We start from the raw sequence: 144,179 nt of genomic DNA, 5'->3' as shown, positions 1-144,179 counted from the left end.
GACCCTATTTCCAAATAAGGTCATGTTCACAAAGTTCTGAGTGGACATGAATTTTATGGGGACACTATTCAATCCATTATCATGTCTGTCACCCTAACTACTCAAGGGCTGGTTCATCTCTTAGGGGTTCTTTTAAGCTATTTTATTTCTTTTCTTCTTTAATATTTTATTTCTCTTTTTAGCCTCTTTTCTTTTCCTTATTTGATTTGCTCATCTGGGGAGAAAGATTTAAGTTACACTGTTTTGGCGATTACACTGCAGACAGGCTTTGTCTGTGGGACAAGTGGTTTGTCACCCCCACCTCCACCCCATGTGGTATAGACTTACATTTTCACGATCTCTTTGCTCTATGGAAGATATGGGTTGCTGGAGAAAGAAGATTTCAGTGAATGATGAGCCGCCAGCAGGCTTCTCCACATGGTGTGTTATAGTCCAGAGACCTTGATGAGATACCCAGCTAGGTAATTCCCAGCTCTCTGTTGCCCACCCCACAACTTCTTCCTTCCTCGTGTTCTCTTCCTTGAAGCTACTCCTCAGAGGATATCCTTGGCAAACAGACTTCCTTTTAGCCCCACCTAATATATCACTTTTAAAAAGTCTCACAATTCTTGCCCATTTCCCAGCATATGTATATTAACAGTATTAAACGTGTAGAGTCGACGGTTTGTTGGAAAGGAGAGGAGCCATGGAAGCAGAGAGAGAGAATCTTATATTTCCAGTCCCTCTCTGTTTAGCCTCTTCCCCACCCTTCCCCAAGTAAGGAAGGGTTGTCAAGCCAATTGTTCAGTTGGGGATGATTGATTGGTGGTCTGATGATCAGAGTCATTGTGTTCATGCTCACGCATTCATGGACTCTCTTCCATGGTCCTCCATTGGGCTACTATGCAATGAGATGCCCAAATGCGTCTGGTTTCTCCATCAAAGCATGCCTCTACTTGTCAGTCATCATTTTGATTTCTGTACCGTATGACTGGTCAGAAGATGGTAACAGCCTAATATGGATTAGGGGTTAGGGATAAGAAGAGGTTCCACTTAGCTGTTTAGACTATGCTGCATGCACAATCCAACCTACTTTAACCTTCACTTCACACTGGATGTGATTGGGTAGTGTTAAGCCAATAAAAGAGAAACAAAACTCCTAGTGCTTTGCACTTTGCTTCCCTTTTACATGTGTGTGTGCTAGCACTTGTGTCTCAGCAGGAGCCTCTGAGGAAGGGTGATTGTGGGTGAAGATTATGCATATTTTGGATCCTTTAGCCAAATATCCTGAACAACCCAGCAACACTTCTCTAACAAGTATGTTATAAACAATATCTAGAATAAGAGAGCTGCTTTGTGGACTTAATGTATCTAGGCCATTTATTCATTCAAATAACTGGGAATTTTGGCAGCCCGTGTTTGATCCCAGGCAGGCCATTTCAAAGGTGAAACTGTTACATTGTTACTGGAGATATGCAGCATGTACTTTGAAAGCAGCTTTACACGTATTTATTGCATTGATGCACAACAAAAGATAATATCATTTTTAGTGGCTCTGACTAATATGTTACTAGCTGCTCATTAGAACCTAATGCTTATGTCTGTATAATACTTCATTTTTATAGGACACAACACTCTTTTAATAATGGTTTTAATTAAACATTTTTTATTGAACATATTCAGTGACAAGCTTGGAAATTGTGACAATATTTTACATCCTGTCATTAATTGAATATATATTGGAATCTAGTTCTTTGTATTATCAAAACAAAGGTTATTATAATTGTGAAGAATTTTATTTTTGAAAGATCTGTTATAGGATCATTGGTTAAATTGGAACTTAGAAATGCAGATCATTTCAAGTTATACTAAAATATATATTAAACCACTAAAGTCATTAAAACCAGCAGGATTCTTAACTATCTTAAATGGGTTGGCTGAACAAATGCTAAGTTTAAAAATCTCAGTATATACAAAACTTTGACATAATAAAATAAGTGTTTGCTCTATTTCATAAAAATAAGAGGATGATATTTTTAAGGAATTGAAATTTTATTTATATCCAAGTTTAGTCATTTGGTTACTCATTTAACAAAAAAAGCCAGACTGATATAAAGATTATTAGAAATATATATAAACAAAACTATTAGAAATATTTTGTTACAGGTAGCATACAATTATTACCTGTAAATTAGTATAGCCATGGCTGACAGATCTGATATAGAGAAAAATTTTCCATAAATTGGGAAGAAAGTGAGAAACATGATTTTGTGGGGCCTTTGTTCCAGAAGTTAAGTGTACTATTTGATGGGACAAACTGCTACTTGCTTTTACCCACAAGAACATGAAAAATTTGCTGCTCTAATATCATTAGTAAAAGTGCATTGATAATTGCTTGTCTGTAAGGTTATCTTTGCTGAAACTGGTGACAAAGTTCTTATGTAAATTTTATTTACAAATATACATGTATGTCCCACGATGTATCAAAGGCAGCATCTCTTTGGGCACCTAGGTGGCTCAATTGGTTGAGCATCTGACTCTTGATTTCAGCTCAGGTCATGCATGATCTTGTGGTTAGTGAGATCAAGCCCTGCATCAGGCTCTGTGCTGATAGCATGGCCTGCTTGGGATTCTCTGTCTCCCTCTCTGCCCCCTCCTCCATTGATGCTTGCTTTCTCTCTCAAAATAAATAAATAAACTTAAAAAAAAAAAAACAAAGGCAGCATCTCTTACATATATTTTACCTCATTATGACTTTGTCAGTGAACTTGCAGGAAATGGCTAGGTAGCTTCATTTTGAGCCTAAGGAAGGAATGCCTATAACCAGAGTCCAAGGAGAGCTCACTGGGGGGGAAACTAAAGCCCACAAAAATTAAATACTTATCCATGGTGACCCAGAAAATCATTAAGCCCAAATCCTTTGACTCCTGAGACAAGTTCTTTTTTCACTCTCATTTATGATGTTATATGCCTCCCTGTGGCACCTTCTGAACATACCTCTCAGTGTGTGCTTTGGCATAGTTAAATTTATTGAGGCTGTTAACTGGACCTTGAAATGGTGCGTTCCACTTTGTGGTGTTAGGCAGATTCAGATGTAAAATCTGAACTGGGTCCTTATGACCACATAGTGACTTCAGTCCTTTTGGATAACTTCAACTTAATATCACTGGAAATTCCTTGCATGGATCATGAGCAACATGTGACCCCCAAACTCTTCTCAGTTCATTATAATCTTTCATTTCTTCCAAGGCATCTGAACTGGATTTTTCCCGCATTTATGCTGTCTCATCCCTTAATTGTTTAAAGACATATTTAACTGTATGAAAATGAATATTGAAACTGAATTGAATGAAGATGAAAAATATTCGAAAAGTGTTTGCGTTGCTTGCTTTTTTTTTTTTTGGCTTAATTGTTCAAGGCTAGTTAACTGCAATGTTACCAATTCACTGCTAATGAGAATGAAAACTGCCAACTATCCCATTCTTTGTTCAAGATCCTGTGCTACTGGGGTTCTTCTCATGGCATAGGCATTGTTCTTCCTTGTATCCATGGCTGTGTCTGTTAAGACCTTTTATACAATAGCCTCAGAACTCTGGTTGCAATTAGAGTTTTGATTAGCTGTCAGTGATGTCATAGCCATGGTTATTTTAAATCCACTGTGCTAAGTGTTTTCCTTTTCTTAATGTACTGTAGAAATTCCATTTCTTGACAGCAATAAGACACTTCAGGCAGTGTGTTTCAGGGCCAATATTGCACTTCTCATGGAGTTAAGACACTTGGCCTTCAGCCTCATGACTTATAACACAATCTGAGTTATGCTATAATCACCCAGATATATACATGGCCTGTTGTGTTTTATTGCTTAAATGGAACCTGTCCCAGCGCCTCATCATCTGACAAGGTGGGAATATAGCCCCGAATGACTGTTCAGATTCCCACTGGGAGTTGCATTTGGTCAGATCTCCCTTAGCCGTTCAGGGGTTGCACTAAAACCCTGGAGGCTTTTGGTATATTTACCACACAACAGAAATCAAAACTTCCAGCATCTCAGTTCTCGCTGCCAGACTGCCCAACTTAGGTTGCCAAATATCTCCCTCTCAACACATTTATTGAACTTTAAAATGGCAGAACAGCATTGAATGAAGTCCAGTAATTTTTATAGGATATATTTTAGTCACTAGACTTTGAAGACTATTCCAACATTAATTATAAAGTTTCTGTGTCTGGATAACATATTGTTAACAGTTATTTTGCAAGTGCTAATGGCAAGATGGAAGAGTTCCAATAATTTTATTGAGGAAGTAGCAATTAAAATGTTGAGCACTACAGGGTACATACAAAATAAAAATAATTTTGCAAACATGGCACTGTACTTCATGACAAAAATGGAGATATACTCTTGATTTTCAAATAGATACGATGATTTTACATTTCCACCTGTTTTTATTCAGGGAAGATCAAGAGGTCTCTTTTTTGTTTGTTTGTTAATATTTAAAGGCGGTGTAAAATGCCAGCGCTCCAGGCTAGTTTGATATTATTTACCACAACATCATGAAATGATTTTAAGACAAGTTGTTATCCATATTTCTTTCAATAGCAAATATCACTAAAATGAGATCATTGGCTTTGTGTGACAATTTATGACTCTGGAAATGCATGAGCTGTCTTTTCTAAAAACTTTCAAAGACCTCATCTTAGTATAGTTTCCCTCCAGAGCTCTCTTGTGTGACCACCCATCTTCCAGACTCACCCTACCACAGTCAGCCAGCATCTTCGGGTCACGAGCCTGTCAGAACCCTGAGAGCAGAGGACAGTAGGAGGCAGCAGGCAGGATGCAGAGCCCTCCAATACACACTGTTTCAGGGCAAGACCCAGAGGGTTAAAAGGATTTGCCCAAGGTCACACGGCTGAGGAATAATCAACGGTGCATGTGGACTCAGTCCAGAAGTGTGTCACCTTTACCACATTGCTTGTGATCATTTTACATTCGGAGTGCAAATTATTAATTGTAGAATTGAGACAGCTCGAATCAAAACAAACTGATAATCTGTCAACTTGGTGACATTACATTTTGAAAGGGATTTTAGACCAAGAGTGCAGCTGCTTTCCAACTTTATTTGATCACCACTTTCTTTTTTAGCCATATGCTGATTGCTATGTAACTTAGGCCTAGGCTTCTCTCATTCATTTGGTGAAATAATTCTTTTACCTAAAGAGTAATCTGTATTTTTAATTTTAGTTTATATCCATAGTTGGAATACTCATCAGCACTGGCTGATGATATCAACACTATGCTATGCTATCACTAAATAAAGTTTCCTGCTAATATTTTATTAAGGTTCTGCTTTTGGGGAATCGATGTGCATTCTCCCGTGGTTTTCCTTTGTGGATCATTTCTTAAAAGCACCTTTTCTCTGGGGCACCTAGGTGGTTCAGTCAGTTGAGCATCCGACTTTGGCTCAGGTCATGATCTCTTGGTTCATGAGTTCAAGCCCCGTGTCAGGCTCTGTGCTGACAGCTTGGAGCCTGGAGCCTGCTTCAGATTCTGTCTCCCTCTCTCTCTGACCCTACGCTGCTCACACTCTGTCTCTCGTTCTCACTCTCTCTCTCTCTCTCTCTCAAAAATAAACATTTAAAAGACAAACAAACAAACAAACAAAACACCTTTTCTCTGAAGAATTATCCAATCAGGAACCAACTTTTTTTTCTCAAGAAAAATAAGCATACAGAAACTGAAGTTATCAGGAGTTTTTCATCTACTTTTGCTAAATCAAAGGGATTTTTAGAAACATTTTTATAGGGCAATTCTAAGAAAGAAAATAATTCTCATTAATGGTATTTCTTCTTTTTTAACTTACTTATTTATGGAATTAATTATTATATTCTTCTATTACTTTATTTACTCAGTCTTATGGATTCTAAATATTAAAGCAGATTATTAGATTTCTCCTTAGCTTGCTTAACTGTTTTGTTTAATAACACATCAAGGGCTTATGAATATCAGTTAAATAATTCCTCTAGAGATTCATAATCTAACCTAAAAGCAAATACTTCTCTAAGCTGCCTTCCTGTAAGAGGACTTACCATTTGTTGACTTATGAGAGGATTTATTTTTATTTTTTAAAAAAACATTTTATTTTTTATATATATATTTTTTTCTATTTTAGAGAAAGACAGCATATGAGTAGGGGAGAAGGGCAGGGGGGAGAGAGAGAGAGAGAGAGAGGGAGAAGAATCTTAAGCAGGCTCCACATTCAGCATGGAGCTCAACTCAGGGCTTGATCCTACAACCCTGGGATCATGATCTGAGTCAAAATCAAGAATCACTCAACTGACTCAGCCACCCAGGTGCCTATATTATTTATTATTTTTTACTTGGTATATATTCTTGGTTTATATTGAGTGAATCTATTACTACTCCACCTTTACCTTATAAGAAGCAAAGTATGTCTTTTCTTCCTCTTATGCTCAATGTGTTATGATGTATTCACTTAATAGATGCTCAAAAAACTTCTCATAATCAGATGGAAAGCTGAAGATATGTATTTAATTCATCATGTGTTTTTTTTCTTCAGCAAAATTAATCTCAATTCTTGAACCACAGAAACCTGTGTTTAGAAAGAAATAATTACTGATTATATGTAAATGACATTGAAAATTTTTCTGATTTTCCAAGTGATTTTTAAAACTGATAAATTAACACAGCAGAACATGGAAGAGGGAGAGGCTTCTTGCAAGAACCAATATAAGGGATAGATAGTAAGCTTTCCATGAATTTCAGCATAAAAATGTCAGCCTTCTCTTTTGCTAGCATACCTCGAAGAACAGGTACAAAATTGATTTTGAAGTACAAGTTTTTAAAGCTAGAAATAAAACTTGTATAAATAGAATTTGGTTACAAAGGTCATGGTGGAAAATAATCTTCCTATTGGTGGTTAGGCCCCCCGTCGGGCCAATTAGTGACTTTGTCAAAATTGTATGTCAGGTTCTGAAATAGTTAACCTCCAAAAGGTGTCCAGTTTATCCCCAGGATGGACATAAGTGATTGGACAAGTGTCATTAAAAAGAACTTGAAATAATAATAGAGGAGTCATAGGAAATAACTGACACTGAAAGTTTTTATGATTAATACTTCAGAAGTCTTTCCTCTTGATTTTGTTTCATGTCCTCATGATGCTGTGGCTGTTCTACCAGATATTAAGAACCAGAGTTTGGACTAGACATAGTGTAGCCAATGAGAGGCAAAATCCTCTAGAGTTTAATGGTTTGGGCTTTGAAGACTGACAGATATGGATTTGGTTACAGTTTCTGCTTTCCTGTCTATGTGAAGTTGGAAAATCCAGGTGTATATGACTTCCTTTTACTATATTGCTTCTAAACAGAATGGTAAGACAGTACAGGGAATGAAAGGGCAGACAGCCTTTCAGAATGTATTCAAAATACTAGTTAAAAAAAATTTTTTTTAATATTTACTTTTGAGAGAGAGCGAAAGAGAGAGAGTGAGCACGAGTGAGGGAGGGGCAGAGAGAGAGAGAGAGGGAGACACAGAATCAGAAGCAGGCTCCAGGCTGTCAGCACAAAGCCCGTCATGGGGCTCGAATTCACGAACTGTGAGATCATGACCTGAGCCAAAGTCGGACGCTTAACTGACTGAGCCACCCAGGCGCCTTGAAAATACGTTTGTTTTTTTTTAATGGAAGGGACTTTTTATATTTGAAAAAACCCACGTGTTTCATGATCTTGTCAAATTATCTATGAAGACAATTTTTTTTAAATTTAAATTCAAGTTAGTTAGCATACAGAGTGGTCGTGGCTTCAGGAGTAGTGAAAACAAGTTTTGTAGATGCTGTTACTGAAAGTGTGCTCTTATTCAAAGGCTTCTAGATGATTAACACAAGCTTTTCTTCCTTTTCCAGGGCATATAGCCAGATGACTATATACCAGAGCGTCTTATACCAAGGTGCAGCCAGATGACTGAGTTCTCGTCAATGGAAGGAAAAGTGGTGATATGTAGCGTTTCTGAGCTTGGTGCATAAAAAATCTCCCATGATAGGCTCTCTATGCTCTTTTCCTTCACATGAATTGATGCAGAGGGATATGGCAACATTAGAAATTGTATGTTGAAGCTGGTGGAGCCACAATATGGAAGGAGCCTAGGACCCTGAATCAGTGCCCAGAGGCGAGCCCCAGTTAATCAGGAACACTCATTTTGACGGTAATGAGTGAGAAATAAGTGTTGGAGCCATTATAAGCTTTGCTGTTTTTTTTAAATAGTAGAAAACAATACTTTAGTATTCTAATTAGTATCTAATATAGAATTTATTTTCTTTCATAATTTATTATATATTAACATTAGAAGTGCTGCTTGTCAGCTTTCAATGATGTCATTGCAAATGCATGCAATAGTTCACAGTGAATAAATGTTTATCTATTTGACCACATCATCGCTACACTGATTTTTACTGTTCTATGTCATCCCTGAATTTACAAAAATACACAAGAAGCTAGTCCAACTTCAATTTTTCTTTCACAGAGCCCACATATCCCCCCATCTCCACCTTGACACTGGAATTCTGATTAAAATGAAACAGCAATAGAACAGAGGTCAAGAACTTGGAAGGATTCATATGGAGGAAACCAGGTACAGCTTGATTTAATATCAATATTTCATGTGTTCAGAGAGTGGAGTTTCAGGCTACAAGATAACAGCCCATCATTTTTATGCCCTTCCATCTGTGAAAAGCTGTTCCTCAAAGCAGTGTGTGAACAACCTAGCAGCTTTTCATTTAAGCACCATATTCTGAAAAAGAGAGCGAGAGAGATCTTTTGATGTATAACCAGACTCTAGGAATAATTAAAATCCATGGAGTTTTAGGGCTAGACTCATAAAGAATGAACTTATTGCTAAGGAAAAGTACAGAGCACAAATCTTTAACATAATGAAAATGTTGCCTGCTGCATATACAAAACAAAGTCTACACCATATATTATCTGTCAGTGAAGAAACAAGGGTGTGGATTTAGGAGATAGTAGAATAGGAGGAGCCACAGGAATAAAATAAAATGTTTAAAGTGAGGGTTTGGCAGGGGGTGGAGGGAGGGATGAATAGATAGAACATAGGATTTTTAAGGCAGTGAAAATACGCTCTATGATATTACAGTGATGGAATACATGCCATTATACATTTGTCAAACTCATAGAATGTACAATACCAAGACTGAATCCTAATGTGGACCTTTGGTGATCATGATGTGTCAATATAGGCTTCACCCCTTCTAACAAATGTAACACTCTGGTGGGGAGATTGATAATGGGGGAAGCTGCCCATGTGTAGGGATAGGGAGTAGATGGGAAATCTCTGTGTCTTCTCTTAACTGAACCTAAAATTGCTCTTTAAAAAAGTCTTTAAAAATTTTAAAGAAAAATCCAAGATGTAATGCATTAAAATTTACAGGGTGAGGTTTTGTTTAAAAAGTATGAATATAATAATAATAATAATATTAATTAATTATATAAAATTAATTATACAAAATATAAAATTAAAAATAATTAATAATTTAATTAATATTATTATTACTAATATTATTAAATATTATTATTAATATTATTATTATTATGCAGATAAGCCCCATTAAACCAAGTCCCATTGTAAAACAGCAAAGCATAAAATAAAAGGGATCCATATTCTCATATTTCTAACAGAACTCCTGGAATAATGCAAGGCGATAGAAGAATCAGGGGTTTCTTTCCCTGTCTGTCTTCCTATCACTCATGTGGCATTGTGGGAAGCATTGGTACAAATCTTGGACCAGGGTCCTTAGGTCCCATCCCAGGTTAGGGACTCATTAGGCAGGTACCTGGCTTCCCATTTAGGTATCCAACAGTACCCACAAGCTTTAAAACACCAGAGGACATTGTGGTAACAAAAAGACAAATTAGTCTGAGGATGACCCAAAGATGGGATTATTGCCCCATTTAGTATACTTTTGCAATCAGATTTTTCCATGGAAAGGCCTTTCTCTGTGAAGTCTATTGGAGTCATAGGAGCAACTTTTCAGAAAAGTAGCACTTTTGCTGAGTCATACCTAAATCATAACAACATGAAAATTCCAACAAGTATACATTTTGTAAATGAACCATCTTTCTTCCAAAAATGATTCTATCGCATCTCTTCTGTCACATCTCTCAATTTAGGAACTGTAAGCTACTTCGGTATGTTATTCAGGTGAATCATGGAAGTACTTTAAAAAAAAAAAAACTTCTTATACATAAGGAGATGTAACTCTGAGGCGTTTTTTGAGTCCCCATTCATTTATTTATTCCACTTTAACTAAACACCTGCTATGTTCTAGGCCTTAGCTACTAGAAAGACTCAAGGAATGAATAAACAACAACCAACAAACAAATAAGCAAAGCATTTAACAGTTATAGATGTTATAATATGATGTGGAGTGTTGACTGTCCATCATTTTGCTTCATCCTCATGATAACCCTATAAAGGAGGTACTGGTAGGATCCTTTTTTTCCAGATGAGCAAATAGGTTTAGAGTGGTTAAGTAGCCCACCCAAGATGGTAAAGGGCAAGAGCCCAAGTTTATTCTACCCTAGAGTGTCTGCTCTTAATCTCCAAACAATCATGTCTCCCATGGTTTCTACTCTGGGATACTATTGTGTACTCTATTGATGGGGATAAGTGTGCAAGCAAGTAATTTTAATACATCAAGAATACACAATGTGATACTGGAGCACAGGACAGAAGAGAGAATAAATGTGCAAGGTAGAGGTGGGAAAAAGAAATGCTATTACATGGGGGTTGCCAGATGGAGAATCAGGGACAGACATTGCAAGCAGAGAGGCATTGTGTTCAAACCCAAAAAGGCATGAATGAGATGGTGCAGCAGTGATTAGATTCTCAGTATGGAAGTTAGGCTGAGCAGGTAGAGGCCAGATTATTAAGAATTTTAATTGCATGATGAGCACTAGGTGATGTATGGAATTGTTGAATCTTTATATTATGCTTCTGAGACTATTCTGGAATTGAAATTAAAAAAAAAAAAAGAATTCTAAATGCATAGCATGTTGAAAAGGTCCTTAAGCAGAGATATTAGGTGGATATCCTCCCTGCCCCACACACCAGAACTTTTTATACTGCAAGGAATAGACAGAAGGGCACAGTGCTGATGGGTGGGCAGAATGACGTCCTTTGTATTTTCATTTTTTGTTTCACTTCTGAAGATTTTATTGTAAATGATAGAGTAAGATTTATGTCTTGTAGAAGGAGCCATATATAAATCAGGCATAATGACATCTTCCATGTATTGAAGACTTACTATGAGCTAGTTGCTATGTTGGAAACTTTGCATGTTATTTTGTTAATCTTAAAAAATATTTTTGCAAAGATGCTGCATTTGTGTTTCCCTAGCAGATATCTGTGGGACAAATCTCCATTTCACTGATGAGGAAATGGAAGCTCTGAGAGTCTAAAATACTTGCCCAAGATAATACAACTGTTAAGTAGGAAAAAAAAAAAAAAAAAAAAGGAGCTCCAGTTACATTCTGAACAAGGAAAGTAGAGTTAGATGATATTTGCAACCTTCCATGGCTGTTTTTTAGAAAGTCTCAATACTTTTGTAATCACACTTAATATTTGGAAAATGTTGGTCAGGATAGATTTTCAATCTTCTCATTACGAAAATAATTTTGCAGTTAGAGTATGAACTCTAAGGGAAAATACCACTGATAAACACAGAACAACTCTCTTGTATTAACAGCAATTTACATAGCAAATCTAAGGAGATTGTGCACTACTATCAGATAAACACTTTTTTTATATTGATGTCTGGAACTATACACTGACTGCTTGCCATTCTCTGTAGTGGGAGTTCAGGCAGCATGCAGCCAAACTAAAATAGATTTTATAACATCAAATTGATTTTTTTTTTTGGTATTTGCCCTCGGTGTAGCACCATTTCTCATATACTTAAAGCTGACCTAAGTTTGGGAAATTTGCCAATCAATTGTTCAGACTTCTTTCTTTATTTTATAACCCATAGGATACTATTGACCAACACAGGAAAACATCTGTTATAAAGAAAGCCAAAAGCTACTAAGAACTTAATAATAGATGGTCACCTTGTCCTTTTGTAGGCACTCCAGAGTTGGATATTAAATTCAACCAACTGAGTTATCTTTAATTAATTACATTCTTCTAGAGGCTGATGCCTCACTTTGTCCAACTTTTTACAAGGTAAATAGGATAATTTGCCTAATGATTCCAGCATTTAGAGTAGAGCTGGGGAGAGAAGTTAGAAGATACAGCACCATTCTTTTTCACTCCTTAGCAGAGGGGTGAAGTTCAGCCAGAGGTCTTGTATAATAGGAGTTTTTAGAGGATATTTAGTGAGGTCCCTATTGGAACATTATCTGTATCGCGAACAACCGTATATCATTTGATAATCATGGGCAAGTTTCAGCTTAGGAAAGACTTCATGTTGATGAGCTTTAAGATGGGGAGGTCCCAATTTTGAGGATGCCAACATACTTCTATCCTATCAAATCCCTCATGTCAGGCAGGATTATCTAGCAGAGGAGTATCGGTAGGGGAAAAGGAAAGAAGCTCGCAAGCCATCCTGGACACCAGGAGGTTTTCACACACCCTTCTTGGCCAGAATATAAAATGAGGGTTCCGTGGCTTTCAAAGTCTTTTAAAGCTTAACACACTCTGCTCCTAAGTTCTGTCATTTGCTCTCAGTTGAAAGCGGGGCTTTCCCTGTCGAACCTGTACAGCCAGGGAGAAAGAGTTCCCAACAGAGCTACCTGCTGCTGTTTTCAGGAATTCTCCATGCTCCTTATGTTCGGATGCAGCTAGTACTGCTCCTGTGCAGCCAATGGGAGCTCAGGCGCCAGCTCATGTGGTTTTACTAGCTGGAACACTTGTAGAAATGGCCTGGCCATCCAAACCCGGCTGTAGTTCTCCATTCTTATTGTTTTAGTTCTTGTAATAAATCTTCCTTGGCCTGCTAATTCATTGGTTTTCAAAATTTTGGGGACGCAACCCCGTAGTAAAAAACAAAATACATTTGATACATACCTGCACACAAATATACAATTAAAAATATTTTTAATGTTTATTTATTTTTTGAGAGAAAGAGAAAGACAGAGAATCTGAAGCAGGCTCCACGCTGTCAGCACAGTGCCTGAAGTGGGGCTCCAACTCATGAACCATGAGATCATGACCTGAGCTGAAATCAAGAGTCAGATGCTTAATGGGCTGAGCCACCCAGGCACCCCACAAACATACAATTTATACAAAAATTTCATTAATAAAAGTCAGGTAGGAATATAGACAAGAGTCTTGCCACAATTTTATTGTAAATCTGCATGCCATTAGCAGAGGAATGAACATTAAATGTACATTGACAGGTAGCTTTGACCAATGAGAATGCATAAATATTGAAAAGAAAGGGATTTGGAGAGAAAATCGTTGAGGTACACACAAGAAAGCTGGATCCCAGTTCAACTCAGATTCTAATGACATCAACTGGGGAGAAGCAAATGCTCAGAAACAATACTTTCTGAAGGAGTTGCTTCAAGGGCTCAACTATTAAAACAAACTTCATTTTACCAATTGCTCTTGAGGCAATTGAAAAAAGGACAGATAAAGGCTTTCTGGGATTTCATGCAAGTTACCATCTGACCTCTCTGGTGCTATCAAGATTGACAATGGGAAGAGAGAGAGACACCGAAAACATTTGCATAGATGCTGCTGAAGTATGCTGACCCAACTAGGAGACTGATTCACTGGGAGCTCAAATAGCCAACCTAGACGGTGTGCTGAAACAAGTCTCTGCGGGGAAATGGAACTTGACAATCCCATGCATTTACAGTGTACGATTCTGTCTCTTTGTTGGAAGAAATTCATAAAACTCAATTACAAGAAACAGGGATCTGCTTTAGCTTAAATCTTAAACAATATCAGTAACATGGAGAGTTATTAAAGAATGTTTACTTTCCAAAGAAAATAAATGGGTCACTCAAAACTAAATTCAAATGACTGAACAATATGAGAAAAATTCGAATTTCATAGTAATAAAAATTTTAATTTCTAGTAACAGCTAGCAGCTATTCTTTAGCTTAATAGGATTATTGTTATTATCATGAATGGCCAATTTGAGTGGTGATTCAGGGACATGGGTATTCATGCTTATCTTGCTGATTTATGGATAAGCTGATGACTTATATCTAAATAAAAACGTTTATTCCCATTCTTCTAGCATTTCTGCTTCTATGAATGTATTTAATCCAAGCATATCACCACAGATGTACTCAAACATTGATCTATAAGGATGTTTCTTGAAGCCTGGCTTATAATAGAAATAGTACCAAAAAAACACTGTAAGCTTCAATTTTCATGCCTATGAAAACAAGAATAACAGTAGTACCTACCTCACAGAAGCATTCTGATAATTAGATAAGATAATCTACCTAAAGCACCCAGCCCAGGGCCTAGCAGATAGTAAGCGCTTGTTCTGGTTCTCTGTTTGCCCCCCATGTCCTTTCTTAGTACTGCTCTGTCCTGTGCCTGCAGATGGCATCTCCCAACGCCTCTTGCTCGCTGGCCCCCAGTTGACTGTGCCCAGTAGCCCAACAGGAGGTACTGGCCAGAGACTTCCAGGGAGGGAGGAAAGAGAGGGCTTGGGGTATTTCTTTTCCTCTCCCTCCTTATTTTAGAACTGCCTTCTCATCAGCAGCTGGGTCTCTCTCTATCCATGGCTCCCATGGCCCCAGCTTTTTCTCAGTGAGCTCCAGCAACACTATTTCCTTCCGTTGACCTTTAGGATTTCCCATTGTTGCTAGTCTCTGGATGCCTCCACATCCTTTGATTATTTACGACATCTAGACAAAAAGTATCTTCACTGAAGTGTATTTTTTTATTTAAAAAAATTTTAATGTTTATTTCAGAGAGAGACAGAGCATGAGTGGGGGAAGGGCAGAGAGAGAGGGAGACACAGAATCCAAAGTAGGCTCCAAGCTCTGAGTTATCAGCACAGAGCCTGATGCAGGGCTTGAACCCACAAACCACAAGATCATGACCCGAGCTGAAGTCAGACGTTTAACCAACTGAGCCACTCAGGTGCCCCTTCACTAAAATGTCTTTAGTTGAACCTTATGGTGAATCTCAGCTGACACCCTGACTAAAACACTCCTTTTGGTTAGGGACAAAGAGGATAATGTTAACAATGGTGATTACTGTGTCATTGTTCTAATTATCAACTACTTCTAAACTTTTTTTCAAATCTTGGTCTTTGAATTTCTATTTTTCAGTATACTATCCATTGTCCTGCTTCTGTGTCTTTCCAATATAATTCTGTCAGCTAATACTGTGACTTTTGGTACTTGGTTACTGAGGCTAGCAGAAACCTTGAGAGGTTGGCCAACTTATTCTCTTGCTTCAAGGTATAAAATATGTTTCAAGGACAGACAGGAATCTACACTGCTATGCCCTTCATCCTCTTCATGTAGGGAGAATTAAAATACGGTAACATAAGCCCAAAAGTCAACAGTATGAAAATCACTCAGCACATAGAGTAATGAATCCAATCTTGTGTCACTCTTCTTCCAAGTGGTGGACAGGAAAGGGTAATGGACAAAGAGAGGGGAGCAAAAGTATTGTAATTCAAGGCTTTCTAGAGCTAGAAGTTCCCAACCAGGTATTTAGAGAAGTAGTCACTGGTAAATGGTGGACAACCAGTCTATGGATTGGGCCCTGGTATAGAGACTCTGAACTAGGATTGTCTAGTAGGCCTCTCCGTGATACCTTCCTGAGGCTGAAACTGGCATATTATCGTGGCTCCTTGGGGCTATTTATATTTGACTTTTCTTAATCAGCTCCAAACATTTGAATTGAGTGTATTGCCATTGTATTACTTCCATTTTTCAAAATAAGCCTAAGAGAAACTATATTTTCAACACTGCATTTAAATAAGATTATAGGACAGAGCTGAATTTGACTTTCACTTCAAATAACACTGTTGACTATATCTGCAAACTAGCCAAGAGTTTTTAAGAAAATCATTGTATTTTATCATTTATGAAATGAAACTTTAAGTGATCATACACATATATACACACACATGTATTTACTTTGCCAGCTGTGTTTTTTTGGGAAGGATTGTCCTTTACTCTGAGATAGTTTCTACTTTTTTGGTGTTAAAATAATCTTCCTTTTTAAAAAATTTTTGTTAATTTTTGAGAGAGAGAGAGAGAGCAGGGGAGGGGCAGAGAGAGAGAAGGGGACAGAGGATCCATAGCAGGCTCTGTGATGACAGCAGAGAGCCTGACTGTGGGGTTCAAACTCATGGACTGACCTGTCAGATCATGACCTGAGCTGAAGTCAGACACTTAACTGACTGAGCCACCCAGACACCCCCCTCCCAAATAATCTTTCTTTTATGAAATTATAATAATGAGCATAACAATAGGTGCCAGGCCCTGTATTAAGTGCTTTGGCTGCATGTAGCAGATAATTCATCTGTGATTTTTAGGAGAGGACTATGAGGGGAGTACAGCTATCATCCCCATTCTGAATAGCCTAGTTAAGCATCTTCTCCCAGGTCCCACAACTGTTAAGTGTCTAATTTGGATACAACCTAGATAGTGTGACTATAAAGGCTAAATGGTACTGTTTTCTGTTATTAGATTGCAGTTGCTTTTTGTTAATGCATTTATTTGGGAAAACTTGTCTTGAAATCCCAAAGTACAGAAACTAATAGACTCTTGTCTCCATTCACTGTATCTGCTCCTGCATCGCACATAGCCTTGATAGCAGGAGATAGTGTGGGTGGGCTTGAGATGCCTTGTCTGGACCACTGCCTTTCCTGAGGGGTCAGCACAGTCAAGGATTGTAAAGGTAGGTGAGATTCTGATAGCACTACAGAGCCTTCCACAAAGTCACTGACCACAGCACCAAAAGAACCAAAGAGGGAGGCTTTGTAGCTTTCATGACACCATGGTGGGGTGTTGTTAACTTGGTGCTATCACCACCCCCCATTGCAAAGAACACCACCATTACCATAAGAAAGCAAACCTTACTGAAGCAGCACATGCTGAGAAAATATGGCCAGGGTCCAGGAAGCTGTTTGTAGAAACCACACCCAGCTGAGAGCCCTCACCCCAGCTGGAGAGTCTGGTTATTGTTTGGATCAGCTTGTAAGGTCCCTGTGGGACTCCTTTGCTCTGTGTGATGGTAGCCGTAGAGTACAGACTCTGGGAAGTAGGGTCTCTCATGCTGCTACATCCCTCACCTAATATAGGGGCAATGTATTCTTGCCAGGTGTGATATAGTATGAAAGGTTAAGTTGTCTCAATTAGTTGTGCATGTTCCAGAAGTTTACTCTAATAAAGTAAAAGTATTCTAAATGAAGCTTTTCCTAGAGTTGGGGCTTGAGGGGAGTTTGGAAGCTACCTACTCCATCCTGCCAGTACAGAGGAGAACATCTATACTAAACCACAAATAAATGAACTAAAAACCAGGCAGAACGTTGGTTCTCTAGTTACATAGAAACATGAATCATCAACCAAACAGTATAATACATAGTGTAGAAAATTCTGCTATTCAGTCATCATCCATATGGGTCATAAAAAGGGCAAATACATACATGAGCAAATGTGTATATTGTATGTATATGAAGACAGCTTTGTGCTCTCACCTGGGAATCGACATCTTTTTATTCAAATCTAGCCATGCTCTTTTTATTGTCAATAACACACTGCTTAGAGCTGTTCTTTAGTGTTTGCTTTTATTTCACACCAATAATGCAATGTTTGAAGTTGTCCTTTAATGTGCCTTTATTATTAATAATAGGTGCCATTGACCAAGCCCCTACTTTGGGTCAGCACCATTCTGAGCAATTTATACTTACTATCACCTTTATTTATTATAGCAACTCCAAAATGCAGGAACTATATTCACATCTTAAAAATTAAAAAATAAAGTTGAAAAGTTATAATTTCCCTAAGGTCAGGATGTCAGGACCACAGTTGGTATTTAAACTAAGCAAGTCTTTCTGACTCTAAGATCCACTCTCTTTCCACTACCCCAAGGCTCTCTCTTTTCAAACAATTATTCTCCAGTGTGTAAAATCATTGTACTTCTGCTGCTAAGACAGCAGCTATAGAAGTATCCTGACCCTTCCTAGCCCCACAAGGCCTGTCCAGCTTAGGGGCTGAGCCACAGGACCAAGCCTGGACTCTTGCTGCTCCCCAGGTATTAGATAAGATTACAGATCTAAGGTCTTAGAGATCTGGTTGTGCCAGTTAGTGACAAGTAGGTGTTGACAAAATTAGTCTTATGATTGCTTAAAGAAATAAGTTTACTCATTTTATAACCATACAGAAAAAGTTAGTTGATAGAACTTTGGTTTGTGACCAACTTTGTCACGTGGAAAGTATCTTGATTTTGGTGCTGTAGTTTTATGTCAGTTCCCTATTGGGATGTCTGATCTTATGATAGTAGAATTGGGTGCCAGATCTGTAAAACCAAAGGAAAACTTGAATATGTGGTGGGTTTCAGTGAGTCAGGGTGATCTTGGTATTCTTCTACAGCACAAATTTGTTTTTCTGAAATGGTCCATGCCTTTGGTCATATGGCAAATAATCTAGATAATAGACTTGAGAATTTTTTTTTTTTTTGATGGTTAGACTTGAGAATTTTTGATGATGCTTCTGTCATGCTTAAACAGAAAATTTTACTTTAATTTGGAAATATCGCCTAAAAAGCAGATTTCATGATGCAGTTTTTTTTTTTTTAATTTTTTTTTTTCAACGTTTATTTATTTTTGGGCAGAGAGAGAGCATGAACGGGGGAGGGGCAGAGAGAGAGAGGGAGACACAGAATCAGAAACAGGCTCCAGGCTCTGAGCCATCAGGCCAGAGCCTGACGCGGGGCTCGAACTCACGGACGGCGAGATCGTGACCTGGCTGAAGTCGGACGCTTAACCGACTGCGCCACCCAGGCGCCCCGCAGTTTTGAAATTTATTTCAACAAATACTTATTGAGCATGTACTATGTGTTCTAGGTGCTGGAGATAAAACAGTGCACAAAACTGATAAAAGTTCCTATGTTCATGTAGTTTATGGCCTATTTCAGGAAGATAGACAATAAGCAAATAAATAAAACACATAGTATATCCAATGATGCCAATCCAGTACTATGGAGAAAAGAAAATCAGCGAAAAGTAGTGAAGAATGATGGGGTGGGAGGAATATTGCAACTTTTTATAAGGTTATCAGGGAAAGCCTCATTGAGAGAGTGAATCTTGAGCCAACACATGCAAGAGCTGAAGGTTTAAGACAGGTGGATATCAGAGGGCACAAAGTATCAAGGCCCAGAAAGCGTGCCTGGCATGTTGGAGAGCTGGCAGGATGGCCAAGAGGGATAAACTGGGCAATGAGAGAGCAATAGATCAGTGAGAGAGACAATGTGTCTCTGTGAACTGTGGCTTTTTCTCTGCGTTGAAGAAGCCACTGGAGGGGTTTAAATAAAGAAAGTACTTATAAACAGGATTCTCTGGCAGCTGTGTTGAGAATACATATTATTGAGAATAGAGGGTGACATCAGTATATTAATTTTCCATTCTGTGTAACAAATTGCCACAAAGTTAGTGGCTTAATATAACATGTATGTATTATCTTACAGGTTGTGTGAGTCAGGAGTGGGTAAGTTCAGTTGGGTCCTCTCTAGGCTGCAGTCAAGATGTCAGCCAGGGCTGGGTTCTCATCTGGAGGTTTGACTGTGGAAGGGTCTGCTTTCAAGCTCCCTCTGGTTGTTGACAGAATTCATTTTCTTGCAGCTGTAGGATTCATTCAGGTGTCTTCTTCAAAGCCAGCCATGGAGAAAGAAAAAGAGAGAGTGAGAAAGATAGAGACAGACAGACAAACTCTAGAGCAAGTCTGTTAGTAGTACAGAGTCTTATACAGCATTACATGATCATGGGAGTGACATCCCATTACCTTGCCAAAATGCATTGGTCAGGAGCACATCCCAGGCCCTGCCTACACTTGAGAGAGGAGATTACACAAAGGTGTGAATCCCAGGAAGCTGGGGAGCATGGAAGCTACCTTACAGTGTGTCACCACAGTTAAGAAAAACCAATTAGGAAGCTCTGCCAATGATCCAGGCAAGAAATGTAAGAATTAGACTAGAATAATTAAAGGAATCATTATATAATCTTTCTTGATTCTCCTGTGCTGATGATGACTTGGACTGGACATGACTAACATGGATGTGAGATAAGGTTTAATGAGATACTTCAGCAGTGTTGATAAATGAAATGAAGAGTCCTTTTTCGTTTTCCCCCCATGTGTCTTCTGAATTCATCTTTTTTAAAATGTTTATTTATTTATATTGAGAGAAAGAGAGAGCACACACCAGCGAGGGAGGGACAGAGAGAGAGAGGGAGAGAGAGAATCCCAAGCAGGTTTTGCATTGTCAGCTCAGAGCCCAACATGGGGCTCCATCTCAGCAACCAAATTGATCATGACCTGAGCCGAAATCAAGAGATGGACGTTCGACCAACTGAGCCACCCAGGAGTGCCTTCGGAATTCATCTTTATGCAAAATCACACCATTCTTCCACACTTGGATCTAAAGTTCCATTGTAAATCTGAGAGTACTCATTTGATTAGGTCACTCAATGGTGCAACACAATAGCTTTGGGCCCAGTATTGCCTGTAGACCTGTGAAATAACTGGAATATCTCTATCCTTGCCTCAATCAGGGCCAGAATTGTTATGAAGTCACCTGGCCTTTTTTGTCTGTAGCTTCTTGCCTTTCCACATAAAAAAAGTGGTGATTTTAGTATTTCTGGAATTTTGTGATATTTCTGCAGTGTTCTCTTTCTTGAGTAAATATGCATGACTCTATTCATTAGCACTGGTCAAGAAATTTCAGTTAGTCTGCCAGCAGGTCTGTCAGATCAGTTTGCCCTCTCTCCTCTTCTATCTGTCTTCTCAAATTCTTCACACCTTTAAAATTTCTTAGAAATATTTTTTGATTCACCTCACCTGCAGACCTAATTGCTTCATGCCCACACAGCCAGCCTAGAATCTCTACATAGAGACTGCTTTCTCTCATAAAAACTTCCCACAGCCTATATCTCCTTATCTTTTGTAGTCAAGAAAATCTCTCTGACCCCACGCTTTTATGTCCCCCAGCTCTCAGTCTGTTATCCCCAATCACCAATCAAATGATTATTTAATATTTCCCATAAACATAGAAGGCTCGGTGGAATACACTGTGCCAAAACCACTATGAAATATGTGTCCTGAAGACTTCACATTCTGATGTCTCTCTGGTTGTTATAAACACATTAGGACAATAACCCTGTGTTGGTGCCACAGAAGAGTGCAGTCCAAGAGGGCAGCATTGCTTCCAGATTTTTTAGAAGGGGCCATTTTAGTCATGTAGCTCGTGTGAGTCAGAATTCAGGCGCTTCTTTGAACAGGCTGCACTAAGCAGACCTGCCTCTGACACACTGCAGCTCTCCTTTAAGCCAACAAGAGCCTCTGGGCTCTGTGAGTCATCCTTTCCCAGGTTATTAAGGCTTAGATAGAGATTTGATAAATGACAGTCTAAGTTGTTATAGCTAGTTCACTTAACCCTTCATCTGGAAGTCTATCACCCCACAGTTTTCTAGTTCTTGCCAGAAAGACATCTGAGCAAACCATATGGATGCCCTGATGGATGTTTAACTAGGCATTCAAATAGTACTGGATGATAAAAGGGAAATTTTACAATGGATTCTTCAAGTAGCTTGAAGGAAAGAGTAAAAAAAGGGTGTGAGCTTTCTAGAGAGTCAGACTAACATTTAATCACAGCTTCCTATGGGCACGTTTCTCATTTTCTTGGAGTCTCAGCTTCCATTTATGTAAAATGGAGGTATTACTACACCACCTATGGTTCTTGATAAAATTAAATATGAAACACACCCTGCAGAAATCTGGGGACCTCAAAGCATTTCCCACTTGTAAAGTAGGCAATGACACTTCTACAATCAGAACTCATCTGTGAGGCTGCTTAGTGAGCAGAGTCAACATGCTGGTGTCAATGGCCTTGCCCTTGGGAGTCATACAGATTCAGAATTTGTCCTGCTATCTTCTGCTTCCTCCAGTCTTGGCTAAAGGAATACGACAAAGCAATAATAACTTTAGATCAGTTTTAAGCCTGCTCATAAAATATGGAAACAGTCAGGAACCAGAAGATTCTTAAATCTGCTGAGGACTAAGATGGAGGCATCAAAGAGATTAAAAAAAAAAAAAGCATAGCTTAGCTTAGAAGCCAGCAATATGTTTAAAGTGACTCATTTGGTATTTATTTTTTTAATTTTAGAGACAGAGTGCAAGTAGGGAGAAGGACAGAGAGAATCTTAAGTAGGCTCCACGCTTAGCGTGGAGCCCAATGTGGGGCTCAGTCCCAGGACCCTGAGATCATGACCTAAGCTGAAATCAGAGGTGGATGCTCAACTGACTGAGCCGCCCAGGTGCCCCTGACTTATTCATTCTTATGTGAGAAGAACCCTACAGAGGTCCAGGTAAGCAGGAGAGGATTTTGGAGCTGGACACTTCAGGTTTTTCAGGCCAGCCTTCTCAATTTCTCTCTCTACACCTTCATGTGTTGGGAAACTGAATCTGTGGGTGTCCAGAAGGAGTGTGTGTGTGGGTGGGGGAAGGGGGAGGCTGATAGTGTATTTCATTTAAGAAAGAGTAAGATGGAAGATGGAATTAATCATTCATTGCTTTGTATCCTATTCAGTGCTTAAGCAGTCCATGTTTTCTACACTATTGTCCTGTTATCTTGGAATTACAGCCTAGAAAATTTAATTTGTGCCCTATGTACAATATCTTTAGGTTACTAAATATTGTCTAGCCATGTGAGCACTTTGGGAAATCACTGTTATCTGTTGATTTTTTTGAACCAACAAGTAAACAAATAATCTTTAAAAAATAACCAGAACTGTGTCTGGATCTCACTTTGGTATATAAATATTTTTTAACAGGTTATTTAAGGGCTATGAACTGGGTGGTCTTTTTATTATATTTTCTTTTCCAAAGTTAGTTGACTATAATTCACTTTAAAAAATCTTGCTGTATATCTAGCCTTAGCATAGGGGAAAAAAAAGGAAAGAAACAACCTGCTATCTGACATTATGTCACATTATTAGGATTCATTACTAGTCAAACTCTACTCATATCTGAAACTTGTAAGTCCTGCTGTCATTTCTAAACAGTTGCATATGAATGTGCAAGATTAGAAACTTGCTATTAAAAAGAGAGAGCTTTCCAAAGAAGACATACAGGTGGCCAAGAGACACATGAAGAGATGTTCAACATCATTAATCCTCAGGGAAATTCAAATCAAAACCACAATGAGGTATCACCTCACACCAGTCAGAATGGCTAGTATCAAAAAGACAAAAAATAACAAAGGTTGATGAGGATGTGGAGAAAAAGGAACTCTCATGCACTACTTGTGGGAATGTAAACTGGTGCAGCCACTGTGGAAAACAGTAGGGTGACTCCTCAAAAAAATTAAAAAATAGAAATACCATATGATCCAGTAATTCCACACCTGGGTATTTGTCCAAAGAAAATATAAACACTAATATGAAAAGACATATGCACCCCTATATTTATAGAAACATTATTTATAATAACCAAGATATGGAAGCAGTCCAAGTGTCCATCAATAGATGAATGTATAAAGAATATATATATATATATATATATATATATATAATGGAATACTACTCAGCCATAAAAAAGAATGGAATCTTGCCATTTGTGACAGCACAGATGGACCTAGAGAGTATTATGCTAAGTGAAATAAGGCAGAGAAAGACAAATACCATATGATTTCACTTATATGTGAAATCTAAAAACAAAACAAACACAAACAAAAACAGACTCTTAAATACAGAGAACAAGCTGGTAGAGAACAAACTGCCAGAGAGGAGGCAGGTTGGGGGAGAATGAAAACACAAAGGGGATTAAAAGGTACAAACTTCCAGTTATAAAATAAAGAAATCATGGAGATGAAAAGTACAGCATAGGGGATATAGTCAATAATATTGTAACAATGTTGTATGGTGACAGTGACTACACTTATCTCAGCGAGCACTGAGTAATGTATTCAGTTGTTGAATTAATAGGTTGTATTCCTGAAACTAATATTACATTATATGTTAATTATACTTCAATAAAAAAGAAAGAGCTTTAAATTGATCCTCTGTCTTATTGTTAAGCATCTAAATGGTATTTGAAATTTTACAAAACTAGGAGGTATAAGACAAATGCCACAAAATTTGTCACAGCTTCAGAAATTAAGTGATCTAACATTTTGGGTGTTTCTAACTGCTGAGGTATATTTTTTAGTCAATAAGAAAAGTATTACTATTTCTATTTTAAGGAATATGGACCCAGATGACAACTAAGAGCAGGCAGATTATCAGTCTATGCCCCCAGAGTGGTTTTCTCCTTGTGACAATCTTGCAAAATCTAGTACAACCTGGTTTTCTGGTGTCAAAGGTCAGAAATGTTAGAACTGGGAGAAAACAAATCCAGCAGGTGAGGAACAAATTAGGAATCTCAAACCTAGAGCCCATGGTTTGGGAGGGGAGAATTGTGATTTTAAAATAACAAACAAAATCTTAAAATTATTTTAGATATAAAATTTAGAGTAGATGTGTGGCCATTCTAAGTTCAGTCTAAAAATTCATAGTTAAAGAAAGGAATAAGAGAGGATCTGATGGTAATCTGGCTGTGACATCTGTCACTCTATTGATGGTAAGGGTTGATTTGGCCGACCTGGGTGTCTCCTTCCTCCCTCATCACTCCATGTGCATCCCTCCCTAAGCTGTGTGCTCAGTGGAAGAGGATGTCCATCTCTGATAGAGGAGGACCATTCTTCTGTCAAGGGTATATGACTAACTGTGCTCCCCTTCTAGAACCTCCAAACAAGCTCTCAAGGTCCATTTGTAGGAGAAGGTAGGGTAGTCAAGCTTTAAAGACTCCAGACACATCCAAATGAGATGCTGCATGTGGCAGTCTGCCTTTCTTAAGAAGAAGAAGAAGAAGAAGAAGAAGAAGAAGAAGAAGAAGAAGAAGAAGAAGAAAAATGAAAAAAAAATCAAAAAAGAATAAGAGAATCACAGAAAATAGCCATGAAAAATTAATCTGAAATTCATCTCTAGGCTCACACCGGGACAAATACCACAGACATTAAAATCGTCCTGGGTAGCAAATCACAAAGCAACTATTATTGCCAGAAAGTTCTTCCTTATAGCTAACCTCCTTTCCATGGTGCATGTTAAAAAACATTTTCTCTTGTGTAGTTTTCATTGGAAATAAAATCATCCAGATTCCTACTTCCATGGGATAAGGAGAAAGTACTAAAGAGGAAACAAAGTTTAAATGATGTTGAGAGTATTTTTCCATAAGTGATGAGCTTATTCAAAACATTCTTGGTAAGTGTCCTTTTTTATTTTTGTTATTAAAAAATTTTTTAATGTTCATTTATTTTTGAGAGAGAGAGAGAGAGAGAGAGCGAGCGAGCATGAGTGGGGGAGGGGCAGAGAGAGAGGGAGACACAGAATCCAAAGTAAGTTGACCGCCCGAAGCCTGACACAGGACTTGAACTTATGAACAGTGAGGTCATGACATGACATGAGCCAAAGTCAGATGCTTAACCAACTGAGCCACCCAGGTGCCCCTTATAGTGTTCTTTTTTTTTTTTTTTTTTTTTTAATTTACATTCTGGTCAGTTACCATGCAGTGAATATTGGTTTCAGGAGTAGAATTCAGTGATTCATCACTTACATACAACACTCAGTGCTCATCATAACAAGTGCCCTCCTTAATACCCATCCCCCATCTAGCCCATCCCCCACACACATCCCACCATCAACCCTCAGTTTGTTCTCTATCATGGGGAGTCTCTTATGGTTTGTTTCCCTCTTTCTTTTTCCCCCTTCCCATTTGTTTTGTTTGTTAAATTCCAGATATGAGTGAAATCATATGGGATTTGTATTTCTCTATTTCACTTAGCATAATACACGCTAGCTCCATCCACATCATTGCAAATGGCAAGATTTCATTCTTTTTGATGGATGAGTAATATTCCAGTGTGTGTGTGTGTGTGTGTGTGTGTGTGTGTGTGTGTGTGTCTGTGTGTATACATATATGTATACACACCACATCTTTATCCATTCATTAGTCGATGGACATTTGGGCTCTTTCCATAGTTTAGCTATTGTTGATAATGTTGCTATAAACATTGTGGTGCATGTGCCTCTTCAAATTTGTGTTTTTGTATTTTTTTGGGTAAATACCTAGTAGTGCAATTGCTGCATCATAGGGCAGTTCTATTTTTAACTTTTTGAGGCCCCTCCATACAGTTTTCCAGAGTGGCTACACCTGTTTGGGTACTGTCCTTCATAATTGATTCAGATCAAACGTAATGGATTTGGACCACAGGATTTAGTCCTGTGTCTCAAGACATAAATGGGTGTCTGACAATCACTCAGTGTATTTGTGTTTAAGCTGGCAAATTCAAAGGTTGTGTATTAAGTGATACCTTCATAGAAACAATCAGTGTGAACTTTTATTTATCTGATCCTACAACAAAATGAGAATGTCTAACTGGAAACAAGCAATTACTCTGATGTTCAACCTTAGTATTAAAAAATATGGAGTAGGCATGTGCTAATAAGGTGGGCTTGGGGTTCGTAAAAGTTCTGAACTATTCGTTAACCGAGGGAGATATCATAAATCAAAGGGAAAAAAGAAAGTAGTTATGTGTGGCTTTGGGGTCCTGTGTTCTGGAATGGCCTTGTCTATATGCTAATATTATACATGGATAAATGCTTTACATCTGCTACTACCTCACTGTCATATTCAGAAGAGGAATAGTACTATCCATAAAGTGTTTCAGTTCCTGTCGAAAACACCACATAAATATATGGTAATGTATTATTATCATTATATAGAGCAGAGGCCAAAAACCTCTTGCCAAAGTGATCCTCTAAAATTTTACACCTATTTCATGCATTAAAAAAAGAAATGTGTAGCATATGCTTTCACTTATTTTACGATTAGCTCATCAAATTTGTGTTCTGTGAGGATAGAAAGCCAAAAAGCCTGTGTCTCTCAAGGCCCTTCCTCCACCCCTATGCTTGCCTCCTCTTCCAGCGTTGTTTTTAAAAGGTCTGGTCTCACAGGCCCTCAGAAGCAAAGTTAAATTCAAAGAAAATAATAATAACTTGCATTTGTGTTGCTCTTTAACGTTTACAAAGTGCTTTCATATAATCTCATTTGAGTCTCACAACTACTCTCTGGGGTTTGCAGGGCAGGGAATAATACTCCCATTTTACAATTGTGGAAACTGAGACAGAGAAGAAAGGCTCATGGCTTGCTTCAAATTATCCAGTTAATAACCAGCAGAGCTGGGTCTTAAACCCAAGTCATCTGGACAATTAATTTAATAATACTTTTTCTACTCTGGCCAGGCTGCTGTGCTAGACAGAACTCTGAAAGGACCCTTAATGGGGCATCTGGGTGGATCAGTTGGTTAAGTGTCTGACTCTTGGTTTCGACTCAGGTCATGATCTCATAGTTTGTGAGTACAAGCCCCACGTCGGGCTCTTAATTCATAGCGCAGAGCCTGCTTGGATTCTCTCTCTCTCTCTCTCTCTCTCTCTCTCTTTCTTTCCCCTCCCCTACTCATGCTCTCTCTCTCCCTCAAAATAAATAAACTTTAAAAAAAATTATAAAAAATAAAATGACCCTTAATGCCCCTCACCTTTATATAATCTCCTCTCCTGGAGTGTCCCCAGAAACTGTAATTATAATAATATATCGCTCCTGTGATTATGTTACTATATATGCAAAAGAGATTTTGCAGTTGTAATTAAGATCTCAAATCAGTTGACTTTAAGATATAGAGATTGTCTGGGTAAGCCTGACTTAAACATAGCAGCCTTAAAGTGTGGGTCTAGGGGTGCCTGGGTGGCTCAGGTGGTTAAGCGTCTGATTTCGTCTCAGGTCATGATCTCATGGTTTATGGGTTCGAGCTCCACATCAAGTTCTGTGCTGACAGCTCAGAGTCTGGCGCCTGCTTTGGGTTCTGTGTCTCCCTCTCTGTCTCTCAAAAAAAATCAATAAACATAAAGAAAAAATACGGGTCTAGAGATAAGAGATGGAGGAAGCCAGAGAGATTTGAAGCACAAAAATGATTTGATGTGCAGGATATTCTCTGTTGCTGGTTTTGTAGAACCTTTCCTAATGACACGGAATTCCAGCAGTTTCTAGGAGCTAAGAGACCTTGCCTATAGCCAGCAAGAATATGGGGACCTCAGGTTTACAACTGGAAGGAACTGAATTCCATCAATAGCCTAAATGAACTTGGAAGTGAATTCTCCAGAGCCAGTAGATGAGAAGCCAGGTTGGCCAACATCATGATTATAGCTTCACATGCTGTGAACGGAGAACCTAGTCATACCATGCTGAACTTTGGGCCTACAGAACTGTGACATAATAAATGGGTGCTGTTTTAAGCTGCTAAATTTGTGCTAATTTGTTATACAGCAATAGAAAACTAATAAACCACCACTCATAAATATTTACTGAATGTTTATTACATGCAAGACAGTAATTTTTATTTCAGATAATTTTATTTTGTCTAGAGGGCCGGTTTAGACAAAAACAAAAACAACCTTCTCCCCCAAATCCCAGACTTACTGTGGTAATATTAATATTTCTCCTTACTTGTGGAAATGTAGAGAATTTCAATCCCTGTCCTCTTGAAGGTAAGCATGACTATGACCCGTATTCTGACCAAACAAAATGGAGGGGGACTGACATATATCTCTTCCAGGACAATGGCTTCAGATTCCCCATGTTCTCATGTTCCATGATGAGGAGCACCTATTGGCCTGGGTCTGGGGAACAGAACTTCCCACCATCTGCTTTGGGCATATAGCGTGGGCAAGACATAAACCTTTGTTCGTTTTAGCCTCTGAGATTGCTGAGTTGTTTGTTTCCACAACACAACCTACCCTATCCTGACTGACACATTTGCCTTGAAAATACCAGACCAACATGTAATACTGAACCTCATAAACACTGACTGCCATCCTGCTACATTAGCAGTAAAGCCAAGTTATCTGTTCTCAGGACCTTTTGCTGAATATATTTTGGGTAAAGAAAAATAAATCTTTATTTACCACAATTTTTACCTCCAAGTAGATGAGAGGTGAGGAAAGAGATGGGAGGAGTGGGATAAGACCCAGGAAAAAAGGGAAAACGAAAAAGAATGCAGCTTTCTGACTGAGCAACAGTTACTGACTGGCCACAATTAAACTCTATGAGGTTCTCAAATATTAGTAAAGACAGCCCACTTTCCATAAGGCGTTGAAACAAGTCAGTCATTAGTGTGACAATGAGTTAAAAGGAAGAAATCATGTACCTTAAATATTTTAAGGTGGCTGTATTCTCTAGGTTTGCTGGAACATGCTATCCTGACTGGGGGGAAGGAAATCAAGACTGTAAGCAAATTTTTATGAGGGTTTTCACATTTCACATTTATCAGTTTTATTTCTGTGGAAGACCTACAGTATAGGTCTATATAATAGCTAAGTTGAAGAAACAGTTTTTATATCCATATCAGAACATAGACAGTAACAAATAAGTCTTAGAATTTTGCAATCATCCTTACAATCATTCATCAGCTATATTCTTGTTTGTTTTTTTTTTTTTAATTTTTTTTCAACGTTTTTTATTTATTTTTGGGACAGAGAGAGACAGAGCATGAACGGGGGAGGGGCAGAGAGAGAGGGAGACACAGAATCGGAAACAGGCTCCAGGCTCCGAGCCATCAGCCCAGAGCCTGACGCGGGGCTCGAACTCACGGACCGCGAGATCGTGACCTGGCTGAAGTCGGACGCTTAACCGACTGCGCCACCCAGGCGCCCCTCTTGTTTGTTTTTTTAAGCTGCAGCATTAGATAAAATATTCCCTTCTTGTTAAGATAGTCATTAAGGTTTACAAATTTTAAGTGAGCTAACTTGAAAAAGTTAACCATACACAACAAACTTATTTTGAAAATAAACTTTTTGGGTGGGGGGGAGGTAAATTCCATATAACTGCTAACAAGTCGAGGTCAAAGTAAGCGTCTGTCGAAAACATTATTTCAAGAAGTTTTGATATGAAGCAGGAAAACTCTACATAATGTTTAAGCTCTTGGTTTCCAGGCTCATTCCATCGTCACTATTTTTCCACTTATTCACTAAGCAGATTAATCAACTCTAGTCATCTGTTTGTAAAGTTTTTCAAGTAGATTTTTCAAACTAAAAGTTACAAAATTTCTTCAGAAACTTGAGAAACTTTCTTTTAAAACTTTTATTTCTGGAAAACAAAATCAAAATGGGCTATTTTATTTTTCTTTTAGTTACTTTTCTTAAAGTAGAAAAAAGAGAAAGATAATCTCAAAAGTGTGATTGGACTTCCCTTACCTTTGTAAATCAATTTTTATATTTCAACATAATTCTGAGGAAATTAAAAGTTAAATATCTGTCAAGTCTCTCTCTCTCTCTCTAATATTATAAAATCAGCATTTACAATGGAAGATATGACTTCCATGGTATAATAAATGGGTATAGATTGTGAATTCTGAAGACACCTCCCTCCCCCCATAATTCTAACTGCAGTGGACATTTGGAGTAAGGAATAAGCCTTACCAAATCCAGTTTTTTGGCATGAGTAGGGGGAAGGGTACCCCAGAAGGATGAAGGAAAGCTAGCCTACATAAAGCTAGTATCTGGTACCTCATGAAGTTTCCCATACTTTCCCCATGGCCATGTCAAGTTCTTCATCAGCATGTTAATTTCAAACTAACAGGTGATTTTTACTTAAATGATCAAACTTTCTCTTCAGAAAATACATGCAATAGCTAATTCTAATCTGGCCATGAAACTAGAGTGCCGTTGAAGTCATAAAAGGGCCAAGCTTTTAAGTGTGAGTTTTTTTCCTTTCCTCTACAAAAGAAACATACATTTAGTATTTCTTTATTTAAAGACATGCCCGCCCACAAACATCTGAGAAACATCTGTAGACAAAATGCCAAAATGCATAGTCGAATTTTGACTCACACCTCACCACCCACCAAGACCCCTGTCAACTCACAATAAACACCTTTCTAGCATCTGCCCCAGAGAAAGAAACGCCACATTACCCAAAGGTCAGAGCAAACAGATGTCACTTATTGCAGACCCTAATCATATCCATATCCAACCTTAGGAGGTCTGTAGTGAAAGCCGACTTCTGGAGTCAAGTTTTCTTCAGAGACGCTCATCCCTGTGTCCTCTCTTCTTCTCACTGGAGTTAGGGGGCCTTAGAAGTGATTGTCTCTGGGGCTGTCCCTGCGCTCTGCTGACACATCTCATGATTGAGCAGAGAGGTAAGAGAAACATCATGGTTGGCCAGCACCCTAGCAGTCTTCCTGCTTCTCATTTTGACATATCCGGAATACTCTTTCAAGAGCAGGTCCTGCATCAACTTCTCTGATTCCCTGTGGCAGTCTCAGGACTGCTCTTCCCTATTCTCATAGCCTTTTGTACACATCTTGGTACCTCCATTTAAAGACTTCATCCTAGGGGCGCCTGGGTGGCGCAGTCGGTTAAGCGTCCGACTTCAGCCAGGTCACAATCTCGCGGTCCGTGAGTTCGAGCCCCGCGTCAGGCTCTGGGCTGATGGCTCAGAGCCTGGAGCCTGTTTCCGATTCTGTGTCTCCCTCTCTCTCTGCCCCTCGCCCGTTCATGCTCTGTCTCTGTCCCAAAAATAAATAAACGTTGAAAAAAAAAAAATAAAGACTTCATCCTATTGACTAGCATCAGTTTACATCTGCGACCCCCATGAGACTGAGTTTCCATTGGAGGAAGGAAGAAGGGAAGGAAGGTAGGTAGGATGAAAGGAAGAAGGGGAGGAAGGAAAGGGAGGGTAAAGGATTCATATGAAGAGGGTTCAGGAAGACACAATGTTGGCAGTGTAATTTAGTAGATTTTTTTTGTTTTGCCTTTATAAACCAATAAAGCATAAAGTTAAATTCAATAATATGTTCAGTATCTATAAGAGATTTTTATTGTCATTTATTTCTTTAAGATTTTAAGTAGATTCCATGCTATTGGTGGGGCTTGAACTCACAACCCTAAGATCCAGAGTCACACGTTTTATGCCCTGAGCCAGCTGAGCTCCCCCTGTAAGAGATTTTTAAAAGGAAGAGTATGGATTTTTTTTTTTTTTTTACCTTTGCCCTCTGTTTTCTGGTTGGATTTGGCCAATAACAGACAATGGGAGAAAGTTAGAGTTGAGAAGGCATGGAGGACATGAGGTCAGGGTATTTCTTTCTCTTCAGTTGCTTGTGAACCTCTACTAAAGGCCACAGTCTCAATCATATGACCCTCACTCTCTCCTTCCCTTGTCTCTTTAGCCCTATGGGTGGTACCAGCTTCCCAACATTACTAGTCCCAGAGAACTGCAGTGTCCCTTATTGACTTTCCTGAGCCTTGCTCATATCTTTGTAAATAGTCCTTCATTTCATTTGACTCAACTGTCTTTCTGGAGAAGGCCATTTGTTTTCTTATGGGACACTGACTGAGGACAGTAAGACACATTCTCTATCTTCAAAAGCTATTTGAATAGGCAAATGAAATTAAATACACAAACAAATATCGTTTAAGGAGAAATGCAATGAGGATCATAAATAATTTAGAAATTAGAAGGTACAGAGTTTCAAATTTCATAATACAATGCTGTACTTGAAAGAATTGAAAAATTCTTTATCGGGGCAACTGGGTGGTTCAATCAGTTACAGGTCCAACTTCAACCCAGGTCATGATCTCATAGCTCATGAGTTTGACCCCCACATTGGACTCTGTGCTGACAGCTCAGAGCCTGGAGCCTATTTCAGATTCTGTGTCCCCCTCTCTCTCCCTGTTCCTCCCCAACTTGTACTCTCTCTCTCTCTCTCTCTAAAAAAAAAAGCAAAACATTAAAAAAAATTCTCATGATTGCAAATAAGAATTTGAAAATGGCTTATAGTTGAATATGATATAAAAATAAAGCAAAATAAAATTCAGAAATATGACTTACTTTTCATAACAACTTTCAGTCCCTGCCTGCCTCAAACTCATGTAGATGCAGATATTATATAGCTATAACCTGAAGGCTTATCTTTTGCCAGTTCTTGAGACAGTCCTGTCCACAGCTGTCCATACACTAGGAGCTCCATTCCCAGTGGCTAAGGTCTAGGGAAATCACGCTGTCATAAACCTAGTACCTAGTGATCCTGGAGTGGCTTCACATTCTCCCTGAAATCTTCTCTCTATCCTTATGACTGAGCATCTGTTTTCTATGTGTTTCTGTACCAGTTTTTCCCTACTTGAACTAAAACCTTAGTCTGACCCTTAGACTATAGATTGGAGCCTTCCAGACAAGCCTTGTCAACTTACCTCCCCTGGAGACAGAACAGTGCTCTAAGATTGGACTGTGCTTCAACAATGACAATAACCACTTCCCCTTATTATCTATAAAGTGATCCTTTTATATTATTTGTAAATCTCACCAAAACCATTCAAGATATGAGCATTGTCCCCTTTAGCAGATAAACCACAACTCAGAATTAGAGCTATCTAATGACTTAACCAAAGCTAAATAGCTAACAAGTAGAAAACGCAGGTGTCTTTCATTCTAGAATTTATGATCTTTCCACTCTATTTCTCTGCCTCCTCTCTGGAACTTTGACACAATTCACTGACGCTTAAGGGTCTTCTCTTCCAGAGATGCGAGCACATGGGATACTCAGAGATCAATGCCAGACCAGAATGGGCCTGGATTTGGACAGCTGGGGCAGAAGCAGTCTTTGTTCCACTGTCCCAGCTCTACCTAGAACAACCTTATTCTCCTTGAAGACATTAAGACTTAGCTTTTAGATCATATAATATTTTTATGACAATTCTACAAAGCTCTGGCATTATCCAAAAGACATTTTAAAATACATTTTTTCTCTTATGAGAAAAGATAGATGCACAAAAATGTAAGCTTTAAGGGACGTTTCTTCATACAACCATAACTAACCTGAAACCTCATCACATTAATGTTGATTTTTAGAGAAGTCTCATTTCATTCCTGATCACCAGAATTTACAGAAGTGAAGTGTAATACCCCTAAGAGTTTGAAGATTTTAACTAATTATAAACAACTCCTGTTTGCTCTAAATTAAATGATTCCATTGAGGTATAATGGGGCTTCTTGCTTTCTTTTCCCCTGCCTTCTAAGTTTTTCAAATAAAATCTATAAAATAAAAATAATTATTAAAGAGGGGTTGTTGAAAAAAAGAATTATTGAACATCTGTGTACATAGTACTGGTCTTCACACAGTATATACAATTTTAAAATATCCATTAGTTGATTTTATGACTCTAAACCAGGTTCTTGAGATGTTTGTTGATTACATACAAAAAATAAGAGATGTCTTTTCTGAAAGGAAGTTTCTTTAAAAGAGTTGATAAAGTGTCCCCTTGTTCCTTCACATCTCTTCTCTTCAGATCCCTATTTAAAAGTTATTTACAGGTTTGCCCTTTTGTATGGACTTCCCTAGGTCTTTTCAATATGAAGAAAGACCTGTTATTATAATAAACAGGTAAGCAATGCTAGTTGCTGTAACAAAGCCCCAAATGTATAATGGTTCAAATACAATAGAAGTTTATTTATTATTTACAAAAATTCCAAAATACAAGTGTCTGATTGGCAGATGGCACTTTTCTCAAAGGGCAAATACAGGAACACAGGACCTTTTTTCCTGTGCCTCTGTCATATTCAACCTATCCAAGGTGTCCATGCATACTTGCCTCAAAGCAGTGGAATGGGAAATAGCATAAGGAAGGTTCTGCATGGAGGATTTTATAGGCCAGTCTTGAAATGGTAAACATTGCTTCCATTTACATTTCAGTGCCTGGAACTTAGTCATATGGCCATATCTAACTACCAGGGAGGTTAAGAATGAAGTCTAGCTGTGGGTCCAGAAAGAAGAAATGGGTTTATTGAGTCTACAGTGTAGGTTCAGATTCAGACCTGGGTTCAAATTCTAGCTCTGCAAATAATTCTCATGTGAGTCTTCATGCCTCTATTACCTTACCTTTTAAGGGGTAATAAAACCTATTTCAGCAATTGTTGCTAAGTTTAAATAGAATAACAAATATACAATGATTAACACATAGTATTTTTTTTAATCTGAAAGGCCAAGATACATGTTTTATGGTTATACAGATTTGTATAATTATGGATTTTGTCTGGTCCCCAAAAGCTTTGTGATATCAAAATTCCCTCCTTAATATTTTGAATATTCAGCAGGATTTCACAAATACATCTATGTTACCTAACAACCTAATTTACCATTAAAGAAATACCAGAAATTACTGGTAGTGTATCTTTTACTGATTATCCAGGTTTTAAGTTACTCCTACCAACATTTTACAAATTATAATGAAAAATTGGCTTTTTTTCTATTTCACCATAGTTGGTTTGGCGAATGCATACAATTTGGGGGAAATAAAAACAATGGCCACAATGTAATTGATCCATAATTATGGCTTTTAAATCCTGTGACTACAAGAAGGAGATTAAACTCTTAAAATTCACTTCAAAGGTGAAAAGGCTGCCAGTCTTAAGCATTAAACCTTCATGCATAATCTGGATTCAGAAAAGCATCTTGCCATTTCAAAATCCGAAGTCACCCAATAACCAAAGATTTATAATAATGAAAAGAATTATCAGGATTATTTTTTGATAGGCTGTGCAAATTATATATTTTCGCCTCCCTTTTGTTCCCCGGGATAAATTTTAGCCACAGTTTTTCTTTTTCTTTTCTTTTTCTTTCTTTTCTTTTTTTTTTTCCTTCTGCTGCTGCTTCTTCTTTTCTTCTTCTTCTTCTTTTTTTTTTTTTGTTTGTTTTTTGTACCAGCAGCCATGGGATTTTTGCCAGAACTGAACTCAGCCACTTCCCTGGGAATGTTGTCCAGTTGCTAATTTCACTACCGGAACTGTGTTCCTTCGCATTCTGGCCTATTTCCATGCATGCCTCCACTGGAATAAAGGGTCTGACAGTTCTGTGGATAATGGTAAACATATGTAGCCAATGCTGTGCAGTTCTTTTAAAGCCAGAAAGCATTAGTAGGTATTTCAGTTGCTGGCAACAAGAAAAAACAATGTAAGGCACTTCATCAAACACCAGAACCCAAAGAAAACTACACATCAATGATTTTAATATATAGCAAGAGTTTCTTCTTTCATTCTTTCTTTTCTAAATCATTGGCTAATTAAAAATGAAAGTCAGACTATTATGACAACCTAATTCCAAACTTTAAAACTACAGGGGAAAAGGCTGGGTTGAGGAGGAAAGAGAATAATACAACTTGTTTATTTTGGATACTATTCCCATTTCAAGTTAGGCTTTTTGATTCTTTAAGTGTACAAGAGAACTTTGACTTCCCTGAGTGCACAAGGGAAAAATTACATGTTGTGATGTCATTGCCTTGAAGATTTCTCATACCACTGAGTACATTAGTCACACTGTCAATGTCAAGGAGATATAAAAGAAAAAGGGGGGAGGGGAAACTATTATCTTCCTATGAGAATCAGTAATGATTTTTCTGTGGATGCATTTATTCAAAATTGATTCCTAAATTCCAGTGGAATTTAAGAGAGCTCTTTTAGAATATGTAATGACATCTGTAGCAGGTCATCTTGGGGTATTATATCACTAGCCTAATAAAGACATTACTATGTAATGGTAACTAAGAATAAAATGAAGACTACTTTGGGTGGTGTCTTATTTGCTACATAACTTTGACTCTTCTAATTATTTTATTATTCTCTATTGTGTATTGGTGATTACAGGGAGACATTTTCTTCTAAATGTACTAGAAAGTGATAATCTTCTGAGGTTCTTGTCTGTGGTGTTAAAGTGATATGGGTGTCCCTAGCCTCTTGATTGTTTGCTTTTGCGGTACAGCTTAGCAGCTGCCTCCTTATTTGCCTAGAAAACCATCCGACACCCCTCGCTGTCTGCTTAGTTTCATGATTTTTGGCTCATTAGAGTCCCTTCCAGTGTAATGGAGGACCCTGCCTGACTGAATGTCTTTAAGACAGAGTGGAGCGATTCACCCCTAAACAGGAGCTTTTCTACCTAAACTCAGAATGAGTCACCCACAATCAGACAAAAAGGTAAGGAACCAATTGGAGAGAGCCAATGGAAAGAAAATCAGAGGTATTTATTAGACCAAAAAGAATTCTACTTGACTGCAGTTGAATCCAGTATTAAAATGTTCAGTTGGCTCAGTTTCCTGGAGACTGTCTGATAGACATATACCTATTCAAACCTCTTGATACAGTGGTGTAAATGAGCCAAAGCAAGTAGGACCATTGAATTTCATTCTAATCAGCAGTTACCTTGGATACATGAGTGGGATGGAGAATAAACTTCAAAAAAAATGGAGTCATTTCACAATTGCCCAATATTGACTTGGATGGGGGTTTCTCAGTCTTGGCCCTATTGATGATATTGGGGCCAGATAATTCTTTGTTGCTGGGGATGCAGAGCTGTCCTGGGCACTGTAGGATGTTTAGCAGCACCCTGGCCTTTACCCACTAGCTGACAGCAAGTAGTACCTCCACCCTAGTTGTGACAATCAGAAATATCTCCAGATATTATCACATGTCCCTGAGAGAAGAACAAAATTGGCTGTGGTTGAGAAATACTGAATTAGGCATATCAGTGTCTGCAGTCTGAAATAAGAGGCCAGGGATTGATTGACCTTTCACTTAAGCAACAGTGTTTCAAAGTGTAGGAATGGTGGCCAGAATGCTTGACTGTTAGGAAAAGAGGGGCAGTGAACTATATAGAAGGGGATCACTCACAAAATAAGCAAACTGTTTCACTTACACTTTGTGACTCCCCACCCCAATAAAATGAATGGTTTGTGCTCGAATAGGAACATTGTGGTAATAATAAGCCCATCTATTTAATTATTGCACATTACATCTCTATAGAGATATAGGTATATAGATAAAGGTATAGGTAGGCAGATATGAATAGTTCCCAAAGCACTTTCCTCAACACAACCTCAAGCAATTCTCTCAACTACCTGTAAAGTAAGATGAGCAGGTGTTCTGGTTACTCTCTTTCACAGCTGAGGAAACTAAGTTTCAGAGAGTTTAGGTGATTTTTTTCTAGATTATACAGGAAGAGTTTGTTTCAAATCCAGGGTTTCTATTGTTCTGCCTCCTTTTAAAAATGAAGGTTAAATGGAAACAGGTGACATATGTTTGTGCCATGAATCTATCTAGTTATGTATCCCATGAATAGAGGAAGAGAAGCATCTCCTTCCTTGTGATAGAGAAAGAAGTTTCAGTACGTGTTGGCTAAGATGACCCTTGGATTGGGACTCCATGGAGTTCACATCGAATATTTACCAGTTGGGCTATGACAGCACGTTCTCACCAGGAATAAATAAAATAATGTTTAATTCTCTCTCCCTTAACATCTAGAATTTGGATCTAATTTGAAGGAAAGGAATCATGTTCTCAACTGTGACAATGCTTTAAGCAACTTCTTGAATTCATTTAGCTGCCACCGCCACTGATCCTATTGTTTTGTTTTTTACATCATCAGATTTTGATCAAAGGGTTCACAAAAATTAGAAATACAAAGAGCAGAGCATGCTGTGCGTCAGCTGCTGGTAGAGAACAGATTAAACAAACGGCATGCTTCATCACAGCCTGGGACCCACCAAGCCGCAGTTTCAAATGTAGTAAATTCGTAAATAATTTCAAATCCTTTTTTATTATCTTTTATAAAAATAAAGCTGGATGCACACTAGATTAATAAGCACTCTCTGAGATATAGAACACCCAGAAGAAGAACATGTTATCTTGTCAGGTCAAATGCTATTTTTTAAAATTAGGTGTGTAATAAATACAAGCAACAAAATAAAGAAAGAACTTTTTCATGAGTTCTGAAATGATTTTCTTTGTGTCATAGTCCACCATGATAATCAAGTGTTGATTGATTATCAACTCATTTGTTGGTAACTCATTAACAAATGATGAGTTGTTGTCAACTCGTTTGTAGAGGTTTTAAAAACATTTTTTATACAACTAATGCATGTTCTTTTTTTTTTTCTTTTGAAAACAGACCATATAGAGAAGAAACTAGAAACCAATAACCTTTGTCTCTAAGAATGTATATTGCTAATTTGGGGGTATTTTATTCTAGTATTTTTACTGTGTATTACCATATATATTTAATTTTAAAAGCATGTAGGTACTATCTGACATATAAAAAACCCATAAGCCGTCAAGCATAATAATAAACTGGCACTGCTGAACCTACCACTCAAAGCAGGGACTAGAAAGTTATGATTAACTTGGCATTTTCCCCTGGGTTCCTCCCCTACTGTCTGCCTGCTTTGCTCCCTAGTCTCAAACTCAGAGATAACCTCTATCCAGGGATTCTCATTTGGGAGCAATTTTATCTCTCAAGAGACTTTCCACAATATTTGGACACATTTTGGCGGTCACAGCTGGGGCGGGGTTTACAACTGGCAACTAGTGGGAGGAGGCCAAGGATGCTGCTAACCATCCAGTAATGTAGAGGATGGTCTCAGACAACCAAGAGTTATTGGCTTCAAATGTCAAGAGGGCTAAAGTTGAACAACCCTGTTCTCTTCTGTGTGCTGGATTTATCACGACTGTGCTTAAAACAATAGTTTTGTCACACATACGATCTTAAGAGTTTGACATTTAATTTTGCTGTTTTGGGGGTCTTGTAAAAATAGCATCAAGTTGTATATAGTATTCTATTACTTGCTTTTTTCTTCTCAACTGTTTTTAGTTTTCATTTAAGATTTTGTCCATCTATTTTTACTGGTATATATTACTTCCTTATGTAAATGTGCCACAATGTATTTTTTATTCTATTGACAATGAATATTTTGTTTTGTTTGTTTATTGCTAATACGAACAATGCTTCTCAAAATTTTTGTACAAATTTATGGATGCACATATTTAACAATTTCTATGAAGTGTATATTGAGGATTGAAAATGCTAGATTGTAGGGGATGTAAGCTTTAAATTTAAAGGATAATGAAAATTTCAATGTGACTGTACCAATTTATATTTGCACCAACAAAATATATGATTTTTCCTTGATCCACATTTCTCCAGCATTCAGTATGTTTTCCTAATTCTTGCCTATCTAGTGAATATTGAAAGGTAAATCAATGTGGCCTCAATTTACGTCTCCTGAATTACTGGCAAGATGGAGCATCTTTTTATATTTTTATTTACCATTTCTGTTTCTTCTCTGAGGATCTTACTTTTCTCTGAAGTTTATTAATGTTTTCCATCTTATTTGTCAGATGAAAAAGACTTCCTCAATGGTTTGTGACATTCCCTCTCTTGTGGAATATGCTCTTCTATATACTTATGTCTGTTCTAAAGTTATCCATTTTGTTTCATTCATCTGTCACTTCTTTGCCAATATCATATGGTTTTAATCACCAGGACTCTATATTACATTTTATTATATGGTAGTGTGAGTGTGCCTTCAATATTTCCTTTTTCAGGATTTTATAACCCATTCTCATATCTCTATTTTTATGACCTAGTTTAATATTAGACTCAGTTTTGATAAGCTAGAAATATTCATACATTTTGGTGAATAAATGATTTATCTTGAATATGTAGTCTCATTCATAAACATGGCATGTCTTTCTCTTCTTTTGTATCTTTTGAATCTCTTCTGTGGTTTACTTCATAAAAGTCGCTCTTTTTGCTAGTTTTTATTATCTTTTTTCTAGCTATTTGAGGTTGCAGGTTACTATTGTGAATAGAATTTTCTAACTGGTTATTGCTCACATAAAGAAAATTTACTTTGGATATTTATCTCCTACTTCACCCCTGTGCTGAATTGTCTTCCTTATTTTAAGAACTTTTAGTTGTGTTACTTTAGTTCTAAAGCTAAAAGAATTGACATGCACATGATAATTTTTCTCTTCTCTTTAGGCATGCCTTTTATTTCTCAGTATTATCTTACCGTGTTAGCCAGAAACTTAAACCCAAGTTTACCAATAGTAGCAGGGAGCAGGGTCTTGTTTGTTCTGGACATTCTTGGGCCCCCTGCCATTGCTTCACCATTAATTATGGTATTAGCTGTAGGTTTAATGTACATACTTTTTTTTTTTAATTTTTTTTTTTTCAACGTTTATTTATTTTTGGGACAGAGAGAGACAGAGCATGAACGGGGAGGGGCAGAGAGAGAGGGAGACACAGAATCGGAAACAGGCTCCAGGCTCTGAGCCATCAGCCCAGAGCCTGACGCGGGGCTCGAACTCACAGACCGCGAGATCGTGACCTGGCTGAAGTCGGACGCTTAACCGACTGCGCCACCCAGGCGCCCCTTCTTTTTTTTTTTTTTAATTTTTTTTTTTTTTTTTTACATACTTTTTATTGTGTTGTTATTTCTAGCCCATTCCTAGATTTCTAATTAGGAATGAGTGCAGAACATGTTCAGTTACCTTTTCTACATAAATGATACTGGTAAATTTCAGAGAACTAAATGTCTCAACAACTCTACAGTGAATCTCCTAAGAGAGAATATTTAAGATAACATATGGCAAAAGCAAATATGTGTATTTCCAATCAGTAGATTGAAAACTAGTTACAATGCTTGCATGCTCCACTTTCTAGCTTAGCTCTTAAGATGCCCTCATGACTTTCCAATATTGACCTTGGCTAGCCAACAGCCATTCCCTCTTCTTCCAATCCTACCTCTTGGTTACTTGACTGTATTTGCTGTTGTCTAGGACTACTCCTGCATATTCATAGTTTCAAAAATCCTCAGCCAGAAATAACATGATGCAATAGTCCAAAACAACTCAAAGAGAGATCAAAACCTGAGATTTAAAAATCATTTCTATGGGGCGCTTGGGTGGCGCAGTCGGTTAAGCGTCCGACTTCAGCCAGGTCACGATCTCGCGGTCCGGGAGTTCGAGCCCCACATCAGGCTCTGGGCTGATGGCTCAGAGCCTGGAGCCTGTTTCCGATTCTGTGTCTCCCTCTCTCTCTGCCCCTCCCCCGTTCATGCTCTGTCTCTCTCTGTCCCAAAAATAAATAAACGTTGAAAAAAAAAATAAAAAAATAAAAAAAAAATCATTTCTATAACGTTGTTTCAGTTTGAAGGGCTAAATCTATCTGGTTCAGTTAATTCACCATTTACCTCCATTAAAAAAATAAAATAAAATATAAAGGCAGGTTTTTCCATTATGTCCTATAGTACAGCATCTTATATATTATTATAATAAATAAGTAAGAATGCTTGTTATATATAATACTCTGCTTGTACTTCTTAGTTAAGTCTCATTTCATGCAACAATCTTCTTATATCTATCATAAATTGAATAATAGGAAAGAATACTCACATTATGTTAGATAAATTAGTAAGTTGCTAATATTTATCTCATGATAATTCCTATTCATTTAAAGATTCGTTATTTTTAGATAAGAAGTATGTTTTTTGTACCATTATTTCTGCATAAAATCTCATTTTCTGTGAATTGTGAGTCTAATTTGCTCCCTAAATGGCAGAAGACATTTCCAGCCTGGAATTTACTGTATCAAATGATAACTTTATTCAACTTTCTTTTCAGTTTTGAAAACTCAGCCCGTGTTTGGTCATCAGTTTTAAATTTCTGACATCCCGAGACTATGAACAAGAGGCTTAAAAATGACATTTTCATTTTACATGTCATAAGTGTCATTTAAAAAAAAATTCCCCTTATTTACAATCTTCTCCCTCCCCCTGAACAAAACTTCTTACCATCCATTCTCATTTCTTGTTCTCTCTCCCTCCCTTTCTCTCTTTCTCTTTCTCTCTCTGTCTCATCCACGCACACCCGCCTACACACAATTGCATGTGTACCTACTGAATAGTTCCAAATCTTGTTGACCAGTTTTGACTCCAAGTCACTTTAGACAGCAGCTAAGGAAACAGTGTATGAGTTGTGTTAGGAAGGCTTTGGGTCAGAGCACCTGATCGCAAATCCTAGTTCTTCCACCTTCCACCTAATCACTCTATGCTTCATTTTTGAAAAATACTTACAATGGAGCCTTGATTTTGTTGAATATTTATAATAATAGTCCTTTCAAATAATATTTGTGAACATCAAATAAGTTGAATTGTTAAATATTCAAAACATTGATCAGTATGAAAAATGCCTAGTAAGTGTAGTTTATTTGTATTATAACGTCATACTAAACAAATTGGCTTTGAAGGAAAGGAGGACAAGGATAATTTAACCCTTCAAATGTCTATAAGACAAGTGCATGGGACTGAAAAATGATCAAGCATTATTCTTAACTGTGCCAGAAATAAAGTACTAACAGAAACAATCTCTTGAAACCGTGATTGAAAATGGTTACATTGGGGCGCCTGCGTGGCGCAGTCGGTTAAGCGTCCGACTTCAGCCAGGTCACGATCTCGCGGTCCGTGAGTTCGAGCCCCGCGTCAGGCTCTGGGCTGATGGCTCAGAGCCTGGAGCCTGTTTCAGATTCTGTGTCTCCCTCTCTCTCTGCCCCTCCCCCGTTCATGCTCTGTCTCTCTCTGTCCCAAAAATAAATAAACGTTGAAAAAAAAAATTAAAAAGAAAATGGTTACATTAATGCCTATGCCTGGGAAAACCAGCAACATGTATGGATGGAGATGTGATGTACAGCCATATCTCTGATATATTTTGTTGTTAGAAACACCATACCAAAAGTAGAAATAACATAGACATATTCTTTGTTCATCTGGGGGGAAATTAACTGCTACCCATTAATGGTTCTTACCGTCTGGGTGTAAGGTAAGTTAAGGATGACATTCAGCTGTATGTAACATAAACCCAGAATATAGTAACTTGTCCACTGGGGGATTTTTTTCTTTTCCTCACATAACAAGAAGTATGGAGATACACCATCCTGGGCAGGTAGGGGCTCCAATGGTCAGCAGTGTCCTTGGCCTCTTATCTTTGCTCTCCCATTCTTACATAGCTTTCATCCTCATGGTTGCAATATGACGGCTTCACATCTAGACTCACACTGAAGTTCCAGACAAGAGGAGGGAGAACAGACAGGTTCAAATAGCAGGAGAGCCACAACTTGCTCGAACACCCTGGCAGAATTCTGCTTATTGTGTTTTTCCTTTAAGTCAGAGCTGTGTCACATGACAGCCTTCATTGTGAGGGCATCTGGGAAGGTCCTTCACTAGGCATATCACCACTCTTTTTTTAAACACTTAAAAATTTTTTTTTAATGTTTATTTATTTTTGGGAGGGAGAGAGAGAGAGAGAGAGAGAGTAAGGAAGGGGCAGAGAAAGAGGGAGACACAGAATCTGAACAGGCTCCAGGCTCTGAGCTGTCAGCACAGAGCCTGATGTAGGGCCTGAACTCATGAACCGCGAGATCATGACCTGAGCTGAAGTTGGAGGCTTAACCAACTGAGCCACTCAGGCACCCCAGGCATATCACCACTCTTAACAAACTAGGGTGTCTGTTAATGAGGGAGAAGGAGAAAGTGAACACTGGGCCGACACCTAGCTGTATCTGCTACACATGTCTTACCTCTGGCATAGATATCAGCATCGTGAGATTACAGTTAAGAAAACAAAGGCTTTGAGGGCCATACAAATATAACACCCTAGGCATACACTGGACTTTGGACCTGATGCTAAAGGTAGTGCTCTGGAATAACTGTATCATGCCATGCCTCAGCAATGAGATCACACAAGACTCAGGTCCAGTTGTACCTCCTCAATCCCGATTGTCTAGGCAGTTCTAGCTCAGGAGCTTGGGCCGTCCCAACTTGAACAAGGACCTAGGAACTCTTTTAAGACTTAGGTGTCACTTTTTTTCAATGTCACTTTTTTCAACTGTATTTTCTTCACCCTCCTCTTTCTTTAGTCAGTGGAAGGCAGCATGGTACCATAAAATAGTGTAAAGGCTCTAGAGTCATATTACTTGGCTTCAAATCCCAGCCCTACAACTGGCTCACTGTATAACTTTGGGTAAGTTTCTTACTTTATAGGCTTCAGTGTCTTTAACTGTAAAATTGATGTAATAATATCTCATTGAGATATCACAAAGACTGAATTAGTTTGTATGTATAAAGCTCTAAAAAGTGCCTTGAACATAAAATGTTGCTATTGTAAATCAGATTTATAAGTGCACATTTTTAAATATATTTTGCTATTTATGAATATTACAAAGTTATTATGTATACTTTACATTAAACAAAATGTACAAATTATGAGTATTCAGATTGGGGAGTTTGAACTCTTGTGTATACTTCCTCAAACAACATACAGAACATTTCCATCATCCCTGGAGGTTCCCTCATGTGCCTTTTCAGGCATTTCCTCACTTCTATCCCACTGTCTGACTCTATCACTGTAGAATGGCTTTCCTTATTCTTAGACTCCAGATGAAAAGAATCATATACACTGTACAAATCTTTTGTGTCTAGGATCTGTAGCTCAACACAATTTTTAAAAATTTTTTTTAAAATTTATTAATCTTTGAGAGACAGAAAGAGAGAGAGAGAGAGCATGAGTGGGGGAGGAGCAGAGAGAGAGGGAGACACAGAATCTGAAGCAGGCTTCAGGCTCTGAGCTGTCAGCACAGAGCCTGATGCGGGACCCGAACTCACTGACTGCGAGATCATGACCTGAACCTAAATCGGACACTTAACCAACTGAGCCATCCAGGCGCCCCTCAACACAATTTTTTGAGATTCATCCATGATGTTGAGTATACTAGCTTTTCATTCTTTTTCATTACTGAGTAGTATTCCACTATTTGGCCACTTGGCAGGGTTTTTTGTTTTGTTTTGCCTTCATTCCCCTGTTAATGGAAATTCAGGATGTTTCCAGCTTTTAGCAAATCTGCATAGGATATTTATGAACATTGCTATGTAAATCATTTTGTAGACATGCACTTAGTTTTTCCTTGGATCAATACCTGGGAGTGGAATTGGTAGGTGATGGGATAGATGTAAATTTACCTTCCCACCCATTCCCCAAAGTGCTGATACTATTTTATACTTCCACCAGCAGCATATGAGAGTTCTGGTTGTTCAAGAACCTCACTTATATTTGGTTTTGCCAGTCTTTTATGTTTTAACCATTTTCATGAGGATGAAATGGTGTTTATTAATTAAAAATTTGAAAACTCTGAATTCAGCTTCCTTAACTGGTTCACTCTATCAAACATGCAAGGAACTCTTAACTCTTCAGGAAAATAGAGGGTGAGAGAACTCTGGTGGGCACAACAGGGATCTGGGGATCTGAGGATCTGGGGATCTGTTTCTCAATAGAATTCACCCATTTCTCCCTCCCTTACTCCCCATCCAGAGATTCCTGGTGAATTCCAAGACTTTGGTCCATTCTGGGGTGCTTATTAGTTGTCATTAGGTTCCCCACTGTGAGCTTAGGATTTGGTTTTCTGGATGAGCCACTCAGTTCCTATTCATCCTTTGGCTTTCCAGTTTCCTAAATTTTGTTGGTGTCTTTTATCTCCCATTTCCTCTCCTCTTTCTGGATTTGTCTTTAAAAAAATCCCTTTATAGCTGTTGAGGGAGAAAGTAAAGGTAGATGGATGATTACTTGATTCTGCCTTTGCCCAAACCATCTCTCCCTTTGCCTTCTGCGGCCTCTGCAGCCCTACTCATGGTGAGATTCTGAACTCATTAAGAGCAAAGGGGCTCCAACACAGGCTCCAGAGGAAGACCAGGCTTCATTTTTCCCTGACCACCTATAGGGGGGGTGTGATTTGGGATGAGTGCCTTTTCTCCTGTCTGTCCCTTCATCTGTGAAATGGAGATAACAATAGTATCTACAATTGGAGGAGTAATTGGCACATTTATCACATGTAGAACAGCATCTGCAACATAGTGGGTTCTTTATAGATATGAGACATCATGGCTGTTGTTACTCAAACTAGTGGTGTGAGAAGGTGAGTTGTTTCCTTTGGAGGGTAAATAGTGGCAATGGTGAATGTAACCCGAGTAGAGTTTTTAAAAACTCTTTGTAGGTCTGTGTATGAAAATATATATTGTAAGATTTATTTACTAATTCTCTTTGTGCTTATTTGATCCAAGTTTATCTTTGTACTATGTATAAGTAAAGATATAGCAAACAAAATTGCAAAGCTTGCTTACTAATTCCATTTGTGGTTATTTAATCCAAATTTAAGTTGATCCTTATACCTTTTATAAATAAATACTTAGCAAACAACGTAACAGTGTAGGGAAAGATTTCAAAGGGCTTGCTTAGCTTTAAGAGAACATAGTGCTACTGATTTGCTTTATGTTTTAGCACATCAATTATATGGAAAATTTTATTTCCATAAATATAACATATGGAAATGAAGTTTTTATTCATTAAAATAGGTATAGTAATAAATATCTGTTAGCAGTTAATAGGAAGAAATTAAACATTTTTTCCAGTAATATAAAACAGCTTTATGTTATGTGTTAATTAGTGAGATGGTAATTATAGTCCCACAACTTATATAAAGATAGTATACTTGCATACATACATAATATGATATTGAATGTAGATAGCTCCTAAATATCCTAAAGTAGGAAAAAATGCTAGCGTATTTTCTAATTAAACTTCTATGTAGTTAGTGTTTTGAACTAAACTCAGCCGCCTATTTTAGATAGCTATGGCAAATGGCACATTTTACTGTATGTGTGAGTGGAGTGTAAAGGGTAAGGTAAGCAAGGTAAGATGTAATATGGTATAGACTAAGGTCAGCAGCGAGGTGAGAGGGATGAGTGGCTGGAGGGGAACTGGGCTGTAATGCCCTTGAGGTCAGGTAGAGGAGGAAGAGCTCCAGTGTCAAGAACCACGTGTCAGCAGGGGAGTACCAGATTTAAGCAGGGAGTATACAAAAATCATCAAGGTGAAATCAAGGTCTAAAGGATCGGCAAAGAAAGACACTGGGAAGCAGAAGGGGCCAACTAGGACAAAGTTGTGTGCAGCTTTGTCCAGAGGCTTTCTGAATTTAATGGCCTGGCTCTATAGTTGCTTGTGTCAATCGGAAAAGGTAGTATGGCACCTGGTACCAGGAACCTGATGTAAACAGTATTGTCACGTGTAGTTCTGTGTTCTTGATGGTGGTCAGTCGGGTGTGGGCACAAGAGGAGACAAAGGAGACAGTCAGGGAAACAAAGCCTACTATACTCATGGGTCCTAAAGACAGGAGGCATGCCACACAGGACCACATGGGGAAGCATCAATGGTAGTCAGGAGGCAAGAGTGGCAGGGGAGAGAGGAGAATCTAAGCCACAGCCTTTGTTGGAGTTTCTGTGGGAAAGGCAAGGCAGGGAAGCGTACAATAGCTTAGGATTGGCTAGTCTGAATAATTTCTGTGGGCTCTAAATTATAGGAGTGGTCCTTAGTTGCCTGGCACCTAGCTCTGGGGTGATTAAGGCAAAGGAATATTGCCGCCAGATAAAGGAGGTATGGTTTTGGAGTGGTTTGTACATCAAACGCATGTTCCCAACTGGCCTTATGCTATGTCTAAGAATTGGCTAACCCAAGAGGAGCAGTCTCTCCCCAGACAGGTTTTTCAAATGTCAAAACACCACAATATACAGAAAATAAAAAAAAAAAACAAAAACATAAACAACACACATGTTAACCCCTTAGTTAAACAGAATTGTTTCTTTGCAAAGAATTACATGAATGAATGTGGTAATTGTTTTCCACTGTAAAAATTAACCCCTGTTCAATCAAGAGTTAGGGCATCTATATAATTATAAAAGGCACAGCTGGTTACAAACTTGCTTATATATCACCTCATTTTATCACTGTTTACGCATGTGTAAAATGAACTGATGACCATAAAATGTTATAAGATTACTTTCTTGGGAAATTTGGTCATTACCATTTTTGTTAGCTTCAAACTGGTATTTCCTGCTTCATCTCTCTAGAGATTATGGGGTGTTTCACATGTTCCATCCTTTCCTTAAAAAAAATTTTTTTTTCAAAACTCGAAATACTCTAGTCTTATGTACTTTTTTCCTAAAGGAAAATAAACAGTCTGGGAAACAAATTAGCTCTGCAATACATAGATTCTAAATCTATGAAGATTTGCACCCCAAAGCTACGTCCTGCATTCTATCTATAAGACTTGGATTTTGATTTTTAGTAAAATTTACCAAAACTAAAAAAAAAAAAACAACCCACATTCGAGCACTATCTCTGGGCAATGAGTCTGCAGTTGAAGCCCACACTGCAGATGGTGAAGGACTGCTTACGTCCAGTGTGATTAAAACGGTGTAGTGGAGGGGCGCCTGGGTGGCGCAGTCGGTTAAGCGTCCGACTTCAGCCAGGTCACGATCTCGCGGTCCGTGAGTTTGAGCCCCGCGTCAGGCTCTGGGCTGATGGCTCGGAGCCTGGAGCCTGTTTCCGATTCTGTGTCTCCCTCTCTCTCTGCCCCTCCCCCGTTCATGCTCTGTCTCTCTCTGTCCCAAAAATAAATAAAAACGTTGGAAAAAAAATAAAAAAATAAAATAAAACGGTGTAGTGGCAGCAAATTCAGTTTGTACCTTGTCAACTTTTTAAATTTTTTGGCTATATCCCTTTTAGCACGATATGCAAGAACCATTTGGTATCTATGAAATGTCTTCTATTTTCAACATCTTGTGACCATTCACCAGCTCTTTTCTCCAAACTCAATATTTCAAAGAAAGTGAAAGAGGTAATATTCAAGTGATCAACCCACAGCACGCCTTAACACTCACTGAAACACTTTTAGTATAATCCAGTGTGGGACTCCCTCATTGTTCCACAGTCCTTATTCCCAGCTTCTAGCTCTGCCAGCCTTGGCCCAACTTCTGTGCAGGGAAAGATGACATTGTGGCTGGTACTACTGAATGTAATTGCATTTACTAATAAAAAAAGAAAAGTAACTACCATTTCTCAGGCACCCAAGCTGTGCCTGGAATTTTACTTTCATTATCTCTTCCTCAGCCAACAATCCTATTAGTAAGTAAATAATACAAGAATGTTAATGACATTCATTAACAAGCATTGTACTGAAACATTTCAAAACATTCTTTCAGTCCATTTCATTTATTTTTTGTACTGAAACTTCTAAAAATATAATCCCAATATAAGCTCACAATAAGCACCAGTAATGTTGAAACTGAAGTTCAGAGAGGTTAAATAATTTTCCTGTGGTCACAACATGTGGTCTAGAAGAGCCAGGATTCAAATCCAGAGCTGTTGTCTCAGGCCTCGGTGTTTTCCATAACACCATTCTGGGTTGTCTGGATCTGCCTACCCATGCATGAGGAGAGCCACAGACCAAAGTTTTCAGATAGACCCTAAACTTCTTAAGGGTCATGACTCTATCATTCAGCTTTGTATCCTCCACTGAGCCCAGTCCTGCACTTTGTGAACAATAAATTCTGAGAGAGTCACAAGATACAGGCCAAAGTACAGGGATTAAATATGGATACACTGTCTTTGAATCTTGGCTCCATCCCTTACCAGCTGAGTGCTCTTAGAGCTAATGTTGCTAGAAGTTTTATCATAAAGAACTTGTCCATAAGGAGTAAAGCTATTTGGGAGTTTGTCTTATGTTGCAGAGCAAGCACAGAGGAGGCCCAGTGGGTGGTCACGTGAACATTCTTCTGAGATACCCTCTGAAGCCATCTTGGCTATGGTTATGTTGCACAGCCTCCCTGAGCCTCAGTGTGTCAACTGTAGAAGCTGGATAGTTACAGGGAGCCTGTAAGGTCTCCACAGATTAATGTGTATGAAACGCTTATCACAACTACCATTGAGTTCCCTCTCTTTGGACATTGCCCACTGTGAGTAAGCATTTGAAAGCTGTGATATCTACTTCTCAGGACAGATAAAAGTGATGTAGGACAGTACCTTTCAAACTTCTGGGAGTATCAGGTTTTCCTAGAAGGCTCGTTCAAATATAGAATACTGAGCCCCATTTAATATACTGTCAGTCTGGGATGAGGTCTGAGAACCTGCATTTCTAACAAGTTCCCAGGTGATGCTGATACTGCTGGTCCAGGAACCACACTTTGAGAATCACTGGTGTAGAAAACAGAAGAAAGGAGGAAGAAAACACATGGCCAAATATAATGGAACTTTGCTTATCTAAATATCCTCAGAGTAGGCATGGAAAGTATAAAAAAAAAAAAAAAAAAAAGGAAAGCATGAAGAAGTCCAGGACAAGCTATTATTAGGACTGAGAGTCATGTGTAATAGAGTCAAAGAAAATTTGATAAAACTGATCACCCTATGTCCCTAGGCCTGGCAAAGGGCTGCTTCTCAGATGTCCCATTTACAAAATGGACACAAAAAGTTTGGCCCATATGAGAGATAAGATTATCATGCGTGAGTAAACACACACACACACACACACACACAATGCCTGTATGTCTTAAACCTACCACTGAAATAAAGTTTGTTGTTGCAGAAGCCAATGCTTCTGCTCTTTTGAATGTGAATACCATCCCTTACCAGCTCCAGCTGAAGTCAATGCCATCCTCTTCTCCAACAATGCTTCTACTGTTTCCTTTGGAAGGAAATGCAACTTGTTGGCCACTAGATCTTGGGTTGTTCCTGGAGCCATGTGAAAGGTTTTGCACATTAAAAGCAAAACTGGCAAACCCAGGCTTTTTGACAGCTTTGTGAAGTGTGAAAAAAAATCATATTTCTCTGGCACCATTTTATGAATTTTGTCTTGAGCAAGGAGGGAAGCTTTGCCTGTGAAAATGGAAAAAGGGTCATACCAATGACCTCAGTACTGGCAACCTGATTTGAGATCCAATGAATTCTGAAACTGAAAAATTTCACCAAAATTCTCCAGTTTTCTGTGCAAATGCAGAGGGGATTATCTTTGCACCCAGGGCACCAAGCCCCACTCTTTGCTCTGTCACCTGTGGCAGACAGCCAGCAAAACCCAGTTCTGGGGATCTACATCACATACTACTGAAAAGAGTAACTGACCATTGTTAATTACTGCACAGGGCAGGGTATTTGCAAGGATTCTCCCAGAAGGCACTATATACTTGGCTAGACTGACAGTGTAACTTAACGGCCTGGTGGAGGCTCCTGCGAATGAAATCCTGTCTGCAGATGTGCTGTGATGGAGTACCTGGGAATATGGGAAGACAGAAAATCTAACCATAAAGGGGTCCAGCCTTTCTCTATTATTTCAAACAGGCACTTTAACACACAGCCAACCTCGTGTAAGCCTCAGCGCCCCGACCTGCCCAACCCTCCAGTGAGGCCTGGCTCACGTGATCAGATGATATGTGTTTTTGAATTTGTCTCCTATTTACAATTTTAAAATTTGTTGTGATTTTTTGTCTTATTCTAAAAATAATCATTTTGCTACTTATTTTTTTTGTTGAGGAGGACTCTCCAAAATTATATAAGCCTTAGGCCTTTCAAAACCGGAGTCTTCTCCTTCCCCAGTATCATACTGCTTATTTCTTACAAAGCTCAGTGAGTTAGAAAAAATAAGAAGACTTAGAAAATAATATTTCCTGGACTAGGTGACGATGCTAGTTTGCTAATGCTGCCATGACAAATACCACAGACTGGGTGGCTTGAACAACAGAAATTTATTTCTCACAGTTCTGGAGGCTGGAAATTCAAGATCAAGGTGTTGGCAGGATGGGTTTCTTCTGAGGCCTCTCTCCTTGGCTTGCGGATGACACCTTCATGCTGTGTCCTTATGTGGTCTTTCCTCTGTGTGTGCACAGGTCTGTGTCCTCATCTCCTCTTCTTATAAGGACACCAGTCAAATTGGATTAGGGCCCACCTCTGTAAAGGCCCTATCTCCCAATAGAGCCACATTCTGGGGTACTGGGGTTAGGACTTCTGCATGTGGAATTTGGGGACACAGTTCAGCCCATAACACTCTACCTTCTAGCTCACCAAAAATCACACAGTTTTCACATACAAATATATCCACCCCATCCTAATAGTCCAAAAGTCTTAACCAATTCTAGCATCAACTCTAAGGCAAACATCCTATTTGTATTATCACTATCAGTTCAGTTTTGCCTTTGGGATATTAAAACTCTGGGCAAAAAAGCTTTGTTACTCCCATTACCCAGACGTCCAAGCCTGGAGCTGCTGCTTGTTGCTGACCTAACAGGAAGAGGCGGGCTCAGGCGCGGTTGGCAGTTAAAAGAACAGCTCACTGCTAAACAGTTCAACTCAACATTTGAAGTTTACACAATTATATTTTCCTCTAAGAATTTAATTGGCTTGGTTTATGACTCTATGCCAGCCCCAAAGGGCCGATTTCACAAGCTGGGTCATTACTAAGCCCCTACCCCACATCAGCAGGCATCTTACAGATGCCAGTTCATTTTCCACCAGAGGGGCTCCACATGCCTAAGGACCCTCAGGGTCCTTCATGTTTATCCAGCTTAGTCTCTACCTCCAACATCGCTACATTTAATGTCTAACACCCCAACCCACAGACTACCCCAAAAGATCAAGGAAACCAAAAGAGAGTTTTTGGTGAGGCAATTAAAATGGTAAATCTCACTTTGAGTTGGCTAGATGAATCACTGAAACATGAGGGGAGATCTTGATGTTCCCACATTTCTGTATTTTATCTCCCATTCTTACCACTTAACCTTAGGGGAAGCGCGCACGTGTGTGTGTGTGTGTGCGCGCGTGTGCACACGTGCACGTGTGGCTTATGGTAACAGAACAGAAAATTGTGAGTGAGTATAATAAAGGTAGAAAAGTAAGATCTAACTCTAGGATTTCCAGGTGACTATGAAGGCTATCTCACTTTATAGACCATACACCATACACATATACCACATACACATTATACACATACACACACACTTGCTGCAAGGCAAAACAAAACCAACAAAACCAAACAAAAACCCTTCATTTTGTACATCAGAGGCCCACTACGAATCATGAATCCTAAAGAATATACCTGCGCAAAACTGTAACCCATGGTTGCTGTTGAGCTATTTTTCTTTTTTGTTTACCTGGTGGGTCCTAGGACCTTAGTAGTTTGTTCATTCATTCGACAAACATGTATTGAGCAATACCCACGTTCCAAGAACCCTGCTAAGTACCAAGGATTTGAAGATGAATAACAATGTAACACAGCTATAATAATGTCATGTGGGGAACACGCACTTTCAGTTCAGAGAAAGCACAGGAAGAACAGAGTAAAGCCTGGCCTGAAGGAATCAGGAAAATGGGGTGGCACTAGAGCTGAGTGCTAGAGGGGTTTCTGGAGAGTAGCCAAAGGGATCATCCTAAATGCAGCAAGGCCGTGTACGAAGGTATCAAGTCATAAAAGGGAAGTTAGAGAAGAAGAGACTCAGTCTTGCAGGGTTGAAGTTGAGTACAGCATAGAGAGGGAAAATGGGTTCAAAATCCTTCTCTAAGTTGGGGTGACTTTTAGGTATAAACTTTCCCTCCCATTTATGTTATCCTCCTAAAGGGACTGAAAAGCCTTTGGGCTGATCTAAGTATGGTTCACCCTAAAAATAAGATCAGTAACCACAAACCACTTGGGGACTATTTCTGACAGAAATGAATTTGAAAGGAAATTCTTACAGAAAGTCTGTATTTTGGATGTGGCTTATTTCGCCAACTGCAGGTGAATAAACTTGGACACAGACATTCCTATATGTGTGTTTATGTATATATATGTTCAGGTTTAAAAAAATCTTTTTTACATTGCTGATACCAACTACAGTCAACAGTCAGATGAAGAAAGACAGTCTCTTATTCTATCCAGGTCACTTTAACTTAGGGAACATGTGCATAGGAACTGTAGACTTTGGAGAGGCACAAGGCCCTACAAACAGGATACAGTACCAAGGAGATTTTGTGGCTGCCCTTTACACCTGCACACAATTTTAGTATCCTATATCCATAATCACTTCAGCAGGAGAGTTCTGAGTAGCTCAGTATGTCAAGTAGTCCAGATTTTGGAGTATGGGCTGAAAGGATGTCCATAAGGCCACCCAAGGCTTGGCATATGGTATAGACTTAATAATAATGGACTCAGTAAATATGTGTGATTGATGAATTGATTCCAGGTACCCATGTACCTCTTTACCTAGAAAATAAAGTGATTCCCCTAAAGCTGTTTTCTGAACATGAAGTTAAATTCAAGTGCTGATCTGATCTTAGAAAGCTCTTCTTAACCATATATGTCCATTGCCATTTGGAATTGATGGAGTTAGATTTCAAGGATAGAACAAAAATATTTCTTGAGGACCCTTCTCACTGTATTGCATTTACAATTGGATCTTCATTTGGCCCCACACAGCATGTATGTTTCAGTCAGTCCCTTTCTCTTCTCCTGCAGAGAACATGTCAATTCTGTTTCCATGCTTTTGTTTAAGTGAGTCCCCCATCTGAAATGCCTTTCCTTGCTTCTTTCTGAATACCTAAAGCCTACACATTCTCTTAGGTCCAGCTAAGTTCTGGATGCCTCGGTGTATCTGCTTTCCTTCCCCCCACCCCCAAGGGGCATCCAACTATACTTTCTCCTGCTTCTGACTTCTTGCTGGCTGTACCAGTCTTTACACTGGGGTATGGACACCCTTCAAGATGGACAAAACTTTTCAAGGGACATAAAGTTGAGGATAGCTTTGAGGTAATCAATTTCCAGATCCTTTGCTTCCGGGTCTGCTCCTTTATAGCATTGATCTGCATGAGACCTCACCTAGGATAAAGGCGTTCTCTTAGCAATCAGCGTTCTCCCAGTTTACAGAAGAATGGCACACCTCTTACTCAACAAAAATCCTATAAAACTGTAAAAACCCCCACAGTGCCAAGCATAGGAAGAATTCAAAATAGTGATATAAATGCTAAGACAGTGATTGATTTTAACGACTGACTTTTGCAAGTCAAGTTGTTTTCAATTTTTTGCTTTCAGTAAAATTGAGAGAGGACCTTGTTGAGTTTAGGCCACTAAAACATTTTAGTAATAGGTCACTGCATGATGTATAACTCAAGGAATTTGAAAACTTTGACCCATATTGTTTATATAAATATCTTATATTTCATCTTATGATTTATACAAAAAAAGTTTCTTGGTGCTTAAATCTGTAAAAACAAACAACTGGAATAAAACTGTTTGATTTTGTCTCATTTGGCAATGAGTAATTGGAAAAAATTAACCAAATGAAAAAAGAAACAGTTCTATTTCATTGAATGGTGCGTCTAATAAATGTTAATTTTTAAGTTTGATTATTTATAAAATGTATTGCATATTAATATTGCTAGTGATCAATTTGTGCTACTTATAATAATAATAAACATCGAATAAACATTTTAATATTTAGAGCCTTATGTCATAGAATATAGAAAATATTTAAATCTAAATTTATATACATATATTCATTGCAAAGAAGTATGGGATCATCAACAAAAGATTTTGATCCTAAAAATATACTATAATAGGATGGGCTTCTATGGGGGAAAAACAGGTCAAAGGAGAAAAAGGAAGAATGTAAAATTTCCAACTTGTTTCTATTTTAACAGCTATTTTGAGATGTAATTTACACACCATAAAATTCGCCCACTGTAACTATGTAATTGCAATTTTTGTAAATGTATACAATTGCTCAATATCCCCACAATTCCACTTCAAACTATTACCATCATCCCAGAAGAACTCTTGAGCCCAGATGATGATGGTATCAACTAGCTATGATATTTAGATATTATTAAATATATCTAAAAAAGTGAAAATGTTGATATTTACAATACATTGGAGATTGCATCCTATGTATCTGTGTAAAACAATAATAAGAATTTTTAGAAAATAACATAAGGATATGGGGGGTCATACTAAAAACATTTGGGGGGATATCCAAGCAAAAATGAGTGAAGATCAATAGCCTATACCATGTCACTGACCATTAATTATGTAGTAGTTTACTCTGTAGTGTTTGATTTATATTATATTTGATAAAATAGACACATTCTGATCAATTTTGTCCTTGCTGGGTTGATTGAAGTCATTTATTGTAGTTTCGACTTCGATCCCAACACGGGGGTTCTAAACGCGTTTTTCTTTCAAAAAGATGCAACACCTTAGTGTATATGACAGGAAGAGCAATAAAATACTTCTTCTGCATTTAGAATGACACAGGATAGATTTACCAAGTTACAAGACAATGTCATTAAAATCCCTGGATAACAACAACAAAAAAAGAGGGCAAAAAAATATGCTGGGATGACAGCTAGTGTCAGTTTATGTTCTGGATTTTTGGCACCATTTCTGTTGACTTAGGTCTCCACCCACGATTCTCTTGGGATGTTTTTCTTTCTTTCTTTCTTTCTTTCTTTCTTTCTTTCTTCCTTCCTTCCTTCCTTCCTTCCTTCCTTCCTTCCTTCCTTTTTCTTTTCTTTTCTTTCTTTGTTTCTTTTTCTTTTCTTTTCTTTTCTTTTTTTCTTTCTTTCTTCCTTCTTTTTCTTTTCTTTCTTTCTTTCTTTCTTTCTCCCTTCATTCTTCTTTTGATCTGGTGATTTCTGGTGGTAATAAATTTTCATTGGATAAAAGTCTTTCTTACTACCAGGTAAACAATATACATCTACTTTTTCTCTTTGATTTAAGCTGCAAGACTCCAAATCTCATTTTTAAATTAAGTTCCATACAAATGCTACACACACACACACACACACACACACACACAAATGCACTCTCATGGATACATATGTGTGTGTCTAAAAGTAGATTTTAAAGGATAATTTTGGACTCCATCCTCACATACAGCTTTCTCTGAAAGCATGAATAAATACAATTAAAAAATAAGAAATAAAACTTGCTTTTATGTATAAAAACAAAAGGTGAGTTTGTTTCATTTTTCATTGACTTGCCTACTCCATATTTTTAACCAAAAAATAGAGAAGTCCTTTAATTACTAAAGAGATTGAACTGGAGGGTCTACGTCAGCATGATAAAGGTTTCTAACTGTGATTAAGGTTCCAATCTCATGACATGTGGAATAATCTATGTAATTATATTCCCCTTAGTGCTACAGAAAAGTCCAAGTGACTGTAATACATGCTAACTTAATCTTAGCCACAGAAAATGTGTTTCTAATTTTCAAATTCGGCAATTTTTCAATAAAAGTTGTTGCACTTCGTCTGATCTATTCTCAAAATACGGAAGTGCTTGAAGCCCGACCACCTGCAATAACAGATTACTGCTCTCTAAAATATTACCATACACCTACAATGTGGAGGCGCAAAGCTTTGCTAAAAAAGATCTTTGTTGTTTTTTCTAAAAGAAAGAAGTGATCCCAAAGCAAAGCTGGTTTTCAGCAGCCTCTCCGCTCCCAAATGCGACTGGCATCAAAGTCTAATGAAAACCTGTTTGCGGACACTGGATCCAATCCAAGGTACACCATTGGCATATTCTAGACCCCTTGGGACATGACTCATATAAAAAACACAGGGCTGTCATCGGACGGCTGGTGGCTCAAATAAATCAAATTTACTTTGAAAACTGAGGCATACCAAAATTTTATTAGGTGAAACTTTGGCATTTCTTATAGCCAACTTGCACATATATATTTTTATTACTTACAGCAGTTAAAAGGTATGCTACCAATCATATGCAAAACAAGAAAAGATTGCAGAGTACATTTTTTACTGGGTGGTAGTAGGAACTACCTTTTTAAAAAAAAAAAAAAGAAAGGAACTCCAAATAATAAGTTAGTAATAGGTGGCGTCAAAGAATGCAGCCCAGTGTTTGCGTAATTCACAAGCCCTATGGTGCAAACTTCTCCATTGCACTTCCATTTAGCACACCCCATAGCTAGTCTTAAAGAATGACTTTTACCCCAAAGTGATTTCTTGCTCACTAAAACTATCAACTGTACCACACTTCATGGGATGATGACAGATAGTGTTTATAATGTGCATTTATGAGAAACAGACACGAACATACACAAGTTCCTGATGACCTAAAAAGGATTAAACTTTAAGCTTCAAAGGCCTACTACTGCTTATGCTCTAACTTGTGCACTGAGTTAGTTTCAAATTCCGGATTAGGAAAGGTTAGTCTTCTCTTGAATGAAATATTAGAAACTTCTTTTTTTCTATGTCTCATACGTATTTCTTAAATATGTTAATTGGTCATAAAAGACATACCAGATAAAAGGTCCTTGTCCAATGACTAGCATATTTACAAACTAACATTTACTTTTAAGGCCACATCTATCACATTTTAAAAGTTGTGGTGGCTTATTTTCCTAAAGTGGCAACTACTTCAAGAGTTTTACGTGGTGATATGTGTTCTAATGTGTATATGTTTTAGTACCCACACACACAGATACCAATTTTACCTTGTAATACATAGATTTCGATGGGCAAGCTTGGACCAGAACCTCTCAAAGATTTTGGTGCACCTACAATGTTCACTTTTAAAATACTGAGTTTTGCATTGAATTCATATTATTGTTTTAAAATTATCAAACTGGTATAGGTCACATATAATTGTAAATAAATTCAGAAAATGTGTATCATCTATTAAAATCGTAATGTCATGTATTTTTAAAAGATATTTTAGAAATATATTTGGATAGGGGTGCCTGGGTGGCTTAGTCGGTTGAGCATCCGACTTTGGCTCAGGTCATGATCTCACAGCTTGTGAGTTCGAGCCCAGCATCGGGCTCTGTGCTGACAGCTCGGAGCCTGGAGCCTGCTTGAGATTCTGTGTCTCCCTCTCTCTCTGCCCCTACCCCTCTCACACTCTGTCTCTCTCAATCTCTCTCTCAAAGATAAATAAACATTAAAAAATATATATATTTGGATATATTCTTTGGATATAGCTTTGAGTATTTCAGTATTGTTCTAGGAAAGACCACCCACCCTTTTTCCTCATAATTCACTGGGTGAGCTGTGGCTGGCATCGCAGGGAAACTCAACTTTCTCTGTGTTGTAGTGTGTTCTTATTGACTGAGAAAAAGGTCAACTTAAAGGCTCAAATCAACTATTTTGACTGAATTTACCCATCACTTAAGGAAATCACTTACTCTGAATACAGGTTTGACCAGTAATTTGTCAGAACAGAAATCACTTTATTTAAAATGGCTCAGTAATTTTCACACATAGATGTAGCCTCAATAAAATCTGTGAGAAAGGAACAACAGACTGATCTGGCCATGGAAGGCACCAAAGGAGCACATCTGTACTCAATGAACAAGTAATTGTTCAAGGCTTATTACCTACTGAGCATGGTGCTAGAACCACGAAGAATGGAAAAGAAGCATAAAAAAGTGTTCCTGTCCTTAAATTGCTTGCAGTCTGGTTGAGAATTCATGAACAATTACAGGAATTATCCCAAGAGCAGTACAAGACACTAGTCAATCCATGCCAAATGGTGTAAGTAACACATCTATTTCATGGAAGTGGGCTCTGTTCAGAGTTTGGAAGGACAGTGTTGTGATGGGGAGAAAGACAGGAGTGGTTGAGGCCAGCCCTGCAGGAGCTGGCCTCATTCATGGCTGCAGATGCTTGCTCCTCTCCCCCATCCCTACCCCGGCTTCAATAGCCTTTTCCCTCTGAACAGATTACTGGTTTTGACTTGATACTTTACTTTTAATTTTGTTTAGAAAACAAGTAAAATTAAAGGCAAAGTGTGAACTGGGAAAAAGATTTGCCACATCTCTGATAAGAGGTTAATATCTTAAGAACAATTAGCAGTTAGGAAGGTGAGGCAAATACACCAACAGAAAAATATATGAGCAAAAGACCACAAGTAGGCAATCAACAGAAGAAGTACACTGTGTCAGTTACAACATGACAAAATATTTAATTTAATTCATAATTAAAGCAATGCAAATTAAAACTGTAAAGGAATATAATTTTTGCCAATTTTGTTCACAGACAATGAGAGGATATATTGATGTAATAATTTTGGAAGGCACTTGGCAGTCTGTATTAGAGGCCTTAAAATATGTAACAATCTTTGACCCAGCAATTCCATTTCTGGGATATTTTCCCTTTTTTTTTTATTTGAGAGAGAGAGCGTGTGAGCAGGGGAAGGGCACAGGGAGAGAGAGAGAGAATCTTAAGCAGACTCTGTGCCCAGCATGGGGCCCGACATGGGGCTTGATCTCACAATCGTGAGATCATGACCTGAGGTGAAATCAAAAGTCGGACACTTAACCAGCTGAGCCACCCAGGCACCTTTGAGACATTTTCTTTAGGGAATAGTTATGGATGTGTTCAGAGGCTTACAGATAAGGACGATTACAGCATTGTTTAAGATTTAAAAATTTGGAAATAACACAAAGATCTCGTAACAGAGGACTGTTCACGATAATTAAAGTTTAAAATTAACTTGTGAGATAATATTTAGTGATATTGAAATATGTCCTATACACCAAGATACGGTGTGGATTACAAAACATTATATGGAATACATTACACATTTCAGAAAAAACAGAAAAAAGCCTGGAAAACAATACATTACTATTTAGCCAGTGTAATAATAATTCTCTGGGTGGTGGGAATACAGGTTACTTTATCTGAGTCTATTTTTTAATTCAAAAAATATACTGTTTTTGTTACTTAAGGAAATATATTCACAAAACAGTGCTACAAAGAAGAGTTTGAGACTAAAGCTACTTGTACATATTGAAGATGGTTTTCTGAGGCTACAGTATGGATGCTTGCTATGCATTGCTTAGAAATTTTTCTGGAATTTATTAAATATGCATTTCCAGCAGGGATTTATGATAATGTCATTTCTTTTCATTGTAGTTTCAACAGGAGGGAGCATTTAATAATTTTATAGGGTAATGCTAATTTACTTCTAAATTCATCTCTTGGAATTTCTTTTTTAAAATGCTGCATTTGTGCTTGTTTCATCAAAGTGACAGCCAGCAGTTAAATTTTTTAAATCACAATTAATAGATATAAAAGTGAAACATTTAATGTGTCTAATTGGACAAAGTTTTATAGTTATTTATTGACAGATTTAAGAGGCCTTTTCTAAAACATTCTTGGTTCTGGAAAACTGGAAACAAGAAGATATTTGCTGAATGTTCTTCCTGTATGACTTACCTCATAAGAATTTAAGAGCAGCACAAAAACTCCAAGATCTCACCAAGCTTTGCTTTATGACTTTGAATATAACTCATTCTTGACTGCCTTAATTAACAGAAGAAATAGTGGAGGTGATCACATGCAATAAATAATCAAAAGCTGTCTATTATTGTCCTTGTAACACATAATTTTCAACAAATATGTCAATTATATCAAATATAATTGCTATGCATTGCTTAGAAATTTGACTATTGAAAATAGGATGAGTTTTGGGGGCATACAGAAATGTTAGATATCTAAGGAAAGTGGATTTGAATTTTCAATAATTCTGAGGAGAAACAAGATAGATCATGGATTAAAAAAAGTTGTGCCATGTTTCTTTGCCAGTTTGGCTCCCAATTTTAACTCAAAACATAAGGATATGATTAACTTGCAGAAATTATTTCTTCTGGAAGAGTGAAAGTTTCTTCTCACTCATACTTACTCTGGAAATGGAAGGGCTTTCCCAGACTGTCTCAGTGTGACAGATTTTCTTTAGGTTGAATCAGACCTTTGGGCCAAAGTCCTTTATCAACCAGTCAACAGTAGAACTTTTCTCAGTCATGAAAAATGATCTTTTTCTCTTTATAAGCATTCTTGGGAATGGGGGAAGTTTTCTTCAGGTTTAATTTATAAGTTAGAGGAACATTTTTTTTTCCATGGTTAGAATGGTTTTGTTTGTTTCCCATAGATTAAAAACAAGAACATGGACAGTCTCTGAGGTTTTTAATGAAGGAACTGAGGAAGAATAACCGGAGTTGTGCTTATTCAAGTAAACGGAACCCAGTGGTGATAAAACAAGATCCTTTGCTGAGGGAATTCTCTTTTGTAGACTAGACTCTACATCAAGTGATTCCAAAGCCTGATCCCAACCTTGTCACCAACTTGACCCCTCTTCCAACCTCATTAGTCAAGCAAAACTCCTTCTGGTGACAATCTGAAGCAAACTGTTTAGCTCTAAGGGCTGGATATTATAATAATTTTACCCTGTAGCCTGACTTGTAACTACAGTTGTCTGGGAACCTCACACAGCTTCTTTTTCAGATAGTTCCCTTGCATTTATCTTTGCTCCTCCTCCACAGCTGCTTTCCCCTCCTCATTAAAGATTTAAGAGCAGCTAACTATGGAGAGGTGCTCATATGGCTGAAGTTTTACTAGTTTTGTAAAAGACAGTGTGGCATACTCATGTTCCCAAGCATTACAAATAAAACTAGAATGCATTTAGCAAAATTAAAGGAAGAATGGTGAGGAAAACACTATACTAGGAATCAGGACACTTACATTCTTGTATCTTCTCATCCATGAGCACTGTAATTAAACTGGTCATTTAATGACATTTTTTCCTGCCTCCATTTCCTTCTCTGAAAGAAATAAGAGCTGTGCTAACCATGATCTTTCCAGAGTGAGTTGTCTATGAATCTAAATCTGTTCACAAAACTATATTTTTTTTTATCTTTTACGTTTTTTGTTTTTTTTGTTTTTTTTTTTTTTTTTTGAGAGAGAGAGAGAGAGAGGGAATGCAAGCAGGGGAGGGGCTGAGAGAGAGGGAGACACTGAACCTGAAGCAGGCTCCAGGCTCTGAGTTGTTAGCACAGGGCCTAACGTGGGGCTCGAACTCACGAACAGTGAGATCATGACCTGAGCCGAAGCTGGATGCTTAACCAACTAAGCCACCCAGGCACCCAACAAAATGATCTTTAAAAAAATATTTTTATTTTCCTTCTTCAGTAAGACAATTTTTTTTTCAGTAAATGATATCAATGTGATTTGCAATGAAACTTGTCACTAAATCTCTTCATAAAAATATTCTTAAAAATCACTTTGCAAGGCCTATATGCTAATACTTTTGACTGCCTCCTGCACAGGAAGGAAAACAAAATTTCTTCAAAGGTAAGGCTGTGTTTATTTTATTTTTCCAGAGGGCTCATATTATAGAACTAAGTACTAAGCAGTAAACTCATTTACAGACTTCCTAAGAGGGTCAAATAGAAATTGAAATCCTAAATACAGTGTCATTTCAACAAAACAATACAAACTTCCTCCATCTATTTGGCTTTCCTGTCCCTTGGAATAAGCAACTAATCAGATATAGTTGTGCGAGTCAAATATGTTATTTGCAACCATTTTTTTATACATATTCAAAATCAGTATTAAATATCAAGAATAAAATTATTATTAATTCCTGATAAAATCTAGAGTACATATTTCACCTTATTCATAGAAAATTGTTGAGAATTTTGATTGTGATTCCAAATATACTTTTGATGACCAACAACTTCACAAACATTTTCTCAAACTTGATAGATGTAAAATTGGTTTGCATGCAAACTATGATCTCTCTGAAATTTGCAAAAATTTTGTAGTAGACATATTAATTGTCATTAAACATATTCCCACTTTAATTTTGAGAATGAAAGAGTTTCTGCTTTTTCTATAAATGTTATCATTATTGTTATTAAACTTATGGAATACCAGATATTTTCTCCAAAAAATGAAGTACACTTTACCCTCTTATGGTTGTTAAGAAGCCCCAGTTGCTTTAAATACCATTTTCTTAATAGATAAATTGTCCAAAATGTGTTGGGTTATTTTAATAAAATACATCAAAGTTTGAATAGGTTTTACAAGCAAATTTGATTTGATTTAATAAGTATGTAGTAAGGCTCCTACTATGAAAAAAGCATTGTTTCAGGGACTACGTGGCATACAAAAAGCAATACATTAAGGGCTCTGCTTTGGCAGAGCAAAAAAAGATATATAGTTGGAGAGAAACCAAAGATACCAAAATAGGTGTAACACAGGCAGAAATCAACAAATGCCAAAACACAATGTTCTCAGAATCAAAGAAAGAAGTATAGTAACTGGCTGGTTGATTAGGTAGGACTTCCCGGAAGAAGTTATTTGAAATTAACTGTTAATACATCCTTCCAGAGATTGCTATGGGGACAAAGTATTCCAAATGTTTGAAGGCTGGCTGGTAAGGACATATTAGGAACACTGAAATTGGCCCAAGTTTTCCTGATGTTATTATCTTTAAAACTTGCTCCCTGTATCACTTGCTGTTGGTTACACCTTTCCTACAAGGATTCTAACAAAAGCCACTGAGCTCATCTACGTGAAGTGCAGATGTGGAGGAACAACAAGAAATCAGACTAGAAAGGTAAATTGGACCCACACTATAGAGGGTCCAGGCTAAGTGGAACTGATCATATGGACAATGAGAGGCCACTGAACCTTCTGGGTAGTGTTACCCTGTGATCAGCTTTAACACCAAATGGGCAACCATAAATAAGATGGTGTTCAGAAACAACATTGGAGCCGTTAGATACTTGACCCTGGGTGATAGTGGTGGGAAGAATGGAGAAGGATGAGAGGTCAAAAGAGACAAATAAGGAGAAAATCAATGATCTCAATTACATAAGAAATAATTTTCAACTATTTTAATACTATAATGGCTCTTAAAAGAGTTTTTGGAATTTTCTACTTATGAAAAATAGAACCAATAAATTCTCTATAGCTCAGAGGTAACTGAGAAGGCCAAGAAAGGAATAAAGTGATTTTGCTAATTTTCTCAGTTCTTTTTCTTGAATTTTTTATTAGCTTTTGGTGTTAACAATTGGCTTAGAATGTATTTTTAAAAGGATTTCACAATAATTTATTTTCTTCTTCTAGAAATTAAAAACATGTTTGTTTCTTTAAAAAGTAATTGTTAAATGTAGTTCTGTCAAATCAACTTATTAAGGGGACTCTAGAATTTGTAGCTTCTGAAAATCAAACTTTCAAAAATATTTTGTCCTGTATTAGAGTAAGTGATACTTGTATTTTTTTTAATTTTTAGAATTTTAATTACTGAATTAAATGGAAATTAATGTTTCACTACTTGAAATTTATTTAATTTTCATGTGATATTTAAAAAAATTTCCTAAAAACGTAGAAAATCTAAAACTGTATTTTGTGAAATCAAAATGAATCATAAAGGCCTATAGTCAAGAATTTTATATTTAAATAGATTTACTTTTTACAGCTATATTGATTTTCATATCAAATCACAACTAATCAAGTATACCATCAAATACATAAGACAAACCCAGTAGGCCAAGTAAAAGTTTAAGTTACTAAATCAACAATAAAATTATTATTTTATATATAGATTCATACATACTGGCAAATTTTCTCTTTCTCAGTCTAAATATCTTATTTACATAGAAAAATTACCAAATGGGACAATGGAGCCAATGAAAACAAACACTACTTAATACTTATGGTCTATATTTGAATAATAATATTTCTAGACTCATTGATAGCATGTCAGATGATTTAGAGGTAACATTAACCCACAAGGTTATAAATCAAAAATTTCTAATTGCTGAATAATACTTGTAGTAATAACACCTGTTGGGCCCTGAAGAAAAATACTTGGAAGAACCGTATTTACTCTAGAGTTGCAATCGTCATTGGAAATAATATGCTGTGGTAGCACTGCAGGAAGGTTTTACATCAAGATTCCTTCTGAACATGTAGAGATTTAGTGATACCTTGTTTTACTCAAAAAGATGCTTTCAGATATAAATGTCAGTTTATAGATCTGAATTACACATATTATCAAAATGGTAATCTAAAAAAAATCCACACTTCCATAGTCCCATCTATTTTCATGTTTTTGCAAAAATTACCATAAGAAGATCATTTCCTCCTGTTTCATACTTAATTGCATTGGCTGTCCAAAGGAAGAGCCTTGTCAACAGTTTACAAACTAAAAGAAAAATTGGGTCAAAAAAAGGATGTTTTTCACTTTGCAGATTTGTTGAAGTATAGATTTTGGCTTCAAAATGGCTTACTTAATGAAATTTGCAAAAATTATGGGAAAATATATTAATATGTATTGACAAAACAAAGTTTTCAACTTTAGAAAATTAAGATTAAAATAATTTGCTGGGGATGTGTGATCAATACAAAAATGTGGATATTTAAAAAAAACTAGTATCTGTATTGTCGAGGAAAATCTTATTCAGTATTTTGAAATACCTGATTTAAAAAAAATCTATCATTTGGATTGAAATTTGTTGTTGTATAATGAGAAATTCAAATATATTTTTTAGTGAATGAAAAGAAAGAGTTAGATCTTAACCACAAATGTACTATAGATGTTTGATTTAAAGAGTTTGAATTATTTGAATTCTGTTTGAGGGAAAAGAAAGAATCGGCCAAATGGAGGAAAAACGATAAATACGTTTTTACTATTTATTACTTACTACTCATGTGACCAAATTTTCTCATAGATGATTTCTATCAAGAATGTGACAAGCTCATGGGTTCATGCCCCGCATTGGGCTCTGTGCTCTGTGCTGACAGCTCAGAACCTGGAGCTGCCGTGTATTCTGTGTCTCCCTCTCTCTGCCCTTCCCCCACTCGCCATATGTCTCTCTCTCTCTCTCTCTCAAAAATAAATAAACATTAAAAATTTTTTTTAAGACACTAAAAAAAGAATGTGACAAGTTCATCAATGAAGAAATCTTGATTAGGATAAATGTGCAGCCAGTTAAGTCATAATACTACATAAGAAAATGTTGTGTACACTGAAGCAAGGCCCATTTTCTCACTTCAGAATTTAAAATGATTTTACTTGGAAGTTGCATACAAATTCAATATGTAAAATCCTCCCTAACGTTTGTGTTTTGCTTTTCTTAACATATCCATATAAAGAAAATATAATAATTTTGTTTTCATGAAGCCCTGTGTCGAAACCTCCAAAATCTTATTCGGTTTAGTCTGGTGTGCTGTACAAATACAATCATTTTATATGTGACTTGATATGAAAAAGTTTGGGAATAATTGCCTCTGAGAAACAAATTTAACTGACTGCAAAGTCAAGCAGTGAAAAATAAGTCCAAGATACCCCAAAAGTCAAAACTATTATCAAGGAGAAAAAAACTGTTGGCTTTAGCTCAGTTTTACTTATTTATAGACTTAGGCTGTGAGAGGAAGCATGTCGTCTCCTCAGATGTTAGGGCATAAAGATATTCCAAAAGGCAAAGCACCGATCCCCCTCCAAGTTTCTCTAAATGGGCTCCTATCATACTAATGTAGAAGCCTGTATGGGCGCTAGTTGTGGTTTCTTACAACGACCACGTAAAGACTGTCTGAAGCTGTAGTCAGTGACTAAATCTTACACAACTTGAGAGAGTTTTGATATTTGGGAAAATAGCTTCAAAGCCTCACTCTTGTGGGGACTATCTGGGAACAGGAAGGGAAGAAGCATGTATATACTCTTAAAATAACGTGCATCAATAAATCAACATTCATAGTAAATTCCTCAACTGAGTGGTGATACATATCAGGATTTCTGGTAACTTAGAGACACAAAGAATCTTTTTTAAAATATCCTATTTTAAAATCCCATACAGGAATAGGTCTGAAGTTTTAAATATGTATTCCAATAACTCACATTTCTTAGGGCTACTGTACTTTTTATCTCATCTGCTATTTGAGGATTTTCCAGGTTCAATACTGTGTGCATCAAATTTCTCCATATTCTTGTATATTTCAGAGAGTCTGAAGAGACAAAATAAAAGTTCCCTTTTGATCTAAAATGGCATTTCCTATATCAGAACAAAAAACCACAAGAAAGTTTTAAGGCTCCTACAATTAATGTATTCAAAACCTGTGCAGCTTAAAAATGAACATGATTTCCAGTGAAAGATTTCTAAACCTACTGGAAGAGGTTGAGTCAAGAGGAATGTCTATGTGCTTACAAATAATGGCACAACTCTACGCTGGACTACAAATAAAAACCTAAGAGTTATTGAAGGCATGAGAATAACTTGTAAAAGGCAATTGTAAACCATTTTGTAAAATATTATTGCCAATCAAATGTTAAATGATGACAACAGAAGTACTTTAGGGACTGCTAAAAAGCGAACACTGTTGGAAGAGGAACATTAAGGGAAAAGGAAAGAAAACAGAGCGGATATAAAGACCTCATAAATTTAAGAGAGAAAAAAAGACAATTGTGAGTGATAAAAGGAAAAGGCTTACTAATTTTATGCCCAATTCCATCAGAATAAATAGCTCATCTTTAATTTCAAAGGACTTAAACTCAACAGGAGAGGCAAAGTTAATCTCTTAAATGTTTATAGGGACATTTTTTACACATATAAGCAAATATGGAAGAAATATGTACTAATTGTTCTAACATTTACAAGCCTTACACTACAATTGAATTACTTCTAGAGAAAGTAAGAAGGGCTCATAATTTCTGCATAGTCTTAATAAACAGCTACAATGGAACAATTTATGTGAAAAACAGGAAGACAAGATGCTTGCAATCTTTATTATTCACTCATCAAAATCAGGGCCTTTGGAAAAATGCTCTGATAATCAAGTCCTGTTTCCTAAGAATTGAACTTAATATAATAATAATAATAGGAAGAAGGAGGAGGAGGAGAAGAGGAAGAAGAAGAAGGAGGAGGAGGAGGAGGAGGAGAAGTAGTAGTAAGGAAGAGGGGGAGAAGAGAAAGAAGAAGAAAAAGAAGTACCCAACTGCATTTAATTCTTGTACTTTTCTTTTAGAGCTGCAAAATCAGTTTCATGGGGAATGCTTCCCGAAACCAAAATGAAGAATAAAGAGAAAGAGAGGGTCCTTATGGAAATCAAATGCAGTTTTCCCAGTTCTGCAGAAGGGATTCCTGACTCTTTTACTGTCCTATCTGACACTTGGATGTTCTTAATTATTGCTGTTTGGCCTCTTAGAAAGAAAAAGTTGGGTAAAATGTGAATGATGGTAAAATGTTTTCTGGCTTAATGATAATGAGTAGCTTTAAAAAAAGATTAAAGTAATAGGATTGGGCTCAAAAAATAATTTGATTATCCCTTTTTCACAGGCGTGTTTTTATCCACTTTACAGTGGTCATCTTCCAGGAAGCAGGACTTCACCACCAATGGCTAAAGAGGGCCAGTTTCTGCAGAATCAGGGTTCATCCAGTGTTTATGTTGTGAATTCAATTTCTTCCTGTTGCAGCCAGCTCACTTTTGTCTCCTCTGTAGGGTCTGGGTTATCTTGTTTAGGCTTTATATTGACTACATGAAAGGATGACTACCAAATCCTCATTTCCTACATGCTATGAAGAAAAAGTGATAAGAAGAAATAGAGGGGAGAATGAAAGAAGCAGACATGGGTAAGAGAGAGAAACAAAGAAAAGAATCAAAAGAGATTTCCTCCTACACAGTCTGCCCCTGAAGAAAACATCTGCCTGAGTGCTTTCCTCTGGAATGACCTGTTAACATAATCCAAACTTACAGGGAGTGGGAAGGGAAGAAGTGCATACTTTCTGAAAATTGAGAAACAAAAGTGAATGGATAAAATTATTTTGCTTCTTCAAAAAGTACACTATGTAAATGTTAGAGCTAGCAAAGTAAAAAACAAAAACATGTGTATACATTTAGGCAGAACTTATAAAGATCAGAATTCAGATTTTTTAAAATGTGTCCTAACTGAAAGCCAGCAATCCACACTGGGGCCCCCCAGGGAGGAGCAGGGACAAAGTAGAATAAGGAAAGCATGAGGTTTCAGCACCATTATCCAATGGAGTAAATTTGTTTCATTCAGTTTAGAAACAATCTTAGCCAGTTTTCTTGGGCTGTCTAGTGCAAAGCTTTGTGGAATTACAAATGAAGTCCTGCCTTAGCACTCATGGGCTTTTTCTGGCCCTGGGCTTCCTCATCTCCAGAGTGATCTCTGAGACCTGACTTTGGACAGTGCTTCTCAGGAAGGCTCCAGCCCAGCTCTGCCTTGTGACAGGGCTCTGTGTAAGTCACCCCAGGTGTGGTTCTGGGACTCGAGGAGTTTCTCTGGAGCAGAGGCCATACCTTCCTTTGGCAGCCGCTTCGTTGCTTAACAATCAGTGGCCCTTTCAATCTGGGTGACTACTTTTCACAAAAGAGAAATATTAATCTGATTTCTGAGCAGAAAAATAGATCCATTTAATGAATGAGTGCTGAGGAGAGCATAGGTTTACAAGTCAGAGGGAATCCACCATAAGCAGAAAGTGGCCAAATAATTTACAGATTTGCAAAGGAGATTTATACATCAGAGAGGACTGTAGGCTGCCTTTAGGCTGGGTAGCAGGGCAGTGACCACAAAATAGTTTAACCCAAAAGACACCAATGCCTCCTAAATTTCAGCTATGAAAAAAAAGACAGGGTTATTTGACAAGAGACAAATTAATGGGAAAAAAAGAGATGGGGAGCAAATTATTATCCCAAACAACCAAAAATCTTCATTGAATCAAAGGAAAATCATTTGGAACCATGTACTCTTCCCTCAGCCCTAGGCTGAGCCTGCTAAATTTCCCCAGAGGAGAGCTACCTTAGAAAGCTGCTTCAAACCTTGCAGTTTAAATTGTATTTGTTATAGGAGCACCAGGGTGGCTCAGTCAGTTAAGTGTCTGACTTTGGTTCAGGTCATGATCTCATGGTTGGTAGATTTGAACATTGGGGTCTGCGCTGACAGTGTGGAGCCTGCTTGGGATTCTCTCTCTCTCTCTCTCTCTCTCTCTCTCTCTCTCTCTCTCCCTTTGCTCCTACCCCACTTGTGTTCTCTCTCTCTCAAAAATAAATAACATTTATTTTAAAAAATTGTATTTATTATATCCAAACTCACCTCCTCTGCTGCTTTTTCTCTTGATATTCTCAATGAAGACAGAACTGCTGGTTCACCAAGGTTTTAATGACAACATATCTTACCCAGAGGCACCAAATCAAACATTTGTCTAAAAAATATTGTCTTAGTGCCTCCTTTTATAGGAACAATAATATTGCAGGAGACAATGGCTTCCTTAAACTAGGAAAATTGTTTGTTTCTTCCACAGCTATTTATTGAGCCAAGCACATTCATTCAAGGAGGGTACTCATGGGTCTCAGATATCACAGAGCCCCAGGAGACACCTGAACATAAATTTCTGTGTTTATAGAGTAGATCATCCATTCTGTAGCTCCTGTTTCTGAACACTTAGAAAATATAATAGTTATTGTTGGTTTCTTTACCTTCCAGGGCAAGAAAGAGGGAATCGAAACCAAAGGGTCTTTATATTTGGGAATCTTGGTGCATTTCTTGCGGAGGAGGATGGCCAGTGAATTCATTTGAAGTTGAAAGAAAATACTGGTGCTACCTTGATGATAAAGTCAATATTTCAATCTACTTTTTATTTTTCAAATTAATATGGGACTGATGTATGGAAACAATCCAACATAGTTATAAGAGTAATCTAAGTCTATTCACTTTTTATTGGTTAACCCAACCACTTGTGTGTCACCCAGAAGTTGACAACCCAGACTAGGCACCCAAGGAGTCTACACTTTTGTTGGGGAGTCTGAACAAAGACTTGAGATATAGTGAAAGAAGAATCCAGGAAAATAATTTAATCAAACATGTGCTGATGGGATAAAGATTTAATATGTGTGATGTCTCTGTGCTTGCTTTCTTATCAAGAAAAGAACTCCTTCAACATTTCCTCTCATATCAAAACTTTAAACTTATATACACAGAAATACTCTTGAGATGCTTGTGTTCTTTTTGTTTGTTTGTTTCCAGCACATTTAGACTATATTGATTTACATTATAAATGAGGGCTCCCTTGTGCTACATTACAGACCTTCCATACTAATAATTGATATTAATATTCATTTAGCATGTAGTACATGCAAAGCACTGTCTTCAAAAATGTGCAATTAATCACAATCCTGTCATTTAGGTATTAGGAGCATTCTCATTTCGTAGATGAAAATTTGAGGCAGTTCAGTTACCTGTCCAAGTTCACAAAGCAATTAAATCTTGGAGCTGGGGTTCTAATCTAGGCAGACTACCTCTCAAGCTCACTGGTTTAATTGCAATACTGTGTTTTGACCTCTTTAAAAAAAAGTTTTAATGTTTATTTATTTTTGAGAGAGACAGAGAGAGAGAGAATGTGAGCAGGGGAGGGGCAGAGAGAGGGAGAGACACAGAACTGGAAGTGGGCTCCAGATTCTGAGCTGTCAGCACAGAGCCCGATGCAGAGCTCAAACTCATGAACTGTGAGATCGTGACCTGAGCCGAAGTCAGAGCCTTAACCGACTAAGCCACTCAGGCGCCTCATGTTGACCTTTTTAAAAAAAAAAAAAAACAATTATTTTGAGAGGAAAGAGAGAGAGTGAGAGCAGAGGAGAGGCAGAGAGAGACAGAGAGAGAGAATCCCAAGCAGGGTCCACGCTGAGCTGAAATCAGGAGTTGGGCACTTAACCAACTGAGCCACCCAGTTGTCCCTGTATTGTTAACCTTTGTGTAATGATGTTTAGGGTAGTCCTTTGAAATGATTTGTAAGGAATGAAGGAGATTGGTATGGAATAAATTTTACTATACCCGACTGTTCATCTCCAGTGTCGATTAGGTGCCAGGCATTGGGTCAGATGACGGGGGTACAGAAAAGAACAAAATCCAGTCGCTGTGCTCATGAATCTCACAGCCTGGTAAGATCCTCTCAGCTGGGATGAGAACACCAAGGAGTGTAGAGGGAACAATGCATGACAGGAAGGGCTGCAGCAGTGAAGTACTCAAATATACAACAATGGAGAGTTTACATGGGCATCTGGACTACAACAGAGCAGCCTTTTCCCTGCAAATAGGCATACTAAGTCTTGCAATAATGTATGCACTGCCAGCAGATAAGAACTACCCATTTATGAGCTTGCTGAGCATTCATTCCAGAGCTAAAATACAGCTTTTCAGGAATGTTTCAGATTTATTCATAGGCCGATTTGATGAGTCATAAAAAAGAGCATCTGTATTCAGTCGGCCCAAATGGAATTTACTGAAAGTATGAAAATATTAAGAAAACTTTCTACCAATGATGAACAATCATTTCAGCATAATAAAAATTTATTAAAGAAGCATTGGGGGCATGGGGATAAGGAAAGGAGGTTAAGGTTAAAGTGAAACCGAGATATGGATGGGTTGTTGCTGCAAGATTAAGAGGCTCTTTGTATTAGAGGTAAAGAAAATCAGTGCAAGGTAGTTCATGCAAAGACAGTGAAAACAAAATCATCCCTTCTGTTATCTAATTTTGAATTTGCTATTCTTTATTAATATTTGGTGATTTATAACAAGAGGGAGGAAATGGAGAAATTGAGAATCATTAGGATGTAATGATGTGTTTCAAAGACAGCCCTAATGAAAAGCAGAAATTTTAGAGAATAAAAAACCCCAAATCACATTTGTTTAAAATCTATAATGATGCCGTGATTCTTTTGAAGTCCACAGAGCTACAATATGTGCTTACATTAGCCATTGAATTATGATTTAAAGTTATGCTGCATTTAGTAGGTTAGAATTTGTTAACTTCTATGAAAAAAATTAATTGTGAAAAGTTAAGGAAAAATAGAAAAATGAAAACACAAAATAATACTCATTACAATTTACTGTATTGCTTTATAAGAAAAGGAATATGCACATAGTTTCATTTATTCAATTTCGATAAAACACATGTGAACAAAATCCACCAAAATGTCAAGAGAGTGATCTCTCTGTGAGATGACTGCAGCCATTTTTTTTCTTTTTTCTTTATACTTTGCTAGATTTTGTACACATGAAATTTGGTTAGTGAGATGGCACTATTTTTATAATTAGAAAAATCATGTTATTTTAAAATAACATCTATGTTCTAGAAAAAAATGGATTATATGATGGTAAATCAAACACCTATTAGACACCAGTTATTAGCTGTGTATAACCAGAGTTTACAAAAAAAACATACCAAATCATACAAAATTAATAGCTTCTTTTTGGCTAGAACTGTAAGACTCAGCAGATGTTATACTGGAATTTTAGTAAAGGACATGATATGGTCTCCTGAGATTTTACTGACAAAATGAATTTAAATCTGTTAGGATCAGAGAAACAGCACTTGGTTGAAAAACGAGGGCTGAGAGTCTATAGACAAAAGGAAATAATGACGTGACCAGGGGAAGATGCTAATGAAAGAGCTGTAGCATCAAACAACAATATGCCTGAGGGAAGAACTAGGTAGCACATGCACTATTTAAGACAGAAAAAGGCACCAGTGGGAAGTAAAAATGGAAATGATAGTGGGAGAAGCTAATAATTAAGCACCTACTTTGTGTACAGTATAATGCTAAGTATAGCATGTATTGTTTTTTATGTACACAATAACCATACAAGATAGGAATTATTTCCAACTAACAAATGAGAAAATTAAGAACAACAAAAGATATTAAATAGGAATGCTGACAAATACATCGACATATTTATTTGGTTAAATACTATCTGAAAAGAAACCCTATTGATAGTTGGTATCTAATAAACAAACGCCCCAGAAATTTGTGTGCTAAATGTTGACAGACGTGTGAAAGGGGAAAAAAAACAACTTTTTTTAAAAAGTGAAATTTGACATATTACATTTAATAACAAAGACACAAAGACAGCCCCTTTCTCTACAAATATGGTACATTGTAGCTCATTACAAGATTTATTCTAGTAGAGAGAATAAGGTTCATAAAAAATACTAAAGTAATGCACGTGGAGAGCCAGACTCGATGATTTGAATGAGTCATAACATATATGAAAAGCATAAGCACTTGGGGAAAATGATGTGGCCTCATCTAAACAGGATAAGTAGGATAAGTGGGATAAGAGTAAGGCAGGAAAAAAAAATAGGTCAAATATCAACAAAAACTTTCCAATAGCAGGAACTATCAAAACCAGAAGATTTGTTCCCAAAGGAAATTCATGATTGTGGAAGATTTAATACTTGAGTGAATAAACATGAAAGAATAACTAATCGAGAACAGTTCTAAATTTTATGCTTCTATAGATTCATTTGTAAATAAACTATTGAGCAATGATGCCTCATTTATTCATTAGCTTCAGGGAACAAACTGTTCCAGAGAAGTCAGTTCCCCAGATAATGCAAGCCTCATAACAGGCACAGATTTTTTTTTTATTTCAAACTTTTTAATGGACAACTATTTAAACTGCATTATGCAGATCTTTGGCTTCTTAATTTCCATTACGGAATCATGATATGAGATACACAAATGTGTATGGAAATACCTCTGAACAACAGGGTCAGGACATCCAGAGGTCAGGCCGGGTTCACATAAAGTAGCTGTGATCTGGTCCTTATTTTTAAAAATACATTATCTGTAAACAAGGGTACAGGAGAAGATGCTCTTTAAAATTTCTTCACCTTATTGCCCTAATTCTGAACATCTGCTGCCTTATTGCACTATAATATTATTTGTCTCTGTGTTAAATATTTTATGTTTAATTTATTTTTTTATGATATGTCGATTTTTTTATTTTTTTAAATTTACATCCAAATTAGTGCGCATATAGTGCAACAATGATTTCAGGAGTAGATTCCTTAATGCCCTTTACCCATTTAGCCCATCCCCCCTCCCACAACCCCTTCAGCAACCCTCTGTTTGTTCTGTATATTTAAGAGTCTCTTCTGTTTCATCCCCTTCCCTGTTTTTGTATTATTTTTGTTTCCCTTCTCTTATGTTCATCTGTTTTGTGTCTTAAAGTCCTCATATGAGTGAAGTCATATGATTTGTGTCGTTCTCTGACTAATTTCACTTAGCATAATACCCTCCAGTTCCATCCACGTAGTTGCACGTGGCAAGATTTCATTCTTTTTGATTGCCAAGTAATACTCCGTTTTATATATATACCACATCCTCTTTATCCATTCATCCATCAATGGACATTTGGGCTCTTTCCATACTTTGACTGTTGTTGATAGTGCTCCTGTAAATATGGCAGTGCATGTGTTCCTTCAAAACAGCACACCTGTATCCCTTGCATAAATGCCTAGTAGTGCAATTGCTGGGTCGTAGGGTAGTTCTGTTTTTAGATTTTTGAGAACCCTCCATACTGTTTTCCAGAGTGGCTGCACCAGCTTGCATTCCCACCAACAATGCAAAAGAGATCCTCTTTCTCTGCATCCTCGCCAACATCTGTTGTTGCCTGAGTTGTTAATGTTAGCCATTCTGACAGGTGTAAGGTGGTATCTCATTGTGGTTTTGATTTGCATTTCCCTGATGATGAGTGATGTGGAGCATTTTTTCATGTGTCGGTTGGCCAGCTGGATGTCTTCCTTGGAGAAGTGTCTATTCATGTCTTTTGCCCCTTTCTTCACTGGATTATTTGTTCTTTGGGTGTTGAGTTTGATAAGTTCTTTATAGATTTTGGATACTAACCCTTTATCTGATATGTCATTTGCAAATATCTTCTCCCATTCTGCCGGGTGCCTTTTAGTTTTGCTGATTGTTTCCTTTGCTGTGCAGAAGCTTTTTATTTTGATGAGGTCCCAGTAGTTCATTTTTGCTTTTGTTTCCCTTGCCTCTGGAGACATGTTGAGTAAGAAGTTGCTGCAGCCAAGATCAAAGAGGGTTTTGCCTGCTTTCTCCTCGAGGATTTTGATGGCTTTCTGTCTTACATTGAGGTCTTTCACCCATTTTGAGTTTATTTTTGTGTCTGGTGTAAGAAAGTGGTCCAGGTTCATTCTTCTGCATGTCGCTGTCCAGTTTTCCCAGCACCACTTGCTGAAGAGACTGTCTTTATTCCATTGGGTAGTCTCTGCTGCTTTGTCATGGATGAGTTGGCCATACGTTTGTAGGTCCATTTCTGGGTTCTTTATTCTGTTCCATTGATCTGAGTGTCTGTTCTTGCACCAGTACCATACTGTCTTGATGATTACAGCTTTGAAGTATAGCTTGAAGTCTGGGATTGTGATGTCTCTCACTTTGGTTTTCTTTTTCAAGATTGCTTTGGCTATTCAGGGTCTTTTCTGGTTCATACAAATTTTAGGATTATTTGTTCCAGCTCTGTGAAGAATGCTGGTGTTATTTTGATAGGGATTGCATTGAATATGTAGATTGTTTTGGGTAGTATTGACATTTTAACAATATTTGTTCTTCCTATTCAGGAGCATGGAATCTTTTCCATTTTTTGTGTCTTCTTCAATTTCTCTCATAAGCTTTCTATAGTTTTCAGTGTATAGATTTTTTTCACATCTTTGATTAGATTTATTCTTAGGTATTTTATGGGTTTTGGTGCAATTGTAAATGGGATCAGTTCCTTGATTTCTCTTTCTGTCGCTTCATTGTTGGTGTATAGGAATGCAACCAATTTCTGTGTGTTGATTTTATATCCTGCAACTTTGCTGAATTCATGAATCAATTCTAGCAGTTTTTTTGGTGGAATCTTTTGGGTTTTCCATATAGAGTATCATGTCATCTGTGAAGAGTGAAAGTTTGATCTCCTCCTGGCTGATTTGGATGCCTTTTATTTCTTTGTGTTGTCTTGTTGCAAAGGCTAAGACTTCCAATACTATGTTGAATAACAGTGGTGAGAGTGGACATCCCTGTCTTTCTCCTGACCTTGGGGAGAAAGCTCTCCCCTAAGGGAGAAAGTTTTTCCCCATTAAGGGTGATATTAGCGTTGGGTTATTCATATATGGCTTTTATGATCTTGAGGTATGCTCCTCCTATCCCTACCTTCTTGAGGGTTTTTATCAAGAAAGGATGCTGTTTTTTGTCAAATGCTTTCTCTGCATCTATTGAGAGGATCATATGGTTCTTGTCCTTTCTTTTATTGATGTGATGAATCACATTAATTGTTTTGCAGATATTGAACCAGCCTTGCATCCCAGGTATAAATCCCACTTGGTTGTGGTGAATAATTTTTTTAATGGATTGTTGGACCAAGTTGGCTAATATCTTGTTGAGGATTTTTGCATCCATGTTCATCAGGGAAATTGGGCTATATAGTTCTTAGTGGGGTCTGTGTCTGGTTTTGGAATCAAGGTAATGCTGCCTTCATAGAAAGAGTTTGGAAGTTTTCCTTCCATTTCTATTTTTTTGGAACACCTTCAAGAGAATAGGTGTTAACTCTTCCTTAAATGTTTGATAGAATTCCCCTGGAAAGCCATCTGGCATTGGATTCCTGTTTTTTGGAAGATTTTTGATTACTAATTTAATTTCCTTCCTGGTTATGTGTCTGTTCAAATTTTCTATTTCTTCCTGTTTCAGTTTTGGTAGTGTATATGTTTCTAGGAATTTGTCCATTTCTTCCAGATTGCCCATTTTATTCACATAATTACTCATAATATTCTCTAATTATTGTTTTTATTTCTGCTGTGTTGGTGGTGATCTCTCCTCTTTCATTCTTGATTTTATTTATTTGGGTCCTTTCCTTTTTCTTTTTGATCAAACTGGCTAGTGGTTTATCAATTTTGTTAATTCTTTCAAAGAACCAGCTTCTGGTTTCATTGATCTGTTCTGTTTTTTTGTTTGTTTGTTTGTTTCGATAGCATTAATTTCTGCTCTAATCTTTATTATTTCCTATCTTCTGCTGGTTTTGGGTTTTATTTGCTGTTCTTTTTCTAGATCCTTAAGGTGTAAGGTTAGGTTGTGTATCTGAGATCTTTCTTCCTTCTTTAGGAAGGCCTGGATTGCTACATACTTTCCTCTTATGACTACCTTTGCTACTTCCCAGAGGTTTTGGGTTGTGGTGTTATCATTTTTATTGATTTCCATATACTTTTTAATTTCCTCTTTAACTGCTTGGTTAGCCCATTCATTCTTTAGTAGTATGTTCTTCAGTCTCCAAGTATTTGTTACTTTTCCAATTTTTTTCTTGTGGTTGATTTAGAGTTTCATAGCACTGTGGTCTGAAAATATGCACGGTGTGATCTCAATCTTTTTGTACTTACTTAGGGCTGATTTGTGTCCCAGTATATGGTCTATTCTGGAGAATGTTCCATGTGCACTGGAAAAGAATGTATATTCTGCTGCTTTAGGATGAAATGTTCTGAATATATCTGCTAAGTCCATCTGGTCCAGTGTGTCACTCAAAGCCATTGTTCCCTTGTTGATTTTTTGATTAGATGATCTGTCCATTGCTGTGAGTGGGGTGTTGAAGTCTCCTACTAGTATGGTATTATGATCGATGAGTTTCTTTATGTTTGTGATTGATTTATATATTTGGGTGCTGCCACATTTGGCGCATAAATGCTTACAACTGTTAGGTCTTCTTGGTGGATAGACCCCTTGGTTATGACATAATGCCCTTCTGCATCTTTTCATACAGTCTTTATTTTAAAGTCTAGATTATCTGATATAAGTATGGCTACTCTGGCTTTCTTTTGTTGACCATTAGCATGATAGATTGTTCTCCTTCCCCTTATTTTCAATCTGAAGCTGTTTTTAGGTCTAAAGTGGGTCTCTTGTAAACAGCATATAGATGGATCTTGTTTCTTATCCATTCTGTTACCCTATGTTTTTTGATTGGAGCATTGAGTCCATTGACGTTTAGAGTGAGTACTGAAAGATATGAATTTATTGCTATTATGATGCTTGTAGAGTTGGAGTTTCTGGTGGTGTTCTCTGGTCCTTTCTAATCTTTGTTGCTTTTGGTGTTCATATATATATATATTTTTTTCCATCTTTTTCCCCCTCAGAGAGTCCCCCTTAAAATTTCTCGCAGGGCTGGTTTAGTGGTCACCAACTCCTTTAATTTTTGTTTGTCTGGGAAACTTTTTATCTCTCCTTCTATTTTGAATGACAGCCTTGCTGGATAAAGAATTCTTGGCTGCATATTTTTCTGATTCAGCACATTGAATATATCCTGCCACTCCTTTCTGGCCTGCCCAGTTTCTGTGGATAGGTCTGCTGCAAACCTGATCTGTCTTCCCTTGTAGGTTAGGGATTTTTTTCTCCTTGCTGCTTTCATGATTCTCTCCTTGCCTGAGTATTTTGTGTATTTGACTATGATATGCCTTGTTGATGGTTGGGTTTTGTTGAATCTAATGGGGATCCTCTGTGCTTCCTGGATTTTGAGGTCTGTGTCTTTCCCCAGGTTAGGAATGTTTTCTGCTGTGATTTGCTCGCATAACCCTTCTACCCCTATTTCTCTCTCTTCCTCTTCTGAGACCCCTATGATTCTGATGTTCCTTTTTAATGAGTCACTGATTTCTCTAATTCTTAAATCATGCTCTTTGCCTTAATCTCCCTCTTTTTTTTTCTGCTTCATTATTCTCTATAAGTTTGTCCTCTACATCGCTGATTCTCTGTTCTGCCTCATCCATCCTTGCCGCTGCTGCATCAATCTGTGATTGCAGCTCAGTTATAGCATTTTTAATTTCATTATGACTATTTTTTAGTTCTTTTATTCCTGGCTGTACCCAGGAATGCTTTATGGACCCTGCTGCTGCTGGTGCCCCGAGACTACGTCCAGGTGCCAGCCGCCCCAGAAAAAGTTCACAAGATAGTGTAGCAGCAGTGTTTCAGGGATTATGGAAAATCACAACACAAATCTGGCACCAGGCTTCACCCTTAACAACCTTGTTCCAGCACCAGCAAATGTGGCCATTTTCTGGGGCCTGTTGGGATCAGGTGGGTTCAACAGTCTCTTCCAAATGTCCTTCCAGCAGTGGAACTGCTTTTCCCCATGTGCCCTGCGAGCCTCCCAGACCCCACTCCGTTCCTAGGGATTTGCCCTTCCCACCAGAGTACCACCAGGTATCAAGCTGTGGAGTTGCATACTTTGTGCTCCCTTGTTTACAGTCTTAATGGAATTTAAACCCTCTCCTTTCTCCTTTCTCCTTTCCTACTTTTTAGTTAAGTCCCTGCAGCTGTTTCCAATTTTCCACTTTCCAGCTGCTTTTGGGGAGGGGTACTTTTCCTGTATTCTCCCCCTCCCCAGTCTCCGTCCTCTCTCCACCCACAAAAGCACCTCCCTTCCCGTGGCTTCTCACTCCCTAAGTTCACTTGTCCATGCTGTGTACCTGCTGAATTCTGTGGTTCAGGTTATGCAGATTGTTGTGTTAATCCTCCAGTTTTCTAGGTGTGTAGGATGGTTTCGTGTTGGTCTGGCTGTATTTCATGGACTCGAGACACAGAAGAAACTTCCATGCTTTTCCGCCATCTTGACTCCTCCCCCCTCTGTGTTAAATATTTTAGACACCCTTTAGCTAATGGACTTTAGCTAAGGCTTTACATAAGGTGCTACATTCTGTCAGTGAATAAAAGGACTGTGCAGGGTAACATCACTTTTCCTGGATACTCAAGAGCACCCTCATACTGCTTTTTAAATTACTTTCAGGTTCATAGGTAGATACCTAAAATTGAGGCTGCTGGAAGTCTGATTACCAGGTAACTGGGACGAGACTCTATTCCTATTTTGGGGGAGGTCAAGTCAGAGATGGTAACTCTTAAGCGTTTTCCAGGTATCAGGCTCTACTGAGCACTCTCCATTCACATCTCATTTACTCTTCACGATATTCTACAACACAGACATTGTTACTACTTCCATTTTATAGATAAAGAAATGGAAGTTTGGTGAGATTGAGTGACTAACCCAACCATATCACTAACAGCCTAGTATCTGGATTTGAAACAGGCAGTCTAACTTCAGGGCCAGTGTTCTTAATAACTAAGCAATACTTCCTCTGCAAATACAAAATCATAGGGGGTTTAAGCTAGAATTTGTGAATTAAATGTATTTCCATTTTTTTGCAGTTTCATACAAGGCACAATTAATATTCTTATACATGTCTCCTCATTTACATGTGCAAATGTTTCTTCGTGATAGGTAATGAGAAGCTGGATAAATGGGTAAAGGGGATTTCAGCATTCTAAAGTTATAGTTATGATAACCAGAATTGATTCATTAATTTCTTGTGGAATGAAACATAATACACTTTTTAAGAGCTTTACTGAGGTGTAATTAATGTATGGTAAGCTGTGTGATTTAATAACTTTGTGCATATGTATATACTTACAAAATCACCACCATACTCAAGATAGTGAACATATCTATCAGTGGCAGAAAATTTCTCCTGGTCCAGTACAATTCCTCCTTGCCATCCTTAAGGATGCCCTTCCACTAGGCAACCACTGATTCGACTTATGTCATTGGAGATTAGTTTATACTTTCTAGAATTTTAAATAAATGGAATCAAGCTATCTGTTATCTTTTTTGGTCTGGATTTTTTCACTCAACTTTATTTTGAAATCCATCCATGTTCTGTGTTTAGCAATAGTACATTAATTGCTATTGCTAAGTAATATTGAATTGCATGGATCTACCAGTTTGTTAAACATTTTAATCCATTGATCAACATTAGAGTTGCATCAGTTTTTGGCTATTGCAAATAAATCTACTATGAATGTTTATTTATAGGTCTTTGCATGGATAAATGTTTTCATTTCTCTTGGGTAAATACTTGGAGTGAAGTGGCTGGCTTCTAAGATAGATAGATCTGTATATATACATATTTATATAAGCTTTTTATTAAAAAATAAACAGGAATGCCTTGGTGGCTGAGTTGGTTAAGTGTCCCACTCTTGATTTTGGCTCAGTTCATGATCTCACAGGTTGTGAGATTGAGCCCCGTGTCGGGTTCTGTGCTAACAGCGTGGAGCCTGCTTAAGATTCTCTCTTTCTCTCTGCCCCTCCCCTACTTACTCTCTCTCTTTCTCTCAAAATAAATAAATAAACATTAAAAAATTTTAAAAAAACCAAAATAACAAAAAACGAATCTGATTTGTAGTTTGGGGAGGAAAAAGGCAGTTTAGAACCTGAGTTCTAAAGTTTCTTTATAATAAAATGCCAGGGAATGTCTGAAATATAAAGGATTATAAGTTAGAAAAAGGGAGAATGTTATATACATACATATGAAGCTGTCAAACTTTTAAAATGATTGTGCCATTTTATATTCCCAGCAGCAGTATGTAGTAGTTCCAATTTTTCCACATCTTCAACTGTACTTGGTGTGGTCAGTCTTTTTAATTTTAGCAATTCTAATGAGAATGTAGTAGTATCTCATTGTGATTTTAATTTGCATTTCCCTAATTATTAATGATATTGAGTACTTTTTTATATTCTTTTTTTCCTTCAAATAGCTTTAATGATAAAAAGTCTGTTCAAATCTTTTACTCACTTTTTAAACCTTTTTACCTTGATTGTTTATTTTATTGAGTCTTCAGAATTTCTTATATGCTTTAGATAGAAGTCCTATATCAGATACATGATTTGCCAATATTTTTCCCAATCTGTGATTTATTTTTTCATTCTCTTAATGTTATTGTTTCAAAACAGAATTTTATAATTTTGATGAAGTTCCATGTATCATTTTTATCTTATATGATTGTGTTTGGGGGCTTGTATGCAAGAAACTTTGCCTAATTCAAGGCCCTGAAGATTTTCTCGTATATTTTCCTCTAGAAGTTTTTCAGTTCTAGGTATTGCATTTAGTTTGCATAAGTTTCCTGTACATCGTGTGAGATAAGGTTTGAAATTCATTTGCTAACATTAATTTAACATGGATATCCAATTGTTGGAGTATCATCTGCTGAAAAACTATCTTTTATGGACAAAATTGCCTTTGCAACTTCTAAAAAAATTCTCCATTTGATTCCATTGGTTTGTTTATTTGTCTTTATACCAATATATCACTGTCTTAATAACAATAACTTTATAATAAATCTTGCAACAGGTAGTGTTGGTACTCCAACCTTTTTTCATCTGTTTCAAAGTTGTTTGGGCTATTATATGTCCTTTGCATTTCTATGTGAATTTAGGATAAGCTTGTCATTTTTATTTTTAAAAAGCCTGCTGGAATTTTGATTGAGATTGTATTGTATAAGTCAGCTAGATCAGAGTAGATGTTGGAGGGTTTTTTTTTAAATGTTTATTTATTTTGAGGAGGGGGAGGGGCAGGGAAGAGATGGGGACAGAGGATCTGAAGCAGGCTCTGCTGACAGCAAAGAGCCTGAAGCAGGAGCTCCAACTCAAAAACTGTGAGATCATGACCTGAGCCGAAGTCTGATGCCTAACCCAGTAAGCTACCCAGGTGCCCCTGTGGGAGTTTGATCTAATATTTTTTTCTGTGTCCACTGACATGATCATATGTTGTCTTTTTTTGGTTTTGTTTTGTTTTGTTTTGTTTTAGTTTGTTAATCTAATGGATTACATTGATTTTGAATGCTAAATCTACTTTACATTCTTGGGATAAATCACACTTGGTCTGAAAGTATTATATCTTTATATATTGTTTTATTAAATATGCTAAAATTCTGTTAATATTTACATTTGTGGGGATACCTGTGTGGCTCAGTTGGTTGAGTGTCCAACTCCTGATTTCAGCTGAGGTCATGATCCCAGGGTTGTGGGATCAAGCCCTGCATCTGGCTACGTGCTGAGCATGGAGCTTGCTTAAGATTCTCTCTCTCTCTCTCTCTCTCTCTCTCTCTCTCTCTCCCCCCCCCCCCCGCCCCTTCTGCTTGTATGCTGTCTCTCTCTCTAAAATAAAAATAAATACAATGAAATAAAAAAGAATGTTTATACTTGTGTACATGAGGAATATTGGTTTGTGTTTTTTCTTTCCTTGTAATTTCTTTGCTTTTGGAATCAAGGTAATTCTAGTCTCACAGAATAAGTTGGGAAGTGGTTCCTCCTCCTAAATTTTGTGGATGAGTTTGTATAGAATTGATATTATTTCTTGATTAAATGTTTGGCAGGATTCAGTAGTAAATTGATTTGGGCTTGGAGTTTTCTTTGTGGAAAAGTTTTTAAGTATAAAGTCAATTTCTTTAATACATACAAGGCTATTTAGACTATTTCTTCTTGAGTAAACTTTGGTAATTTTTATTTTTCAAAGAATATGACAAATCATGTAAGTTGTCAATATATTGGCACATTTTATTATAATCCTTCTAATACCTGTAAAGTCTGTAGTATCAACAACTCTTCAATTCTTGATATTGGTAATTTGTGTTTTCTCTTTTTTAAAAAAACTTGGAATGTTTATTGTGTATTTTTGAGAGAGACAGAGCACAAGTTGGGGAGGGGGAGAGAGAGAGAGAGAGAGAGATGCAGAATCCAAAGAAGGCTCCAGGCCCTGAGCTGCATGTCAGCACAGAGCCCAATGTGGGGCTCGAACTCACAAGCTATGAGATCATCACCTGGGCTGAAGTCAGATGGTTAACCAAACAAGCTACCCAGTGCCCCTCTTTTATTCTTTTTATTCTTAATAGATCTACCTAGACTGGCTTACTAATTTCATTGAACTAGCTTTTGGTTTCAATAACTTTATTTTATTTTCCCAGTTTTAATGTGTTATTTTTTTCTGCTTACTTTGAGTTAAATTTTTTATTCTTTTTTCTAGTTTTTTTGAAATGGAAACTAGGTCAGTGTTTTGACATCTTTCTTATCTAATATAGTCATATTTTTCTGTTTCCTTTCATGTCTGGAAATTTTGATTGGATGTTAGACATTGTGAATTTTACCTTGTTGGGTGCTGGATATTTTTGAATTCTTAGAAATATTCTTAAGTTTTGTTGCAGGAATATTCTTAAATTAAACTACTTACAAACAACTTGATTCTCTAAGGTCTTGCTTTTAAGATTTGTTGTGGGGCCACAACAGCATTATGCTAGAGTTATCTGCTCTATCAAGGAAAGAACTTTCTGAGTACTCTACCCAATGTACTATAAATTGTTAGTTTTTCCAGCCTCACACATGGAAGCAGACACTATTCCTGGTCCTAAATGAGCTCCAGGCACTGTTCCCTTTAATTCTTTATAGTAATTCTTTCTCTGGCTTCAGGAAGTTTCCTCACAAGCATGTGTTGATCAGTATTTTGCTCAGTTGTCAAGGGAAATTCTCTGAAGACCTCTGGAATTCTCTCTTCTCTCCATTACTCTGTCCTATGAATGTAGCCCCCTTTTCTCTCCATATACTCAACTCCATTTCCTCAACCCAGGGAGTCTGCCAGGCTCTGCCTGTGTTCCTTCCCTATGCATCATAGCCTGGAAACTTTCTCAAACCAGAAAGCTAGGGCAATCATGGGATTCATCTAATTTGTTTCTTATATCAAAGGGAGAATTCTCCCTGCTTGCCAGAAATTCAGCATCTTGAAAACTATTGTCTAATATAAAATTAGTTCATGCTAAGAATGAGCAATCATTGTACAGTAGATCTTATTACTACTTATCTGTATTTGGTACCACTCTTTCAGGGAGGACTTTAAAAAAAAATGCCAGTATCTCAATCCCACTCCCCACCACTTTAATCTGAATCTATGGGGATGGAATTTTTTTTTAAGTTTCTTTATTTTGAGAGAAAGCAAGTGAGAGAGAGAGATAGCATGCACACACAAGCAGGGGAAGGGCAGTGAGAGAGTGAAAGAGAGAATCTCAAGCAGGCTCTGTGTTGTCAGTGCAGAGCCCAATGTGGGGCTCAATTTCATGAACCATGAGATCATGACCTGAGCCAAACCAAGAGTTGGACTCTCAACAAACTCAACTACCCATGCTCCTTGGGATCTCCCTAAGTGACTCTAACGTGCACCCACATAGAGGAGCCACAGCTGTAGAGAGTGGAGATCTATATGCCTAAGGAGGTGAGATTTGTATTTAGTAGGATCACTCCAACTGCAATGAAAGGAGTGGGCTGGAAGAGTGTGAGCCTGGGGCATGGAGAGCAGCTTGGATTGACTATTGGAAGGGAAGGGGAGTGTGAACACACACAGGGTGGTAATGGAGAAGGAATAATAGATGTTAATATGTAGAAAAGAAGGAACTAGATCCCAACTCAGTGTGGGGAATGAGAAAATGGAAGAGTTTGTGGAGATGTTTGCATTTTTGGCTTGAGTTATTGAGTGAAGGGAAATTCATTTTATTAATAACAACAAGGAGGAAGATAACTTTTAAGGGAACGATAGCAGGCTTAATTTTGGATTTGTGGAGCTTGAGTTTCTTATGATGAAATACAGGGGTGTTGGGGTATACAAGTCTGGTCATAGGAGAGAAAGCTGAGTGAAAGGCAAACACTTTGGGGTTATCAGTGTACAAACCATAGTTCAAGCCATGGGAGTGATGAAATGACATGGAAGAGAGGAGGGCTGATGACAGTCCCCTGGGAACACAAATGCATGAAGAAGACTAGGAAGACAAGACCAGGGAGAATAGTGACAAATAAACCAGAAAAGGGTCAGTGGAGGCAAATACCACACAGCAGGATTCGGAAATATCAGGATCAACAAGTGCCCATTGGATTTGTTCATCAAGAAGGGATTAGTGGTCTTTCCTCCGTGGTTTTAGTGGAGCAAGAGGAAGCCTAACTTAAAAGTTTGTTTGTTTGTTTGTTTTTAAGGTTTTATTTACTGACTTTGAGTGAGAGAGAGAGAGAGAAAGAGAGAGAGACAAAATGCATCCATGTGCACACATGAGCCAGGGAGGGGCAGAGAGAGGGAGAGAGAGAATCTAAAGTAGGCTCCATGCTCAGTGCACTGAGCCTGACCCAGGGTTCAATCTCCTGACTGTGAGATCATGACCTGAACCGAAATCAAGAGTCTGACACTTAATCAATTGAGTCACTCAGGCATCCCTATTTATTTTTTTAGTAATCTCTACACCCAATGTGGTGCTCAAACTCATGGCCCCAATATTGAGAGTCGCTTGCTCTTCCTACTGAGCCAGCAATGGGGACCTAATTTTAACTGCACGTTGGTGGATGAATTTGTTGTCTGGGAGTGGATTCAGGGAGTACAAAGTATTCTTTGGTGGAGGAGTATGCAGAATCCAAGGAGGGGGTAGATTGTTAGGAAACTTGCTGCCAAAGTAAAGAGAGGTCATAAAGTAAGACAGCAGAAGTAATGAGAGTAAGGGAGTGAGAGGGCCAAAGGAGTTGAAGGTTTTGTTTGGAGACTGATACAATAAAATTTAAGGTTTTAGAGTGGGGTGAGGTCCAGGCAATAACTAGATTCAAGGAAGCATCATAGTCATGTGTTGTTGAAATGGATGGGAGAGGTCAGTGAATTTTGAAGCTAAACTATTGAATAGATCAACTACACAGACTAACTGTGATCATAGGAAAATTAGGGACGGGGGAACAGACGGCAGAACCAGGTGCTATTGCCATCTCTGGAGATGCAAATGGTATTCGTGGTTAAGGGCGGGATGGACGAGGGTCAAGGTTGCTGCAGGAGACTAACCTGGCTGAAGATGAAGGCTTCAGGGGGAGGTCCTGGAAGTCCAGGAGGAGGGAATAGTGATCAGCCAGGTGGAGACAGCATCCTGGGCTTTCAGGGTGAAAACGACTAACAGCAAGAGCAAAGCAGAGCCCAAGGTACATTAGGAGAGTTGGCTCTCATGTACAAGCCAACTGTAGTAAATGAGAAGACGGAAAACAAGAATGGAGAGGTGGAAAAAGATGAGATTTTGCAGGGCTTTGTACGCTAAGGCAAAGAGTTTAGCCTTTCATTGTAGGTCATGGGGACCATCGCGTGGCTCAAGCAGGAAAGTGAGAATGTCAGACCTGAGTTTCAGAAAGCTGTTTTGGGGACTATATTGAAGAATGCATTTTGAGGGGCTACACAGTGGAGACGAATTTAGGGACAAATTGCAGAAACCCAGCGGGGGGTCTGGAATAAAACAGTGGTGCTGCTGGGGAGGAGACAACAGCCTTGGCAGCAAAAAGTAATTGATTTGGTTATGAGGAGAGAGATCTAGACAGAAGCCAAGCTTCTTCCTATATCTGCCAGTCATTGGCTATAAATCCTACTTAGAGAACAGCCAGACATGGAACTTACATTTGGAGTACCAAACTAGAGCCAGACGGGCTCACAAAGAAGTATATGAAAAAGGAGCAGGAGAGGGAGAGGAGAGATGGGGGACAGGAAGAAGAGAAGCCCTTGTTCTCAAGAAACATATAATTGTCCTGATTTGATGCCCTATATCCTGATATAGTATAGATAGTAATATGTAACATTGTTTTTTAAAGCGTCTGTCTTTCAGATATTCTCCACATTTCTTCAGTCCATTCAAGTTTTTTTTAAATATTTATTTATTTTTGAGACAGAGTGTGAGCAGGGGAGGGGCAGAGAGAGAGAGGGAGACACAGAATCTGAAGCAGGCTCCAGGCTCTGAGGTGTCAGCACAGAGCCTGACGTGGGGCTTGAACCCACAAACCATGAGATCATGACCTAAGCCGAAGTAGAACACTTAACCTACTGAGCCACCCACGCACCCCTCTTCAGTCCATTTAAAATAAGTGTTTAGATAATCTTTGGCTGACAAGTTTCAATGATTAATTCATCCCTGATATTATCACTTGTGTTGCTGTTGTTTACTCTGAAATTAGTCAAAGGGAAATATAACTATAAACAATAGGAAGTACAGAATAAAAAGTTTTATAGAGTTTCCTTCAAGGGCTTATCTTGCAATGAAGAAACCAGAGAGCTGAGTGTGATCTATTGGTACCATTAATAATCTTGATTCTGGCCTTACTTGAGAAAACAAAACATAAAGTATCTTATTGATGACATGAAAGATTAAGCACAACCTGAGGGTTGGCTTAGACATAGTTCAGGCTTGAAAGGAATTTCTGCAACTTTGTAAAAGAAGAAAGGAGATAGAAACCTATAAAATTGATGGATTTTCATATAGACTTCCTTACAAATATAGAAATCTATCCTTGAAGAAATATGATTAGGACTTGCAAATAATTTACAGGAGGAAAGCAATTTGAAACAGAGTCTCTCTTTTAGGACTTATGATGTTCCACCTCAGAAATGAAACTAAAACTTTGACCAAATATGTGTTTGAGAAAATCCCCCCCCCACACACTTCTTAGCTCTAGCCCTTTCCACACATTAAAACGATGAAGAACCATTTCTCATATCAGGGAAACTTAGTGTTTCTACGTGGTTTTTAATGTATCAACTCATGGTACTTTAGATATTTCATGGTACAATGGGTTCCTGTAATAGACATTTTTCCACGAAGGCCAGAGTTCCAAGGAACAGTAGCATCAGGCAAGATATTCACACACTGGGCTGTGACTTAGGCAGAAGGATCTTCAAGATAATTTTTATCTCTAACAAAGTTAATATTTTATACTTTCCAATTTCTCAGTATTTTGTGATCCAGCACAATCCTCACAATGTTTTTGAAAACAAAAAGCAGTCAGACTTACTAACCACAACAGGGATGAATTTCACAAACATTGTTTAGTAGAAGAGGCCAGGCGAAAGACAAAGCATACTGTATAACTTCACTTCTATGAAGGCTAAAATAGGCGAGACTAATCTAGAGTGATAGCAATCAGAAAGTAGTTGCTTGAGGTGGAAATTGAGTGAAGGGGGCCACATGGGAATTTTATGGGGTATCAGGAATGTTATATGACTGGTCTTGGGTGGAGGTTTACACAGATGGATATAATTGTCCAATTGTCTTCAAACTGGAAACAAATTCTGTACATTTTAAATTTTTTTTTTCAACGTTTATTTATTTTTGGGACAGAGAGAGACAGAGCATGAACGGGGGAGGGGCAGAGAGAGAGGGAGACACAGAATCGGAAACAGGCTCCAGGCTCTGAGCCATCAGCCCAGAGCCCGACGCGGGGCTCGAACTCCCGGACCGCGAGATCGTGACCTGGCTGAAGTCGGACGCTTAACCGACTGCGCCACCCAGGCGCCCCAAATTCTGTACATTTTATTATGTGTAAATTAAGCCTAATTCTAAAAAATTCATGCTTATAAAAAGTCATTTATCTTATTTTTGGTAATTTTTATTTTTTTAAATTTATTATTATTTTTCATTTAAATTCAAATTCATTAACATAGAGTTGGTCTTGGCTTCAGGACTAGAACCCAGTGATTCATCTCTTACATATAACACCCAGTGCTCATCCCGAAAAGTGCCCTTCTTAATGCGCGTCACTCATTTAACTCATCCCCATCCACATCCCCTCCAGCAGCCTTCAGCTTGTTCTCTGTATTTAAGAGTCTCTTACGGTTTGTGTCCCTCTATGTTTTTTTTTTTATCTTATTTTTATTTTTCCTTCCCCTATGTTCATCTGTTGTGTCTCAAGTTCCACATAGGAGTGAAATGATATGATATCTGTCTTTCTCTGGCTTATTTCAATCTTAAAGCATTCTAAAATATTTCATGTCAGGTTAATGGCATAGGAACAAAGCAGGTTATGATTTTAGAGATGCATCACATAAATGCCTATTTTCTAAAAATTCTTAAAAATTAGTTGATGAAATCATTTTTCTTTATCTACAAGCTTATATCCAAAGTTGAGTAGCAAGCATAATGTCATGTATTCTCCAACTGCATTTTATAAATGCTCACTACCCATTGATACATTATCACTCAAAGAAATGTGAAAGTGCTTATTTTTTAATGTATAGTCTATATTAGCTTGCTTAAGAGATATTTTTATACTGTGAGAATCAAATATTTTTACTTTGAAGTCATCTTTCTTGTAAATTTGCAAGTCCTGAACATGCACTTAAGCAAAATACTGGCCCTTGCCTGACACATCCAGAGAGTTTCTTTGCAATGGGTATTTTTGTAGCAAGTAAACAGGAGAAATAGCCAAAGAAAAATTGAAACAAACAAACAAAAATTGAATAAGACAGAGTCTTTCAGGCACTTCTTAGTCCAGAATGTGTTCTGATTCCATCCAAAGGTCAAAGAGCTGCAGAAGACTCCTTCCAGACCGGTATAAAGATCATTTCACACAGCACAGTGGAGAGGGTGACAGGGGGTTCTTGATGCCTGCACTGCCCCCCTTGCCGGTACTCAGGGATAGGAACTGGGCACCAAAATAAAAATGACAAAACTATGCAGACTAGAACCCTGTGTGTTTGTGGTAGAAGCCCAATCTTTAAATCCTGAACATGCAGCAATTGCAGCCTTTGAGACTTTCTGTATCATCAGAAACAATTCTGCTACCAGTTGGAGCACAGAATGGATCAGAGTGAGATACACATGTGGACAATGCATATGGAAGACCCACAGGTGGGACAATCAACAAATGCCAAGATATAAACTAAGGCAGGCAGGAAATTTGCTTCTACCCTAGATTTTGATGGAAGAATTGGTCATCACTTGAAGGCTAACACTTGAAGATTACACTTGAAGTTTATTTGTTACTATACACAATTTATTCCATGGTGGGAATTTCATTCTTTCTGCTTCATTATTTTCTTATCCTTGTAATGTGCCTTGAACTAATCAAGCCACCATAGCCAGTCAGGAAGATGACCTGCTTTGATAGTAATTTGCATTTACTATTTTGGAGCTCCAAGTAAGAACCCCTTAAAAGAGAATATAAGACAAAACTATACAGTGCGAGCTGCTATTAATAGCAATATGCTTGTTCAATATATTCTTGGCTTTCTGAGTAAAGGCATAAGGATATTCAAAGGTAAACTCGTAAATATTTCCACTAGTAGGTTTTTGACCATTTTTATAGTCTCATCTTGGTCAGCAGATAAAGTAAACACAATTCATAAACGCATAATGGTCATTTTCCTCATTAACACCTAATGTTGTTTTGCAAGTGTGCATGCGTAAATGATTGTTTATCTTAGCCATTAAGTATAGGTAAAAACTTATATACGACTGCCTGTCTTTCCACATAGAAACTGACAGTCTTGAGTTGAATCAGGACATGCAGTGCAAACAGGATGGCATATGAAGTGTGATACAATATACAGAGGACAAAGTATGTATGAAGGGTAACTGATTAATAAAACATGGCTGGCCTTGATTTAGTTTGTAAGAAATTTAAGACATTTATCAACATCTGTCTGAACCCAGTTCCACTCTCTTGGACTCTGTTGTGGATAAGCTTATTAATAAAAGATGATGCCTTAGGAAGGAAGCTTAGAACTTTGTAAGCAATGACAAAGGAAGAAGCAGGGCTGAATCTACATATGAAAGGAAATTGGGAAAGTGAACTAGTTTACCACTATATGCCTGGCTGCCACTTCCCTATAACATTTCATCTCCCTCATATTGGCTCAAGTCTGGAAAAATAAGAAGGAATTTCAAAAATTAAGTGTGGAATTAATTTACAAGACAGATTGTAGGGTGGTGTGTGTGTGTGTGTGTGTGTGTGTGTGTGCTTTTACTCTGAAATATAATCCGGTTCCCTTGTGGCTTCCTCCTCTTGGTGTTCTTAACTTTGCAGCTTTCCATGTTTGTTTTTCATTTGTATCCTTGATCTTTTGGTCTTTCCTTTCCTCTTGGCTAGAATAAAGCTCCAACATTGAACAAGTGCCTCCCTTTGCCAACTGATAGACAGTTGTCTGATAAACGTTGCCCTTTGGAAACAATCAATGCCCTATGCTCCATGGTCAGCTTGCTCATTCTTGAACCACTTTCCACTTAACCCCTTTAAATCATATGTAGTCACTTTGGGGCTTTCCTTCATTCAGCATCCATGACAGAGGACTTGGAAGTAAAACAGAGTAGTGAATGCACTGATGTCTGGTAATAAACCTCTGCCAAAACATCTCATTATTTCCTAAATGTCCAGGAAAAATCACTACATAACACACTGGAGGAAGGGGTCTAACGTATTTGGAGGAGGTTAGGGGAGGAGTTAGTGTCATTACTTTTCTTATGATCTGTATAATAAATTTCTTCCTAAATACTAAATAAGGAAGCATAAAACTAAAGCTGCATGATCAGAATATTTCTTTAATAATGGACAAATAATAAATATGAGAAAATGTTTTAATTCTTTAGATGTCATACCGTTATAGGACGTCAAAGCACTGGTTGCTCTAAGGGTAGTCTTCATTGTCTACAGCTCAGTTTTACTGCTGTGTCCAGAATCCAGGTTAGATATTTGGTAAGTGGTGAAAGAGATCATTTGTGGAAGAAAACTGGGAGGGGGGGGTGAAAGCGTGGCAGAGAGGAGGGCTAATGTTGAGTGTGGACCCACAGAAGACTCTGTGTGCTCATATACCAACTTGGAGGTCCCTATTCATCTAACTGAAAATTTCTGCCATTACAACTATTCTCTGTGCTCTATAAAATTAGTTGTGTCAAATTCACCATATATCAGTAAAAACAGAAGCAACAGGCAGGACAAAAAGGGAAATATTCTGGCCCTACTGTCAAAAACTGAGGCCTGAGAACATTATGATGTTCTGATTATCATGTTATGGGTCTTGTCCTCCAAAATCAAAGACTTTAATTTATATATAAAACTTTTATTTATATATAAACAAATTTAAAAGACAGGAAGAAGAACCAGCCAAAGTCTCACCAGGGGAACTGTAGGAATCATCCTTTGCGAAACTGATTTATAAATCAATGTAAGGAGTCAAACAACCCCAGAGTGAGAGGAAGGCAGGAAGCCAGGCTGCCAATGTCCGTTATGGGGAGTTTCTGCTATTTTTGATATCCTTATTCCCCAGTTAAAAGCAAGTTGTCCAAGAATTCTTTTTTCAGACTTTTTTTTTGTAATAGAAAACAGTTCTTCCCATAAATCAGTAATTCACCATGCCAATCATGAGAGCATGATAAATATTAAATAATTGAAATCAAATAACTAAGATTTGCTTAGCCACTTAATTATGTGTGTATATGCCTGTGTGTGCATATGTATGTATGTATACATATGTATATGTGTGCATGTATATGTGCTCCTATATACATTAGAGAGAAAATAATTATAGTTCATGAATGCTTTACCTGCACTTATCAGTGTCGTGTGAAGTTCTGGCATTGCCTGTGTTCTCCGGCTCTTTCCTGTGGCCGTGTGTGTGTGTGTGTGTGTGTGTGTGTTCTTGTCTGAGCAGCTGCTGACAGGAGCCAGGGACCTGAGACTGATAAAGCTGCAGGAGGGCTATGCAGGCACAACCTTTACTTCATGCAGGAAAACCCACTATAAAAAGAGAATCGGCCAGGCTGGGCAAGGCTGAAGCAGGACTGTCCGGTAATGTCCAACATATGGTGTTATTTAAGGCTGAATCCCCCAGGGCCTGGGACCGGTACTGCCGTCAGAATATTGTGATCTGCCGTGATTGCCCTGGTGGGTCAGAGCGAGAGACCACACTCTGGTGGGTGGGAGGTCAGATTTCCCCTCAAGGGAGGGGCACTGGGTCTCCAGGCACTATGGGAAGAGTCAGCTCCTGGGTCAGAAAATAGGAGAGCAGAAGGCGGTCTGGAACAGGGTACTCCTTGAAGGCAGACATGCATCACTGCTGTCTGTTAGCATTGTTCATGCTGCAGCAGACGCAATTTTGACATGCTGGCATTCTGACTGATGTGCAGCTCCAGGGCTCCAGCCCCCACACACCAAACTGGGGACACATAAGTAACCTGTGACTTTTTTCATTGCTGAGGGTCTGTGAGAGGCCCTGCAGCAGGTCTGACTTCATCAGAGTGTCACAAGGGGGTGTGGACAAGCATTAATTTAGGAAAGACCTGGATTCTAGTTCTTGCTGACACCAGTTATGGTGGTCCCCCTTTTTCCACTGTCTCCCATTCCTCCCTTTTCAGGATTTCACTTACCTGCAGCCAGCCTCACTTTGGGAACAGATGATCCTCCTTCTAGTGCATTGTCAGAAGATCAGTAGTAGCCTAACCCTATGTCACAATGCCTGCATCATTCACCTCACTTCATCCCATCAGGAAGGCCTTTTATCATCCCACATCCCCACAAGAAGAAAAAGAGTGAGTAGAGCACAGTAAGATATTTCTAGAGAGAAAGACCACATTCACATAACTTTTTAAAAAGTTCATTTATTGAGAGAGAGAGAGAGAGAGAGAGAGAGAGAATCCCAAGCAGGCTCCACACCAGCAGCATTGAGCCCAACGTGGGACTCGAACACATGAACCATGAGATCATGACCTGAGCTGAAACCGAGAGTTGGATGCTTAACTGACTGAGCCACCCAGGCACCCCCACATACCTTTTATTACAGTTGTAATTGTTCTATTTTATTCTTAGTTATTGTTGTTAATCTCTCACTGTGCCTAATTTATAAACTAAACTTTATCATACATATGTATGTCTAGGAAAAAACTTAGTGTACATAAGGTTCTGTACTATCTGCAGTTTCCAGTATGTACTGGGAGTCTTGGAACATATTCCCTGCAGATAAGGGGGAGGGACTACTGTCTTGACATTTCTTGACCAAATTACTGCTGTTCCCTCCATTTATTCGTTGGTAACAGGAAAAAAAAAAAAACCAATACTTGTCTTTTCTATTTCCCAAGGATCTGGTGAGGATGATGTGAGAAAGGACATGAAAGTGATCAATAAACCATGAAGCATTATTCATTCACATTCTGTGTCTCAGGTCCTTTACACTAGCTTTTCTTCTGCCTGGAATCCTCTTCACCCAGATATCCTAATGGTTGTTCCCTTACTGTCTTCAAGTGTTTGCTGAATGTCCCTTTATCAGAGAGGGCTTCTCTGGCTATCTTGTATACAAGAGCAATCTTCCCAACTCCACTGCTTTTGGCACTTGCTCTAACCCTGCTATATTTTTCTCCACAGCCTTACCACTATCTCACATATATATTTTGGATTTAATTGATTCCACAAGGAAGGAGATTTTTGACTGTTTTATTCACTGCCATATCCCCTGTGGCTAGAACAGTACCTGACACGTAGTAGGCACTTAATATCGTGGAATGAATGAATGAAGTAATTCATTGTAATGTATTATTAAAGTTTCCCAAGCCTCCACAACATAAATAAATCTCAAAACTAAAGAGGAATCATTTTCCCAGTACTCTTATCCAAATGCTGACATTGTGTGCATTACTGATAAGAATGGGATGAAAATCAGAAGTATCTCTAGGCTCAAAGACATCTTCCCTGGCCTGGCTAATTTTGAAGTATGTCTAGGAGCGCCTTTAATCTATGTTTAGCTTTTTCTCTGTTTTTCAAGCCATTAGGCCTCCAGGATAGAAATTGTATTAGCAGGCAAATACACAAGGTTCCCTATGAACAAAGATTTCCTGCAGGTCTGATAAAAAGATAACAGAAGCAGTGTATTAAATTTCTCTTTTCACTGCCTTGTTTCCTTTCGACTCTCTGCCTGAGTTTCTCTTTCTCCAGAATGTTCTGGGAATCTTGACTACTCTAAGTGGCTTTTCTAATACATTGCAGTGTTTGCAGAGGGTATTTAATTTTTCAAAACAACATTCTGAGCCTTCATAAACAATTTTTGTGAAAGTTGGAAGACATTGGCCTTCTGCTCTGGTCCCTGTCTCCTCTCTGATCTTGTCTCCTGTTTTCCCCACCTGCCCCCTCCAATCCAACCATATAGGCCTCCTTGAACTTACGAAGCACACTCTTATCAGCCGGGCCTTTGCACCGGCTGTTTTCCTGCCTGGAACTCTCTTCCCACAGATATGTACTTGGTTCACTCCATCACTTTTTTCAAATGTTTGTTTGAATTTTATCTCCCAATGAGGCCAATGTTGACCACCTTACTTAATTTAACAAACTGCTCTTCTTCTTGCCTCAGAGCCCACTTTCCCAACATGCACATCCCTAGTCTCCTCCCATTTTCTACATCTTCTCTTTTCTTCCATAGCATTTATCATCTTCTAATTCATTATATAATTTTCTTTTTATTTACACTTATTGTTTATTGTCTGATTCCCTCCTTCTATAACATAAGCTCCATGAATGTAGGGATTGGCTGTCTGTTTTTTCCACTTCTGTATTCCAAGGATCTAAAGGAGGACTAGGCACAGAGAAGGTGGTCAACAACATTGTTGAATAAGTGAGTTGACTTTAAAGATGAGTAAGAGTTTTGAGAGCTCTTATTTTCTTTGTCTTGATTAGTAATTTTAGGCATTCTGAAATCCTAACTCTTTGTAAAATATATAGCATCTAATTTGCTTCTGTTTCCTCCATACAAACATTATGTGACTTGAGCAATTCCACAAGCATGAACTGAAAACCTGCTAGGAATCAGGAAGTCTTGGTGCTAGGCAAAAGGGATGCAGAAGTAAATAAGATTTAGTCCCTAACTTCATGAAGGCAGACAGAAATGTGAACAAATAAATAATTCAGTATCATAAGAACAACAGTAGAAGCAGACTCAAAGTAAAGAGCTAGCCCAATGGGAAGAGATCCAAAATCTCCACGTGGGATGGGAGAAGGGTATCAAGGAAGCCTTCCTAGAAGAGGTGATGTTTAAGCTGAACAGAGTTTTTCAAGATGAATAAGTTTTAGATAGAGGCACAGAGTAAAGAAAGTTACTCTAGGCCAAGGGAACAGTCATTAACGAAGCCACCAAGCAATGTGGTACTACAGGGACCTATAAGCTTAAGATTACTATGCAGCAAAATTCAAGAAAACTGGTTCCTTTTGGGAAAATAACAATTTGGGAAAATAATAATGATAGCCTATATACAGAGTGCTTACCATGAGCCAGGCAGGGTTCTAAGTCTTTATACCTTAGCTCATTCAATCTTCTCCACCATTTGCTGAAATAGACACTCTTATTATTCCTGTTTTATAGGAATAATGTGAGAAAAATGAGGCTCAAAGCAATTATAATGTATGGTGATCAATACACATAGACTCTAAGAAAAGAGAATACACTTTTTGTTTTTATTAAGCATTTTTTTGTTTTTCACTAAGGCAGCTAAATCAAAAAGTCTGATCTAGGTCAATCCAGGCCTGATATATTCAGAGGAGAGCCAAGAAGAGTGACTGGTGATTAAAGAAACAGAGTTTGTTTTTTTTTTTTAAGTCTTTGAAAATAGTGTCATTTAAAGCAAAACTATTGGGTTGTTGTTGTTGTTTCAGTGCCATAAGGATTTTTAGTGCACGTAAATAGAAAGCACAAATATTTCTTATGTGACCGGTAAGTGGGAAAGAGTATGAAAAGTGGAGATAAGTATGCTTTTTAATATTTTATAGAAAGTTATATTAAAACTTTATAAAGGCCCACTGGATATTTATTTTCCCTCCTCTGGTAACAGTCTTAAATAAATATAATTACTTTTGTACAATAAAGCGTTCAACGTCGTATACTGAAAACCAATAAAAAATACCAGTCACTTGGAAGAGTTCCTGTCTGGAGACTGACCTGGCCCTTACGCAGCAGAGTCAGAAGGTGAAAGGTTAAAAGTGCGTTCTTGATTTTAGACTGAACGTAAAGTGTAGACTTCGGTGTTTTTTTTTTTTTAAGCCAAAGGTAGTTCTTCCTTCTCCTCCTCCTCCCCTTCTTCTTCTTCTTCTTCTTCTTCTTCTTCTTCTTAAGTTAATTAGTGACTAATGTGGACAGTCTCAAGCATCCAAGTCAATTAGGACACTTTAAGCAGAACTTTTCCAAGCTGAAGGCCACATGCCCTTTGCATTTATAGGCAGTGTACTCTGGATAAAATCTCTTTGCAAGGAACAATAAAAGGCTGAATAATGGAGACCATGAGCTTAGGGTTGATGTAATAAAAGGAGTTCTCAATATTTTGGCACTTCCCTTCTGATGTAAAGTGTGTTATTCTCATTTAGTGGGTGATGGCCAAGTGGAATAAGAGAAGTGTGTGTTAATCCACTGCCGTTCTAAAGTGACAGTAAAAAAGCATTTGCTGCATTTCCCATTTGGATTCTGTAGCCCCTTTGATTCACACCTATTTTTTCCAGATTAGATCTCTGCCATTTTATTTATATGGCACTACCACATTCAATTCACACATTATAGCCAGTTGCACGATGTAGCTTTTCTTATCCCTGGAGATGAGAATGACAGTATTTGATAACTGTATTTTTAAAATTATTTAGAACTGGCCAACCCATCGGGATCTTTTCTTTTTTCTTTCTATACCACTTTATTGAGGTATGATTCACGCACAGAAAGTTGTACATATTTAATACATACAAACTGATGAGTTTGGAGAAAAGTATATACCCATGGAGCCTGTGTCATAAACATATCGATCACCTCCAAAAATTTACTCCTGCCCTATTTCTTTACTATTATTATTTGTGATATGAACATTTAACATAAGGTCTACTCTCTCAGAAAACCTCTAAGTAAAAAATCTAATATTGTAGGGGCGCCTGGGTGGCGCAGTTGGTTAAGCGTCCGACTTCAGCCAGGTCACGATCTCGCGGTCCGTGAGTTCGAGCCCTGCATCGGGCTCTGGGCTGATGGCTCAGAGCCTGGAGCCTGTTTCCGACTCTGTGTCTCCCTCTCTCTCTGCCCCTCCCCCGTTCATGCTCTGTCTCTCTCTGTCTCAAAAATAAATAAACGTTGAAAAAAATAATAAAATAAAAAATAAAAAAAATCTAATATTGTTAACTATAGGCTCTATGCTGTACAGTAGATCTCAAGGACTTATTTTTCTTGTATGAAACTCTGTAGTCTTTGACTAATACTGCTCCTTTCCTCTTCTAATGGAAGAGGATCTTTTGTAAGGAGTGCTTCTGTACTTTTAGTACCACCAACATTTCCACTTAAAGGAGAAACAAGCTTCTTTTGATAGTACATATATCTCTATATCTCTAAGTGTTATTTGTGTGTGTGTGGTGTGGGGTGTGTGTGTGTGTGTGTGTGTGTATGTGTGTATATATATGAGTGTGTGTGTGTGTGCGTATGTGGATTTTGAGAGCAATTTCAGGGGAAGAACTGACAAGTTTCAATATGTCATTGGAGTAGGAGAGGAAAAAAGGGAGAATTCAGGAACAATTCTGAAGTGTCTGGCTTGGACAAATTTATGAGGTGATGCCTTTTTTATTTTTTTTTTAAATTTTTTTTTTCAACGTTTATTTATTTTTGGGACAGAGAGAGACAGAGCATGAACAGGGGAGGGGCAGAGAGAGAGGGAGACACAGAATCGGAAACAGGCTCCAGGCTCCGAGCCATCAGCCCAGAGCCTGACGCGGGGCTCGAACTCACGGACTGTGAGATCGTGACCTGGCTGAAGTCGGACGCTTAACCGACTGCGCCACCCAGGCGCCCCTATGATGTGATGCCTTTTTTAAAGCCCAAATAGGATGGGACTATGGTGGAAGATGATGGTGCACACGTGAACACGCTGGGCTTGACATGTCTGTGGGATGCCCAGGTGGAGAGAGCCAGTGTGTGGTTGGATGTTTGGCTTTGAAGCTCAGGAGAGGTCTGGGCTGAAGGTAAGACACAGTAGTTGTTAGCATCAGGGAGACTGTAGAAGCCAAATGTGTGTGTGTGGTGGTGGTGGGGGGGTTCATCTAAGCAGAGCAAGTTGAAGTAGATGAGAAGTCAACATCCCAAGGAACCTGAATGGATTGAGGAGATCCAGTGGAAGGGAAGTCACAGGCTGAGAATGAGCATCCTGGAAGGCAAGAGGAATATAAGAAGAGTACAGGAACCAGAAGCAAAAGGAAAGTGTTTTGAACTAAGAGGGTTCAATAGCAGAGGGTCACATAAGATCATGACTGCAAAGTAACCTTTGGATTTAGAAATGATATCAGAGAGCTCAATAGAATCACTTCTTATTGATAAGTTTGGTAATTATACCATTATAGTAATAGAAATAATTATCTCAATTTGATGTGGATCTTCACACCTCTACAAAGAATGTTTACGCATAATACCTCATTTCATTCTCACAACTCTTGTTAATGAAATGTGACTGCTTCCCTTATATAGATGAGTAGAGAGCTTTAGAAAGGGCAAGTTGATTGTATGATGATGATGATGGTGATGATGATGATAGTGATGATAGTAATAAAATTGAAAATGGTCTTTTTAGAACATTGATTATGTGCAAGACATTGTGCTAAGCATTTACTTTGCATAACAAGATTGCAAATATAGGTCTTATAACTCAATCTGAAGGAGGTCTGGGGGTGCCTGGGTGGCTCAGTTGGTTAAGCGTCCAACTTTATCTCAGGTCACGATCTCCTGGTTCATGAGTTCGAGCTCCACGTCAGGCTCTGCCCTGACAGTGCGGAGCCTGCTTGGGATTCTCCTTCCCCCTTTCTCTCTGCCCTCCCCCCACTCTTTCTCTCAAAATAAATAAACTTAATTTAAAAAAATTTGAGAAGGTCTAGAGAACTGAGGTAACTTCTCCAGAATCACACAGTTAAGAGGTGTCAGAATGGGCCTCAAACTCAGTTCTGCTGGATGCCGAACTTTGTACTTTTTCCAGTATGAAAGCCTGTCTAACCAGCTATTCAAGATTTTTGGCATATATCATTTAAAAAATTTCTTAAAGAGCAAAATGCATTCTTGAAAACACTGACAAAAATCCAATATTGCTAACTTATCTACTGTTGCCTTGTTTATGTTGTAATTGAAGAGATGTGTCCTCCATGAGAAGAAGATTTAAATGTAGTATTTAATTGCTCAGAAATCATATATTAAAGGTCAAATAGCTCTCTAATAAAATGTTAACCACTGAATCCCATAATGCAAATACTATGCTGAAGACAGTCCTAGATTCCATAAACAGAGGTGAGCATCTTCAGGTAAGGAAGAGAAGAAACTTATCTTGTTGGGAAAGTGTCCAAGGGAAAATTCACTTTCAGTATGGTGGCTCAGACAAATCTATATCTCCTCTTCCCACTTGACAAATATCTGAACATCTTTAGTCCTCATAGTGAAGCTGCAAGTGACTGCATTCAATTCCCACCACATGGATGGGAAAAATGAACTATGTTTCAGATGAAAAAAAAGAGTATATATATATATATATATATATATATATATATATAATTTTCTTCTTATAAAGTGTCAGTTGGAGTAACAGTGAGAAACCACAACTAAGAAATTAAGTTGAGATATCTGTGGTGGGTGTATGGGATTTGTACAATTCTTCAACCTTTCTGTATGTTTTAAAATTTTCCTAATAAAATGCTAGTAAAAATAATTAGAAAAGAAGAAAAGAAAAAGAACCCAAGCACCAGGAATATAATAAGCTCCAGATCCAGGAAAGAATGTTAACTCTATGAATATAGCTGAATGCCCTCCCCACCCCACCACTCGAAAGTACTCAATTAGTGCCTTCATTTCAACTATTAATATTGAGGTATTTTATGAGAAAGTTTAAATCCACATAGAACTAAAATAGAGCTAATTCCTGCCCACTAATTTGTCTCCATAACTAAGTTACCAATGTTTTCACATTTCTCTAATTTTATTTCCATTTCCAGGAAACCATGAAAAGCACGGCACTGGTTTAGGATACTTTTAGAGTAAATTGAATTTATAGTTAGTAAATGAGTTATGATATAAGCTAATTATAAAGCAAACTGATTGGATACTTTCATTTTTAATCAGGAAGTAATGTAATCTTAAAATCTAAAGCCTACAGAAAAGAGAACGTAAAGAAAATCAAATCATCCTCCCTAACTGCAATGATTACAATATTTACATTTTTTTTCTGGCCTCTCCTCTCTATTTCTTAAAGATACTTTCAAATGGTTGTGACAGGTTTAGACCCTATTTTTTCACTTCATGTTATATATTAAGTGTTTTCCTATGTCTACATATTTAACATATTAAAGATTGCATAACCTTTTACTATTATAAACAGTGCTGTGATGAATCTTCGGCTGTATGGCTTATTTTACATTTTGGATTAGATTGCTGGAAGCGGGATTACTGGGCCAAAGAGCACAAGATTTTAATGGCTCTGTGTATTAATAAATTGCTTTCCAAAAGTGTTGCCCTAATTTATTTTGTAACTGTAACGTAGAAACTTATCTTTGCCAGCATTGAATATTATAACTTTCCAAAGTTCGCAAATTTAACATGCAGGTGATTGTATTTCATTTTTTGCATTTGCATTTCTATAAAATGTTTAAAAACAACCTCCTTCTGCCCACCATGTGAATTGACAGTAGAAAGAATGGCAGTGAGTAGATTTCATGAACCTTCTGGTTGTAACTGTTTCCCCATTGCCCACCATAGCAAATTATCCTAGCTCTTATCTTCAAGTCCTGGACAAATTCTCTGTCTCGCCCCCTGTATCAATAACTCTCTTCCAATGAGTCCCAAGTTTCCCTGAGAAGGATCTACCTGGGATACTTGGCATTACGCACGAAGGCTAAGTTAGGTTCTCCAGGTGAGGCTTCACGGTGCCCTGATGTCACCCTCTGCGTTTTGGATCTTCATGAGTCCCCTTGGCTTCTTTTCTTTTAAGGACTTTTACGCCAGGAATAGTCAGATAAAATTCAAAGCTCATTTAAGTGAGTATTTCCCCCGGGAATTCTGCATCAATTAAACAAGAAATTCATTTAATATTATTACTAAAATAATGAAACACAGCTAAAAGTGAATGAGGTGGTCTCTTCCACCTATACACTTTCAAAGAAACAGAGCTTTTCAGGTTGGGGGACACCAATTGGCTAGGTGCTCCTGCTCGAGGTAGACTGACTCACCTCCTTGGGAGACAAACTGAAAAATCTTTGTGGAAAGAGTGGCTAGATATGCTGGAGGCCCTAGGAAGCTTGATGAGAAAGTGGGAACTTACTGGGTCTAGGGAGTTTCCAGAATTCTTCAGATCAAGCTAGAGAAGTATTTTCCTCATTTTTGTCATTATGACTATTTTAGTCTCAGGCTGCTGAAGCCAAGAAAGAAACCTGCCCTATAGCATAATAATTAGAATACTAACAATGCCACATGTAATATTTTTAAAGTATTTATAAAGTTCCTGGCATGGTGCTAAGTTCTTCACATCATGCACGATTTCATTATAACCCTCATGCCACTGCTCTACAAAGTAAGCCCTAATCTGATTCTCATGTTTACAGATTAATAAATTATCCTGAAGTCATACTGCAAGCATCTTGGTCCTTAATTAGCTGTTTTCTTAGAAGATTGCAAGCTCCCCAAGGTCAGCACCCCTGTCTTCTATGGGGTCAAGTACTCCAGGAGGCAGAGTATAAGATATGGCCAAATCAGGTAGCTGCTGAATATACGAATTGAAATAAAGTGAAAGAAAAATAATGATTAAAGACCTCTTGGGATTCTTTATAAAAAGCTGTTTTTTAAGCTAAAAAATAAGTTTCTTCAAAAACCACCATAATTCTCTGCTACCTCCTCCTGCCCCTCCCCCACCCCATTTCTAACATTCACTTGGAATGGTGTGTGTGTGTGTGTGTGTATTTATATGCATATATGCATATATATATATATATATATATATATATATATCTCCCACATCTTCTTTATCCATTCATCAGTCGATAGACATTTGGACTTTTCCCATACTTTGGCTATTGTTGATAGCACTGCTATAAACGTTGGGTGCATGTGCCCCTTCAAATCAGTACTCCTGTATCCTTTGGATAAATACCTAGTGGTGCAATTGCTGGGTCACAGGGTAGTTCTATTTTTAGTTTTTTGAGGAAACGCCATACTGTTTCCCAGAGTGGCTGCACATGTTTTAAAATGCTAACTTGGATGCATTTTATATAGGTCAAATCTTGCTCAAAATGATTGAATGCCTCGATGCATACCTCTGGTGTTGATGAGTGGAGACACATCATTGACCTGAAACATCACATATGCTCAGGTCTTAAAAGTAGCCCTTGAGGGGCCCAATACGGTGTCCACACAACATACATTTTTCTCAGCTTGAATCACGTGTTTGGGCTTAGTTTCTTATTTCCTAGAAAAGCTTCTGTCCATACTGGATGAAGTGAGTACGAACTCTGACAAACCTACTCTGATCTAGCTAGATGCTGGCATTGTTTGGTGCCTATTGTGCAAAGCCTCCATTTTTCAGGTCCCAAACCAGGCTATGAAATAAAACCAATGAGGTTTTCATGGTTGTGCTGGTATGTCAGAAACTTGGGGAAAAGACTAAGAAAGCCCACATGATGTACACTTCTGAAGGCATAAAGGCACTGGCAACCTGAAAGGCTGCCAAAGAGACCTACAAGATTTGATGCCATCCGTGCTCTCTCTCACAGGATCAGGATGCTGAAGGAGGACTTAACACACAGAGGAGTCAGAGTTTCCTTTCATGAACCACAATAATGTATGTGTCTTAAAAAGAAAATGTAGGGGCTCCTGGGTGGCGCAGTCGGTTAAGCGTCCGACTTCAGCCAGGTCACGATCTCGCGGTCCGTGAGTTCGAGCCCCGCGTCGGGCTCCGGGCTGATGGCTCAGAGCCTGGAGCCTGTTTCCGATTCTGTGTCTCCCTCTCTCTCTGCCCCTCCCCCGTTCATGCTCTGTCTCTCTCTGTCCCAAAAATAAATAAACGTTGAAAAAAAAAATTAAAAAAAAAAAAAGAAAATGTAAATGAAACAAGAGGAAAGTTTAGCCCAGCAAGATGATGCAAAGCTTCCTTTTCCAGTTCCCATGGAACCCTGTAAAGGTTTTCAGAGAGACTCTCTCATATGTGTTTCTTAAAATTTTGTTTTCTCAGATTCCCTCTTAGAGCTTGAAACTGAAATGCCTGCCCCCCCCCCATAATAAGACATTGAACTTTCACTTCTAAAAAAAATCCAAAGTGAGCTTTGTCTCTTTCTGTTGTTACTAACCAGGGATACAGTGGTTTACGTAATTCTGCTGACTTTTACTGCCAAATTCAGCTTAAAACATATCTCAAGGACAATTGATTATATAGGCATTGATAATGATAAAGGAAAAAGTGGAAGCTAATATTTTTCAAGTGAAAAAGAGGTCCATTATTTTGGGAGGTAGTCTTCTTCTCCTTGGAAGACTTACAAATGTACATCCAGGAGCAGCCATGACTCCTTCAACTTGGCTCGCTCCCTTGTTCTTCCTGGCTCCTTATCAATCCTTTACCTACCCCCAATTTGTGACTGTTTCATCTCCAGTTAAGAAACCATGCACTTCCATATGTTACACTGTCTACCTCCAACTCTGAACTTGCAAATGACCCATATCTTGATCCTCTGCGTACAGCCAAAGAGAGAAAGCAACTCTCTAGAGATTGGAATATATATAGTGAAATGAGAGAACAGGGCCAGAAAAATTAAATCATATGTGTGAGACATTTGGTGTGTCCACATGTATAACCACACCAGCCATGTAGTGTGCAAATGGCATCTGTGACCATCTTCTTGAGATGCTTTTCAAACATCCTCTAAATTTCGACAAGAAAAAAACACGTTCCAAACACGAATTTTATTTTTAAATATTTTTTCTAGTTCATTGTTTTGTTCTGTTTTATTTCTTTGAATTTTGGTGTTGAAAGGACCTTAAAAGGCCAATATCCTCTTCCACTTTATGAATGAAGAAACCAAGCCACCAACCGGTGTCCTGCCAGGAGCCACAGAATTTATTCATGTCAGAGCTCCAACTCAAAGGCCTAGTGCTTTGCTAATTTCTATTTTTAATTTTTATAAACAATACCAGAAAGTCTCTTTTACTCTTCTTTCAAGACGTAGTGTGTTTAATCTTTCAATAAATTTGTATTTCTGAATTTTTGTATTTCTAAGCTCCCCTTTTCCCCAGATATCTTTTTTCTTCAACATTATTCTCTATCTCCTAATATGCTTGGAATTTTCAGCCTTTTAATGATTCCCCCCTGCATTTGGTCACTATTCCCTCTGGTTCTCTCTCTCTCTCTTTCATCTTCTATAATCCATTTGTGTCTCTACCCTTCTTTTTCCTCAACATTCCCTTATCACATTCTGATTTTTTCTTGATTCTTTTTAAACTTTTTTTCCATATCCTCAATTTCTCCCCCTGCATGCCTTTTCATAATGTTTCTATTTTTTTTCTTAAATGCTGTTTCTATCAGATAACTTTTAGCCCTTTCTTGACCGTGTATCTCACCCTTTTCTGTCCTGCTCAAACATGACCCCATTCTTTCATTCCTCTTTCAACACAGCAGTGAAGGGTGTGTGTGTGTGTGCACGCGCGCGTGTGTGTGCGTGCACACACGCGCGTGCACACACATGCATGCATGTACACAGGCATCCATTTAGAATTACTTGGTAATTACTTGGGGGTGGAAAATTGAAGGAGACACCAAAGAATGTGCTCATAGAAAGAGAAATATTTTGCTTATTTTCGTCCCTGGGGACGTTAATCAGAAAGTTTCTTTTCTAATGCCTATTTAATAAATACAAGTCATGTACATGTGTTTCCCATATAAAAGTATCCTGAATCAGAACTGTATGTGTGAAATGTTTCAATTTTCTTAAAACATTCTGAAACTTATTCCAGAGCCTTTGTACAAATAGTCAAGGAGGAATAGGACTGGTTTCTGAGTTTCATTTGGACATATTTCAAGTATAATAAACACGTTACGATTATGTTTTGAACATCACTAAAATGTTTATCAACTATATTTGAGACAACTATAAGACTACCACAGTAGCATCTAAGTAAAGTTACTTGCTAAATTATATATAAGAAAAATCTAAATATCTAAACATAGTATCACTTTAAAAATTAATTTTTCTGGCTCTAGACTTTGAATGAATTAGGTTAATGTGTATTATTAGCACTTTGTTTTATTAATCAAAGTATGATAATAAAAATGACTCTGGTGGGCATAGCCTTAAGAATTTATAAAGATTTAGCCTGTTGATACCATTAGGCAAAAAGGTTTCCTTTATTCTGTAATCATCGTTTCTTAATAAGCCCATGTTTAATTGCATACATCTAAGAATCAGACTTTAACAATTACTGAGGATAGTAATAAGAAAAAAAGAACTTAGATCAGAAATAATTCAGATAATTCTCATTAATTCCTTCAGTCTGAAAATTGTAAAGCATCCCTAAATACTAATGAATATATAAAGAAAAACACAAGAAATAGTATCATTATATTTTAATTACAAGATCTCTACTTAAAATCCTGTAGAAGGATTTTTTTCTTATAGACTGTTTCTCAGTCATCCTATATTGGGGAGTTTGCCTGGTGTTCTCCCAAATGACCTGGGTTCAACATCTGCTCTGAGGAAAGATTCTTCTGGCTCAATAATTAAAATATAATGATCTTATTACAGTTAGAAAAATGATTTATTCATCTTTATTATACATTGATTTTTTGGCATGGCAGAAAACAGGGGAGAGATATTAAATGTAATTCCATGGGGCCAAAGATGGGTCTAATATTACCTAATATCTTCAGAACTGACCAGATCAAGTCAGACAGTAACCTAGAGTTGGAGAGCTGACTCATTCTGTGAACAGAGGGGTTGCTGACGAGGGTAGTGAACACTTGATAAATCAGTGGGGTCAGATGGCATGGAGGAGGAGCATTGTGCACACGCCTGGGGAGAGGGAATGAAATACACAAACGATAAAAGGACAACTGGGAGAAATCCATCGACATAGAAAGATCATAAATGAATGACACATACTCAGAAAGAACAGAAGTAACCTGAAATACAAAAATAGAATGACTGTGTGAGGAGACTGTTCCTTCTCTCCTTGGACACAAATGTGGCCACTATTTTTAAATCACAGAATGGGAAACTAATCAGTCTGATTTTCTCTGAGCAGAATGAACATGGGCATACTGTGCCACATTTAAGTCACCAGAATTCTTTCCTCACAAACAAGTTTGCTTCTTAGTTCCCCACTGTCTTCTAATGCCAAATTCCAAATCGATGCATTTAGTTCCTCCCCATATTACCCTTTAACCTATATATAATTAGTAATTTCTAAAATAATTCAGTTCTTCTGACCATAGTCTGAGTGTCTATCTAAGTTAACGGCACAGAACCAACCATGGCATCATGTACAGATTAGCAATGATTTTAATATAAGGGGCAATACTACATATAAGAAAAAAAAGACATACAAATCAGTAATGATAAATATTTGTTAAGTAGAAAAGTCTGTTTCTTTATTTTTAATGTTTATTTTTGAGAGAGAGATAGAACATGAGTGGGGAAGGGCAGAAAGGGAGGGAGACACAGAATCTGAAGCAGGCTCTTGGCTCTGAGCTGTCAGCACAGAGCCCGATGCCAGCTTGAACTCACCAACCATGAGGTCATGACCTGAGCCAACCATGAGGTCATGACCTGAGCCAAATTCGGATGGTCAACCAACTGAGCCTCCCAGGAGCCCCTGGAGAATAACATTCTTGACAAACATGATATTTACGTTCTTAAAAAACAAAACAAAATAACAACTCTTAAGTCTATTTTCAAAAGGGAAATTTTAGAGAATAGTGGCTGGACAGAAAACTATCCATATTTATTTAAAAATAAAGTTTTAACATTCTTCCTGAGGAATGGTTTTGTGTCTTAGAAAACCACATGGCTTCTGCTGCTTCTAATAACTTAAACATGGGGAGAGGAGTGTGTTAAGAAAGAAATAAAAATAGGCCCACTTGTTTTTGTAGCTTTATAAATCATGAAATCGAGGTCATGAAAAATTAAGGAAAAAAATAAGGGGGAAAAAGTCAAGACACAGAAAGATTGAAAGGGAATGTGATGAATTGCTTTTTGAAATCAATACATCAATTACTTATTAGCTCAAAAAATTTCTTGGTTCTTTCCAGAAGTACAGATCCCATGAGACTAAAGCTTAATTTATCAACCTCCCTCCTCAAACCAGTTCTTTTCTCATTTCTTTCTATATTTTTTTTTCTGGGGTCAAACAGTGATACCACCTTTCCTAGTATCTCAGGCTGGATGAGTTAGTCATCTCTGAGGTCAAATCAAGCACCAAGCCCTGTGCATTCTGCACACAACCATACCTGCACACACTGCCAACCTTTGCTCCTGCATGCTTGAATGACCTCCTGCCTCCTATCCCTCCCATGGGCATCTGAACGTCAATGACTTACCCCATGTGCAGACGGGGAGGATGTGCCTAGCACAGTCACTAGTCAATAGCACATATCTTCTCTTCCAACAATTTATCTTCTCCAGCTCATCTTGAACCAAGCACCAAATATGTATTTTTCAAACATCATGCCCATGCTAGGCATCCCACACCAGACCCAAGGAGGCTGGTGCTTGCAGTCCAGGGCTTCCTCTGTCTCTTGTGCTAGTCCTTCTAGATCCTGCCTTATCTTTGTCTAGAGGCATTGTCCGGAACCCCCAGGCTTCTGTGAGCTATCCCTTCTCTGGGCTCTTTCATCCATTGGTGTCATTCATTACCTTTTCTGTTGGCATTTAAATTTTTATTGCTAAGTACAACTTTCGAAGTTTCATGGGTATAAATCAGAGGCTACAAGTTTACCATAATCCTCTTGTATTGCCCAAAGTATCTTGGAGGGCTCATTAAATGCTTATCCAGTAGTTTTTGGTTTTTGTTATATTTGGGTTCCTTTATTATTTGTGTGTGTGTGTGTGTGTGTGTGTGTGTGTGTGTCTATTGTAGGTTTTTAGTTTGTGGTTGCCATGAGGTTCATATATGTCAGTCTATATACATAGCAGTCTGTTCTGGGTCAGCAAGGCAGTAAAAAGTCCCTTTAACACACATCAGGGATTTTTCTTTTTTCTGGACTTTTGGTATTTGCCAAAACAGGATTCTATTAAATTTAAAGGATCTAATTGTATTTACCAAAGCAGGATTCTATTAAAATAAAAAAAAAAACTAATTTATGGTTTCATATTTCTTTGGAGGGGGAAAAGTCTTTTGTAACATTTTCAGGCGATAAGTTACACTAATTGTTGACTGTTGATCACTTGCTATGTAACAGTCACTGTCAGTTCATCAGTTTATTTAATCTTGACAGCATTCCTATAAAAGATTACTATTATTCTTACTTTGCAGATGAAAAATCTGAGAATCAGAGAAGGGAAGTGACTTGCCTAGTGTCACACAGCTAGCATGTTTCAGGGCTAGAATTAGGACCTTGGGTAGGTCTGGTTCTGTCTAGTCTACCCAGGTTACCATTTTAAAATACCGTAGGCTGGGTGGGTAATTTAAACAACAGAAAGTAATATTCTCACAGTTCTGGAGGCTGGAAATTAAGATTAGGGTGTCCATGGTCAGGTTCTGATAAGAGCTCTCTTCCTGGCTTACAGGCAGCCCCCTTCTCTCTGGATCTTCGTATGGCACAGAGATCGCTCTCTTCTTAATCCTCTTCAACCCTCTCTGATTAGGACCCACTCTAATGTCATTTAACCTTAATTATCTCCTAAAAGCCATATGTCCAAATACAGTCACTTTAGGGGTTAGTACTTCATTCAATATATGCACCTGGGAGGGACACATTCAGTCCATAAGAGTCTCCAAAAAGATGTGGAGATACACGCTGGGCATTATAAAGTGAGATACAAGAAATCACCCAGAGGTAGTTTATCCAAGCCCCAGTTCATCACAACTTTCCACTCCCAACTTAGCTTCCAGTAATTCAGTATGCCAGGTCAGTTGACATTAGCACCAACTTCCAAATCCTACCTTGTCGACAGCCAAGTAATTCCAATTTTTACAAGTAGAGCAAGAACTCTTTATAAAATTCAACCCATACTGTTCTGGGTTTTCTGGAGATTTCAGGATGTGAATTTCAGGGGCTTTCTGTTTGACATTGAGGCGCACAGTTGGATGGGGCTGGGGAGGCTGGGATGCCCATGTTCTGCAGTGGTGATAAAAATCCCACCTTACCAGTGTTAGCTAGACCCTGCTTTGCTAGTACAAAGGCAGTGGGGAGACCAACCTTAAGGATTTACCTAGTTCTGGGTGGCCCCAGTAATAAAATGCCAGTGTCTCAAAAGGGCGTGCAAGCGGACTAATTTGCTATAAGGCAGCTGAAGTTCGACCACCAGGCTTCCCTGGGAGAAGGAATCCACTGTGTTCAGATTTCTCATGAAAAAGCATGTTGGCATTCTATTTCTGCCTTCGAGAATGGAGTCCAGTGCCAAGCAGGATCCAGACATTCCTGCATTTTTACTCTTCCCTGCTGTCATCTCTCAATGATTATTGATATTTCAGAAAAGGGAGCTATTTCTGCAATTCTCATTTTCATTAAAAACACATTTTACAAATATTTTTGTCCTTTAAAATTTTTTCTTATTTATCTTTTTGTTTGTTTTTAAAACTTCCCTGTTGTAATTTGTTTGGCTATTGTTAGATTTTGGTTGGCTTATTTATTTTTCTTTATTCCAGCAGAAATCATTTGTCGTGGTAGTGGTTTTTCTATTGTGTTCTGGTCGAAATTCTCCTTTCTTTGCTTCTCTCTCAGACTTCTTCCCTCCTTGCTGCTCTGCATAAACTCTAACAGTAGGAACCCAGCGTAAAGGTCTACCCTACCAACTTTCTGCTGTTGCTTTGAAAAAAATTAAAAGTGTATTATAAAGAAGCAGTAGGTAAATCTGTCTTTCCCTTTGTGAAAAGTGGCAGAGAGATTATTTCATCTAGATTGGAGGCAGCTAGAATTCTCCAGTAGTGATTAGTTAGGGTTTACTTCAGTTCACCCTGGGCCCATCCGCAGAGAAAATGGAGGTGATGTTTCCCAAGCATACAATACTTAAAAGTTCACAGCACAAAAATCTGTATAAAAATGACATTAAAATACTATCTGATATTCAGGAAAATGCATCTGAAGTGAAAATACCGAAACTTGTATTCCACCCCAATTTTTATACTTGATAAGATTATTTGAGACCCATAAATGAGCTAATAATGTTAAATTCACCCGTATTATATGAAAATGGATATATCATGCATTTTCTATTGCTATACTACTGATTGAGCAAGACTCTGAGAGGCAGCCTCTTTATACTCAAGACCTCCCATGGATGTCACATATCCTTACATGTGACAGTTATCTCTGCCAGGAAGCTCTTCTTCCACCAACTTAAAATCCTCATGAAATAACGCTGGTCTACTTTTATTTCCAACTTCTATTCCAACAGAGAACAGCTAGTCATGAAGAAAAGTGTCTATTTTCCTACATTCCAGACTAAACCAGAAATCCTTTTACATCGTCACCGTGGAAGATCTATGGCACAACCCTATCCTTCAATCGTCTTTTTGTCTCTGCTGACCTACTTTCCAAACACTTTTAAAGTAGTAATTTCAGACTTGTATATAGTTCCAGAGTTTCCTCTGTGAAGTCGTAAACTCCTTGAAGACAAGGACCATGTCTTCTATGTTTTGGCATCCTTATGGTGCCCAAAGAAGTGGTTTAAATCTAGTAGTAATAAATTAATGTTGAGTGAATGTGTTTAATTTAACACATACTTATATAGCGCTCACTTGACTGGAAACTGTTCTGTGTGCTTTATAAATATCAACTCTATTAAATCTTTTAACAATCCAGTGGCATTAGTATTATTTTCATCCCCATGTCACAAATAAGGAAATCAAGGGACAGAGAGGTTAAGAAATCAGCCAAAGGTCACACAGGTAATACATATCTGAGCCAAGGGGTGCCTGGGTGGCTCAGTTGGTTAAGCATCCGACCCTTGATTTCAGCTCAGGTCGTATCTCACAGTTCATGAGATTGAGCCCCTTGTTCAGCTCTGTGCTGACAACATGAAGCCTGCTTGGGATTGTCTCCTCCCCCCCTCTCTCTGTCCCTCCCCAATGTGTGCATGCTCTCTCTCTCTCTCTCTCTCTCTGCCTCTCTCTCTCTAAACATTTAAAAAATATATATCTGAGCCAGGATTCAAACCTTGGCAGTGTGACTCCAAGAGCTGTCCGGGTTCTCTTTGAGGGAATAAATACGTGAAGGCATGAAGAGGTCATCCTCTGATAAACTGTTCACAGTATTATACCTGCTCTGCTAAGAGCAGTTACTCTCTGAGAACCTGTTATTGTGACAGATCGTTTTCTACCCTGACTACCCTGTAACTAAATGCTGCCCATTATTTATGCGCACAGTCTATACTCTTAAAGAGTCTTTCAATCTCTCTCTCTTTCTCTTCTATGCTGATTGTCTTTCACATCTAGTTAATTATGAGTACTTCACACCACTTTTCCAGCTTATCACAGCCATAGTATATTTTGGTGTTATATCTTTTGCCAGATGCTACTTTCCAAAATCACAACTGCCAACTTAACAATGCACACGTAATTTCACCACCCAAGTGAATGACAAAAATTCTTCTTTAGGGACTATCCATCAGGCTGATTATCAGATATGTCATGCAGTTTTCTACTTGGATAAGAGACTAGGAAATTAGTTCTGAGGCTTTTAAAAATAAACACATTCTAAAAAAATAAATAAATACTTTCTCAGTAAGTGTGCTACATGAGTAATATTTCTATGATTTCAGAGCCCACTAGTAGGAATTTATCTAACTACAAAAATTCCTATTTAGCAGGTCCAGTATTATTGTACCAACTCAAATGTGACTACAAAAGAGTGTGTTTCTTTAGTTTTTTGGGGTTTTTTTTTTGTTTTGTAAATTAACTATTATGAAGTTCCCATTTGGTCAAGCTGGTGGGAAGCTGTCTTGTCATTGTTGAGGCTCCATCCCCTTCCCTAATTGTCTCACAAAAACTTGTAGTTTCCAGTGATACTTACCAGATAAGGAAGAGTGTCTCGTCCTCAGTCCATTGTCATCATGGATATACTCAAGTATCCAAGCCTGAAGTCCAGTTTGCTGATGGATTGCATGTGAGTGCAGTAATGTTTGCCAAAATTGTTCCCCCATGTGTGAGATCCAGCTTCCCTAGATATACCCTTGTGTTTCCCTCGGAGGCTCTGCCCTTTCCTCCAAAGTTCTCAGGACCAAATTTCCCCACTAGCGGAAATACCTGTATTCCTCTCTACTTTCCCAAGCTAGGAAGTAGCTTTCTCTTGCCATTCTTTCTATCCTCCTCCTCATCCTTCTCCTCTTCCTCCTCCTTCTTCTTTTTAGTTTTTAAACGTTTTTAATGTTTATTTTTGAGACAGAGAGACAGAGCATGAGCAGGGGAGGGGCAGAGAGGGAGACACAGAACCTGAAGCAGGCTCCAGGCTCCAAGCTGTCAGCACAAAGCCCGACACGGGGCTTGAACCCATGAACCATGAGATCATGACCTGAGCTGAAGTCAGATGCTCAACTGACTGAGCCACCCAGGTGCCCCCATTTTTCCTGTTCTTGAGCACATCCTTCCCTTTCCTTCCCTTCTCTTCTAGAGACATAATAATTCAGCATAATTCAGCATAATTCTGTGAGTTCAGGTATTTACAAAACTCAAGGAGAGCAAATGACTGTGAGCAAGTTTGTACTGAAAAGCAAAACTTTATTTGGGCAAGGGGCTGGGGGGAGGGGGGAGACATAGGGAGAAGAAAAACTAAATTAGCAACTGCATGAATTGTTATGTCATATGTGGTGACAGGCTTCTTGCTGTCAGTTTGCTCTCAGTTTTAACCAAGGAGAAAAGACATGCGTGCCACGCAAAGGTATCAACATACAATTTGCCAAGTGTGCACTATTGATAAAAGCCTAAGAGATTTAGAGGACCAAGTTTATCTATTATACACAGAACTCCTCTCTGGGATTGGCTAGAAAGAGATCTTGCTTACGGAGAAAGTTGTTCAAGGTAAAAATGAGACAAATTTGAATAAAGAATGTAAATGTGTTCAGCCATTTTATTAAAGACTCATGGAAGGAAAAAGCTGTAGGAACACACAAGGGATGAAAAATCAGACACAATCTCAAAACTGGTGCTTTTTCCAGTCTTGGGGTAGGAAAGAAAACATTAAAGTAAATCAAGAGTATGCAGGTGTAGTCCTTGTGCTATGTGTAAGAGCTGGTGTGTTGACCATGCTACTTTACAGTATAAGCTCCAAGTATGAAACATCTAATAGATGCTAATCCATGAAGCTGTCCAGCCTTGACTTTGGTCTGGAATTTCTTACTCTGGGGATACTGAAAAAAAAAAGTAACATTTTAATGTCTCAACCTAACTGGTACCCAGCTTTTTATTATACCATTAATCACTCCGCTAAATCTGATGTTCTTGCTTACCCGTACCCACTTAAACGTGGAACAGTTTTAATCCAGAAAGAAGGGAATTTTGGTCTGGAGGTGAACACATTAAAACACATCGCTATCACCAAAACTTTCTTAAACTTTGGATGAATCAGTGTTTGCAACTCTCAAGGGCATTACAATGATTTGTTTGAGGTCTGTTTGTGATTTGTATGCCATGTTTATTAAAGGTGATATAAAAGGTTATGTAAGGGACTTAATCCCCACGGTTTTGGCAAATAACCACTATCATTTAGTGGGAAGTGGGTGGCATGTCAGTTGTCAGCTCTAATTTCTCCTTACACATACTTTTCTTATTATACCTCTTATACCCACAAGACTTTTTGACAGACCATGTTGGGGGTTCTGAAGCAGGGGGGAGCTAAAGAGCTACCTGGTGAGAGAGAATATTTTAATAGGACATATAAAATCTAGTACTTTAATTGGAAAGAAACAGTAATGGGATGTTGAGGTTATTTTTTTCCACCAAATCTGTAAGGATTTTAAGCCAATTTCTGTGAAAAATTAGTGTAGAATTTTGTCTCCTACTTGCTTCAGAGATGAAGGGCAAGACATGTAGAATTACTACTAGATTTCATCACAGCTAAATTCCATCATTATTTTATGCCCCATTAAGGAGAAAACATGGCACCAATTAAATTGACACAATATTTTCTTATCACCTAACATTTTTATATGATTGAAAAATATTTTGAGGCTCATTTCAGATATAGATTTTATTATATATCATACTTTTCTGTTTCTGTGCCTTTCTATGCCACTAATAAAATTTCAGTACCAGCTAAAGGTGCCAGACCTTTGCATTTAAGATGGTGCTATTGCCCATCATGAAATTTCTAGTTGTTTTTCCGTTTCTAGGTGCATCAGTGATTCATTGACACTCCACACCCAGTCCCCTTGCATAGAAATGACCTTGACTGTAGTCAAGTGGCACCTAGGTTTCATAAAGTACAGTATTAGTGCCCGGCCAGCAGGTGGGACAATGAACAGATATGATGAAGGCAAAGGAACGCAGGTGTTGAGTCCAGCCAAGAGGTCAGCTACCAAGGATCTGTAAATGTCTGAGGGTCCTTTGCTCCTTTGTAAGGGTCTCTATATTTCAAAGTACAATATATGCTCATGGTAGGATCATCATTGATATGAATGCCTATAAATCCACCCTTCGAATAGTCTTCTCGGTAATTTTTAGTTTTGTCACCTTCCTGTCCAATCTGACCAACCTAATGAAGGACTGGGGCTAGGCACTAGGCATTGATCAGCACCAGACCTGCCAGTGCTTGAATTATTAGTACCATCTTCATTTTACTGTTCCTTCTCAGAATCACTTCAAGCTCCTTGTCCATTTTGTGAGAACTTGTCCAATTCAAACTTTAAAAAAAATTTTTTTAATGTTTATTTTTGAGACAGAGAGAGACAGTGCATGAATGGGGGAGAGTCAGAGAGAGAGGGAGACACAGAATTCCAAACAGGCTCGAGGCTCTAAGCTGTCAGCACAAAGCCCGATGTGGGACTCGAACCCACAGACCGCGAGATCATGACCTGAGCCGAAGTCGGATGCTTAACCGACTGAGACACCCAGGCGCTCCCAAACTTTATAATAAAAGTGGACACCCCATTCCCTCAGGAAACCCTGCTCACGGCACCATGGCAGACAAAGCAAGGGGCCAATATCAACAGTAAATACTAGCAATACTTAATTCTTTCTTAATTTTTAGATTAAAAAATAGATGAGTAGAAGTCCTGACATTTTCTTCCCGCACTGGGAAGTGCTTGTTCCACTTCCACTGGGCTGCTTGTTCAACCCACGGGCATTTTGCACTCAACTTTGGAGACTACCCTGTAAACAACTGTATTAATCTCATGGTGTAAACATTTGAGGAACTGAAAAAAACTCAAGTTTAAGAGTTTGACTGTGGTTTTTTTTTTTTTTTCTCTCAATTTAATATGGGTGTGAGGCAGGGAGGGGTGGAAGTTCTTTTGGAAATAACTAAAATTATGGCCGTATATATTTTTGAATCTTTTAAAAATACACTGTGTATTCACTCCAGTAATTCTGTTGATGCCCAGCTTTAGACCAAAGACAACGCAAATTCTTAAACAGGAACAAAATAATAATTGGCAGCTGTGCACAATAAGGCAATCAAGGGCCATGTGTTGCATCATAAACCCCTAGAGCAAAGAAATGTGCCTGATGTTGGATAATGAAGTGTATCCAAGAAAATAAATACAATGGACTGTGTTATTTTAAGGGTAAGACTGTTATTCCCTCCTGTCAGAAACAGATAAAATTTTATTTCTAAACGTAGTGAAACTTACTCAAGAAACCTTTTGGGCTGCATATCCACTGGGGTAAAATACTGAATAACTGCTCACATGTGATCACACCTCCTTACTCCTAAAATTTTGATGCTTCGTAGAATAAACATAATTTTTCTAAAGAGTGAATTTCTAAGACAGAGCATTATAAATATAGCATTTTTAGTAAGGCCCAAGCCAGATTGTTTCTCCTTGTTGGCTTCTAAGGAAGGCTGCAACCACTAATCTGATTACACACCAGTGCCAACTTCAGATACCATTGGATAGCCCTTCCTTGAAAGCAGTTCACTACTTTTGTTCCTCCCTGAATCTGAGTATAATATCATAAAGATTTCCTAAACTGGAAGAAACCTTAGTAAATAGTGTATTTTCCCATACAGCTCATTGTCAAGTTTTGGTTGAAACTTTGTAAAGTGAGAGCCCCTATGTTGTTGTTACATTGTTATAATATATTGTTATATTGTCGGGTCTCTCAACCCCTGGGTCAGGATGTGATGTTTGCAAATGGTACATTCCTTAAGACAAGACTGAGAATGGCTTGCCACTTCCCCCCACACACAATTATATAGAGAAGAGAGAAGAAAAGCCAAGTAAGAATCTCCCAGAAAATAGCAAATGTTAATATTAATCACACTCCCATCACATTCAGATGGCCCAGACTCATTTATGTGAACATACATGTAATGGAAGTTTTGTAACTGTAATAATTTACAAATTTATGAAATTATTGCAAATTGTTAATGATTTGCAAATATTACAAATAATTTGAGTATTACAAACATTTTGTAATAATTATAACAGAAGCTGTAAAATGTATCTTTTCCACTTGTCTAGAAAAAGAGAATGGTGTGGTGAACACAGCATTGTTTCTGTCAAATCTATAACAGATACTCAACCCGCAGAGTAATTAGAGGATGCAAATTCAAACAGCAATAAGATACTATTTACCCCCATCACACTGTCAAGTATTGGAAAGCCAAATCATATAAAGGTGTGTGGAAATAAGAACCATCATGGACTGCTGATGGATGTCTGAACTCATTTCATGGTGAATAGTCTCATAGCAGTGAGTGCAGTTAAATATGCAGATACCCTAGGACTCAGCGATTCTATTCCTGAGTACATTGTCCTGTTATAATTTCCATGCAGATGCCCACAGACTTGTATAAAGATATCCTTTGCAGGGTTATGGGTGAAAATCAAGGCAGTCTGCAGTTCCATCAATAAGGAAATGAATAAATAAAATGGGGCATACATGCAATGAACAGAATACTATGCAGTGATCAGAAGCAATGAGATGTATTTTTTCTTCACTATTTTTGTTTTGCACTGTAGCAAACAACAACAACCAGAAACACACAGCTTTTCTTCACATTTGCCGGATTTTTAGGAAATCACCGCTTTTCCCCTGGAGGAATAGCCTTCAGACAAAAGAGAAGTAGTATCACATTGCAAACTCTGCAAATCCCTAAAATCAACTGCTTGAAGACAATCCCCAGGGACTGGGAAGAAAACAAATGTCACAAGAGATGAGAGGAGAACATGTAAGGACGGCAAACTGGGGAAATGAGCATTTTTAGTGCCATTGACCCAGACCAAGATACCTTTTTCTCTTGGCATCCACGGCCACCACCTCAAAGGGATGATTGTTGGTCTGTGGTCTGAAGAACTCTTCTTAAATGAAATGAGAGTTGTTTTGAGAAGTGTATATATGCACATATATCTTTGATGTATATATCAACATTCATAGATATCTGAAGCATAACTTAAAGAAGTAAACAGATTTGTAGCAAATATTCCTTATGGAAATTTTTAAAAAACATAGTAATACTATACATTTTTCAAGGGTACACATTTTATAGAAATAAATGGAAGTTGGATTGCAAGGACATACAGAAGAATGGGTGCTGATGAGGTTGGGGGGAATGGAATGAGGACAAAAATTAATATAATGCAAAGCAGCCCCATCCTTATTAGCATGTCATCAATTGAAAAGTCTGATCAACCAGATTCTGGCCTTCTGAGATTTGGCCCTATCACCTCTACGTACACAGCTCTGGAAGCATGGGGGAAATCTGGATTAGGGGTTATATTGTACGATCACTCATTCTATTTCTGAATCACATTTGAAATCACACGTGTTTGGCCTTAACTTGTGCACATTCTTTGAATACTATTCCAATAATAGTCCATGAAGCAGAAGAGCTAAGGAACCACAGGGTCATCTGATCCAAGCTCCGTTTCACAGATAAGAAAGCTGAGATTGCAAACAGTCCAGGGATCTTCAAGGCCTCCTTTTAGTTTCTTGGCTTCTTATTATATGTGAATTTGATTTCAGCTCATTTGAAGAATCGGTTTCCTTTTCTAAATACTGTCTTTCCTCTCTGCAGTATTGCTTCAAATTCAGCAAAAACAGGGGTATGGAGAGGATTCAAACCAAAACTATTTTAAGTGTAAGAATCTAGGCAGATAATAAAAACATGTTTTTTAACTTATTTAAATTGTGTGCATCTGCATTTATTTGTTTTCAGATTTTGTAGGTTCTGTGGGTGGTAGTCCAGGAAAAAAACACACAGAGACATTTGCTTTGGGACTGCCCAGCATAAACAGCATTACCACGGCAGATCGGAATGTGTGAGCCGAAAACCAACAAGGGGTCAGAATCCAGACCCAGAGGTAGCCTATGCACTTGAAGGTTTCCTGTTGAAGGACACATGCTCCTTCCAAGGATACAAAGATCTTTACCAGGACTTTCAATTCACTACTGCTTTGTGTCCTGGCTACAGCCATCCACTGCCAAGCTGCTGTTTGGGCAACAGTTAATTATCAGCTGTCTGGACTAGCTCACCGTAAACATATTACAGTGTTTCATCGCTCATGTTTTATTTAATTTCACTTGTCATCAAGGTCCTTGATTGGAGCTCTGCGATTTAGATTGGGAGAGGTGGTTTTTACTTCTGTTGAAATCTGCTTATCACTCAGTCCGTGCTCTGCTCCAGAGGTAAAGGATGAGACTCTCTCACCCACCAAGACAGGCTCTGGTGCTCTCTAGGGCAGCTCCAAGAAGGAGTTGGGCGATTTATCCTAACTGCGATGCTATTGCAAGAAGCTAAATGAGAGACACATGGCGGTTTTCGGGTGGTATAATCTGTCCTCACTTAATAATGGCATTTCCAGTGTGGGATTACTAATGAGAAGACCCTAGGACCACTGCCCAAACTTCAGATGTCAAGAATCAGTAAACTCCCACATAGGTTTTGCGAACCATGAAGAAAACTTCAAAGATCAGATACAGTTTTCCATGGAGATGTCTGTGTTTTGCCGGATGCTCTGGCAAGGATACAGAGCACTCATATTCAACACACAGAAACACATGTGAACACATACAAACATGGCCACACCAAACGATCCTCGCAGTGTATCGACCTCAGGCCTCCTGCCCGGGCCCTCAGCAAAGCCACTGGAAGAACCTAGAATAAACCCCAGCTCTGACACTCAGGACACATGCCTACATGCCTCTCTACGTTCCTCTCTGATATGGACAAGACACACGTGAAACATGCTTCCTCCAAAGGGAGATCACACCCTCCAATGCCTCTCTGTCAGAGCTGTGGGCTGCGTTCCCAGCTGGCAAGGGTAGATTTTATCCCCTGACTGTACAAAGGAGCTGAGAAAGGAGCTTCCCACTGAAGACCTTGCCTCACCCATGAGGTTCTTCAGTACAACTTGAGTGTTTCCCTCTTCAGTAGGAATAAGAAACAATAACAAAGTAAATAAAAGTAAACCATGGGACAAAAATGTCATACAGTCAGCAAATATATCATGTTTTTAAAACATGAATTTGCCCAAAGTCTTTATGTCTATCATTTCCCCTCCCCAGCTCTCCCCCCCCACTCCGCCCCAACACACACACTCAAATAGTAGGCATTGCCAGAAAGCGTTATTTGGAGCTGATTCTAACTTTCTAAGAGTATTGGAAACAACCCCTAGCTACTGAGGCTATGATCATCTGCTTTTGCACCTAAGAGAGAAATTATGTGCAAAATATGTGTTAATAAGAGGACTTTCTGTTATCATAGAAACAGCATGACATTGATAATAACTTTACCTTTCACTTTTAAGTGTATAGTTTTGTAATAATCCATAAGATAAATTATATTGGTCAGCAAAGGCTACAGTCATTTTAGATGCACTGAGCCATTATTGGTACAAAGCAAAGGTGGGAAAGAAAAGGAAGGTGAGTTAGACATGGTTCTGGCCCTCAAGATATTCTTCAGGGTGTGCTTTAGGAGTAGACGCATACCTGAAATACTGACACAGTAACAAAAGCATCATAAATAGGAAAATGGTCGAAGGGCTACAGAGGCCCAGACAAGGGAGTATGCAGTCTATATAAGCATATATGTGTTCCATATATGTGTATTGGAACAAATGCAAAAAGAAGAAACACAGTTTTTACAATCAAATACTTTCTTTAGCTCCTATTAAATGGCTTTGTGCAAGCTATCTGGGTAAGTAATCAATATGAATATAGACACCGAAGTTGATTATAAGCTACGTGAGGGCAAGAATGAAGCACCTTTATTCACCGCCATGTTTCCACCTCAAAAAATAGTGCTCACGTAAAATTATTTTAAGTGAAATTGCCGAGGAAGAGGAAAAGATATGGGGTATAGAAGAAACTGTGAGAGAGACCCCAAAAGACTATGGAGGTGGTCTTCCAGTCCAAAGATGTACTTTGCCAAGGGCAAGAGGGAGATGGCTTGGCCACATGGTGCAGGCTTGGTGGAGGAGGAAGGGAGGTTATTTAGGACAAGGGGGCGGCAGATGAAGCAGGATCCCTTTTGGCCCCTCTTTCTAGCACAGAGTTCTGGGTACCCAAGAAGTCAGGCCCTGTGCTTGAGATGGAGGCAAATGATGTCAAGAGGGAAAATCGGGTCTGATTAAGGTGAGAAGGGTGTAGAATACATATTCAGAAAAGGCTCTTAGTAAATAAAAGACCCAGAGCAAGAGGTGGGGGTGGAAGTTTGACAGAGGCAGGGCGGGCTAGGGGAACTGACAGGCTGAGTGGGAGTGGGGTGTGAGTGTGGCAGAGGATGGGGGCCTATAGGATGGGGGCTTGACTGGAGATGTGCATCATGCAGATAAGGGAGAGAGGATAGTGGTCTGGAGAGGACAGCAGCAAGGGAATGAGGCTTGAGGCGAGCTGACCAGCCCCAGAGTTTCCTTGGTGGAAGGCTGCTCTGAGGGTCAGTCCCTGTCAAGCCCCGGTAGGGCAAGGGGAGCCACAGCCCCCAATCAAGTCCCCTCTCTTAGAAGCCAGGAAAAAGCTGGACCTTGTTTTCAGAGGTCTGCATTCCTCTGCAAAGCTTCCTCTGGCCTAACCTTGGAAGTCATGCATCAATTCCACTACCTTCTGGTTATAAGGGAGTCTCTAAGACCAACCCAGATTCATAGAAAGGGAATTACATTGTACTTCTTGCAGGGCAAACAGCAAGATCACATTGTAAGAGACTGTGGTGGCCACTTTGGAACAGTCTTCACACACCCTTACTGTGGTGAAAGCAGACTTTTTTCTTTTTTGCCGGTTTCTCAACCTCCATGAGCAAATAAAACCACCTCGACCCAATTGCTCAAAACTCCAAATTGAATGATAATCCTCACCTCCTCTCTTTCTTGCACTCCTCAGGTTTAACGCATCCTCATCAGGTCCTTTCAACTTCACTTCTGAAACAACTCCCAGGTATATTCACCCCTCTGCACCTCTGCTCGAGCCACCCTGCTGCCACCATCTCCCACCTAAACCTCTATAGTAGCCCGGGGATGATCTCCTTGCTTCCATTCTTGTCCCCTGTAATCCATGTATTCTATAACAGACAGGTTAATACAGTTAATGCTCATACATAAGATCATACCACTCCCATGCTTAAAAACCTGTGACGGCTTCCCAGGCAGTTGGGATACAATCCAAATGCTGTCATCTGGCTTCCAGCGCCTTCCATGATTTAGCCCCAGGTCTTCACACCAGCCTCTTCAGGCCATCCCTTGATGCCTTGTCTACTCTGCCCTTACTCACATTTGCTGCTTTCTTTCACTTTCTCAAACTCCCCTGGAGCCAGCATCTTGTGTCACCTTCCTGGAATATTCTCTGACTGTGCATACTGGCTCCTTGTTCTTTAAGAGCCACTTTCTCATGGCTTTCCCAACCTCCTAATAGAAAAGTAGCCCCCCAGGTCACTGTCATATTCCCTGATTTAATTCACTAGTTGAAATGCAGTTAAGATATATGGATGTGACAGGTAACTTTTGGGGTCATGAGAACAACAACTAAAAGCTGTAGCTGCATTCATAAGTGTTTTACATTTTCTTAGTCACCTCCTACCTCCCTTAAAATGGCAGTTCGTAGGAACAGAAGACTTCTCTGTAGACCAGTTCCTGGAAAAACTGCTGACATAAGGTAGGAGTACGGTCTTCACTAATGATTTAGTACCTGGAAGAGCCTGGTAACTTAACCCAGTAAGTGATTAACACATTTCTCTTATAATTATAATTAATTAATCTAAGTGTCTTAATTTGCTAATAGGGGCACTGAAGCCAGAATTAGTAAATCGTTTGTCCAGTGTCACTAGGATAGGTGTGAATAGTATCACGACTAAGCTTAATTGTTAAAATCAAGAGTCTCATCTTCTTATTAAGAAAGAAATTTTTAAAAAACCAAACAACTCTTGGGGCACCTGGGTTGGGTGGCTCAGTCAGTTGAGCATCTGACTTTTCATTTTGGCTCAGGTCATGATCCCAGGGTCATGGGATTGAGCCCTATGTTGGGCTTTGTGCTGAGTGTGGAACCTGCTTGAAATGCATGCTCGTTCTCTCTCTCTCTGAAATTAAAATAAAATAAAATACCAAATAACTCTTACTTGTATTGAACATCCATCCACTCTGTGCATTAGCTGGAGCCGTGGGATCTCAACTGTGACACTGACCAGTAGCGTGGCATTGAGCAAGCATGCAGGAGAAGAGGGTCTGATTTCCCTCTCAGGCATTTGAGGATGCTATGAAGCCACATGGAGGCATTTACTCCCTCATTGGGGAAGTTTGGGTGTTCCAAGAGTGTAAATGCCCCTCCCTTACCTTCGTCCTTTTCTTTTGTCATTATATCCCTTTGATCTAGAAGGTTGATTCTTGCCACAGCTTGCACTTCATAAGTGAATGCCCAAGACTGGAAACACAGCTTGAAACACCATTTTCCACCAACTGATCCTTGGATCACACGTGACCCCTTGAAGATAAGATCAAATAAGATTAGGAAATGCAAAAACCATTCACAGGCACACAAACATATTGAAAGATTTGAGAAATTTTTCTGCAACATGTCCTTCACCTTCTTTTTAACACAGATTTTTTCCTAATCTATAATATTGCCTTAGAGATGATGATGCATACATATTAAGGTAGATCCCGGTTACTGTCAGAGACAAACTGATTCATGGGCAAGGTTCATAAAATTCAATAAGGTGTAAGGATATGACAGGTTGCTTTCTAGACCATCATAAAGAATAAAAAGGATGTGGTTGCAAAAATAGGTCCAATTCTTCACTCTGTCCCGCATCCATACTCTTTATTATGTGACTTTCCAGCTCTTGAATCTGAAATGGCCTTATGACTTGTTTTGGCCAACAGAATACAGAGGAAGGGACTTTGTACCATTTGTCAGCCTAAGTCCTGAGCAGCCTTGCATGCTGCTGCTGGCTTCCTTGGAAACCTGTCATCACTCTTCACATGAGCCTGGGCTAGCTCTCCAGATGATGAGAGACAATGTGGCCCAGTCAACCCCATCACTCCAACCAAGAGCCAGCCAATCACCGGGCATGGAAGTGAGACCACCCTAGACTGCGTCAGTCCCCACTGAGCCATCAGCTGATGACAGATGACAGTGTAAGCCCTGCCAAGTTCGTCCGAGCTGGCCAGGTCAGCACAATGCTCAAGCCTATCCATAATATACTTGTGAGCACTAAGAAATCATAGTTGTTTTAAGCCATTAATTTGGAGATGGTTTGTTACCTAGCAATTCAATAATTAATACACAAGGCAAAACTCCCGTTTACTCCCACAGACCAAAAAGGAACCCTGAAAAACACAGGACGGTGATATGATATAACATAGCACTAAAGCTGATTGAAGCAAAATGATAAGCATTTCCAAGACAGAAGTTAGGTCTTATTCACGTTTATATCCCTACAACCAAACACAATGCTGCGCACATGGGGTGTTCAATAAATGTTTTTGAGGAATAAGATCGTGGTAAATTGCCACTGTACCCAAGAGCCAACTCTGCACAAGAACCAATGGATTACGTGTTACAGTTTCAGAAAGACATAAAAAAGAAGCAGCCCTAAAAACAAGGAGAAGTGATACTAATAGCAGACAGTTAGAAATTAATAGTTTTCCTGATCTGAACTCATGATTCTCATGCTCCTGGGATTAGAGGTGGGCGGCCCTTACAGCATCTGCACCACAGGATTAACATCTGTGTGAACGTGGACATAGAAAAAGGCAGAGGGGATGAATTCCTGAATTGTTCTTACTGACATTCGCGGATATGGTTCCTTGGATGATTCTAGTTCACAGGTGCACTGGCCACACACTAATTGAAAGAATTATTTTCTTAACATTCGGTGTCATCTGCAAAGGCTTTTGTGAAGAGCATAATTGTTTCAACCAGCTGCTAGGAACTGTTTTTATTAATTTTTTTTAAAAAATCAAACAATGCCAAAGCAGAGGGTGTTTGTAATATTTCCCCCTCCACATTCTTCTGGGGGATTAAATGAAAAACAACAACCTACAGCTTTATGAGGCTAAGACCTTTGAAGACCAAGGAATTGGGTTCTGTAAACAGCAACAACAGAAATGTGTCCTTTTTCTCTCTATTTTTATCCTCACTCCATGATAGGCTGTCCTGTGTGCAGCGTGTCTGATTAGTGAAGCCCAGAGTGGCCACATCCTGAATCCCTACACTAGCACAACCTGACAGACTGCAGGTCTGACTTCCACTGTGTGTGCTGCCTTAAACTAGAGAAGATGCCACAAGTTCTATGATTTCTGTCTTTGGGTCACTGCCAGACCCATCTCCAAGGGACTGGCTCTAATAGCTAAAAAATCTCTTTCTGGAGTCAACTCTTGAATGTATAAGGATTTCCAGGTTTTCCCAAAGGCAGTCTGTAAGTCCCCCAAACCTAAATGTCATTTCAGCATTACACCACTTTCTTCTAATTATTTGTTTTCCCTCCCTCTTTGATTTTAAGTTTCTCGAAGTGGTGAGTTAAAAAAAAAAAAAAAAAAAAAAAGGAAAACAGTACAAAAGAGACAAGTGAGAGACCAAAGGAAAAATTATACATGTTGCCATTCTTATCACAAGGGGAAGCCAGCTGTGATCTAGAAAAAGGATCATAAGAACTAAGGTTGAAAATGGCAGACTGTACTTCTAAAAAATGAAAGAAGGTATAGATCGAGATGGAGTATTATGTTTTAAGGCAGCATGGGGCTCTTTGACTATTTGGAATCTTTGGAAATACTTTAAGGTCAAACTAGATGTTCTGAGCAGGGTGTTACATATACTTCCCTGAGGTTACAGCTTTGTTACAACACACAACTGAAAAAACTCAGCATAGTCCTCAAAACGTAATGGATTCATCCTGGAACATGATTTCCTTACCTTAAATTTTTTTTTCCTTTTTTCACATTAAAATCAGCAGCAAATTAAATGCAAATGTCTAGAGAAATGAAACACTTGCACTACAAATTTACACACACCAAATCAGAAAAAGAGAAAGTTATAGTCCTCTCGCGGATTGTAAATCCCCAGACTTCTAAATATGTACACTCAATGTATTAAAGAGCAACTTAACCTTGCTTGGAGGACTTTGACTTATGCAATTCCCAACATATGTTTATTCTTCAAACTAAAAAATTGCATTTCCATTGGGTTTAATATTAATATGCCAGTTTCTGCTAGTGCTTAAGCTACTTGTTGGAAATTAAGTCTGGTGCTTTAAAACATTACCTAGACCCTTTTAGATAGGCGGAAGCCCATATAAAGGAAAATCATCAAAGGGGAATGCCAAATTGTAATTAAATGCCAGATTGTTTTAAAAGACAAAACGTAAAGAAGCAATCACATATTCAAAGTCACACAGGGGCAAACTCAGCCATCAAATTCCAATGGGTTTTGCCATCACTCATAGACACCTCTCCCAGCAGGCAATCTTTACAGCTAGGTTATTGCAGAGTGTACCATTTGCTCAACTTTAATGCACCACCAAAAGTCACCACCCCCACTCTACTACATCAACTGAGCTTCACGTCATCCTGTCCCAGATGTTGGATGTATTAGATAAAATGGGGGAAATGGTACACTTCCACTTTTTAACATTTCTTTGTAATTGCTTCACCTAATGTAGCTCTCAATCACCCCATCCTTACTGATCTTCCCAGACCAGAAACAGATGTGCAGTGTCATTGTATACTCACTATTTAATGATTAAAAACAAGGGAACCCAATACGGCAGGACAGGGTTGAAAGTCACCATGTAGATATTGGATTTCCCTTTGTATTTAGAGGAACTGTGTGGAAAACCCACAGAGGGAAGGTAGAATTAGAGTGAGAATCAAAGCTGCCTTTTGCTGAAATTACTTATATAATAGGAGAATGTGGAAAGACTCCTTTAGATCTCCCAACACCCCCTGCTAAGGATTCTCCACTTTCAAATATATTATAAGGACTACAACCCAAGAGTTGCTTTTCCCATATGAGGAAACAAGGAAGATTCCATCCCCCCAAATGTAGTTTACTGGTCAGCCTGAACATTATGGAATGTTTTAATGTTTAATGTTTTAATCAATAGTTAAAACCCTCATTCTAACAGATTCAGTTACCTCAGAGAAGAGGCCACCCCCCAGAAATGTCATGTGGAAGCCAAAGCCACAGGGAAGCTGGGGCCTGATGGGTTAGCAGCAGGTGATCCAGATGTGCACATCTGTGGCAACCCACCCCCTCCCTCAGGCAATGGCTGGGCTGCATTCTGTCACTGGGGACAGCCAGCACAATGGGGAGGCAGAAGAACAAGGTAAAATGACATTTGGAGGGTTTTTTGAGTTATGATGATATTCTTTGAAATTCCCAAGCGTTGTGAAGGGTCTTCAAAGGGATTCTCAACTCCAGGATTTAGTGCTCTGGGCAGCCGCCCAGGTACCACAAAAATCCCCATGTGTGCACGTCTCCTTTGTTACCCATGTATATACTCCCTCCCTGACGTCAAAGCCATGTTTGCTCAGCTTGTTGAAAATGTGTTTCTTGCTGGCCACATTCTTCCGTTTTCTGAGTCAGTGAGGTTTCTGCAGAGCCGATGGCACTGAAGCTGCTCCCTCCATCGAAGGGACAAGGAGGACACTTGTTTCTGTGTCGAGCCACATGCTCACCAGACAAGGCTTGTTTGTCTAAGAAACCTTGTGCTTATTTTTTGTTTCTGTTTGTCTGGCATCTAACCAGCATTGTCGTTAAATGTCCATCCTTTAGCTTTGTGAATGGGAGATCCCCAGATTCAGTGTCTCTTGGTGGAGACTTGCTCTAAAGATGGGCCTGGACGTAGCTGAGCCCAGCATATGACACACTTCTCTTCCTGCCCTGAAGAGCAACAAAAGTAGGGCTGGAGGAGGATTGGAGCTTACTATGAGTGATGGCGATCAGCCCTGGCCCTTCTGAGGTCTAAAAGCTTCCGAATGCTTGCCAAAGTTTTCATTGAAGTATATGTAGTATAAGAAACTCTAAAAGGGGAGGGAATGACAGTCACCTTGATCATTTGATAAACTTGTTTCAGCTATTTGGAGACTTAGTCATTGACAGCTACTCCAAGTGGATTGCCAAAGCCTTCATCACCTCTTTGGTAGGTTATAATTGTACTGTAAAGCCTAGAAAGAAGGATCTGTGATTAACAGCCTGGTCTGTCCCATGTAATGTATTAGTAAGAATGGCGTAAAGACAGAATGTCTGTTACATGTCTATGATATGGCAGATTTTCAACATTTATTATCTGACTTTAATTCTACGAGGTAGTTACTCCCATTTTACAGCTGGGAAACTGAGGTAGAGACAGCTTATATAGCTCATTCAAATTCACACAACTGAAAGTTGATGGAGTCAGAATTTAATCACAGACTTTTCCTACAACATCAGAGTGCTGAAAAAAAAATAGTCTCTGACATTATATTCCTTACAGAAAGATCTCATAACTTCATGGCTAGGCTCTGACAGATCTGGTGGTCTTGTCATGATCACAGATGTCACATGGTAGGTAACAAGTAGCACTGGAAGCTTCTGACAATCTATTGTGTGACTGACTATTCCACCTGAATGCCTTTACCATTTTGTCTCCACACCTCATCCTAGTGACATTTTTCCTCACCTCTAGGACTGAAATAATTAAAAATGCACTTATGTTCAAAATTGAGAATTTAAAGAAACTCTGCACTCATTGACAAAGGCTCACTCCTCTCTACTTAGCCATTCTCAATATGGAGACCCTGAAATCACAGGGGTATCTATGAATTGTTTAGTTATTTGAATGTTAGTCTGTTTAACCACATTAAATGGAAACCATACCATTACTTGAGAAATATTTTATAGTCTAATTAAAACATCAAGGTCCTCTGGGTTCTTACTAGAATTCTAGTGAAATATGCCTTTCATTCATTAAAATAGGAAATCAGTTATTAGTTTTTAAAATACAGGATATAAGGTAAGGGAAAAAAGTCTTTCCATGACATCAATGACAGTACTGAGGGAGGAGCTAATAAAATGACTCCTTGGTGGCAAGAAAGTTGGAAATCATTGACATTAATTGCTTCAACTCAGCACTGGCAGGAAGGCAGCTTAGGGATTATACACCATACTTTAGAAACAGGAGATGAGTGATTAGCCCAAGATTGTCCAAAACATTTGTCAACATAAGGAACAGACCCCAGATCTTCTGATTTCAAGCCACTGATGTCCCTTAAAATGTGCTAGTTCACTTATTTTGTGTGCAGAGGCTGTTGCCTAGAAAATTATTCAAAGTTCAGAGAACATGGTTAAGTTTCCAACACTTCTGCAATTAGGTGAGCATGTGTTATACTGTAGGCTTTTAAAGATTCATAGCAAAGTGCAAAGGGAAACAAAACTCTCCCAAATTAATTGTACATTACAGGAAAATGTTTGGGCTAGACACCCTACACAATTTGGCAAAGCATCCACTTCACTGGCCACAGAACTTAGACACAATAGATAGGTAGAGACACAGCCCCCAAAGAGATTTGTCAATGAGGAATTAAGAAGCAACATCTCATTTTCAAGGAAAACTGTAACCCGTGAATAATTTATAACTTTAAACATGGTTTATTTGGTGTCATGTTTTCCCCATTCCATTGCTTCCCATATGGAAATGAAGGCTCTTAAGAAGAGTCTGCTACTTCGAATTTTCACCATATTTTCTGATGAAGAAATGATGGCAAGACACTATGAAGAAAATTGGATCCATGGGCCAAAGTGACAACTATAGGCAAATGAAGCAAAAAATTAAAGGGTGAAAACCTTACTCAGTTCAGATATTAAGTCTTAATGCAAAGAAAAAGCTTTCCACAAATCTGTAATGGACACCAATTTAATCCCCTCTGTTATTAGCTTTTGAAACTCTTATCACAGTGTATTTTGGCCGCCAACCCAAACCAGGATGTTCAGCTTAATAGGTTTAACCTGAATTTTTAGGATTTCCCCTCTTCTGCCATTCAAAGCATACAATTAAACCTCTGGTGAACCACTGATAACATTTCTCTAGGCCAAATTTGCCCTTGGATACAAAAGCAACATTCCTGGAGGATGATATAACGTTGCCACTGGGCCAAAAGGAAAACATGTTGCAGAACATTTTTTAAAATGACAAAATATATTGTTTCAGGATTATGTGCAGCAACGTGCTCCATCACTAACCAGATATTAGGCTGCTGGGACTGAAATCACATACTTTGTGGCCAGAGGGGTGTGTGGTTAGTAGGGATGTCTTTGTGAGATCATCTGTCCCTACGTCGTCACACATAGTCTCTCTCTATCATTATAGAGGGCACGGTGAGAAATAGAAGTCTAATTCAAAGATTGCATGCTAACATGTGCTGTTCAAATTCCCTTCTGATGGTTACAGAGAAACAGGAGCATTCCCTATCAATACTAGCCTGAAATATTGGATCAAACCAAACAATACATTCCTCCAGCAAATATTTATTGATTATCTAAACTTCCTCTGGCGTTATATAAGGAGCTAGGGATATAGGTACCTTAGTGAGCTTTCAGTATTCTGGGTTACAAAAATATCAATCAACAATTTGCGTGGATGAAGGGCAAATTGTACCTGTGATAGGAACTATGAAGAAGATACTGTGAAGAAGAAGAAGATAAAGCTCAGTATGCTTTAGCTATGTTAGCTTAGATAAACTGCCTAATTTCTCTGGGCTTCCTTTCCTTATTTTTAAATGGAGTTAATGCTGGTCCCTGTCTCAGAGGATTGCTGTGGGGGATTATATGAGATAATCAGTGTAAATGTTCATAACAGTGCCTGTCATATAGTATGCTAGCTACTATTACCTCCACTCTTACTATTTTCATTAGTAGTGGTAAAGGAGGTGAGAAAGGCCTTCCCTAAGGAAGTGAACACTAGGGTGGGAGATCTGAGGATAACATGAAATTAACATGGTAAGGAAGAAAAGGACAAGATTTCTAAATAGAGGATCAGCAGGTGCAAATGCCCTGTAGAGCATAGAAGCATAGCAAGGAGAAAGAAGCCACAAAAGACTGGCACATGAATACTGAGATGTAAAGTGAGGTTGGAGAGGTGGACAGTATTGAATGGATGTATTTAACTCAAATAGGATATTTACTGTGGATTTGTAAGCACCTCAAAAGTGGTTTTTCCATTTGATGTGGGAATACTATACAATACTGTGTTGAGCAAACATAGCATAATTCTCCTCCTATAACTCCAGAGTGGACCATTTATTCACTCATTTATCCATGTTACAAACATTCAACACTTACTGAATTCATTCTATGGGTGTCAAACATGGTGAGAGGTGCCTGAATTACAAAGATGAATAAAATAGCATCACTGCTGTAGGGAGGGAGACAGAAGTATGAAACAATAAAACAACTTCTAGAATTACCTAAAAGAAAGAGGGAGAGGTTTCTATGAAAGACAGGGGAAAGATCCACTAACTCTGTGGTGAACTGGGGAGGGCATTAAGGAACAGATTTTGAGACATAAAGAGTGAACAGAAAGGAAAAAACAGGAGGGAAGAAGCACATGTCCTGAAGGGGAAACAGTGTGCAAGAGTGTGGAGTGAGCAACAAGGTGATGTAGGGAGAACCTGCAGAAGGTGAGGTGGGGATGGCCGGAGAGGTCCATAGCATGAGGGTTTTCTGTGATTTCATTCTTTGGCAACCTGGAACTGAAAGACTAGAGCATAGGCCTCATCACTGGGGCAAACCAGGATCCTTCTACTTTCGGACGATGGGTCATTGGGACAGAGGCTGTGAATGCACCAAGATGTACCATGCTCTGGTGATGCTTATTTCTCAGTTTTACCATCCCAGCTACCTCCTGCTGTGGAGGCTGAAGGACTGAAAAGGACAGAATCTGATCCCAGCATTGTTACCAAGAGGGAAAGATTCAGAATCGCTGCAAATTGATACACAGAATCATAGTACAAACCTGAAGGCATCTTAAAAAACAGTGTTTTTGAAGAGTATTTGATGTCATTATCAATGACATAATGCTAACTCACCAAAACCAAGACATAAAGCCATACTTGAGTGAGAGACTCCAATTTGGTTACAAATGTAAGAGGTATAAAAGAAAAGCTGAAAGTAAAAACACCAAAATGTTCAAGGGTATTATCTCTGAATGTTGAGATTATGAGTATTTTTATTTGCTTCTCTTTGCTTTATAGGATTTTCCAAATTTTCTCAAAAATCTATATTGATTTTATAGTCAGAATAAAACATAATAATTGCAAGTCCTATTAAATAAACATCATCAGTAGTCAAGATAAGGTGGAGGGAATATAGTAAGGAGACCCTGGGCCCACCAGCATATGAGTCTTTGGCACCAATTATTCAATGGCTTGTAACAAATTTTAATTCATGCCACCAAGTCACCCCTCAACATTTATTTAATTTCAAATATAACATAGATGATTAGTGGAGGTAGAAACAATAAACCCTAATGCTAAAATAATTCATATAAAGCCAGAGGGGCAATACACTGTAAATGATTGATTTAGCTCCTTTTCCTGAAACTTAGTGACTTTTTCTCTAATAGAGGAGAGGACATTATTAGCAATGTAGTGAAACCACATAACTATAAGAAGTCTAAAGGAATATGGAGTCTTCCTACTGAGTAGAGAGTAAGAAAATGTAGTCACTTTTGAACAAGCCCTGAGGCCAAATGCAAGCATGTCAATTATGGCAAGTTTCAGATTATAGAGTACTGTAGTACATTTGAAGCAAAAGTGATTTCCTTGGCCAAGAATGGGCACATGGGCATGTCTAAATCCCTAACCCATGGCTCAATTGTTAACCCTCACGTATAACATGTAGCATCGTGCTCCCTTGAATACCTTGTAAACCCAATTGTGCATAAATTATCATTATTATTTTTAAGAGGTGAGTTGTTTTGGATAAAATAAGAAGGAAAGCCAAACCAAAAGAGAAAGTGGTGGGGCTAGGAAAGGGAGGAGAGAGAGCAAGAAAGAGAGACAGCAGGAGGGAGGCAGGGAGGGAAAAAAGGAAAAGGAAGAAAATCTTGAGCACATGCAATTGCAACAATTTACTTAAGACTGGGAACATGAATTGGAGAAGTTGTACAAAATCTGAATGCTTGGGAATCTCCTGATTTCAGCTAAGGTCAGAAGGTCAACATCATTTTGAGTAGTAAAATTCATCAGCTTATAAAAGTACAGTACAATAAGACACGCAGCCATGAAAGAGGGAAAGTGCATCTCCCATGTCCGATTACATCCATCCCTCTACCTCGCAATCCTTCTTGAGTATAACCAAAGCAGCTTTTCACCTCATTCTCTGGCACTGTTTCTGTCTCATTCCCTTTCTATCATATCAAAAGTACACTCTGTCTGGCTTCTCCAGGATGGCTTCTCCCTTTCCTTATTTTAACAGCACTATCTGTGAACCCCAGGAAAATTTAGAGATGTTTCCCAAGGGAAAGGTAGAAAATTTATGTCTTGTAAGCAAGGCTTTAATTTTTATAACACAGAATCAAAATGTTTACTGGAGTCAAAGAATTAATAGCCTAATCAGCTAACTTTTCCTTATTAGAAGGACTTGGGGCTGTAACTTGAAGTGAAATCATTCTACTTATCCCAATGCCAGTTCCAGCTTGTTGACTTTAATGGGGAAGTATAACACTTGGAAATTTGAAACACAGTGGGTAATATTTATATGAAATCTTCAAGAACTATGGTATTCTGCTCATGTGGAATAAAATACTATGGCATTCTGCCTAGATCAGGGAACAAACAGATTAGCACATTAACACTTTTAAGAAACATGCATATAATTTGCTTTGAATGTGGTCTCTGACTTCTAGAAGGAATACCTAATGATTTTCAAACTGACAGACTACTTTATAAAGCATTTCTTTAAAAAAAAAAGTGCTGCTTGCTAAGAAGCTCCTAGCATCAGCATTCTAGAACAAGTATGAACTCCCCTTTTGGACAGGAAAAAGGCCACTAGAGGAAGTTCCAAAGAAATGCCCTAAAACTATGAGTAAGGTAATTTTAAATAGTTCTTAGGCTGGTCTTCAATTATACATTTTTAAGTATGTCTTACATGTAGGTCTTTAATGCCAGGAGTATATCTGAATACTATATTCACATCAACTCATGTAATCCTCACAATAGCCCCACAAGTCATGAACTACCACTATGGTCATTTTAGAGATAAAACAATGGTGGCATAGAGAGGTTAAAAGAAAAAACTTGTCAAATTCACTCATCTAATAATTGGAAAAGCCTGAGCAATCCAACTCCAGAACCTGTGGTCTTAACCACCATACCATACTGACTTTATGCATGGATGGGCTGAGAGCTTGAATGTTCAAAAAGATCTTATAAACAAATAAATACAAATACCATTGTTAACAGCATTAAAGGTCCAACTTTTCCCGGGGTGCCTGGGTGGCTCAGTCAGTTAAGCATCTGACTTTGGCTCAGGTCATGATCTTGAAGTTTGTGGGTTTGAGCCCCACATCGGGCTCTGTGCTGACAGCTCAGAGCCTGGAGCCTGCTTCAGATTTTATGTCTCCCTCTCTCTCTCTCTGCCCCTCCCCTGCTCATGCTCTGTCTCCTTCTCTCTCTCAAAAATAAATAAACATTAACAATTTTTCTTAAAAAGGTCCAACTTTCCCCTCCTCATTTGTTTTGTAAGTTGGAGAGACTGTATTTACCATTTAATGAGGCTCGAGCTAAATATGTTAAAAAGTTGCTATACACTGGTGGATTGTAATTTTGCTTATATACGATGCTTGCAATACTAGAGGTAAAATATTAAACAGCTGATGGGAGATTTAATCCTTAAATTGGTATAAAAATTCATCAGTTTTGCTTTAAATGTTAAAATAAAAATTTTTGTTTTATTTCCTATGTAATTCTCCATCAGTTTCCATGTCTCAAATGCCAGTATGGAATTAGAATTTAAATGATCCATAATAGATAACCCACTGCGTGGTGGTGGTGGTGAAGAAGAAGGAGAAGGAAGAAGAGAAGGGGAAGGAGAAGGAGAAGAAAGAGGAGTGGGAGGGGAAGGAGGCAAGGGGGAGGAGAGAAGAAGAAAAGAAGAAGAAGAAGAAGAAGAAGAAGGGGAGGAGGAGGAGGAGGGGGAGGAGGAAGGAGAAGAAGGAGGAGGAGAAGGAAGAAGGAGGGGGAGGAGGAGGAGGAAGGAGAAGGAGGAGGAGGAAGGAGAAGGAGGAGGAGGAAGGAGAAGGAGAAGAAGAACAAAGAGGAGGAGTGGGGAGGAGGAGTGGTGGTGGAAATGTTGGTGATGAGGTGATCAATGCGGAGGGAGAGGTGGGTGAATTTTGATAGGATAGGAAGCAAAGGTGCAAAAAACATACAGAGATGGAGTAGACAAAGCAGACCTAGGTCCACACCAACCTTCAAAACACTGAAGAAAGCCCTCTCTCTAGGAAACAAGTCAGGATTGATAGCTAAAGAGATCATTGCCAAGTTTTAGCATCCAGATGTTACATGCATATAGAAATACATCTACTTCCAGGAGAGAAGGTTACTTTATCAGCATTTTTTCCCTCTACACTGCTGCCCCTCCAAGTAACATTTAGATATATTACTTGTATTGTTTCTCCTCACAGACTCAAACTGACTCAGATGAAGGAAGCTATCTAGAACACCACTATCAGTGAGGCTTTTGATTCAAGTTAACCAAATGCATTTTGGCATAGGAGAAGACAGGTGGATATTATTTCTTCCTAGAGGATTTTTTTTTCTTGCTTCTGTTTTATCTAGTAGAGCTGTTATTTCCCCCTTAGTCTCTGTCTTCTTCTGAGCATCTTCTTCCCATACATCATATTCTATTTGGTATTTAAAGAGACCACACATTGAGGTCCACACATTGAAAATCAGAAATAAACTAAGAATACATGAGAAATCAATATAAGGCCTGCAAACTTAACCAGATGTCTAATAAACTCCATACTAAAAACTAGACCATAAAAGATTGGATTCTTCATCAGATTTTCCCTCTCTGACACCTCAACTGATATGCTGGAGCATTCATTCTGGGTAATTAGAACCAGAGCATTTGGAATATAATTTTTCTCTCTCTGTTCCAATTCTCATCTTCATTTTTGTATGAATATTTGCAGCCCATCTGTTTACTTTCTTTGATGAATTATTGAGAATTATGTGACTAATTACTGCTCCCTTTTCCAGCCTTAAAATAGCCAGTCAAGGGTCCTGAGAAAAAAAAAGAGAATCATTGCAGATTTGTGTTTGAGATCATTCCTTTCAGAGTCTCTGAAGAACAGATTCCTGGGTGGGGGGTGGGGGGTGGTGAGGCTAGAAGCAGGAAGTACAGGTAGGAGGCTGTGGTGACCCAGGTAAAGCTGATGAACTGTGGAGACAGAACAGTAAAGTAGGGATGGGGAAGATAGGAAAGGCATTAAAAATTAGATTTAGCAATTGACTGAATATCTGGTTAAAGGAAACAGAGAATCTGGAGGAAGAGCAGGTTTGGGAACAAAAATAAAGATCTCATTCTCAAGCAAGTTGAGTTTGTGGTCCTCGTTGATGAATCAGATACAAAGGTCCAGCAGAGAGTTGTTATTAACATGAAGCTCCTGGGAAAATCTGTGGAGGAATTACAGACTAAGTCATCAGTAGCCTGCAGGTGTCTGGAATGATGAGAGTAGCTGAGATGACTCAAGGGGAGCTCACAGTGTGAGCAAGTAGTAGCTCAAGGACAGAACTCTGAGCAAGAAAGATTTAAGAGGGAGGAAGGAACAAGGTGCCTCAGCATGATAATGTGCCAGCTACAGTCTATTAATATTCAGGACTGGTTTCACTCTTCTAAGCTGTACTGCAGGGGCTGAAAGTCTAGAAACTACATCTCTCCAACTCCCTGGACAGTAATGTTTCATTTAGATTCTGTAAATAGAAGTCACTTACAGGCGAATTAGAAGGCAGAGAAGATGTGGTTCCCTGAGGGCATGTACACGAGCATCAGTAGGTAGTGGTCTTGGAGATCTACCAGAAGCTTCTACCAATGTCTTCAAATTATCCATTTCACTCTGCAGGCAGCTGACTTTTTGGCTGTATTTTACTACAACTCTGTAAAGCTAGTAGCAGCTTCTTTAATCTGCTCCCCAAAGTGAATGCCTCTAATACCCTATATTAAATCTCTTCCTGCTCAAAATACTCACAACACAGTCTGTCTTCATGAGCAAACCTTTGCTAATATAGAAAGTATAGTGTCATAAAGGTATAGAAAAAGCAGATTGAGAGTACGTAATATGTGGGAAAAAAGTAGAGACAAGCGTATATGCACACTTTAAGGGGTTAAATATACCCTTATGAGAGAGAGAGGCAACATATCAGATGACAGGTCAAAGGGGAGATAGGTCAAAATCATGAATGAATGTGAGTGTGTGTGTTTTATGACAAGATAGACCTGAGTGTATTTATAAACTGAGGCAAGAGTCAGCACAAAGAGAGGAGATGAAGACATATGAAAGAGTAACCATGACTAATGAAATCAGATCCTGAAAAGAGGAAAACTGGGAGGGGATATTCTATTCTCCCAGGACCTTGGCAAGAAAGAGTATGAACCAAGAAGTGAAAAGAGGTTGCATTTGTCTCGATGAAGTAGGTTCCAAGTGCAGAGAACATCTGGGTTTGGTCACCCAGCAGCCATATCACCTTCTTTCAGTAACCAAACCCTGATTTCCCTTGGAGGGCCACTCTTTCCCTTCTAAACTCTGTGACTCTGGGGTGGAGCTCACCATCCAGTCCTGACCAAAATGGAACATCACATTCCACCATTTTTAGGAACTGGTTAGGCCTGTGTGGCAACTGGAGCTAATAGCACGTGATAGGATATTTGTTGAGGCTTCTGGTTAAGAGGCAGGTAAACTTTCCCACCAGTGCTTCAAGCAGAGAGGTTATGAGTTATCTTGTTTCCATGGGGGGAAGAGGCTCTCTGACAATAGGGATAAACAAGAAGGAATGGAACTAAGGGGGAAGACTGAGAAAAACCACATCCTAGTGATATAGATCAAGACTCTGTTCTGAGCTTCATTTGAAGCTAGGTCTTTTCTTGGACTTTTTAGTTAACTTAACCAATAAAGTCTAATTTTGCTTAGGCTAGTTTGGGCTGGGTTTTCTCTCATTTGCTAAGAGTCCTAAACCATGGAGTGAGTCTGTCTGCTGAAACTGAAGGAGGATGGATATATGTTTAAAAAAAAAAAAAAAGGAGGGGGCAGACTGATAGCATAAACAGCAAAGGGAAGGATCTTAACCAATAATCACCCAGTTAGGCCATAAAACATAGTTCAGTTTGGCTGAACTCAACCATACTAATGTCAAGCCCAAGTCAATAATTTGGTTTTTTTAATGTTCTCTGTGGCAACTAAAGGAACTGATTTTTTTCATCACTTGCAATTGCCTTTGTGAAGTATGGACCGCCTTTGGCTGGGCTCATATGACACCTAACATCTGGATGAAAATTGAAAAATGTGATGTCAACCATGTGTTTTGTCAAACACAATTACAAACCCCTGGGTAGTTAGAAAATATCTAATAATTGTTTCAGATTTCATCTGAATCATGTGTACACGGCATTTGTGACTCCAAACTTTCACAGAGTGAAGGAACATAATCTCTGCACCCACCATTCCTCTGTTTTACAAGTCAGCCCCCAGCCCAAATGTGATGTCAGCTTTCCCCCACTTAATATTTCCCCCGTGTGGTGTTTCCTCAATGCAAATGCATCAAAATTTCAACTCCATGAGCAACTGTTCATGCTGGAGTCATAGGTCTTATATTTCAACTTTGTATTGCACAAATGGCAGTAGAATTTAGGATATTCGAGTTGGAAGGTGAATGTGGCTCTGGAAAGGCAAAACCAAATCTTTTATTTTACCAAGAATGAAGCTGATGTTTAGGAAGGTTAAATGATTTGTGTGAGGTCCCACTGCTAGTTAGTGACTGAGCTAAGACTTGAACCCATGGCTTGTGACTGCTACCACTATACCATACAGCCTCTATCTGTCAGAACCTATAAATTTTGGTCACATTATTATTTTGCAGGAAGGTGTACTTTGTGGCTATGAACATATTTAGTTCCCAAAATACAGCTGCCCAAAATAGTATCAGTCATCCCTAAAATGCCTCCTTCTAAACATCCAAAAAAGTTGAGTCTTCAGAAATATCAAAAGTCTCTCTACATTATTAAATAGCTAAGCACCATAGCTATCATCTGTCTACCCACAATTCCTGGATTTATTGTTCAAATATTTAATGCCAACTCATGTGGCCACTACATTTAAAGGGAATTTTACAAGAATTATCTCATACGTGTGATTCTCTTTTTATGTTTCTGTAACAATTTTATGTTTTTTCTATTACCTTGTGGAATGGAATGTGATATAACAATCACATTCATGCAATATGATCTCATTTGCAATAGACAGGTCAGGCTTATCTTTATTTTATATAAATATATTAAAAAGGGAGTTTAAATCTTTGTCTTCTGAAGTAAGTCTCCATGCAGTCTGAGACCACAAGGCCATTTGTTCAAGCCTTAGACTTCTTGCTCATTAATTCATTCAATTAGAATTGTGATATGACCAAATATACTATAACAAAATTTTCATTCCTATGCTTAATCATTGCCATCAGATGGAATGTTATAAATCACATAAACATGGTTCTAAGCTAAGAACTGTACAAATAAGCTAAGTATATATTATATTAAATATAATAATATTATATATACAATATATATAATATACTTAATATAATATTAAATCAGTAGTGGCAAGAATATTGTGGCACGGTGACATTTAACATGAACTTCAAATTTTTTTTTTTAATTTTTTTTTTCAACGTTTATTTATTTTTGGGACAGAGAGAGACAGAGCATGAACGGGGGAGGGGCAGAGAGAGAGGGAGACACAGAATCGGGAACAGGCTCCAGGCTCCGAGCCATCAGCCCAGAGCCTGACGCGGGGCTCGAACTCACGGACTGCGAGATCGTGACCTGGCTGAAGTCGGACGCTTAACCGACTGCGCCACCCAGGCGCCCCTGAACTTCAAATTTAATACTAAGAATTTTCAACCTGAAAGTTGA

This window comes from Lynx rufus, unplaced genomic scaffold (genome assembly GCF_022079265.1).
Source record: "Lynx rufus isolate CCGP_SWC_20201006 ecotype Redwood Valley unplaced genomic scaffold, mLynRuf1.p SCAF_6, whole genome shotgun sequence".
NCBI classification, from domain to species: Eukaryota; Metazoa; Chordata; class Mammalia; order Carnivora; family Felidae; genus Lynx; species Lynx rufus.
The sequence above is the reverse complement of the archived record's forward strand: the minus strand, read 5'-3'. Positions refer to the sequence as shown.